This window comes from Halichoeres trimaculatus, unplaced genomic scaffold (genome assembly GCF_033239565.1).
Source record: "Halichoeres trimaculatus isolate MK-OKI-2021-1 unplaced genomic scaffold, fHalTri1.1 fHalTri1_scaffold_23, whole genome shotgun sequence".
NCBI lineage: Eukaryota > Metazoa > Chordata > Actinopteri > Labriformes > Labridae > Halichoeres > Halichoeres trimaculatus.
This window is the reverse complement of record NW_027437201.1, coordinates 1,770,184-1,912,710: the sequence shown is the minus strand read 5'-3', so window position 1 is coordinate 1,912,710 and position 142,527 is coordinate 1,770,184. Positions and strand designations below refer to the sequence as shown.

The 142,527-nt window shown below is 40.1% G+C and overlaps 8 protein-coding genes and 1 non-coding gene across 12 annotated transcripts; 3 read left to right on the top strand and 6 right to left on the bottom strand.

Moving 5' to 3' along the window:
* Window positions 1-14,815: 14,815 nt before the first annotated feature.
* atp2a1l (ATPase sarcoplasmic/endoplasmic reticulum Ca2+ transporting 1, like) lies at window positions 14,816-25,809 on the bottom strand. The gene is made up of 24 exons (XM_074663739.1): window positions 25,553-25,809; window positions 24,668-24,685; window positions 24,301-24,383; window positions 23,101-23,205; window positions 22,261-22,399; window positions 21,511-21,591; window positions 21,328-21,413; window positions 20,937-21,234; window positions 20,690-20,856; window positions 20,508-20,596; window positions 20,311-20,413; window positions 20,083-20,214; window positions 19,844-19,960; window positions 19,545-19,763; window positions 19,327-19,438; window positions 18,908-19,131; window positions 18,575-18,795; window positions 18,279-18,481; window positions 18,105-18,190; window positions 17,893-18,026; window positions 17,670-17,787; window positions 17,355-17,472; window positions 17,036-17,081; window positions 14,816-15,451 (listed from the first exon to the last, which is right to left on the bottom strand). The coding sequence occupies exons 1-23, from the start codon at window positions 25,668-25,670 to the stop codon at window positions 17,077-17,079; spliced, it is 2,976 nt and encodes a 991-aa protein (XP_074519840.1). The 5' UTR covers window positions 25,671-25,809; the 3' UTR covers window positions 14,816-15,451; window positions 17,036-17,076.
* A 17,228-nt stretch (window positions 25,810-43,037) lies between these two features.
* On the bottom strand, window positions 43,038-52,028 carry ppp1cab (protein phosphatase 1, catalytic subunit, alpha isozyme b). 2 transcript variants are annotated; one of them, XM_074663357.1, is made up of 8 exons: window positions 51,768-52,028; window positions 51,576-51,665; window positions 49,200-49,331; window positions 48,354-48,584; window positions 47,571-47,675; window positions 45,103-45,326; window positions 44,586-44,720; window positions 43,038-43,911 (listed from the first exon to the last, which is right to left on the bottom strand). In XM_074663357.1, the coding sequence occupies exons 2-8, from the start codon at window positions 51,628-51,630 to the stop codon at window positions 43,819-43,821; spliced, it is 975 nt and encodes a 324-aa protein (XP_074519458.1). In that variant the 5' UTR covers window positions 51,631-51,665; window positions 51,768-52,028; the 3' UTR covers window positions 43,038-43,818. The 2 variants fall into 2 exon arrangements, with proteins under 2 accessions (XP_074519458.1, XP_074519459.1); XM_074663358.1 differs by having other exon boundaries at window positions 51,576-52,028.
* Window positions 52,029-52,264: 236 nt separating this feature from the next.
* Window positions 52,265-60,652, top strand: pelo (pelota mRNA surveillance and ribosome rescue factor). The gene is made up of 13 exons (XM_074662491.1): window positions 52,265-52,542; window positions 52,972-53,064; window positions 53,726-53,876; window positions 54,860-54,950; window positions 56,113-56,276; window positions 56,461-56,521; window positions 56,764-56,925; window positions 57,019-57,065; window positions 57,149-57,222; window positions 57,333-57,404; window positions 57,620-57,694; window positions 57,779-57,810; window positions 60,134-60,652. The coding sequence occupies exons 1-13, from the start codon at window positions 52,502-52,504 to the stop codon at window positions 60,226-60,228; spliced, it is 1,158 nt and encodes a 385-aa protein (XP_074518592.1). The 5' UTR covers window positions 52,265-52,501; the 3' UTR covers window positions 60,229-60,652.
* Window positions 60,653-60,887: 235 nt separating this feature from the next.
* LOC141785520 (progestin and adipoQ receptor family member 4-like) lies at window positions 60,888-65,588 on the bottom strand. The gene is made up of 3 exons (XM_074663869.1): window positions 65,423-65,588; window positions 64,250-64,468; window positions 60,888-61,495 (listed from the first exon to the last, which is right to left on the bottom strand). The coding sequence occupies exons 1-3, from the start codon at window positions 65,586-65,588 to the stop codon at window positions 61,062-61,064; spliced, it is 819 nt and encodes a 272-aa protein (XP_074519970.1). The 3' UTR covers window positions 60,888-61,061.
* A 1,824-nt stretch (window positions 65,589-67,412) lies between these two features.
* On the bottom strand, window positions 67,413-101,339 carry cmn (calymmin). Its single transcript, XM_074663765.1, has 57 exons — window positions 101,138-101,339; window positions 96,098-96,157; window positions 95,949-95,993; window positions 95,815-95,874; window positions 95,642-95,686; window positions 95,273-95,311; window positions 95,114-95,163; window positions 93,604-93,655; window positions 93,372-93,416; window positions 93,250-93,291; window positions 92,615-92,665; window positions 92,335-92,385; window positions 92,149-92,193; window positions 90,268-90,318; window positions 89,035-89,085; window positions 88,854-88,913; window positions 88,714-88,767; window positions 87,671-87,718; window positions 87,501-87,581; window positions 87,365-87,415; window positions 87,094-87,138; window positions 86,914-86,949; window positions 86,748-86,789; window positions 85,146-85,193; window positions 85,002-85,064; window positions 84,807-84,860; window positions 84,638-84,730; window positions 84,453-84,505; window positions 83,911-84,376; window positions 81,738-82,034; window positions 80,935-80,985; window positions 79,034-79,087; window positions 77,675-77,719; window positions 77,524-77,574; window positions 77,348-77,407; window positions 76,973-77,026; window positions 76,845-76,883; window positions 76,687-76,743; window positions 75,030-75,080; window positions 74,874-74,912; window positions 74,741-74,791; window positions 74,321-74,383; window positions 74,020-74,088; window positions 73,252-73,317; window positions 73,034-73,090; window positions 72,849-72,896; window positions 72,635-72,706; window positions 72,487-72,558; window positions 70,517-70,588; window positions 70,358-70,429; window positions 70,194-70,250; window positions 70,025-70,084; window positions 69,138-69,203; window positions 69,025-69,063; window positions 68,650-68,928; window positions 67,508-67,564; window positions 67,413-67,417 (listed from the first exon to the last, which is right to left on the bottom strand). Exons 1-57 carry the CDS (start codon window positions 101,337-101,339, stop codon window positions 67,413-67,415), a joined length of 4,086 nt encoding a protein of 1,361 aa, XP_074519866.1.
* Window positions 101,340-106,603: 5,264 nt separating this feature from the next.
* On the top strand, window positions 106,604-116,993 carry pemt (phosphatidylethanolamine N-methyltransferase). 2 transcript variants are annotated; one of them, XM_074662577.1, is made up of 7 exons: window positions 106,604-106,716; window positions 108,106-108,213; window positions 108,903-109,018; window positions 111,874-112,019; window positions 113,833-113,944; window positions 115,096-115,170; window positions 116,394-116,993. In XM_074662577.1, the coding sequence occupies exons 2-7, from the start codon at window positions 108,106-108,108 to the stop codon at window positions 116,446-116,448; spliced, it is 612 nt and encodes a 203-aa protein (XP_074518678.1). In that variant the 5' UTR covers window positions 106,604-106,716; the 3' UTR covers window positions 116,449-116,993. The 2 variants fall into 2 exon arrangements, with proteins under 2 accessions (XP_074518678.1, XP_074518677.1); XM_074662576.1 differs by lacking the exon at window positions 106,604-106,716 and adding an exon at window positions 106,965-107,224.
* A 3,757-nt stretch (window positions 116,994-120,750) lies between these two features.
* trnar-ccu (transfer RNA arginine (anticodon CCU)) lies at window positions 120,751-120,823 on the bottom strand. Its single transcript has one exon. It is a non-coding gene; the product is annotated as a tRNA-Arg (tRNA).
* A 359-nt stretch (window positions 120,824-121,182) lies between these two features.
* On the top strand, window positions 121,183-129,263 carry wdr45b (WD repeat domain 45B). Its single transcript, XM_074662770.1, has 10 exons — window positions 121,183-121,391; window positions 122,723-122,797; window positions 124,217-124,318; window positions 124,538-124,625; window positions 124,914-125,008; window positions 125,226-125,416; window positions 125,494-125,579; window positions 125,683-125,784; window positions 125,894-126,015; window positions 126,779-129,263. The coding sequence occupies exons 1-10, from the start codon at window positions 121,325-121,327 to the stop codon at window positions 126,883-126,885; spliced, it is 1,035 nt and encodes a 344-aa protein (XP_074518871.1). The 5' UTR covers window positions 121,183-121,324; the 3' UTR covers window positions 126,886-129,263.
* Window positions 129,264-131,033: 1,770 nt separating this feature from the next.
* On the bottom strand, window positions 131,034-135,619 carry foxk2a (forkhead box K2a). Of its 2 annotated transcripts, none has more exons than XM_074662768.1 (9): window positions 135,133-135,619; window positions 133,706-133,900; window positions 133,459-133,600; window positions 132,998-133,144; window positions 132,700-132,893; window positions 132,346-132,548; window positions 132,004-132,261; window positions 131,725-131,922; window positions 131,034-131,641 (listed from the first exon to the last, which is right to left on the bottom strand). In XM_074662768.1, exons 1-9 carry the CDS (start codon window positions 135,426-135,428, stop codon window positions 131,427-131,429), a joined length of 1,848 nt encoding a protein of 615 aa, XP_074518869.1. In that variant the 5' UTR covers window positions 135,429-135,619; the 3' UTR covers window positions 131,034-131,426. The 2 variants fall into 2 exon arrangements, with proteins under 2 accessions (XP_074518869.1, XP_074518870.1); XM_074662769.1 differs by having other exon boundaries at window positions 131,034-131,638.
* Between the last annotated feature and the right edge of the window lie 6,908 nt (window positions 135,620-142,527).

Sequence of the window (142,527 nt, the reverse complement as noted above, 5' to 3'; positions counted from 1 at the left end):
AGGTCAGATTCAGCAGAGACAAGTATGATTTCAGTCCCTTTGTCTCTGCTTTGATGGATTTCTGGATGTATGTACACACACACACACACACACACACACACACACACACACACACACACACACACATATATATATATATATATATATATATATATATATATATATATATATATATATATATATATGTGTGTGTGTGTGTGTGTGTGTGTGTGTGTGTGTGTGTGTGTGTGTGTGTGAGTGTGTGTGTGTGTGTGTGTGTGTGTGTGAGTGTGTGTGTGTGTTTGTGTGTGTGTGTGTGTGTGTGTTTGTATGTGTGTGTGTGTGTGTGTGTGTGTGTGTTTGTGTGTGTGTGTCTGTCTGTCTGTGTGTCTGTGTGTCTGTGTGAATGAGTGTGTGTGTGTGTGTGTGTGTGTGTGTGTGTGTGTGTGTGTGTGTGTGTGTGTGTGTGTGTGTGTGTGTGTGTGTGTGTGTGTGTGTGTGTGTGTGTGTGTGTATTTATGTGTATGTACAAGGTGAAGAGTATGGCTTTGGCCTTCTCATGGTAAAGTGCATTGAGATAACACTTGATTGATTGACATCTTGATTTATTTCAATAGTACTGGCTGCACAAAGTACTGAACAATTATCAGGGAAGTTCATTTTACCCACACCTAACACAACTGACACATGTAGTCCTGAATGTTTCTTTGCAGTCCTTTTATGGTATGGACCTGCCACACCTCTCCCCCAAAGTTCAGTAACTTCAGATATGAAAATCAGACACACTGACCCAGAGATGGACACTCCCTGGGTCTCAGGCTTCATATATAAAGTGAGCTAACATCAGGGTGAGCACTTCTGTGTGACTCACCATCTCCCAGGATGAAAACCCTCCAGACTCTGCTTCTTGTGGCTTTAGCCATCTCTCTTGGTAATTTTACTCCATGTAAGTATGATGGATATATATATGTAATTTATATGAACAGTTACTTATAAAGTAAATACAAGTATGTATGTGTGTCCATATGTGTATATTTATTCATATTCAGATTGTTAATTTGGAATTTTATTCTTTTTTTTTAATGCTTTTCTTTTTATTGTCCTGTTTTAGGTTATTTTTAATATGCACCTGATTTTAGGCTTTATTAATTTAATTTTATATTATAATTGTATAATGTATTTATTCATGTATTTACTTATTGTACCTTATAGTATTTCTATCTAATGCCTTACCATGATATTTAACTAGCTTTCTTTTTTTTGTCTAAGCTCCTGTGTTTCCTCATCTATAATTTAAGATAGTGTTTCCCCAGTCCTCTAATTTTGTTTTCATCAGAATTTCTGTTTTATGTCTTTGGGCTCTAATTTCGTGGTGCAGCGCAGGGGGCGCAAGCCTGGCGCAGCCTGCGCAGTGCTAATTTCGTGCGGCGCACCTGTGTGCGCTGCCAATTTGATAATTTGGTAGACCGTCTGCGCAGAGATGGGTGTGACGGCGCGCCAGGGGGAGTTGATGGCGCACCAGGGGGAGGTGTCAGCAGATTCATGTTGGCGCAGTGACAATTTCTTGCCAGAAAACTGCGCTGAAAGCTCGCCAGCTCCAACCTGGTCTATCCTCGGCGCAAAGCGGAGCGCACCCCATGCAGCTGTAATTTGGTGACAGGCGCACATGTGCGCACATGTCAACAAAGCCTCAGAGGCAGGTTTCCAGAGTGTCAGGCACATTTTAATGCAATAAACAATCACAGCAATCACTATTTAATGTAACTGTCTGAACCAGCATATACATTTGTATCTATATTAACTGTCCCGTCACATCTGATGTCAGATTAAAGCCGTTTGTCATAATGGAAAGTTAACCTGACGGCAGCTGGAAGTTTGATGCACATCTTACAATTAAACAATAAACAGCCTTAACATCTGATACTGAGTATATATCTGGTTCTCTCATTTCATTTAATTCAAAGAAAAGAGGGAGAGAAAAGACCAAGAAAAAAGAGACAAAATAAATGTTTGTCACTCAGGATTTACCCGTGATTTCCCATAGTTCTCTGTTTTGGTCTTTATTTTTAACGTGATCTAAAAAGATGGAGTACATTATTGTGAGGAGGATGAGGTGGAGACACTGGGAGAGTATACAGTATATCACCAAAGGCTCTGCTTGGCGATGACAAACCAGGAGTGCAGGTGGATCAAAAGTATTCTGAATGGATAAGCCAGCTGTGTAACTGCCTCTTAATTTTTTACTCCGAATAAAGACAAAGGAACAGATTACATCTGTCCCGGGAGCTGGCCCACGGTGACGCGCGTCGTGTCCTCCGATGTGCCCCGCTGTCCATTGTCCTGCTACAGGGACCGTCTTCGCTACCAGCACTCTCTCCACGGTGCTGTAGATCACTCAGACCAATCAGACGCTGCGCCTCGGCCGCAGGGCATTTAAAGGCGAGGAGAGGCGCTCATTTGATTGGTGAAAACAGCGCTCGGCTGTGTTAAACCCACTCACAGCTTTTCTCCTCCCTCTCTGCCATTTGCGCGGAGGGAGGCGTGGACGCGCAGCTCTGCGCTCATCTGCGCTCATCTGCGCTCATCTGCGCTCATCTGCGCCTGGACTGTGCCTCTCTTGGAACTGCAGGAAACTTGCAAAGTGTGCCGGTCACGCCCTGTGCGCACGGCAAAGGCCGGCACAAGGCAGGTGCGCCTGGTCTACGAAATTAGAGCCCTTTGTGTGTTCAAGGGAGTGCGTGTATTGTGAGTATGTGAATTGGTGGGGGGAGGGTCTTATATTTTAAATTAATGCAATTATATAATTTTCTACTTTTTATTTTTTTCATAATTTATTCTTTATCCCATATAAAGCACTTTGTATTATGAAGTCCTGAATGTAAAGTGCTACACTAATACAGTTTGATTGTTAAACATATTTTTAAAGATTCTGTGTTTTGTAATGCACACGTGTGTAGTAAATTTGCACTGATAGCTGAATTTGTTTTTATAAGACCCATGAGGAAGAGTAATATGGAGTAATAACTCAAAAAGTATCTACCTCTTCCTACGCCTTTTTGAACATGTATAATTACTTCATTTCTTTTTTCCCTTTGTGTGAGAATGGCATTTCCCAATTTTCTATTTCATTGCATGCAGTAAACATATAAATAAAATACAATTTATTTCAATACAATTCTAACCAGTCATCTGTTCATGTGGTGTTTTATGACTGGGCTCTCTTTTTTTTCAGCCCAGCCTGTACTGGAAAAAAGGTCATTCATCCAGCTCAGAAACATGATCACATGTATGATGCCTGAAAGCTGGACTCTTCTCTACCTGGACTACGGCTGCTACTGTGGATTAGGAGGCTCTGGCACACCTTTGGATGATACAGACAGGTCATGATCCGGTCATTCTGCTTCTTTAAGATAACAGGGACTTTAAAACAGAGACATTTTCCTAAAACTGTCTTGCTTGATCTTGTAACTGGTAGGTGCTGTCAAGTCCATGACAAGTGTTACGGTGATGCCCAAGCCCACCCTAAGTGCAGGAATTCCCTCGTTCTACCCTACTTCAGGCACTACAGCTACAGCTGTGACCACTCCGGGAAGATCACTTGTAGCAGTAAGTACACAAACTCTCTTCTGCACACTAAAGACTCCTGGGTCAAAAATAACCCATAATGGGATATTTTTGACCCAACTGCTGGGTTAAAAGGGGACCAACTAATTTCTGGGTTATATCAACCCAGACATTTGGGCTGTTGTTTTTGACCCAACTTCTGGGTTAAAATAACCCAACATTGTAGTCAATTTAACCCAACTTCTGGGTCAAATTAATTTCAAAGTTTAATCAGTGTGTTCATTTGCTCGGACCACCTGACATTTTGGAGGGTTTGAGGTGCCCAAAGAAAAAAAAGTAGATTAAAAGAGTATTGTATGAGTGTGCTGGAGATATATTATTACATGAAATAGATTTTTCACTTTAAAGTAATACATGTGATTAATTGCTTAATTTGTTCTGTGAGGAAATGTGCTCTGACACAAAAATACGCATGTCATTGACCCATATATATATATATATATATATATATATATATATATATATATAAATTCTTCTTCTTCTTCTTCTTTTTATTATTATTATCATTATTATTATTATTATTATTATTATTATTATTATTATTATTATTATTATTATTATTACTATTATTGGCAGGTGGAAATCAAAACAATCCACTGCATTTCTGGTTCTGGTTCATGTTGAATATCTAAAAAACACAAAAAAAAAACTGAAACAGAGTCAATTTTTTTTTTTTTTCATTCAAGGTGTAGCTGTAATAATTTTTTGAACAAAGCTATTAACAAGCAATTCATACATAAATTTTTCATTTTATATTTTGAAGTCAGATGCTTACCCTGATCTCTCTGAATATGATGTGTGTTTTAAGTAAAATTAGGTATTTTAGGACCTCCTCATGTTCATATCAGAGCGCTGTGGAGCTCCAACACAATAAAACGGTCTTGTTTTGTTGTCTTTCTTTTTTACAAACTTAAACAGAAAAACAGAATGACACAAAAAAACACGTTTTTATGTTCCGGTTTTAAAAATGGAAAAATGACAAATGAAAAATGAGATTCAGTTAAAATAATTTGTGTGATATTTTTATAATATGGCAGCACATGAGTTCTACGTTGGCATTATGGCACAACTTTCTGGGATGAAATGTCTCCATCTCTCAGCAGTTTCCTTTTGAGGTTGTGTGCATGGCAAAACCTCCCAACAGTCATGATGGAGCACTGCGGAGCATCACTGCACCGCAAAGCAGTACTGATTTCTGCATGTGCCTTACCACTCTCAAAATTCTTCTTCTTCTTCTTCTTCTTCTTCTTCTTCTTCTTCTTCTTCTTATTATTATTATTATTATTATTATTATTATTATTATTATTATTATTATTATTGGCAGGTGGAAATCAAAACAATCCACTGCACTTCTGGTTCTGGTTCATGTTAAATATCGAAAAATCACAAAAAACAATTGAAACAGAATCAAAATTATTTTATTTTATTTTATTTTTTCATTTTTAAAACAACAAAAAAAAAACTTGATTTTTCTGTTATTCAGTTTTTCTGTTTGGGTTTCATAACAGAAAAACAACAATTCAAGACCACTTTTTTCTACTTCTTTATTTTTTTTTTGTCTTTTAATCAGAAAAACAAAGTTATCACACATTTTTTCTTTTTATTTTGGTTTTTGAAAGGACTAACCAAAGAAAGAACCAAAACTAGGATTCTGTTGTTATCAAATCGATTGCAGTTAGTTAGTATAGGATGTGTTTTAATTAATCTTTTTTATCTCTCCTCCAGAGGACAACGGGTGTGGGATGCTCCTCTGTGAGTGTGACAGGGTGGCCGTCGAATGTTTTACCAGATCTCTTTGGACCTTTAAGCACCGTAATGTGCCCAGTAATAAGTGTCAATAAAGAAATAAAACTGGTGATGCATTTGAAACTCAAACTTGGATGTGAATTACATTTGTTTTTGGTGATGATCCAGTATTTCAAGGTTTGTAATATCCATATAGTATCATAAACATTCTTATTCAATATATCATGATGTCTATTTGGTTGCAATGATTATCACGGCCCTTTTATTCTCAGTTATACACTCTGAATTAGAAAGTCTCTACAGTATGTCAGGTGCATCATCCTGAAGTTGTTTTCCAGAATTTTTTTTTGAATATGCTTCTGTCCTTTCAAAATACTCTGACTGACAGCATGTTCACACAAGTAACTAGAAAAGCACTCGGAGAGCGCAGACCAGTGCAGTCCTCAGCCATATTGTCATTTTAACCATAAATATTGCTCCTACCTTTATTTCATCTAAATATTCAGATTTCCTGAAAATTTCATCCAAATCCATCCATTAGTTTTTGAGTTATTTTGTTCACAGACAGACGGACAAACGGACCGACAGCCAAACTCTCCCAAAAACATAACCTCCTTGGTGGAGGTAACCAAAACGGAGATTCCACAGAGGGCACCATCATCTACATTTTCTTCTTTCTCAGTCTACAGAAGTGAAAAAGTGACTGCACTGTTTTCCCACACATTGTGCCAATCTGTGCTTCTACTCCAATAAAATTAATTCACTTTTCACAAGCAAGACTTGATGCATGTTTCATTTGGGTTTATACATGTATTTAACAGAACAGAAAAGAGAAAACTCTTGACATTATACATAAATACAACTAAAGTTTATGTATAGCATCCTAGAGAGCAAGCAACAATGTCAATACTAAACATTTAACTCACCAATAATCTTAGTTACTTTCAGATACCTACAGATTCACACAAGGACATGAATAGATAAATTATATAAATAGTATATATATATATATATATATATATATATATATATATATATATATATATATATATATATATATATATATATATATATATATGCACACACTATTTACTCACTTATATAATATATTTTCAAAAAAGTTACAACTTGTTTCTACCTCATTTTTACCTAATATCTGCAGAGTAGACCTGTAAACTAAAGCAAGTTGTTGTGCTTTAATTTCAAAATTGTTTATACCTAATATCTGCACAGTAGACCTGTAAAGTGAAGTGAGTTGTAGTATCTTAATTTCAAACTTGTTTCTAGCTCATTTCTGTAAGTCAATAAATTGAAGTAGTTTCAGTCTTTACATTGTTACAATTTCTGTACAGTTTCATTTAAACTTTGTATCAAATTGACAAAATGTCATGTTTTTATTTAAAGAATCAAAACACTCTAATCACCAATCCCACTCCATAACCAACAATCAAGTTAAAAATTCCTTAGTCTCATTCATTGCTTGTTGATCAAGGATGGATGTCTTTGCACCACTCAAGTTACACATTCCCTTATACTTTCAGACACTGCTTACAAATGCATTAGTTTGAAAACATGAAACAGTGAAAACTGCTTTCACAAAGTTTTAAAATGAAAAAGCATTAATGCCAATACTTACATACTTATTACAAACGCTGCAACGCCCACCAAATTGTCCAGCCACCATTTGCATGTTTTGGCCAACTGTGGTTCTGTTAAATAATCAATTGTCCCTCTGGTCTGTGTGGTGCTTTGCATAATGTAAAAGCTGCTGCATGTCTAAAAGCCTTCCAGCCTTCCAAAATAATCTCTGGGGTTCATTTGAGAATAGTAGAATTTTACAGCCCAGCTAAGCTTGTGGGGCTGTTTTAAGGAAATTGTTTTTTCCTTAAAACAAGACAGCAACTCAATCTGCAAAAGTTTCGGTAGCACTTTAGATTACAGCCCGCGTCTTACAGTGTAGTTTCCCGTCTCTTACAGTGTAGTTTCCTCAACTGTAGGGGTAACTCTCACACATGTACCTTGACATTTTGCGGTACCTATCGGGTAGTTACGCTCTCGTCTTACAGTGTAGTTTCCCGTCTCTTACAGTGTAGTTTCGTCAACTGTAGGGGTAACTCTCACACATGTACCATGACATTTTGCGGTACCTATCGGGTAGTTACGCTCTCGTCTTACAGTGTAAGTCCCGGAGTCTTACAGTGTAGTTTCCCGTGTCTTACCATGAACTTATCAAAACAGTGTAATTTTCCTGGACATATGCTCTAACTATGCAAACCTTGATGTATCACTTCCTCTTAAGAATCAGCATGGATAAAGATTATGTAGACCAATGATAAAGTTAAAAGCTGTAATGTATTGATGAGTATGGGTTTCACATAATAATGATATTCAGACGTATAAAATAGTTTTATTTTTTTATACACACAGAGACCCCACATTGTAATTCTCCTTTTAAGTTACTGATCCATTAAGATCACACTTGTCTTTGCTTACTGGCTAACTATCCAGTATTTTCTGTTATAAATTGCCTCTGTTCTTCGTTGATGTGTTGTAAGCATTTTGTATATAATTTTATTCAGGCAACTTGGAGGGCAGACCGGGGTCCTTAGGATTTTGCGTATTTGCGTTCATGCCTTTATGCGGGCAGCATGGGGTCCTAAAAGTTGTATATCCCGAACGGGGATTCCGCGATTGTTTAAAAGCATCTTCAAAACATCTTATAAGTTATCAGTGATGCATTCTTGAGGAAGTAAGTACTTCAATAGCTTACAAGTTATCTTTAAGGAGTGTTGAGAGGGGAATAAACATTTAGTTTGTTTGATTATGTGGCAGGAATTTTGACTCTTATTTCCCTTACGTTGCACTGCTAATGCTAAATAGCTAGTGGGCGCATCATTAACGTCTGGTAGACACTGTCTTTGATTCACCTTCTGTTATTTATTGTTTCAGATACCATACACTGCCAACCCTGTTGAGATGCACTACTGATAAGTGGCTGTTGGACGTTGATGTCACACACATTATTCATCCTCTTCGTTCATTCAATCTCCATGCATCCGGCCGCTGCTGTAATGCTGTTTCTTAAAGGATACATAAAAGACTGAACTGTGAACTGTGTATCTGCCTTTACTCTCTGACTGGAGTATCTGTGTGGATAAAGTGTCCAAGCATTATTCATCATAGAAACACAGATGTCAGTAGCTTCAACAGTTCCACTGCAACAACCCAGCACTTTACCTGTAACTACTGGTCAACACCTGGAACTGGACTAGATTATAAAATGCACACTAGTAGAGGGTAGTTGAACATTAAGTACAGCGAACAAGTGTGCACTTTATAATCCAGCCCGGTTCCAGTTGTTGACCAGTAGTAACAGGTAAAGTAGTGGGTAGTTACACAGTAAGTAAAGCCAACATGTGTGCACTTTATAATCCAGCCCGGTTCCAGTTGTTGACCAGTAGTTACAGTAAAGTAGTGGGTAGTTACACAGTAAGTGAAGCCAACAAGTGTGCACTTTATAATCCAGCCTGGTTCCAGTTGTTGACCAGTAGTTACAGTAAAGTAGTGGGTAGTTACACAGTAAGTAAAGCCAACAAGTGTGCACTTTATAATCCAGCCCGGTTCCAGTTGTTGACCAGTAGTTACAGGTAAAGTAGTGGGTAGTTACACAGTAAGTAAAGCCAACAAGTGTGCACTTTACAATCCAGCCCTGTTCCAGTTGTTGACCAGTAGTTACAGGTAAAGTGCTGGGTTGTCGCAGTGGAAGTACTGGACAGTTAGACAGTAAGCAGTGGCTAGTGTTAACTTAATGGCCGGGTTACTTAAAAGGTGAATTACTATGTGGGGTCTCTGTGTGTAAAAAAAAAAAATAAAGTTTTTTTTTACATCTGCAAGTCTTATCATTATTGTGTGAAACACATACTCATCAATACATTACAGTGTTTAGGTTCATCATTGGTCTACTTTATTCACAATACTGATTGTTAAGAGGAAGTGGCACATTAACAGCAAAAGCATGTGCCCAGGAAAATTACACTGTTTTGACAAGTTCATGGTAAGACACGGGAAACTGCAAGTTTCCTGCAGTGCCAAGAGAGGCGCAGTCAAGGCGCAGAGGAGCGCAGAAAGGTGCAGAAAGGCGCATCCACGCCTCCATCCCTGCCCCTCCGCGCAAGTGCCAGGGAAGAGGAGAAAAGGCGAGAGTGAGCTTAACACAGCCGAGCGCTGTCTTCACCAATCAAACGACCGCCTCTCCTCGCCTTTATGTGCTGCTGCTGAAGCACAACGTCTGATTGGTCTAAATAATTCCCGCCAGACCCGGTAGCGGAGACGGTCAGAGCTGCTGTCACTTCAGAAACCGGGAGAACGGACTGGCCATCAGAGCACACATCTAAGGCCATGAAGTGTGTCACCGTGTGGGCCAGCTCCCGGGACAGATGTAATCTGTTCCTTTGTCATTAATAGGAGTACAAAATGAAGAGACAGTTACACAGCTGGCTTATCCATTCAGAATACTTTTGATCCACCTGCACTCCTGGTTTGTCATCGCCAAATAGCAGAACCTTTGGTGATATACTGTATACTCTCCCAGTGTCTCCACCTCATCCTCCTTACAATAATGTACTCCATCTTTTTAGATCACGTTAAAAATAAAGACTAAAACAGAGAAATATGGGAAATCATGGGAAAAACCTGAGTATTTTCTCTCTTTTTTCTTCGTCTTTTCTCTCCCTCTTTTCTTTGAATTAAATAAAATGAGAGAACCAGATATATACTCAGTATCAGATGTTAAGGCTGTTTATTGTTTAATTGTAAGATGTGCATCAAACTTCCAGCTGCCGTCAGGTTAACTTTCCATTATGACAAACAGCTTTAATCTGACATCAGATGTGACGGGACAGTTAATATAGATATAAAAGTATATGCTGGTTCAGACAGTTACATTAAATAGTGATTGCTGAGATTGTTTATTGCATTAAAATGTGCCTGACACTCTGGAAACCTGCCTCTGAGGCTTTGTTGATGTGTGCGCGCGTGTGCGCTTGTCACAGCTGTGGAGGGTGCGCTTCAACATGTGCCGAGAATAGACCAGGTTGGAGACATTTATGCCCTCTCCCAAAGCTGCTATAAAAACATAACAGATTAATATTTTTTAAACTAATTTTTTGCTCCAATCATTCAGTCAACTTCAGTTCTGATAAAAAATACCAAATATTTAATTATTTATGTTATGTTAACCCTTTAAATTCCAATATAAATACATGATGTAAGAATGTTTATGAAAAATACACAAAAAATGAGGTATTATTAATTGAAGAAAAATAAAAAAGGACAAAAATATTATTCTGTTGCGTTTTGTAGTGTGGCTTCATAGTAAAAGAGTGCGGGTACTAGACTGGCCTGCCTGTGGTCCAGACCTGTCCCCCACTGAAAATGTGTGGTGCATTATAAAGCTTAAAATACAACAACGGAGAGCAACAGAGAACATTAAATATCTTGTTTTTGCAGGGTATTCAGTTGAAAACAATAAGTTGAAAAGGATTTGCAAATCATTGTATTCTGTTTTTTTATTATTTACAATTTACACAACTTGCCAACTTCACTGGTTTGGGGTGTTGTGTATGTGCATTTTACCAATGATGAATAGCTAACACATTGGAAACTTTTTGATGAAATTAGCCATTAGTAAGCTATATATATATATATATATATATATATATATATATATATATATATATATATATATATATATATATATATATATATATATTTATATGCTCACATAAGGATTTAATTTTGGTAGATACTGTTTATATATATTTTCTCAAACTTAATTCAAATGTATTTTCATGCTCTTTGTTTTTTAATGAGCTGTCTTTCTTAAACTGTGACCAGCCTTCGGCCCTGAAGCCCCCACAAACACAAGCAGATGCTCACTTGCAACACTCCTGTCTCCTGCTGAGTCCTCCTGCTTTCCTCTCTTCTATGCTATGTTATGTTACTTCTTCTAGATGGAGCAAAGAGGGGTTCCATCCAATCCCATTCGTCTCCATGATGTTCATAAAGGAGGGTAAAGGTCACAGAGTTGTAAATATTCTACTTTGAGACTACATGAGTTGAGCTAATGTCATCATTTAGCTTAAAGCAGTTTGGTTGTACTTATTCATAAATAGAGAGACAACTATATTAGGAAACATCAATTTAAAGGAGAGGAATATAACCATATTCACCATTAACTTAAGGACATTAATCTGCTAGGAGGACCAGAGGCTGGGTGTGCAAAACAACATTATTATTTTTGATGACAAATGTGGAAGTTGGCTTTCTGCTCGATTCCAGGGCTAAAAGCCTGTGGGATTAAATACTATGTTCTGGGATCTGATAATAAAGTTTGCAGTAAACAAAAATAATGAAATGTTCATGTACTGAATTTGAAAACCCAAAGGTTCTTCCTTTGGGTTTTAAAATTATTCTGCCTTCATATGACAATGCCTGGAGACGAGTCAGTACACTGTAAGTCCACTGTAGTGTGCATGCCAGTTCAGTAGATGGTGGTGTAGGTCTGGAGAGAGGCAGCGCTGCTACAACACACACAAAAGAAGAAGAAAAACTTTTCACAAACTACAATGGTGTGTGGACGCACAAAGATGCACAAGTTTCTTTTCTGGACAAAATATCTTTCCAAACATCAATTTAGACAGGATAGTTTTGTCTGGATAACAAACCGAGCACGGCAGGAGGCTCACACATTACTTGGCAGAAGGCTGAGGCTGCTGTTGTTCCTGGTATGCGCAGGCGTACTCAGCATACACACACACACACACACACACACACACACACACACACACACACACACACACACACACACACACACACACACACACACACTTATGTATGTATATGTGTATAAACGGACACATACATACACAAACTAATGGAAAACATAAATTAGTTTTTGCTTTTAAGTTTTGTTCAACTCTATACCTTTAACTAAATGCTTGCTTGTTTACTTGCATGGTAAGCATGTTGTGCCATATTTTATGTATGAAAAGTGCTTATAATAAAAGGTTGATTTATTAATTGATAAATACAGTACATCGTAATATTATCTCCTTATTAATAAAAATGTTTTTAAACATTTTATGTTTTTTTTTTTTTTTTTTTTTTTTTTTTTTTGCACCTCTGACGTTGGGCAATGAATTTCAGTCAGGAAAGACTAATAAGGAAGAGAAGACAGATAGTATGAGTGACCAAATTTAATGAAACAGATAAAGAATTGATGAGTGAAAAAGTCTTTGGCGCTTCGACCCCGCAGGAAGTGATCGTCTCAGGAGCAGGAGGAATGATTGATGCTCCCGTAAACTTCCCCCGGAGCCTAGACGCTGGTGGTGGTGAAGAAGTGTGATGCTGAGTTGAGACTTGAGGGATGACCGAGGCCTGATGGGGTGGTGAAGGGGTGGAGGTGGGTTTGAGGACCTTTCCGCTGAATGACAGCTGACCGGCTGCAGAGAGAGAGAGCATATTTAAATATGACAGCTACGACGGATTGGCTGAGAGAGAATAGGTGGCTGACTGTGATTGGGAGAAAAAGAGATGAGAGGTGGAGTTATGAGGAAGCGGTTAAAGACAGAGACAGAAAAGGGCATGCCAGGAAGATAGTCTTTCTGATTGAACTTCCGCTAAGCTTCATTTCAGCCAGGAAAATTTTTGTTGTGAAGCAGCAGCACTAACCACTGAACACGTGCAGACCTGGGTAGTGAACGCCCAATTAATAATCCTGTAATTTGCGTCTCAGTGCTGTCACTGAGAACATTTATGTGCATTATTAGGTCTAACACACTGTTGTTCGGGAGCTTATTCTAAACATGCTGCCAACCTAAAAACAACTACATGGTGTTGTATTGGAGTACAATCTACATGAACACTGATGAGAGATTTGTATTTTTTTTTTTTTTACCACTGTTGCTCATCTGATCTTAATTTGTCAATTTTTTTTGTCAGATGGATTATCTTTGAATCGGACCCCTTCGCAATACACAGGGTGTAACCATTTTCTTTGTTGTGGTTTGGTGTTGTGTTCAGGTGCTATGTTGAGCTTTTTTTTCATGGGCTTCTTCAGAGGGGCAGAACTGTAATACCCTGAAACCACCAAACACTGCTGGGTCTCAGGCTTCATGGATTAAAGGTGTGTACATCTGCACGTGCAGATCACTCACATGCTCTTCATCTTTCACTTTTTATTACCCATCAAGCCACAGTCCAAGTCACCCAGGAGACAGAGAGATGCAGTTGTTACTAAACGAGACTAAGGATGTATGGGAAACAAGAAGCTAACAGGAACTTTCTTTTTACTACTTTAGCTGCTACAGAATCTGATAATGACACCACCAGTGCCAGTTAGGGATGGGTACCTTTCACATTTAAAACGATACGGTACCGATGCCCGGTACCTGGAAATTGGTACCGGTACTTAACGGTACCAAGTTTTGGTACTTTTTTGTGTTCATGTGGTAAAAAATAACAATTTGTTTAATAATGAAATATAAAAAAATTTCAATTTAACATATTTATTCTTCAATATATAACCTTGCAATACTGTGTTCATGTCCAGCATGGAAAATCACCTACTCTTCCACTCCCTCACAGTCACAAGGATGCATTTAGGTACCTAAACATGGTACATTTTGGTTTTACATGAATCAATACCCGGTACTTTTGACAGAATTTGGTCGGTACCTATAAAAGTACCTAATTCAGTACCCATCCCTAGTGCCAGTAAACACATGCTTCTTGAGTCCTCAAAGTACATTCCAGCCTCGATGCAGCCTTGGTTACTCACTCTTTTGCCAACCTGACATGTTTAGAACAAAAGGCAACACCTTCAAGCATGTTGTTGCACTTATCACATCACGAAGGAGAGGGGGAGTTTTTGTCTCTTCCATGCAAATTCTGTGGCCGACCAGCCGAGATGTTTATTGATTCATCCTGTCTGGTGTTTCTAATGCTCTGAAGTAAACAGAGTTTCATGTGTACGCGTGTGTGTAACCTTTCTCTGTTGGTCTCTGTATTAAAGGTGAAGTTGGGGATTGGATGAATCATTTCACAGCCGACCAATCAAAGATGTTTGATGAAGACTACGAGAAGCAGATGAAAGGAGCCAACATACCGTTCAGGACCCAGCTCTAGAAGACTTTAGGGGTTTTTTGTGCTTGACACCGTCCTGCAAACTATACAGACTAAAGAACTGATGTTTAGCAGTGAAGAGAATATGTAACCGGCTCAGAGCCACCAAATAAAAAACAAATGAAATGTGATAATGATTAAAGATAGAGGATTTGTTGATGCAAAGACTGAAAATACTGCACTTTGATGTGATGCATTGGACCATCATCTACATGTTTGCTCAAAGTTTGATCAATTAAAGTGTGCTACAAAACACGAGTCCATTGGTTTGTAATCATCACTTTATTGCAGCTTATCACGTAAACAATATATAAGACCAAAAGTGTTGTGACTGAGACATGCCCATTTTACGTCATGAGACCTCCAACAGAGTCCACTGAGCGCATGAAGCCTGTAGAGCCCGCCAGCAGCTGGAGGCACGAAGAGTTTTTTTAAACTGCCCAAATGAAGTCATTCTGCAACCCTACACCACACTGTACAGAGCCCAGCTAAAGCAGGGAGGCTGCACGAGACACGAGCAACAAAGACTAGGAAGGAAAGAGCTGGAAAGTCAATCATATGAAAATGGACAGAGGACACAAAAACACAACAGCTGAGAGTATCCAAGTTTAACAAAAAATCACTTTTAATACATTCTTCCTTAGCATAAAATCTTAAATATTCTGATACTTTAATGGTAGGGATACTTCCCTTTGATTGAATTCATCCCCTTTCTTATATAGAGGCTATGTTTATGTTGGTTTTTCACAAGGTTTTTTAGTTTTTTTGTACATTTTCCTGTGTTTTCTCCTCTCTCTTCTATTGGTTGGTGCACTACGGCTCCCCTCTTTGGTTTTGATCATCTTCTTTCTCTTCTCCACCTCTTTCTCTTCCAACCCTTAAGATCCTTCTCCTCTACATCTCTATTTATGTTCTGTACCTGGGGGAGGGAAAGGAGTGAAATTAGACAAGGAAAAGATTCACAGCCACACAAGACAACAAATAATTAAACTTGATATCCAGACAAAATGTTTACTACAGAAAAACCTTTAACATGATTTAACAATAAAAATATCATTCAAGATTTGTTTCTAAAACTACAAAAGCAGCAGGAGTATTGCAGGATTTTGCTACTATCTAAAGGCCAAAGCCAGCTGGAGGTGGAAAGCAATGCTACTGATGTGCTTGCATGAGGAAAACATGTAACAGGGACAGACTTTTTCTGGAACATTCTACACGTTGGGATATGGGATGAGTCTCTAGGTGGGTGCACTTCTGATTGACAAGAGTGGCCGAGGGTGCTCCACTAAATATTAGAGGCTGGAAACATGTTTCTCTCCCCTGAAATGTTTTTTTTTTTTCCATATACAATTTTTAAGGTGCTGATCCAATTTAAATTGTGATTCTTTATTATTATTATTATTATTATTATTATTATTATTATTATTATTATTATTATTAAATTCAATAAATTTATTGATTGATTAAGTTTTTTTGTGGTTTTCAGTTCACTTCATTAACACTGGACCATATGAAAAAGTTAAATGTTAAAGATGTCTACAGACTATATCAGGAGCCATATTTTCCCCCAAAATGCACATCTTATAAGTCAGGGGAAAACATAAATTGGATTCAAATTTAATTCTAAAACAAAAATCAACAACAATCAAAAAAAAACTTTTTTTTTAACCAAAGAAACCAAATTTAAGTTTAAAACAAAAAATCATTGTACGAGGGTGAACCAATTTTTTCTTCCCTACTGAATATAATACTTAAGTCAAACTGAGACATCAGGCCATGACAGGTAAAGATAATTCTAAAAAGAATGCAAATGTCATATTATCAGCCCTGACTCATGATAAAAATGTCTGAAAATTGATAAATAAAATAATAAATACATTCAAAATAAATAAATACATAAATAAATAAATATGGACATAGACTAAAAAAACAAAATTAATGAAATAAATGAGCTGATGTTAACATGTTTTGCATTTATGAAGTTATGTTTTTAACTTTCATGAACTGTCAATCTGCAGCATACAGAAATACTTGGAATCACCTTCCATCTGCTTTAAACTACACTTCAGAGTTTTAAAACAGCCTGTTCAGTAGTTGCCTATGAATAACAAACAGAAACACAGACAACATGAAGATGTCCACAGAGGAAACTTCCCAACAAACAGTGACAGCAGCACCTCAGAGCTGACGCACCCATTTCCAGGGTTCCTCATCAGAAAGGACAATGAACAGTGAGCAGCACTCTGGGATCACCTTCAACTTCAACTAAACCACTTTAATATCTGGAATTTTGAGACACCTGCTCGATTTTTTTTAATGATTTGAAATGTGAAAGTTGGGAGAACCCAGAGTCTGGTTTCAACAAGACAGCGAATATATAAAAGAAAGACTTGACCAAAAACAAATTCCACAAGAGAAGAAAAAATACATAAAGGAGCACAACACAGACACAGCGTGCAGACCGACAGAGACAGAGATGATGGAGCGGTGAGCTGCGGAGTACCTTGTTTTAGTTACAGACTAACGGTGATGGAAGAACAGAGTTTATTCTGAAAATCAACAAAAAGGTTCAGAGAGTTAAAGATGAGTGGAGAGAAGGAGAAAGAGGTGAAAACATACAATAAACTTATGATGGAATTGTCAATAGATACGGTTATGATGTGTTACATTCATGTGACAGTACAGGATGAAGGAGACTTTGTTAAAATATAAATAATGATTAAGAGAGATGAGGGGATAGGTTGAAGGTTACTTTTGGATAAAGGGTAAATTTAAATATTTAATGATTTAGAGAAGAGTTGAAAAACATTCAGGATACTTACTCTCGACGTAGTTGCGAGCAACAAACTTCAGCACCTCATCAATGAGGATGACAGGGAAGGAAAGCTTCAAGACCATCATCCACTGCTCTGTGGACAGATGGGTCAACTTGAAGATCATCTGTTGGACAAAAGAGAAAGAGTCAGAGTCGCCATGGCAGAAAGAGAACTACCTCAACTTCATTTTAAAGAAGACTTTCCTCAGTTAGTTCTTTGGTTGATCTTCGAATACGTTGCTATATCTGGACTTGTCTGGTGGATATGGCTTATGTAAACTGCAAAGATACTCTGACTAAAAGATGTTTCTGGAGCACTTACGGGCAGAGGGTCAACATAGATGATCATGAAGTGCAGAGACATGGAGAGGGTCATGGCAGCAAGCAGCCAGAAGTTGCTCCATGGGGGCATACGCAGCAGAGACTGGTTCTCAGACAAGCTGGGAAAAATAAGTCATAGTCTTAGTGGTGGTGCTCCTTGTGGATATAAAACAGAATGAAGTAATCTGGAATATCCTCTTTTTAAGTTCACCACACATGCTCACCTGTTGAGAGCATTGCACATCTCAATGGTGACCAGCACGGACAGAGCCATGGTCATGGGAGGAGCAGCCTCAAAGATCTCGCAGTCGATGCCGTTGAAGTCCTCGTTCTCATCACAGCACTGCATGAAGTGGGACTGTACGGAGAGAAAGGAGTGTTACGCTTCATGAAGTGAGTGTTTCTAATGGACAGCATACAGAGGAAGGTAACACACCAGCTGGTAGTAGGTGACGCCGGGGCCGGTTGGGTCGTAGAGGAACCACCAGGCAGCACCACCGACGGTGGCGGCACCGACGTATCCTGTCAGATCAAACAGCCAATTAGTTTGGTCAAGTGTTTTTCTGCATTCAGTATAAATCAGAAGCGCAATATCCAACATTCTGCTTACCGCCAATAGCCATGTATCTGAAGAACAGCCAGCCAGAGATCAGGGGCTCCTTGGGGGAACGTGGGGGCTTGCCCATGATGTCCAAATCAGGGGGGTTGAAGCCCAGAGCGGTGGCGGGCAGACCGTCAGTCACCAGGTTGACCCACAACAGCTGGACGGGGATCAGAGCCTCAGGCAGACCCAGAGCAGCAGTCAGGAAGATACTGAAAGGGAGGAAAAGAATAGGAGGGGGCCGTGGTCAGATGGTGGAGGGAACAATGGCTGAAACTTGGCATTCAGGCAATGGGCCCACTCACCAGACGACCTCACCAACGTTGGAGGAGATGAGGTAGCGGATGAACTGCTTCATGTTGTTGTAGATAGCTCTGCCCTCCTCAACAGCAGCCACAATGGAAGAGAAGTTGTCGTCAGCCAGGACCATCTCAGAGGCAGACTTGGCAACGGCAGTGCCAGAGCCCATGGCGATGCCGATCTCGGCCTTCTTCAGGGCAGGGGCATCGTTCACACCATCACCAGTCTGGAGCAGGGGGACAGCAAGTGTGAGTTAAACTGGTCTGAAGCTACCCACACACACACACACACACACACACACACACACACATGAAGAAACAAAATAAACACGCTCTTACCATAGCAGTAATGTCATCGTAACCCTGCAGGTACTCCACAATCTTGGATTTGTGAGATGGCTCAACACGGGCGAAGCAGCAAGCCCTGCGCACAGCCTCAGACTGTTCGTGGAGGGGCAGATCGTCAAACTCACGTCCAGTGTAGGCCTTTCCGGAAACATCCTCCTCCTCAGAGAAGATGCCAATACGACGGCAGATAGCGATGGCAGTTCCCTTGTTGTCGCCTGAAACAAGGAGGAGAGGAGGTTCGGTTGGGGGTTGTTAGGTCCTGTCACTACTGGTCGATGCTTCTTTAGATATAAATGCGAAACAAAGAGGATCTAGAGCGTACACTGCAATTCTCTAAAATCTTCAAGTACAAGTAGTTTGAAGAACAGGACGGTAGTGTCATGAAAAAGGATCCTTTTGATCAAACTAACCAGTGATCATGATGACACGGATTCCAGCGGCTCTGCACAGTTCGATGGAGCCAGTGACCTCCTTGCGAGGGGGATCCAGCATACCAACGCAGCCAACAAAGGTCAGGTCCATCTGGAGAGGAAGGAGGAGTAAACCAAGTTCATTCAAGCTTTGCCCATGAAGTCACAACGCTAGCCAACATCTCAAGATCAAACCAGACACGGTCTTGGGTTCTCACCTCGTAGTCAGCGAACTTTGTGGAATCCTCAAGGTTCATCTCCTCAACCTTCAGTGGGGTGTCACGGGTGGCAAGAGCCAGGCAACGCAGGGTGTCACGGCCAGTACCCCATTCCTTGATGACGGTCATGATCTTCTCTTTGATGGCATTGGTCAGGGGCACGCGGGTGGTGCCAACACGCACGTATGCGCACCTGTCAATCACACCCTCAGGGGCACCCTACAGAGAAAAACTAGATGAACTATGGCGTGCACATTCAAATTTGGCCCATTTTACCCTCTGTCACTTGAAGAACGTACCTTCACAAACATCTTGGCACCACCATCACCCTTTCCAGGTGTGCAGTACACAGACATGGACTTCCTGTCACGGGAGAACTCCAGGGTGAAGTTCTTCTTCATGAGCTGTTTGACCACCTGTTAAACCAAAGAGGTTCCTTCATGACGTGATGTCTCACTCCAACATTTTCATCTGTATGAAAGAGCTAACACTAATCTGTTTCATCCTCATGTGGAGCAAACGGGAGAGGGACACTCACAGAGCAGCAGGCGTTGGCTCTCTCAATTCTGGACAGGTTCTTCACGTTGGTGTTGAACACGTTCATCTTCTCAACCAGGCAGGACAGAGCAGTCTCAGTGGCCTCACCGACCTTCTCATAGATCTTCTTGGACTGAAGAAACAGAGGGTGAAAGAGACAAATGTCTAATCTGTGCAAAGTAACAAGGTTTTCATAAAGGAAATAATGCGAGCAACTTTGTGACATTACCTCGTTGTAGTCGAGAGAGGAGTCGTTGCACAGGGCGCAGATGGTAGCCAGCTCAACAAGGCCATCGTATCCACTGCAGTTCACCTTGGCACCTCCCTGGGAACTGAAGGACAAAGAGAGGATTACATTTTTAAGGATTGTTCTTGAGCATTTTGTCAGGTCTGACATTGCACTGGAATAATGTTAGAGCAACTTACACCTCGCCCTCAGGGGTGTACTTGGAGCCAGAGATGTCAAAGGCATCAAGGTCAACGTGGTCGCCTTCAACACCCTTGACAATGAACATCTGTGGAAGAGGAATCAAAAGAGCTTGAACAAAGTTCAGTGAAGGCTAGATGTGTAGACAGACTCCTCTGAAGGTGAAGTGTTTGGTTCCCACCTTGGTCACACACATCTGGTTGGTGGTGAGGGTACCAGTCTTGTCAGAGCAGATGACAGAGGTGCAGCCCAGGGTCTCCACAGAGGGCAGGCTTCTGACAATGGCGTTCTTCTTGGCCATACGGCGGGTACCCAGAGCCAGGCAGGTGGTGATGACAGCGGGCAGACCTAAGACACGAAGGTGAGGACTGTGAGCATGACAAACAAGCAGTGCAGACACACACTCTGACTGCCTGGTCTTTCCTCACCTTCAGGGATGGCAGCAACAGCCAGAGCGACAGCGATCTTGAAGTAGTAGACGGCACCACGGATCCATGAGCCACCGTGGACGGGGTCGTTGAAGTGGCCAATGTTGATGGCCCAGACAGCGATACAGATCAGGGAGATAACCTTGGACAGCTGCTCACCAAACTCATCCAGCTTGGCCTGCAGAGGAGTCTTCTCCTGCTCGGTGGCGGCCATCTGATCACGGATCTTGCCAATCTCAGTGGAGACTCCAGTTGCAATGGCAACACCAATAGCCTTGCCAGCAGCGATGTTAGTGCCCTGCAGAGAAAAGAGGCAGGAGAGGTTCATATCACAGGTAACATGGGGCGGTGAAGAAAGGATGAAGAATAAAATCCACATTAAGGTGCTTACAGAGAAAAGCATGTTCTTCTTGTCCTGGTTGACGGCTCTGGGGTCGGGAACGGACTCAGTGTGCTTGATCACACTGACGGACTCACCTGAGAGAGGAAACAGAGAAAATGAAGAAAATTTTCACAACGACTTCGACTAAAACACAACAGGTTTCAGAAGAATGAAGGTTTTCTAAAATCCTACCAGTAAGGATGGACTGGTCAACACGCAGGGTGGTGGACTTGATGGAAACAATCCTGATGTCAGCGGGGACTTTGTCACCAACTGTGGAAACCAAATGTTATTGATAATTAGATCAAACCCTTCTTTGTCTAAATACTTGTATAATGCATAAACATGTAATAAAGCAGCTGTGGTGACTGTGAAATCATGGATCACTGAAACTTTAGGTGTTCAGTGAACTTCCACTTCCATAACACCAGGTGTAAGTTGTGGAAAAAGAAAAATGACTAAATTTTTTTTTTTTTTTAAATGTCCCAAAGCTCAGAACATGTAAAATTAATTGATCAGTAAAGTTCTGAAGTGACACATGCATGGTCCAATGAGACCACACTGCACATGGCTGGGGGAGGGGCAGGGGGTTTGTGTGACAACAGGTGTGCACTGACAAACCAACAGAAGCGGAGAATGGCAGGGAGGGAAGAAGAGGTGCAGCAGGTGCTGCTGAGGGTATTTATACTCCTGATTCTGCTTTCCTTCAGTCAGCATGTTTTCACAGCAGTGCTGCTCCATCCTGCCACACTCAAGTTGCCTTAAAAAGACACACGGCTCTGTCTATACCTCACATATGTACACACATGCTGGATTCACGTCTGTCTTTTTCTCTACAGAGCTCACAGTGGGTTGCTATAGTGATGAAGTGTTGTTTAAAGCTAAAGCTTGATGGCACAGTGGAGTATAGAGACATTCATCAACAGTCTTGACATTTCTTACCGGACACTTCAACAATGTCTCCTGGGACGATTTCTCTGGCCTTGATCCTCTGCACACTCTTTCTGTCAGAACGGTAAACCTTGCCCATCTCAGGCTCGTACTCCTTGAGAGCCTCGATGGCATCTTCAGCGTTACGCTCCTGTGGTACAAGTTCAGACAAAAACAGTCATCAGAACAAGGTTCAGGTTGGAAAAGTCAGGGCCAATGTTTCTAACTGGCTTCATCAAAAGTGAGAATTTAAAACTGCCTCAACTGGTGGTTATAGGCTTCCTGCTCTTTCTCAGGTCACCAAATGCTGTTTACTGTCTTTTTGTTTTTTAATCAATACAAATTATTCTGTGTGTTTATACCCAGTATCTAACTCAGGGAACAAACCACATGATCCGAGTTTCTGGTTCGAGTGAAAACATGTGACTCTGTAACAGCAGACGGCCAGAGTAACTTTTTTTTTAATGAGGAGACACAAACAAGCAGCTGATCTGGGCACTTGGTGGGTATGTGTTCCCCTGGTGACTGATGCTGACAGCAGCACTGCTTACTTCATGCCATGACTTGCATAATGTGAGTGATCAAAACAGATACTGCAGCCCAAACAGAAAACTGGGCACGCTCCATATAGTGTCTGAGAACCACGGCTAAAGCCGTCCAGAATTTGTTTATCTTGAAGAAAACAGTTAAACCAATATTGCAACAGAATCCCACCATGACATGCTCTGACTATTTTTATTCACAGGGATTATGTTACAATTAGGCAACTGTGTCTGTGAAGAAAACATGGCTGTAAGTGGATCCTGGGACTTTTCTGGCCTTATTGCTCAACAGGCTGAGTCTTTCACTGACCTGCCACACTCCAACAACGGCGTTAGCGATAAGGATAAGAAGAATGACGAAGGGCTCAACGAAGGCGGTGACGGTCTCCTCACCTTCCTCAAACCAGGCCAGCACCTTAGATCAGAGAGACACAAAAATCAGACTTTAAAACAGCATTCAGGTGTGTGTACAGGTGTATTTTATGGACTTTTAAGATCAAGCCAAGTGCTCACATTGGGTCTGAATCAGAAAGATGTCTCAGATTATGAACCTGTGTTTAATATGTAAGGTTGGACCCTGTGGTAGGGTTTGATTTCAGGTGTTTGTGGGGGGTTGAGGCCATGAATTTAGTCATTTTAACATATCAACATTGAACATATTATGAGCTAGCTTTAAAAGCTACTTCTAAAGCTTTATCTTCACTTTACTTTAGTCAGTCTTTTTTGTTTGCAGTGTTATTTTTAGAACATATGATTACATAATCGTCATTAATTTGATCTCGGTGTCCCATAACTCCTCGCTCCCTCTGACTTGAGCCTCTCTCTGAGGAGGATCTTCGTTCCTTCCTTCACGCCTGACCTTTCCCGAAGGATTCAGTTTCTCTCCTTAGCTTGGGTCTTTCTTAAAATAAACCCTTACCCCTCAGCCCCCCTATACTTCACTGACCCCCCGTCTCTCACTGGCTCCTCAATATTCGCCTTCTAAGGCCATCGTGACAGCTGCCCTGAAGGGGTGAAAGCTGGGCAAAGGAATTAATACACCTCCTACGAGCCCCTCGCAATCCGTCTCCCTCCTCTCAAGTTGTCATCCTCCAAAATACATGGAGGAGTGGAGGGGCTCCGACAGAGAGGGATGAGGGGTCATCTTGACAAAGTGACACAAATTATGTGAACTGCAGCTTGTTTACTGCAAGAGTTGGTGTGATTGAAAGTGAAGCACAGTTGGCAATAAAGACGGTAACAGAGGCCAGAGATTATGTTGCCAAGAATGCCAATGTGCGAAAACTAATTTGTGGTAGTTGCCAGAGTTTAATCTGATGAGTTTATTTCTGTTAAAGAGATTTGTTAGAGTATGTTCCCTCAGCTGTTTAAACCAACATCATGCTGGAGTCCCCACTATCAAAGTCTCCCACACTTTCAGCTGCTGTGGCCTGACTTTAAAACACAAGTGACCAAAAACAAGTTCACAACAACCTACAGGAGTTTTTTTAAAGCCGACACATATACTCACAAAAGAGATGCAGGCAGCCAGCAGCAGGATCCTGACAAGCAGGTCCTCAAACTGCTCAGCGATCAGCTCCCAGATGCTCTTACCTGAGTGAGACAAATGTTAAAACAGTATTAATTTAAGGGTCATCATCAAATGATCTTCAGTGCATGTGGACTTTGTGTGTCCTGTGGTGAAACAGCAGCAGTTGGTAGTTAAAGTATGAAACACCAGGCCTGAAGCTCTCATCATTAACAAGCAGCAGCTAAAACGCTGTATGGATCATCCAGCAATCGTCTGAATGAACAATGCTTCAGGCTGAATCAGGCTAAGGCTGTGATAACCTTATTGTTTGGAGTCTGAAGGGTTGTTTGAAGTGTTTTTGACTCACCTTCCTCAGCAGGCAGCTCTGGAGTTTGCGATCAAAGTAGAGGAGGATGTGAATATGGACAAAAAGAGAGAAACAGGGAAAGGTTGATTAGTTACTCTGAAAGTTTGGAACAGGAGGATGGAGTTCACTGAAAAAAACAATCTCATGAAAAAGTTGGACTTACTTATTTTCAAATAGATTATAAATGTGACCTGGTGGCCTGTCTGTGTTGTCTGATTCTACCTTTCTGTGCTCTAAAAACACCCACTGCATCGGTTTCCTCAGCTCCTAACCAAGGCCCTGGTAACCTGACGCAGTGATCTGCTGCAGCAGAAACATCACTGGGAAACAGTTTGATTAATGCCTTATGTTCAGTTACAAACAGCAGACATTTGTGATCTACCTGCTCATTCCACTGGTTATTGATTATCGATTATATTACAGGTTGTTTTTAGCCGTAAGCCATCTAAGGACCTCCCTTTTTTACCCAGCCTAAAATTATCTATCCCATTCTGTAGCGCCTGCCCCATATATCACCCAGGAAGCTTCTTGAGCCATCACCTGTCTCTCTCGCTCTCCAGCCATCTTCTTTGGCTGTCTTTAAATAGCTCTTCAAAGCCCTCAAAGTCTCTGCTTCTCAATGTCTCTCTGCATTTCTACCAGCTGTTGCAGCTCCTCTCAGAAAAAGCATCCGTCCACCCAGCCCGGCCCGGCCCAGCCCGGCACGGAGCGTGTCTCCACTCAGGAGAGTAATCTGAAAACTTCTGCTCTTCCTACTCGCTGGAACACATTCTCCTGAATCAGACATTTCACTGAGGCCTTGTTATCAAACAATTACGCTCTGCATCTTTCCTCTGACAGTATCCCCCACCTCCCCCACCCATCCCACCATACTTGCTTTCTCACCATTAAAGCCATACTTGTCCAGGTTCTTCTTGAACTGGTCTGGGGTGAGACCAGAGTTCTCGTTCACCCCGAAGTAAGCCAGGCATTCTGCCGGGGTCTTTGTGTGTGCGTTCTCCATCCTTTCTGGATAGACAAGGGATTTCCTGTCTAACCGTGCCTGTCCGCGCTCTTTGGACTTCTTGTTGTTCTCTGCAGTTTTTTACCCTTGGTCCACCACCCTCACCTATGAAGTGTGGCACCCTCCAATTCAGGAGTGCTGGACTGACAGAAAGAGCGAATAGGCGCTCACACTCTCAGGGTTTTATACCACCAAAAGGGTCAGGATTGGTGGGGACCCCACTGACACACGCCTACAAATTCCAGCATGGGAGGATATGGCGTTTATGGGGTGGAGGGGGGGCACTGGTGGGGTTCGAGGTGGAGCAATGGGGAGGTGAGATGGTGGACTTGGACAGGAACTGGGGACAAGGATTGGATTTGGAGAAGAGGTAATGCAGGAGAGTGGGGGTGCAGGGGAGGGTTGTACCGTGGATGAAAATGAGATCTGTTTTTGGAACATGCATGGTCAGTGGAATAAGACGAAGGGAGAAGGTGAGAGAGTGAGACAGGAGATCATCCAGAGGGGAGCAGGGAGGGGGCACATTGAGTGACGGCTCAGCTGGTTTCTGCTGAGGAAGGTGGCCAGGCCTGAGTGTGAGGATCAATGGACTGAAGAAGAGACGGTGGTGTTAGGACGTAGTGTCAGGATTACACATTTCGAGATGACACAGAAACTTCTCCCTGCAGAAACTAGAAAAATTAACAACACAAGTTCATCACTCGCTGTCATCATCTCATGCACGTCCACCACAAAGCCAATAACCCTGTGTATGAAGAAAATCACAGAGGGTGACACTAAAGCAAATCAAATCAGACCCTGGAATGATAAGAGAGTGGTGAAATAAATAGTCTAGAGGAGAAATAACCACTGTTGGACAGGAATGCCAAAGGGCCCAGCCAGAGCGTCACACTATCCCACAGCAGAGGAGAAGCCCGACAGCAGATAGACCAGGATCAAGTTTTATTCCTTCTTTTATTTATGAGGAAGGGAAAGCAGCAGGGAGATATGTCACAGCTTAAGTAGACGCACAAAAGATGATCCGGCTGCAGATTTCTCCTCAGTGAGGCAGAATGTCCTCTGAGAGTGAGCAGAAAACAGAGGATTTGGCTCCTGGTTCAGGAATGAATGAGAACAACCTTTGACGGCTTCAGCTTGTATCGACATCCTTCCTGTTATTATTAGTGAATTATAAAACATGCTACCACCTTAAAACCCCAGGTTTTCACCAGGCAAACGGCTGATTTATTGTTTGTTTGAACAGCAGTTAACAGGCAGCTGGGTGGAGCACGGTCCTCTTCAAACTGGAATTCAAGTTGCTGTTGCTAATCAATAAGTTGACAGGTGTCCCTGCAGGGGCAGCAGTGGTCACTGATCACTGTGTTTGACAGCTAAACAGCACTTTATGGCTGCAATTCATCTGTTGCTGTGGTGCAGGATCTCAGAGTGCTTTGTTTTTCAGAGTGAAGTCTGCTTTTCTTAGAGGTCAGGTAGTGCATTAGAAGTTCTAGAGTCAAAATTATATTTGGATCAAAACTTTTATTACCGGTCCACTGACTCATTAGGAGAGTCATACAGGTCTCTGGTTTCACTTGATTCTGTTTCATTTGAATGTCACTTTTACCTAAAGATCAAACTCATGAGGTGCATAAGTTAATGAAATAAATAAAAGAAAAGAATAAAAAATAAATTAGTAAAAGAGACAAAAGAGGCATCCAAAAAGGAAACACAGCTTTGAGTACACTAAATCATTGATCTCATGTATCAGTGGCTTTTAAATGGGGCTAAATACATGTAAGGGCACTCCAGGGGGTACGCAAGATTCAAAACTGTATATTCAAATATAAATGAATATGAATATATAATATAATATAATATAATATAATATAATATAATATAATATAATATAATATAATATAATATAATATAATATAATATAATATAATTAATAAATAAATAAATAAATAAATAAATAAATGAATAAATAAATAAATAAATAAATAGATAAGATCAGGATTACAGTGGCTGGTAGGTGTCAGATGATTTGAAAAAGCAACGGAACAGCATGAATGCAAAAGCCAATACACAACAGAAGGTACGCGGTCAGTTATCCCAACAGACACAGAAAAGTTGTGAAAGTTTGTAAATGATTTTTTTTTTTTAACTTGAGCTATAATAAATAAAACTTCAGAGTTTTATGAATCAGTCACGTCATCACGTTAGCATTATAGCTTGTTTATCGTAGCTGAAGTTAAAAAAGAAAATCATTAGCTTTCTTTCACGACTTCTATGTCTGTTGGGTTGACTGACCTTTTAACTTCCGTTGTGTTGTTCCATTTGACACCTCCCAGCCACCATACAGAATAGCAACACAAATTACATCATGATAGAAGCGTAGCAGCAATGTTGCTAAAAACACAGAGGAGCACGTGGTACTAGAACCAGCAAAATTTCGTCCAGTATTTGGAAAAATATGCTTTAATGAGATTTACAGGCTTTAACCCACTCAAGGTGGAGTCTGTGGTTCTTCTGTGGGGAGAAATTAGCCAACAGTAGCATGAATCCATGAAAGTGTCATGGCCGCTACCCAAATGTTTCTGATACTCATGTAATTATTCAAATCAAGTTACAGCTCAGAAAGGTGATGACTTTAACAGCTGACCACAATGACTCCCAGAGCCTCAGCCGCTCACATCATGGTGAGAACAACCATCATGTGACCTGTAGTACCCTGGACAAGAAAAAAAGTTGACTTGAGACTTGGGGCTCTTTACATTCACCCAAGAATGTTTTGTTAGTGCTTTAGTTTTGATAGCAATGAGCGAGTTCTGTACAGGTGTCAGGCCGATTAAGGCCTCAATTCAAGATACTGGTACTCCTGAAGGCTGCCCAGCAGCCGACACTCAAGGCAAATAAATCTTACATCAAGTTAGTCCTCTTTTCCAGTAGTTGGCACTGCATTGCTGAGGTTTGACACTATGGCAAATGTGTGTCAGGTCCATAGACTGTAGAAAAAAAAATATGGACATCATCTCGCTCAGCCCACAAAAACTGCTCCCCCTGGTGGCTGGCTGCAGTATAGGTCAAAAACTCTGTCACCCCAGTCATTCCAGATGAGCTGTGATAAACTTTAAAAACTAAATAAACCTCGTAGAAATGTTTCTCACATCAATATGCTGTGTGGGTATGAAGATATTACTGGGTTGTATTGTATTCAAGTCCTCTTTTCTGAAAAAAAAAAAAAAAACATTAGGTATCAGAGGTTAAAAATGGGGCTTATGTCACGTTTAACATTGATTGACAGCTGGCGTTCTTGTGCATTTTTTTTTTCAGGCATAGAAAATATGTTAGGAGAGCCAAGAAGAGATAATTTACATTTTTGTCACCCAGCTCTACTCATACTGTCTACTGCACAGACCCTGGCTGCACAATGGCGCAGCCTCAAAACCATAAAATTATAAATGGTGGAGCCACGCTGTCCACTCTAGATACAGTCTGTGGCCAGCTCCTGTTCAGAGAACATGAATGAATCAGGGAGAGTTAATAGCCAGACTGTTTTATTTTGCTCTTCTGTTTATTTTAAAAAAATTACTTAAACTCTGGCAATTTGATTTTTTTTCCACTTTTTGATTTATTAAATATGTATATAAACTCAAAAAGAGTTATTTGTGTTTGATTTAATGGCTGAGTGACTGGGCTGTCTGTTCAAAATGATCAGAGTGGTATCAGTGAGTACTCAAGAGCGAGTACTTGTACTGTTATCAGTCTGATAAAAGTGGTATCACAACATCAAGTTTTTGATTTTCAGTTGCAAAAAAATGTTGCTTTTGCTTTAGCATGTGATAATAATGTGGAAAATGTTAAGTGTTCATCAAACAGATATACTCCGTGCTAACGGGCACTCCTGCAGGCTCTATGCTTGCGGGAACTGACAAAAAAAACGAACCCTGGACCCTTCCTCTATATGACCTACCTCCTACCTGTCTTGTACTATTGATAAGTGAAACATTTGCGGATGTTTTATTGAGAAATGTTTATTGGCACACACACACACACACACACACACACACACACACACACACACACACACACACACACACACACACACACACACACACACATTAGACAATTGAACAGTCTCTTAAAACTTAGAGTATATTTTCATATTTAGATTATCTGATTCACATTCCATGACTCCTAAGCTAAGCTAAGCTAAGCTAATGGTGTGGTAACTTCCAACAGCTATTTGAATATACATTACATGCTGGCTGTGTGCCCCTCCTTCGCTGAGAATTTCTAAAATAGGAAGTTGTTTTTTTGTGGCAGCTTTCATGTTTCCAATCAGCTGCTGGTGGCTAACTGACCTGGCCCTGTGGCCTGCTGCTGAGGGGCACATTCTTTCCCAAAAGGTACAGTGCATTCCCCTCAGTGAAAAAGAGGGGCTTTGTGTGACACATATAAACTAAAGAATCCATTTTTCAAGAGCTTAAAATTCTCAGTTTGTAAAATGACCATGGGTTTGTGACACAGCTGTAAAGCAGTTTCATTGGTAAGATTGAGTTTTTTTGACATTAAACCTTTTTAACATCTTTATATTAAATGATACCAAAAGTAGCTAATTCTCAAGCTTACATGTGGAATCAAATAAGTATTTTGTGATTTTAAATTGTACTTCCAGACATTTTGCTGAAACATTTATACTTTTTCTGTTCTGCCGAAGCCCCCGTCTCTGTTTCACCCCTCCGTTCTCAGACCTCAGCTGTTGTACAGCCGCTCTGACCTATGAGATTTGGGGGCTGTGATAGGGGTCAGCCTGTCAGTGTCTCCCTCAGGGCAGAGCTGTGACATTTAACTCAATATCCCAGAAGGATAAGGTTTCTCCCTCCCCTCCATCTTCCGCTTCAGTCTATCACTTAAGTGTCAGTAGCCTGTGGGTGCAGGGGACTTACTACAGCGTAAACCCCTGAGAGCTGGGACACCCATCATCTCTAGCTCCCTCCACGGCGCTAACATGCCACACCTTCATGCCAAGCTGAGGGATCACCATGTGCCGCTGCGACCCAGTGAGCCCTCCCTTCTCTTTTGGTGAATTCTATCCGTGTTCCCTGTTCTGTACAAGTGTTAAGTACTGCAGGGGTGCAGCTGTACACACGGCTATCTTATGCAACTAAGTCTGTCCCTGCTGACTTGCACGGCACAAGCAAAGTGAGAGGGACAAGGCCACATTTGTCACTTCAAGACATGGAGCCAGGATCAACTGCAACATTTCCTGAGGAGGGTTATTGTCATAAACAGACTATTCTGCACATTTCATGCAGAGTCAGTTAACTGTGGAGGAAGTCTTCCACACAGACGACTGTTGTCCCACACGCTCTTATATTAATCTGGTCTCATGAGGAACAGTTTGACCTATTTTTTATTTCAGCCGCGTAATGTAATACTTGTTCTGAAGTATGAAACAAAAAGGCTATGAAACCATCCTCTTCAGGGATCAAGTTGCGTCTCATGGGTGATGAGACTGATGAGAAGTTCATCTAAGTATTGGTAAATATGTTTTACACTTCTTGTCATGGTGAACATGGACAGATAACATAGACAGACAATCTGTGGCCGCGCTCAAATTGTTCAAATCAAAACTCTCAGCTCATGACTCACCCCACTCACCATTGGCGTTCCCCAGGGCTCTGTCCCAGGTCCCTTCCTCTATATTATCTACCTCCTACCACTTGGTCACATCTTTGGGACATTTGGAATTCAATTTTATTGCTACGCTGATGACACCCAGCTCTACCTCTCCTCCAAGCCTAACTCCATCCTGACACCCTTATTCCTCTCTGACTAAAGTTAAATCCTGGTTCACACACAACTTTCTTGAACTCAACAGTAACAAAACTGAAGTACTCCTTCTTGGCTCCAAACAAACTTTGGCAAATTCTTAAAAACTACTGATAACTCTATAGTCCCTCCCTCCCCCACAGCAAAGAGCCTGGCTGTCATCTTTGACAGGACCCTGTCCTTCATCACTAGAACCCCTCTGCATATCACATCACTCCTATTCTTTTCCCACTGTACTGGCCACCAGTCAGAGATTCTCCTTCTCATCTTCAAGGCTCTTAGTAACCTTGTACATCCATACCTCTCTGCTTCCAGAGTGGGGGCATGTTTCTGAATCCACCAATATGCCACATAACTACTTCAACTCTGCTTTGTTTGAAATCTACTAAAAGCTGCTTCTGGGTATGGCAGTTATAGCGCCAGCTACAGGCCTGGCATGTTTAATGCAGCATTTTCAGTCCCTCAGTGTTTCAGTGTAAGCCCAGATTTTTTCCACTGCGTTTTTTTTATTTTATTTTGTTCATGTATGTATTTATTTATTTTTGTGTTTTTTTGGGGTGATACTTTGTTGTATAAATCGGGCCTTGGCCTTGCATGAGTCCAGAGTGGCCTGTGGGGTTAAAACTGGCATTTTCAGGATGGAAATCTATGGACACTACTTTGACGTCATTGATGGAAAACACAAGAACAGACGTGATCATTACATCCCAGAGCAACACCTGCTCAAAAACTGAATTCTTTTGCAAAATTAAAGGCTTTTCTAAAAATTAACGCAAAGAATCTCTTTCTCTGGCAACTAATTACTTTTAGAAAGGAGTCTTTTACTTCTTTTACTGATTCAGTTCCTTTTTTGGTAAAGTAATGCACAGCAACAACTCATTTCTTTTTTAAAGCAATTTGCCCAACACTAATTGTGAGGTAATGCATTGTGACTCAATGCATCAAAACAAATTGTATTGCAAAGTGAAGTGACACACTGTTATGGTTTCTATTAGTAAACTGAACATTGCATTGATTAGATGAATCAGCAACTGTATCCTACCAAGAATATTCATCAGATACCAAGTCACTCCAAAATACCCGACCCTAACAGTCGTTTGCTTTCAGATAATGTTTAAATGTATCCTCCTGAAAATACTAGAAAATGACTAGATAAAACAAATTCACTGTCAGTGTTGTGCATTTCATGATGCTACGTCTTACAGATACATATAAAGTTTAAGATCATTCTGTTGAAAACAAGAGTGCAGTGTCTTCTCTGTAAACGGATAAGAGCTCCAAGGCAACATTAAATAAAACATCTCAGGACATGTGTTGTATTGACAGTGAGGACATAATTAGTCCCAGGCAATAAGAAACTGGATTAAGGAGCTACACAGCATCTGAGTTAGCGGGGTACTTGTTACAGCATTAGCTAATAGTAATAATAGAAGCGGCAGCTGGGTCTCTGAATCCAGAATTCCTCACCAGATATAAATAGAGCAGGTGACACTACGCTGCTTGGCATGGCACCACCACAGCTTTGCAGCTTTTTATTTCAGAATGCTGGTCCTTTCAGTATAGACTCGTGAGTCTACCTTTGGAGAAAAACAGAGACAGGATGCTAAAGGGCACACAGGACAGCACGGTGTCATTAGTATCCATGAGGCACACTGGAACCAAGAGTTCCCTGTTGTTCACACCATTCCTTACACTTAAGGCTGTACTATATAAGCCTCAGGGGGGCTGTCAGGAAAGTGAGCCTGTTGATCAAAAGTGGCTTTCATTTTACAGACTGGGTGTCATTTGCATGTTCAAGTCTGCATCTTTTTAGAGGAAGGTGTTAGCCAAGATGTTTTATTGAGAAACTTAAGGTCTAAAGTAACAGTTTGAGCCTACACCCACATCTGCTTGATTCATTTAGTATACTCTGAATTAAGATAACAAATAAAGTTTGATGAAATCATTTTTTAAAAATTATGAAAAATCACAATAAAACATTACAGACAGTTCCATGTGGCAGTATACTGTTTTTGTGCTTTTTATTTACTCTGTTTAAGAAGAAAAAGGCAGTTTGTTGGTAAAAAGGTACCATTGTATACTACTGGCACAGTAGGGCGGCTGAAGGAGGGCATTCAGGAACTTATACAAGGGTGCACTCCTGGGACCCTGTACCTTTTTGCAGAGATTACTCAGCAGGATGTTCCACCCCGTTTCCACCAAGCAGCATTTGGATCAGTACAGTTGGTATGGGTTGAATCAGAAACTATGGATCCTGTTTGCATTTCCACAGCCAACTGTGCTCTTCTTGGTAGTTGGCCTGTGAGCTTGATGATAGCCACATCAGTTGCGTAATGGCATGATACCATAGCAGCATGACATAGTGTACCCCGCTAATAAATCCAACAAAGAAGAAAAATGTGACACAGTGAACAAAGAGTACCAATGGAAGACATCCAGCAATTCCTCTTCTCTGTGATTGGCATGTGGATCTTTGGCTGTATTCAGACCAGAAAAGTCCTTTGGTCCACTTGTTTGGTCCGGACCAAAAGCAGACTTTATTTTTTCGTTTGGTGCAGTTCGTATTCAGATTGTACTTTTTGTAGGTGGACTATATTCTGTAAACACATCCACGTGTGTGACGATCAGTGCTCTCATTGGACAGCACTGACAAAGGGCGGCACACAGAATACAGACCTGGAAATGGAGGTAAACGTGTGTTTGTGCTCTTATTAGAGCTGCTAAATCATTTTCAGTTTCAAGAGCAGCTCCTTCAAAGCAGGCTTAACAACACCGTTTACAATTTAGGAACAGCGAAGACGAATGAGCGCAGCAAGGAGACGCTATGCTCTGCGTGTCCTGACCCACAACATGCTAGCAACAGCGTGGCTAAACAGAAGACAGAGGATCAGGTATGAACCAAAGACGGTTAGGTTACGGTGGCTTTATAGGCCCAAAAGGCCCATGTTTCCTGTAGTTAGTTCGGATAGACCTTGGTTTGTATTCAGACCTGCACCGGAGAATCACAAACCGCACCAGAGTTTGTTTGGAAGCGGACAGAGACCACCTCAAAAAGTGGGTCTCGGTCCGGTTATTTGGTCCGCACCAGGGTTCGTTTGTGTCTGTTCACACCTGCATGAAAAGTCCGCACCAGCATGGAAAACGAACCCTGGTCCGTTTAAAGTGGACCAAACAGTCCAGGTCTGAATACGCCCTTTGTTACAAAGAACAATCAAGCTTTGTTTCAGAGAAGACTGTGAGCCACCAGGAGAAATACAGCTGCCACTGTCGCACAGAAAGTGACCATTCTTCAGTGTTTCTAGCTCCACCTGCTGGGATCAGATCAGTTTAGTCCTAAAAAGTGGGACGGTACGGATTGGTAATTTGGGGATCAGTCCCAGTTTTAGTCAAAGGAAACGTCATAAAATGTGTGCACCAAACTGAACTGCTTGGTGGAAACAGGGCTTAAGAGCAGGGACACACTTTCAGTATGTTTTTGTCATCTATCACTCACATGAATGGTTTGTCCACTGACCCACTACCACTCAGTAAATCTTTCCCCTGACTGATTGTACTTTGACTTGAGTGCTTTCTTTAAGGAAGCAGAACCATTCTATTTGAGTGCACTTCTCTTTTACCTCTGATGAACTCATCAAATCTCAAGGCGCCATAGATCACACTGTCATCCCCATAGTACACCCACTGGCACAGTGTCATCCATTAATTAGATTGAATTTCAGACGTGACATCACAAACACACTATGATGTTACACTGTTAAAGATCAAACAGCAGACAGGACACATTTCATGGTTTCTTTAATGTCTGCTCTTAAACAAAATCCTCCTGAAGTTTCATAATAGAGGTCATAAAATGAGCAGCTTGGGATTTCAGCACAGCATAGCAGCATGAAGCAGTATGTACAGTATTTAGTATCATCTGAAAGATGAACTTCTACTACATCTTCAGTGACTCAGCTATTTTGAGTGCAGTTATCTAACCAAGACACTATTCTTAGGATGATTTCTATAACTGAAGGCTATGTCAAAGTGGACTGGACGCCAAAATCTGTGAATGAAAGTTTGATTTTATCCCCCATCTTCACCTACGGAGCACAAATTCTAGACCTCACCACACCTGAATCTCCAGGACTCCCATACATACAATTTTTAGACTCAATACTGTTACATTAGGAGGCTGTGGCTCAGCAGTAGAGATATCTCTCAATTTAGACTTTGGGGGTTTGATTCCAGTTCCTGCTCTCACATGCCGAAGCGTCCTTGAGCAAGACACTGAACCTGACCTGAATTGCTCACAGTGTTTTTTTTTTTTTTTTTTTTTTTGGGGGGGGGGGGGGGGGGGGGGGTTTACAAATGTGGCAGCTAAAACTGATGGTCCCCGTCTTTAGCAGCCTCTGCCATCAGAGTGTGTGTGTGTGTGTGTGTGTGTGTGTGTGTGTGTGTGTGTGTGGACAGGGACAGACTTGGACTTAAAAAAAGGCCCTGGACTTTGACTGGCTCTCCCCCCACAATAACCATTCATGGAAACTCAACAACAATCATCATTACCCATCCATCATATTAATCATCATTTCAGTTTTTGCATTTCACTGAGCAACACAATCTGAGTACAGATAATGTAGTGACCTGAGTAACACTTCCTAATGTCATCTCCTAAGCTGTGTAAGTCATTTGCATGTAACTGTCACAGGCGCTGTAGGAGAGAGGAATGACTTAATGGGAGAGACAAAAGTGTGTGAATATAACTGCTAATGTGTTCATAACTTGAAATGACCTTTCTCGTGTTGATACCTGTTTATATTTTTTCATGTCGAAGTACCAACCCTCCTTCCTTATTGGCCTGGTGGGACTGCTGTGTGAGTGAGGAGCACTTGTCTGCTTGTGAGTGTTTTGGATAGGAAGGAGCCCATGGCACCCGCTGCTTGTTGGGGAGTAGCGGGTGCTCAAGATCAATGCATGCTTTTACATCAGAGTCTCCAGATACCAGGACAGTCATTAGATCTGTCACTAGTCTCTTAAAAAAGAAAAAAAGGGGTCTGGTTGCAAAATATAGCCACAAAGTTGCTAAGTTGGCAACATTGCTACTACCACAGTCTTTAGTGCTACTTCTTCTTCTGCTCCTGGGCACACAGGCAACTGGCAACCAACTTAAAGGCTCACTGCTGCCACCTATAGGACTGAAGTGTGGATTAGCAAGGGGAAAAACAGGTGATGACTGCATGGCAGGTAGCCCTCGGCCTCTGGCCATCATGAAGTACAGTTCTGATTCTTCAGATCACACAGATATAATAGAATTTATTAATCCTCAAAGGGAAATTCAGGAAGTCTGGCAGATGAAATTATATATAAAAGAGGGACTTGAGGATGAAGGGTTATGGAATTAACATACATGTCTAATGAACAACTTTGAGCCTCAGAAACCAGATTTAATGGCAGCAGGTTCCAAAAAATCAAACAAATGTTTGTGTGTCGTTTCATTTTGCATCATTTTTCTCTTTCAGAATCCATTCATCAGAATACAGCTCATCTCATTTGATTTTAAAAACTGTCTCTTTCCAAAACATAAACCTCCTTCCTTCGTCTTAACTTTGCACTCATTATCTGAGCAAACTCAGCGAGGACGGAGGCCCATTGATGGGCAGAGTGTCTTGTAGACGGGTGTTGATGACATGAAGATGAATGAATGCAAAGGAGCCGGAGAAATGCCAAAGAAAGAAACGCTATCCGTGTCCATGTTTATATATAGATAAAGGAATGTAAAAGAGAGGTCTGAAAGTTTAACACAGCATTGTAACAACCCCGGATGACTGCTTCTCTTCTCTGGATTAAAAAAGTATTGAATAAACAACAAACCAATCACTATTAAATATTCCAAAATAAACACACAGTGTTGAACTGCAAACAACAAGAGTTAGTTTCAGAAATACTTTGGAGAACAATTAACTTTCTGTAATACTACAGCAAGTTTCATTTTGTTGGCGTTAAGCTGCACCACATTTTTTCTTTTTTAAGCTCATTCTTACTTAATGTGGCCTCTCTGAAACTGGAGGGGTCAAAAACAGCCCAACAGCACCACCTTGTGAACATATACGTGAAAAGAAAGTACATTGTAGGACTAAACAGCAGGGACTGTTCAGTTTGTGTGGTTTCAGGGGGAGTTCATCGCTGGTTAACGTGATGTAGACATTGGGGCAAAGACACCAAAACAACATCTTAAAACTAGATGAAAAATTGCACAAAATTAACATTTTGCACTTTGGATCTCAAGAAGGTTCAAGGTAGAGTTTCAAATTGCAAAAAAAAAGAAATAGGAGTGAGACAAAAAACTTGAGCAAGCAATTTAAAACGAAAAAAAACTGAAAGAAACTGAAATAATTTGTTCATCAGCTGATCAAAAGTTTAAGAGTTCAGTCTGCAAAAGATAAAATCTGCTCCAAAATGTGGATCAGTGTGATTTCCTCTCAGGTCTTCTCTCTGTTATGACCTCCTGATGACAAAGACTAAAAAGCTTTCTCTCTCTGAACGTGGTCGGATTGTTGAGCTGCATCAGCAAGACCTCTCATACCACACCATCACTGCTGAGGTTGGACGAAGTAAGACAGACATTTTGGATTTCTTCAAAGATCCTAAGGCTTATGGAACATAAAAGTCCAGAGGTAGACCCAAAACCATTTCACAGGATGATCCTGGACCTACAGTTGTGTTCAAAATAATAGCAGTCCCACATCAATAGCAAGATAAATCTCTGTTTTTGTTAGATTTTCAACTTCTACACTGCAAGTAAGTTTCTAGAAGGTTTAAGAAATGTATAGAGAACCAACAGACCCAACAGGCATGACGTGCATGCTGCCGATTCTGTGAAACTGAATCATTAACTGAAAGGGGTGTGTTCAAAAAAATAGCAGTGCTGAGTTCAATTAGTGAGGTAATTGATTTTGCGACAAAAACAGGTGTTAAACAGGTGGCCCTTATATAAAGATCAAGACAACTGACGCTGCTCATGCTGGCTGTGCATTTGTCCTTGAAAAACAGAGTGAAATTGGTCGTTCAAGACACCGTTCAGAGGAAGAGCGTTCTTTGATAAAGGAGTTAATAAAAGAGGGAAAAACCTACAAAGAGGTTCAGAAAATGATAGGCTGTTCAGCTAAAATGATTTCAAATGCTTTAAAGTGGCAGCCAAAACCAGAACGGCAAGGACGGAAAAGAAAAACAACTATTCGAATGGATCGGAGAATAACCAAAAAGGCAAAGGCTCAGCCGATGATCAGCTCCAGGAGGATCAAAAAAGATCTGAGGTTGCCTGTGAGTACTGTAACAGTCAGACAACGCCTGTGTGAAGCCAAGCTTCCAGCAAGAAGCCCACACAAAGTCCCATTGTTAAAAAAAAGACATGTCCTGAAGCGGTTACAATTTGCCAAAGGACACATTGACTGGCCTACCAAGAAATGGCGCAATATTTTGTGGACTGATGAGAGTAAGATTGTTCTTTTTGGGTAGAAATGTCACAGACAGTTTGTCAGACGACCTGAAAACACTGAATTCAAACCACAGTACACAGTGAGGACAGTGAAGCATGGTGGTGCAAGCATCATGGTATGGGGATGTTTCTCGTACTATGGTGTTGGTCCTATTTATCGCATACCAGGGATCATGGATCAGTTTGAGTACATCAGAATACTGGAAGAAGTCATGCTGTCGTATGCTGAAGAGGAAATGCCCTTGAAATGGGTATTTCAACAAGACAATGACCCCAAACACACCAGCAAGCGAGCAAAATCATGGTTCCAGACAAACAAAATTCAAGTAATGGAGTGGCCAGCACAATCCCCGGACCTCAATTCCATAGAAAACTTGTGGGCTGATATAAAAAATGCTGTTCATGAGGCAAAACCAAGAAATGCAGAGCACTTGTGGAACGCAGTACAATTGTCCTGGGCTTCAATACCCGTTGACCGGTGCCAGAAGTTGGTAGACTCCATGCGCCACAGATGTGAAGCTGTTATCAGAAACCGAGGTTATGCAACTAAATATTAGTTTGTGATTCTCAGGAAAGTTGAATCATCAAGAATTTCTTTATTTATACATAACGTTTTTGAGTTTGTAAATAAAGATGTCAACACTGCTATTTTTTTGAACATTGTATTTCTTGACTTTCTGTAAAATATTATCAAATTAAATCACTTTTTCAATTGTTTTTGCTTTAAAAAAGAATGTGCAGTGTCCCCAATGCATTTGTTTGCATTGAAATAAAATTTATTTGAAGAATTTTGAGGTTTACTCACCTTTTTCACCACACTGCTATTATTATGAACATAACTGTAGATGAAGGCAGCTACTGGAGCCCACTGCAGCCCAATAACCATCAGACGCCATCTGAGAGAGAAGAGCTTTAAGAAGAAAACACTTCGAAGGCCTCGTCTCCTTCAACACCACAAACTCACCGTTTGGACTTTTTCAGAGAGCAGCAAACATGGGACACTGAAAGGTGAAGAAAGTTTGATTCTCTGAGGAGAAAAACCTGAACCTTGACGTCCTGATGGCTTCAACGTTACTGACATGACCAGGAGATCCCACTGGAGATGTTTTCACGGCGGCACAGTGGAGGGGGCGCCATCATGATCTGGGGCTTTTTCCTTCAATGGACCAATGGAGCTTCAGGTTGGTCAGGGGCGTCAAACGGCGGCTGGCTCTGTGGAGATGTTGCAGGGGGCCTCCTTCATGACTGAGGGCCCTGGTCTGTGTGGGAATGACTGGGTTTTTCAACAGGACAACGCTGCAGGTCACAATGGGCGCCTGACAAAGGACTTCTTCAGAGGAATCAGCTCACTCTTTGGACCATCCTGATGTTCCCCTGATCTAAATCACTCTGACAACATTTGGGGATGGATGGAGAGGGACGTTTACAGAAATGGACATCAGGTCCAGACAGTGGATGATCCTCCATGAAGACATCTTCACCACTTGGAGCAACGTTCACACAGCCTCCTGGAAACACTCAAGAACAGTGGAGCTCCTCATCACTGAGTGATTGTTTCAAAATTCAATTTATATTTTAGGGCTTAAAAAAAAGAAGAAAAAAAGAAAAAATTCTTTTTTTCTTCTTTTTTTTTTAGCTGTGATCTTAAACTTTTTGATCAGCTGGTGAACAAAATATTGCAGTTTAATTGTTGTTCCCAAAAAATTGTTGACTCAGATTGTTTTTTTTTTCCCTGACTCCCATTTCTTCTTTTTGCTTTTTGAAACTTAGAAACTTTTTAAGATCCAACACTGCAAAAAAAAAAAAAAAGAATTCTTGCATTTTTTTTCTGTATCATGGTTTACAGTTCATTAGAACCTGAAATTCAATATCCCATAAAATTATTAATAAGACTAAAAGAAGGATTTTCAATACATGGCCTCTGTAAACATTTCGTCATTTACAAGAACTCGATACTTGGTTAGGTCTCCTTTGGACTGAATCAGTGCATCAGTGTGGTGTGACAGTGCTGAGGCTCTGTGGAGGCCCTGGTGTCTCCGACAGCAGGCGTCAGCTCATTTGTGTTACTGTGTCTCTCATGTTACAATTAATAATACCACATAGACGCTCTTTGAGGTCCAGGCCCAGATTTTAGTACTTTTGGCTTTGTAGGCCAAGTCCTGGAAAATGTAATCAGCGTCTGCATCAAGCTTGTCAGCAGAAGGAAGCATCAGACGGTCATTCGACCAAATCAGTGCATCAATTGATTGATCTTGATGTTTTATCTCATGGAGGTTTGGTTCAGTTTGACCTAAAAACTCAGTGTGCCCGTAATCAGCCCTCAGTTAATTTCTCTGCCAGGTCAGGTTTTTAATAAACAGAGGTTTAACTTTGTGAACAGTTAACCTGTGCTTTAAAATAACATTTGACCACTGTGGGAAATAATCACTGACCGGCAACATGGCCATTCAATTGTGAAATAAGGCAATATTATTATGAAATTTGTTTTATTGTTCTTTAATATCAAATTATTATAATTAAATAATTCCCGATGATAATTTTAACAATTTTATACTTTTCAGAGTAATAACTTTTCATTCATTTTCCAGGATTTCATTAAAAAAAAAAAAAAGTTTTTTACAAAGTCCATTTTTATTTAAGAATGTTCTTTTCCACAATGACTTTTTATTTTGTAACGTCGTTCTTCAGCATAATGACTCGGTGTGTCAATCAAAGCACATAAGACGAAGCCAGTTAAGTGATTGGCTGATCCATTACACAGACATTGCAGCGGCACTTGCAGTATTGATTCAAACACAGAGACTTACTATTACTGAGGAGACTAAAAAGCTGGAAACAGGAGTGCATGGTACGTTTGAGACAAAATGGCTGCAGGGGAGAAGTCAGTTTCAGAGTTGCTCCTCAAGCAGCTGAGAGCGGAGGTCTGCAGCTAGACCTCTCTCAAACCATCTATCTGAAAGGATCAAGCAGAGGTCCCACCCTAGCTTTGATTGGCAGACCAAGTCATTCTGATGAAAAATGACATTATGAAATAAAAAGACCATTGTTGAAAAGAACATTATGAAATAAAAATGGACTTCATAAAAAATGTTTTTAATTTTATAAAAGCTTGGAAAATGAACAAAAAGCCATTATTTTAAAAAGTATGACACTGTTAAAATAATCATGTAATATTTAATTATAATAATTTGAGATTAAAGAATAATAAAACAGATTTCATAACAACATTGCCTTATTTCACAATTTAATGACCATATTACATATTTGTTAGTTATTTATCAAAATGGTATTCATTTCAAAATGTTGTTTTTATTGATTAAATTATTTATCTTTTTGGGTTCCATAAAAGATAAGGTACTGTAACATTTCTTACACCCAAAGCTTCGAGTTAAAGTCAAGGCCTTTGTTTACATTCAGTATGGAGAGCTGAGATGGTGTTACAGTTTTTTAAATACAAGAATTAACTTTTCTTTACGTGAAAATACTTGGGATTTATCATAATACTGTTTTCCTATTTCAGCTGGACTTAGTGAAGGAGGATTTGTTTGAGGTGGACTGCAGTGACACCTTTTGGCAGGAGTCTCACGCACTCTGTGGTGAAGATGTGACTCCTACCAAGGCATGTGCTTGTTCTGGAAATGATCACCGTGCTGGATCAGCCAGCCATCTCCCCAGACCTATATCCCCTACAGCAGGGATCTCAAACTCGTGCCATGGAGGACAAAGAGGCTGTAGGTTTTATTTCCAACCAAAAACTCCACCCGCTGATTTCACTGATTTGTCTCTGCTCTCTGCTTGAAGGTGAGGTAATCAGTGATATCAGCTGGTGGAGTTTTTGGTTGAAATCAAAACCTGCAGCCTCTTGGCCCTCCATGGCATGAGTTTAAGACCCCTGCCTTACAGACTCTATGACTGCTTTTCAAGGAAGATTGTCACGAAAACAGCTTCAGCCAAAGTACTAAAAATAAACTTCTAGCTTACCTTTAAAAATAAAAAAAAATCAAAGTCTTTTACATTATTTCAAATTTGTGAGATTCACTATATCAGAAAAAAATGACCAAGAGACATCAGAGCTCAGATTCTCGCTTTATTGGTCAACTTGATGAAAGACTACAAAACGAATTCACAAAAAATCTCTTTCAAGTAATCAAATCTGTACAAACCTAAACTGCGTGGGGTTTTTACAGCTCTGGCTCATATGAATCTGAAGAGTCATATGGGTGTGAGCGTGTGTGTGTGTGTTTGATAGGCCAGTGCTTGCTCATGTGAGACAGGACATACTCTTTCATGTTCATGGAGATGCCATGTCTCAGACTAAACACTGCAAGCACATCAACACGCAAACAAACAAACACACACACACATACACACACCTGTGTTTGAGATTTTACAGTACAGAGGACAGGGAAAACAAAATACTTCCCTCCTCCACAAGTACACACATCACCTGCTGGCAGGGCTTAGCTGCTAAATCTGACAGTACAGCTTCTCCTCCAGTCTCCCAGCCCCTGCTTTTCAGTCAAAATTACTGTACAGACAGACACTGTGGTTTCAACCTTTCCACGGGTAGAGTGGTAAGAGAGAGGGGAAAGTATAAATCTCTAATACTCTCACACAAAATGTACTCGTGCACACATGATCTTAATGCTCACCTGCAGATGAGACGTGTTTGACATCTGTGCACACACATCCACGCACGCACTCAGACAGTTCATAACATTAAATGTTTAAGAAGTACAGATAAAAAAGGAAAAAAGCCCTGGGTATAGGTTTGATTTCTGGCTGTTTGGTGAAAGAAAGGAGAAGAGAGGTAGAGAGGGCAGGAGGGATGGGTCGGAGGTCGAGGGTACTCTACGGTTGTCATTTCTTAGCTTTCCTTGGGGGAGTGACTGGACGGCCTGAGCCCATGCCCCCACCGCCATAGAACAGCTTCTTGTCTGCAGGTTTGAGAATCTGGGAAACAAAAACGTAAACATAAACACATTTTTAAGTAGCCAATAAACGACTTGTCACCATCACACATTAGCACTGCACTGTGATCAAAAAGTCTGACAGTGTTTTACAGAGCAACAATATACACTGTGGCAGTTATGAGGCAGAGAGGATAACTTTACTGTGGAATCAAAAACTTAATTGTAGAGCCTTCCTCTCAAAAAAACAAAACAAAACAAAACAAAACAAAAAAACAGCACAGTGATGAGATTTCACACCATGTTTGGGATCAGGGAGACATTGTGAGACCTACTGTGGCTCTTGGCTGTAAACAATGTGTAGCTCTTAGTATGAATAAAAGAAAGACTCCATTCAAATTTTTGATTGTGTCCCGTTGGTTTAACGAGAATCTGGATTTTCAGAGTCTTGTTGATGGACTTTTTTAATAAATGCTTCCTTTAGTTCTCAAACCACTCAAAGAGCTTTTCCGTCATTAGTCCCAACATCTTTAACCTGATGACAGAGTCTTCTATGCAAAGAGCCCATCAATAATTTCTAACCCCATCCACACACTGATGCAGTTAAGGGTTAAGTGTTTTTCCCACTTTGGTGTGTAGATAGCAGAACCTTAGACTGAACCCTTAACCTCACAGCTGAGAGATGACGGATTCTTCCAGAAGTCTCTTTGGTCTTACCTGGAATGAGCACATGAGGGTCTCATCTACGCTCATCATGGCTCCGGCATTATCGAACTCGCCGCAGTAGTTAGGGGCAGAGAACAGCGTCACCAGCTGCCTCTTTGCAAAGAACTCGTATCCATCCTCCACCACCTGAAAACCAAAATGAACAAGACAAACTGTTGGAAGTGCAGCCAGATCAAATATTGCATCCTCAATCGTTAACAATGAATCTATCACAAAAAAACAAGATTATAATCAACTCATAGCATCTAACTAAACTCTTTTACAGCTATCACTTGATCTGCCTACATGGTCATCTATGTCCCTGAGCCAAAATCAAAGGGTTCCCTAGGGGTTGGATGTTCCACATGACTTTTATTTAGCTGTTCCCTAAAAGCTGGACAGGCTTAGTGGGCAAAAATGCTTATGTTCAGTTCATGTAAAGATACCCAAACTAAAAAAGCAAAAGGAATGGCTCTGTAAATGCACTTCTAAATGAGCCCTAATCTGTTGACCCAGGTTGTCCACTGACCTGATGGGCCCGACAAATGAGGTCCATGTCGTGTTTGTGCAGGAACTTTGTGACCACGTCAGCACCAAAAGTGAAGGAGACACCACGGTCATTCTCGCCCCAGCCCAGCACATCTTTGTCTGGGTCAGCCCACAGCAGGTCACAGAGGAGGCCCTGGTCAGGCACATCAGTGGGGCGCATGACCCTTCGCACCTGCTCCATTGACTGGAGGTCTGGGGATAGGCCTGCAAAGTCATCCACAGTTAAGTGTTAGCTTTTTTTTTTAATTTGAACAATGTTACCACTGAGGTTTGATTCAACTGGCACCAAAACAATGGCTTGTTTTAACGACTGATTTCTTAGAAGTGGTGCAAAAATGGTCAATGCCAACCTGCTGTTGTAAAAGGAAGAGTGTGAGGGAAAGACATGCTTATTATATAAATACACCAGTTGTCAGAGATAGAAACAGTTTTATCCATTAGTAGGTTTTATTCTTTGTTAAAGCTTATACCTCATTTTGTTTAATGTCTCTAGAGTGAAAGTTAAAATGCAGAGTTACCCCTGTCAATCCTGTCGTCCAGGGTGATGTACATTTTTCCAGACTTAATCTTGAGGAGTGAATTTATCACCATTGTATCTCTCTTGTGCTGTGAACTAGCAGTGCATATTAAACTCAAGTTAATTGTTGATCTTCGTCCTCCTACCAGTACGAAACAGTGTCTGTGTTTACATGCAGTCATTAACCCTTTCATATTTAGAATATTTACAATCATCCCGGTTGGGCATGGTCACGAAAACACCAACAACCCTTTTAAAAATCAGAATTTGCTCATATTCTGATTCGTGCACGTGTTCTGTTTGCAAGAATCTTGGTCTTTTGAGTACAGGAAGTCCTAGCTGTAAAATGGCAAAATGGAAGACAACAGTGGCTACGATTATCTGTAATCAATATTCAGGTTAAGGTCAATATTTCTGGTTTCTGAAACATTCTGAATAACATGTTTACATGATATCCAGATCAGAACAGCGACGCACTGAGAACATCATGACGCAATGCGTGTCAGTACCGCTTCTTTTTTTCTGTGTCCATAGTAACAGCAGCAGCAACAGTAACAGCAGCAGCAGCACGGCAGACTTCCTGTACTGAAAAGACCAAGATTTCTCGTGAACAGAACACGGCCGAAACACAGATTAGTGTTCCTTTGGATAAAGATATCCAGATAGGCGAAAACATGACCAAATGTTCAGGTTAGAAAAGGAGGAACTCAGGGGAGATTTTCGGTTTTTGAAGAGTCATTGGTGTTAACATGGTTATGTACAACCACGTTATTGTAAGTATTTCCATCATGAAAGAGTAAATGACTGCATGTAAACGTAGCCAGCGTCGCTGTTTTGATCAGGATATCGTGTAATCAGGAATAACCTTGTTTTCCCAGGCATGTTAACGGGTTATTCCGAATGTTTCAGAAACTGGAATATTAACTTTAACTCGAATACTGGCTGCAACTAAAGGAAGCCACTGAAGTACAACAATGTTTCTGTTTCAAAATCAACAGAAGTGATTTCCTGCTGCTTTTGCTGGGAAAACTTCACCACCTGAAGCATTCAGATTCCACTGTTTTCTTTTTACAGTTATTTGAATTAGTAAAGATGAGATTAACAAAATAATAAAAGTTAAAGGGTTTTTCTAAAATCTTAAGGGTCTTGACTAATGATCAGATATAGAAAGAGAAATAAAGGAAGATAACCCCTTGCTTCCGGATAATTGATGTTTCTAAATACTTGGAAGTGTCTATTTGCGCCACGCTATCCACTGATTGAGAATAAACCTAACTTAGCATTTTACATCAAATTCTGTAGATGTACTCGTACAAAATATATGACACTGCAAATTGAAGAGTTACAGATGAAAAACTCCAGGAGATACAATGTCCTCTAGTGTTTTCTGTCTTATATAACTTCATGCTAAGAACAGTGAGTCTGTGTTTGCCCTCAGTTATCTGTGCCTGTTTACATATTTGGTGTAGTGGGTTTTTTACAGACATAAGATAACTGTGACTGTCTGTTTGGTGTCACGCAGTCTAGGCCCTTGAGCCCTTTCTATTTTCCCCTTTTTTGCCACGTGTATAAGAAAACTGATTTAAAAGAGCTTGAAAAGTGTTACCCCTTACATTTTCTGTTTGTGTCAATTCTTTTCAATCAAAGTTGCAGCTTTTTTATGAAGGTTTTTTGCACAACGAGATATGCCACTGTTTGTGTGACATTATATTACTTGTTAGCAGCAGAGTGTTTTGGAAATAAGTCATAAAAGTCAGCCATGATTTCTGACCAGGCAAAGACCGTTCTAATGTAGCCCGACAACAAATACCAGGCTCACACAGTCCTGCAGGTCTTTGACCATAATGTTGACAGTACCAACACTGCAGAGATAAGTTTGTGAGTTTGTGTGTGTCCACACAGGAGCTAGATGAACTGTCTAATGGGGATACCTCCATGGCAACAGAAGATCTTCTCATCAACAATGGCAGCAACAGGCAAACAGTTGAAACAGTCTGTGAAGGTCTTCCACAGCTTGATGTTGTACCGCCTCTTACCTGTTGGAACAAACAGCAGATACTTGATCACAATCTCACCTCGGCATCAATGAGCATCTGCCCAGCTGCACTCATTGCATCACATTAGAAATACGTTTTACATAATTCCTTCTCTGTGAACAGCAGAGAACAGCATGTGATTAATCACTGCTGCCTGATCACGCTTCTTCGCTTCGAGCTCACCATGAGTGGTTATCTGTGCTGTTTGTTGTGACTTGTTAAATTTCCCTGCCAGGTTTATAGACGTGTTCCTGCTCTGTGCTGACACAGATGGGTTTGTTGACTCATTTTAAAGTTAAGATTATGGTCTTTCTAACCTGACGACAACCTCAACAAACTGAGGTCATAAAGGGCTGACACTGTAAAGTGAGAGGATCTCTCAGGGGTACAGGTTAATGTTCAATCGATATCTGTCCGTAGATGATAAAACTTTAAACAATTCAGTGAAAACTGAAGACCATGCTAAACATTTTGTATCAAATTTAGTTTACTTTGATATTAAGCAACAATTTGTTAGTTCTAATCAACTTTTCACATTTCATTGTATTTTTTCTGGTATAAAATTTGAAACATGTTGATGAACAAATAACTTTCACGTAGACAGCATTTGCCTAAGTATACATCTCTAACAGGCTGGGATCTGTGGACAGCAGGAGTTATGTTTATTATGCGACTTACACTCATCGTAGAAGCCATATATTCTGTTAATGGAGGCACACTCATGGTTTCCTCTCAGCAGAAAGAAGTTTTCGGGGTATTTGATCTTGTAAGCCAGCAGCAGGCAGATGGTCTCCAGGGACTGCTTGCCCCTGTCTACATAGTCCCCCAGGAACAGGTAGTTGCTCTCTGGCGGGAAGCCCCCATACTCAAACAGCCTCAGCAGGTCATAGTATTGCCCATGAACATCACCTGGTAAAATGAGCAGAGTGACGGTTAGAGATGTCATTACCTTGCAGTGTGTATGTGCACAATGGAAGGAAAGAGAGACAAGGTACAACAACAGTTGACGCCTTGCAATTTAACAACACTGTCAGCCATGTCTACGAATAAACACTATCATTTCTGTGTTGACTTGTTTTGTGACTTGGACTAATAGGTAAATGAGAAAGCCTGAGCTGCAATGTAGATATACTAGTGGTTTCACTACTGGGCAAACATGGCTGGTTCCTAAAGAACGCAGGATGCATCTTGAAAGAAGGGGTCTTCATTAAGTGGCATCAGCAGACTGACAACCCCAACAGAACTGGAGTGCAAAACAGCACTGCTGTGAAGAGCCACTCTTATCTATCACAGGTTTATTATGTATCAAGGTCACAGCTATGAACTGTGCACTATCCTCAAAGTTTTCACAATGTTTCCTTTGAATAAGCCCGACTCCAACAAAAGAAGACCCAAAATCATTTTAGCAAAAAGGTAAAAAGTGTGTAAGAATGGGGTAAAACAGCTCCGCAGCTAATGTTTGCAAATGCTATGTGACCTCACGTGCAAAATCCCTCGACGCCAAAGAACACAACTAAGCCATACCACAAATCTTGAGGGGTGCTTCAAGTTCGAGCAGGATTGGCTGGCTGAGGAAGATCTCTCGGGATTTGAGGCAGAGGCCGCGGATTTCGTTCTCTGTCAGCTGAACATTTTTGCCCGGTCTGGAGCCTTTCACTGTGAGGGGAAAGTAGAGCAAGGGTGAAAAATAGCACAGCTAACGCTGAGGATAAAAATCACAACACCATTTATTCCACATGCTCATTTGTTATGGAGCTGAGATTAAAAAACACTGGATGCAAAAACACTGAACTGAAGACAACGCGGTAAAGGAAGATGTGTATATTGTTTATACTGTATCTGTTATTATTAACAGGGAAAATAAACCTTTCAGGCAGATTCCCATTCCCTGAACAAACAAATCAAGATTTTTTTTTTTTGCACTTTCTATACACTTTCTTACTTTTGTTTTCTTAAATGCTGCTGTGACACCCGAATTTCCCCTTGGGAATAAATAAAGTATTTTCTATTCTATTCTATTTGTGTGTAATATATTTAAGAATAAATGCAATAATAATGGATGATACATTTTAAGATTACCCATCTAAAATTATGCTTTAAATTCATCTGCCAATTAAAGTTTGTCCAAAGTGCACAGGTGTTTCCAAATAGGGATGTCCGGATACAGATTTTTTGACTTGCAATTAGATTTTTTCATGGTATGTTTTGCTGATACCAATCCAATCCCTTTCTCTGATAAGTCCTGTACTCTGTTGGGTGATTCCGTTGTAAATGTGGAATCATATTTGATGTATTAAAGTGAGCCAGGTTGGCACCTCGTTAAGAAACACTCACTTTACAAATGTTGTAAGATACTGTTTTACTATCATTGCTTTCCAAAGTGAAGTACTCTCACACAGCAGACGTGTTTGCAACGTGGTTTGATTTACAGTGGCCGTAAAGCGTAGCAGTGCTGAAAACATGTGAGAACTGGATCGGTCCCGATCACCTAACAAAATCCAACACCACTCAATCCTCCAAAAATTTCCATATCGGGCCCTGATCCTTATCAGTGTATCTGATCGAGACATCCCTATTTCCAAATGAAGAAGTATTCTTCTTCTGCAGCTTTGAATGTGTCTAGCCGCAAACAAAACAGTAGGCATGAGTAATTTTGGGATAATCCTGGGGCTGCCTCATAAGTAGTCAATATTGGAACAATTTTGTTTGTGTCTGGGGGCCTTGATAAAAAAAAAAATTAAGAATTTTGCATGTAAATACTATACATTAATGTTGTGTTTGGTGGCAAAGCTGGGACTGATCGCAGATCCAACATAGTACTGATAGTTCTCCAATACATCAATTGCAAATTCAATGTCTGTGATTTTAAGATAATTCAAATAAATTGGAAAATATTGGTTTAATCTGAGTTTACACCTTTGCTCTTTTAACTTAGTATTTCAAACTGACACATATTTTTTCATCCAGTTGGTCCCAGGAAAATGCCAGACAAAACTTGAATTTACGTCTGATATTTGTTTTACACTTTATGCTGCTCTCTTGATCAGTACTGCCCTGTTAGAGAGAATTTGCATCTCTATGGAAAATTTAAAAAATAAATAAATAACTATAAATTTTCTTCTTTTTTGATTTCTGAACCCCCTCAACAAGTAATTAGGGATTCTGTGTTGTTTTTCACCAGCCTGTGACCCACTTATAGGATATATTTTAAAATAAGTCCACCCCCTTTACTTCGTTTGTGAATAACTATAAATGATATTACTAACCCTTTTTGGAGTTTTCTTCGTCAAACAATAGCTCAATCAGATTTTGGTGTTGAGTATCTATGTATGTTAAATTTTTCCCTGTGAATCATTTTCTTTTATGTTGCTGAGACGCTGCATAGAATCAAAGTTGATCATAGTTGTTTTAACTCACAGAGACATTTATGGTTTGATACCATGTCCTGGCTACCGCAGGGCGTTCCAGTCGAGTAAAACTCATTATTTCAAACTACCAATCACAAAGGAGACGTTTGTGTAAGTCGTTGATGTATGATTATATACAATAAGTCGTTCATACCCGGTCCTCGAATGATAATACGAGGGAAACGACGTAATTTCTCCCAACGCGTTTTTTATGCGGGTGTTTCTCCTTGTTGAGAAAACCCGGGTAAATAAAAAGGTTGAGTTGGTACTTGTTAAAGATATGCGAATGAATAAGATGTAAAATGGATGCTATCCTTCAACGAACGGTACTACTTTCAAGCATTTCAGTTTCAAATCTGATGCTTTACTGTCTATAAAACGCGCAAGAGATGAACTTAACTGCCTACCATAGCACAGGTAGCTATCGTTGTCCAGCGTCTGTGGGCTAAAATGGCTACCCGGTGAATAAATATCGAGCGAAATACTGCCTTACCTTCCAGCAGACGTTGTATAATGGAGTCGATGTTCAACTTATCGGCTTCTGCCATGCTAGTCCTCTATCAAGTTCGGTTCCTCGTAATCACTATGAATAAAAAAATGTAGATATTGTTTACTGGAGCCAAGTTACCGTTAGCTTAACTAGTTTAGCGTTAATCGGCTATCGTTAGCCAGCTAGCTAGCTAACCTTGGGGCAGAAATGGCAACCTCAAAAAAAAGGAGGCTGGGTGCTGACTTTTAAGATGTGATGGCTTTCATGTACCTGAAAATTATCTCACTCAACAATTTCAAATTAAATATCTTAGTTAGGTACAAGTAGTCGTTATTTCTCGTGACAACGGTATTTCTGCCGTAGCAAGTAGCACCATGCCATCGACAAAAAAAGGCTAGATGAGCGTAAGCTCAAAGCGAGGTTGAACGGAAGAGGTCGTCCATTTTCTGCACCCCTATTGGCCTGTTGTTTTATGGGCGGGGTCCAGTGAAGCCAGTGCCCTCCCCCATAGGCACTCTTTGCTGTCCATCAGTATTTACGCATCTCAAACAACTGTGCAAAACGAACCCATTGCTTCTTATATAATGTCGTGGTTGTCTTAAGTGGGATATTTCATCAAAAACCACAGCCTGACCAAACAACCGTCTCTACACGTTTTTTCCTTTTCATTTATATTGTCCTGAATTTGTTGCGCAGCTCAGCGACACCCACGGAAGTGACCGAGATGGGAAGAGTTGACGACGTATTTTGGCATGACGCAATGTCCCAGCGCCTGGCAACCCGCACCGAGTGATTCATTCTGAAGTTTGAGAGATGGCTTAGCTGGTTTGCTAATTCCAAAAGTTAAACATGAATGTGACGTGGATGAACTTGCAACAATCATATGTAGGCTAGTAATTACTCCTTTTGTATTTTACAACGATTCCAGCATGAAGCTGCTCCACAAAGACATTGAAAAAGATAATGCCGGGTGAGTGACTGTTAGCATGTTAGCAAGCTACTCAGCACGCTATTTAGCAGCTGACTCTACTTATGCCAACTATCGTGTTAAACGTCCATCTGAGATTTAATTCTCCCATTTCATAAGAGACACAGCGAGTTTTGGACCATTAATAATCCCCGTCGATTTGTTTTGGGTGGACAGCATACAGTCCATGGAGTACAGCTGTAGGAACATGTTTCTCTCAATATAGATCCTTCACGTACGAGAAACTCAAACCCAGTCGCTCTAATGACTGATTTTCCAGGCGCCCCATTGTGTAAATGATGTTAATTATGTTGATTACGGTGATTTGTTTAGCTGATCTACATATATCCCCTTTACACAACACATGATTTTTCACCAATACCATTGGTAAAGACCCAGATGCTGGCTTGTTTATGTCATGCTCCTCTTCAGTCAGGTGACTCTGATGCCAGAGGAGGCCGAGGATATGTGGCACACCTACAACCTGCTGCAAGTGGGGGACAGCCTTAGAGCCTCCACTATCAGGTAATCACTAACTTGTATCACAAACAGCTGTGGTGCACACATAACTGTCACAAAGTTTTCCAGCACCACAGTGAGAGATTTAAAAACTTTGGTACTCCAAGGATAGGCTGGCTGAAGAAGATCTCTGTATGAGTGCAGACTTTTTCCATTAGCTGAAGGGGCTGTAATCTATTACACTGTTACTTAGTGTACCAACGTGGTGTTAAGTTTCCATCCATCTAAGTTAAAACCCCTTGGTTAGTTTAAATACCAATGCAGAACAATACTTATGGGTAGCAGTTACACAAGTTGAATTTCTTAAAACTTAAAGCTGAAATGAGAAGTTCCAGCACAGAAAGCCTTGTATACACAGTACTCTGCTCCTGCAGGAGTACAAATTCTGTGCTCTGCTTTTGATAAAGAATATTATGGCTACCACCAGATCTTGATCTGACATATTTATGAGATCACTTGCATTTAAGTGATTTACTAATTATCAATAAAAACCACATTCCCCAATGCATGTTAAGTAAAGGTCTGTTCAATGAAAGTAATATGTGATGATTAATGAATATGTGGTGGCTTTTCTTTCTCACTCCTTCTGTTTTTGTATTGGTCTAAAATTCCACAGGGAACTTGAAAAATAAGTCAAAACTTAAGGCTGTGTCTCATGTTTCCTCAGGAAGGTGCAGACCGAGTCCCAGACTGGGAGTGTTGGCAGCTCCCGGGTACGGACAACCCTGACCTTATGTGTGGAGTCGATTGATTTTGACTCACAGGCCTGCCAGCTGAGAGTAAAGGGCACAAACTTAGAGGAGAACCAGTATGTGAAGGTCTGAAATTTAAATACATTTTATTAATGTTATTAAAAAGTATTTTCTTTATATTGACAGAAAAAAATTATAATGTAAGTTTGGGTTTGTTTAACGATCCGTAGGCATGCACACTCCTTTTTTTTCAGTCGATGTTCCTCCTACCATTTACTACCCCCTCCTCCCTTGGAAGTCAAATTTTTAATTTTATTTTCTACACAGCGCCAGAAGCAGAAGTGATTTAAGGTTCCCCTCTCACAGATCAGGTCTATACCTTGTCCATTTATTTACCAGACCAAACAGCCTTATGTTATCCATCTTATTTACAAGTTAGGATTAGGGATGGGTACCTTTCACATTTGAAACAATACGGTACCAATGTCCGGTACCTGGCAATCAGTACCGGTACTCATTGGTACCAATTTTTGGTACTTTTTTGTGTTAATGTAAAAAATATCAATTTGTTTAACAATAAAATGTAAAAAAAAAAAAAAAAAAACAATTTTACAGATTTATTCTTCAATATATAAACTTGCAATGCTGTGTTTATGTTCAGCATGGAAAATCACCTAGTCTTCCACTCCCTCACAGTCATAACGATGCATTTAGGTACCTAAACATGGTACCTTTTGATTTTACGGGAATCGGTACCCGGTACTTTTGACAGAATTCGGTCGGTACCTAAAAAAGTACCTAATTCGGTACCCATCCCTAGTTAGGATGTCATTACTGTCTCTGCATGCTCCGGCTTTCACAGCTCTCCTCTGCGCTCTGTATCACACATGACTAAGTTCTGCCTTAATGCATACACAGATGAGTGCACTCTGCATAGTGGACAGAGTCAGAAACAGTGTCACAACCATCATAAGAAATGCAGATACAAATCTCTGTCTTTCTATAAGCCCCCAAATAGAGAAACCTAGAGGAAACAGTGAATAAGGAACTGGTTATCAGTTTAAACTTCTGTGTGATGGACAAAGTTGTTGTGATGATGTTCTCTACAGATGGGGGCTTACCACACCATTGAGCTGGAGCTCAACAGAAAGTTCACTCTGGCTAAAAAGAACTGGGACAGTGTCGTGCTGGACAGGATTGGTAAACTATTTAATTTTTCAAATTATTATTATTATATTTACACGGGATTTGTGTTTTTGAAAACCACTCCGGGTTGCTTTCAACATGCAGCTTGGTTTTAACAATGTCTTAACCACTGTGATCTCAGGAAATAAAAGCACTCTGCTGAAAAGACAAAACAAAGATATATGACTTGAGGTCTTGTGAAGGGAGTCAAATCTCTCAGAACCACTCTTAGTGAATGAAGATCCAGGAATCTGTTCGAAGCTATTCCTTTGTTTTAGTTTTGATATCACTTTTCAGTGTCTTTCTTCTATAACCAGAGCTGAGATGTTGGTCTGTTATTTCTCTAGTTGAAATTGAATTTACTGCCTGAAAGGTGTTGCTTTACCTGCTGCTCAGTACGACTTGGTCCAAACACCAACAATCATGAGTCAGACGTATTATTTTAAGAGCTTATTAGCACCATGTTGCCTGTCTGTCTGTCAGGATGACATTTCAGTTGGCTGTCTTGTACATAGACAAGCACATCTCTTTGATGTTCATTTATCATCAGTGCCAGCAAAGAGAAAGAGTTGTCATGGGAACAGAATAGGGAGAATGACTGACAGATGGGTTCATATTTTCAAGGAGTGGAGGTCTGTTGAGTCATTGCTGCCTCCGTATGAAGTGGTTTTGTAAATCTGCAACAAAAAACAGCCACAGGCCCTGAATACTGATGTCTTTACAATGAAAATATAGATATCAATGAGTGAGGTTGATAAAACTTACTTTGATGCTTTGATATAATACAAGCCTTTAAATAAATGTTTAATTTATATGTTAGTTAGTATTTCAAAAGTACCCAAGCTTATGAAACAAACGGAAATATTTTTTGAAAGACACTTTTACTGGCCTTTTTTTGAGAAGAAAAGACAGTGGATACAGCAGGAACCAGGGTGAGAGGCCCTAACTTGGATTTTAGCTTGAAGACTAGCCTCACAGGTCATATCAGCCTCTAAAGGGCTGTGTCAATAATTAAACAAAACTATTATACCCATGAGTTTAATTTTGTCTTGGTATAAAGAGAAGCATACATTTGAATTTTAGGAATATCATCTGAAGTTTAGGATGCAGATATGAAAACACCAGAAAACTGTACAAAGAAAGCATGTGATTACTCTGATTCATTGTTGCCTTTCAGAGCAGGCGTGTGATGCGACCCAGAAGGCAGACGTAGCAGCCGTAGTGATGCAGGAAGGTCTTGCCAATGTGGTGCTGGTGACCCCCGCCATGACTCTGCTCCGTGCAAAAGTGGAGTTGACCATTCCCCGCAAGAGGCGGGGAAGCTGCACTCAGCACGACAAGGTAAAAAAATCCTTGTCTTCCTAAGTCAGAGTCGTAAACTTGGAGGGTGGATTCATTGAATTAAGAATTACATGAGAGGAAAAAGAACTCTTCTTTCTCGTTTCATGAGGCAATAACTTGAAGGCAGAGTCCCTCAGTGTCAGTGTTTTAGTGACAAAGTCTCACCTCTTTCCTCCCTTCGAAGGCGCTGGAGCGGTTCTATGAGGCGGTCATGCAGGCTATTCTTCGCCACGTCAATTTTGACGGTAGTGCAGCTGTTTAAACATGGCCACACTCACACTAACACCTGCATTCACATTCTGTTTGTTCCTGTATTCTGTCTGATGCTTCTCCATGTTATAGTTTGGTTCCATTATTGTAGGTTGCATTATATGGACATGCTACTAGCTCTTCCCCTTTTTTGAGGTGCTTCAACAGATTTCTGTGACATAAAATTTCATTTACTTGAGGAATTATATTTTAAGACAGTCTTTTCTCTCTTGTCCAGTGGTAAAATGCATCCTGGTAGCCAGTCCAGGGTTTGTGCGAGACCAGTTTATGACGTACCTCTTCAAAGAGGCTGTGCGGCAGGATAACAAGGTCCTGCTGGAGAATCGTCCTAAATTCATGCTGGTCCACTCCTCATCAGGTCATAAGTACTCTCTCAAAGGTAAAAGCTGGAGCAGATTGTCAGGATAAACTCATGTTTCTATTTAAAATTAAACAACAAACAGAGAATTTATTGAAACATTTTCTCTAACAGAAATCCTCTCGGACCCCACTGTGACGAGCAGGCTTTCTGATACCAAGGTGACGATGCGTCCTGTGGAGTGCGAGCTGATCACCCTGTAAATAAAAGCTGAAAACAGGAACTAACTCTTGTCTCTGTTCAGGCAGCAGGAGAGGTGAAAGCCTTAGAAGATTTCTATAAGATGCTGCAGCATGAGCCTGACAGAGCCTTCTATGGGTAAGTGGAGGACACAGGGACACATCAAACACATCATAACATAGTCTGACTGCACTGATAATGCTAACCATGCTAACCAATGCAACCTTTACATCCTGATATCCTTACAGATTGGCGCATGTGGAGAAAGCCGCTGACGCCCTCGCCATTGACACCTTGTTGATAAGTGATAATCTCTTCAGGTACAAGCGGTTTTCTCCTTTTCTGTTTTCATTATTGATTTCCACTGCACACTGTTGTTTTACTGCTAGGATTGTAGCTTAACGCTGAAATTCACATTTGGAGAATCGTATTAAAAACAGACATTTGGCTTTTGATTAGACCTCTGAATCATTTCCTGCAACTCACATAGGAACTGTGCATGTGTGTATTTATGCTATCTGTGTTTTTTTTTCAGACATCAGGATGTTCCCACGAGGAGCCGCTACGTCCGGCTGGTAGACAGTGTGAGAGACAACGGTGGCAACGTCAGGTATTCAGTGTTTGATGATCTTTTCATTGCAGGAATAACCAACATATTAAGCAAACAGCTGACAGGTTTTCTCCTTTTTTGCAGAATATTCTCAAGCCTTCATGTCTCTGGTGAACGTAAGTTATGGCAAATCCTTCAAGTCTATTTTCACAGATACTTCTTCCCTAACGGTTCATTCTTACGCCAAATAGCGACAATGAATATGTTGACAACTGTACACTCACTTCTCCACCAGACTATTTATTTTCACTCTCAGGAGCGTGTCGTTTTCTTCTATGGTTATTTTGTTTGTTTATTTCTTCCAATAGAAGTTCTTCAGTGGAGAAATAAGCACTGCTTGGCATGTGCAGTATCCTAACTAGGAATTAGGGATGGGCAATGATTTTGGAATACTCAAATAGTCATTAACAATAAAATGTGAATAGTTCATATTTCAATAGCTTTGATCAGCAGGTTACAGTTTTATGCTGGAAGCTGACGCTGTTATGTGTCGATTTCACATAAAAGCAGCTGGAGCTGGACTGGGAGTTGTGCATGGAAACTGCCCAAAACACCCAGTGACTTTTAATATTAAACAAACCATATCCAATCAAGATAGTATTTTACCTGACCACGGCGACAAACTGTCATAATAAACAGAGCCAGACCAGGAGTGAACAGGCTGGAGGATTTACAGCCAAAACAAGAACGGATTGGGAAGTGTGTGAAATCCTTCGAAAAAATAAACGAAAATGAGGTGCAGTGAAAACCCCCTAGCATATCACAAGTCGTCAACAACTATGCACAACCATGTGACAGCGAGGCATGCAGCAGAAAGTGCGGCACTGTCACAGATGAACTGCCAATGAAAAGCTTTGTCACCCAAAAGCTAATGTATAACTTTCGTAGGTCTTGGATGTTCATTCAGCTAACAGTCATTGATCACATGCTGCATGCATGTGATCAATGAATGTTAGCTAGTTAGGTGGGGTTTCGCCCTCCCTTATTAATCAATAAGTTTCATTTTTATCAGAGGTGTCCCAGTCTGATATTGATATCAGACATTGGTCCGATATCAGCAAAAAAACAAGTATCAGTATCGTATCGGAATGCATCTAAAATCTCAGATATAAGCAGTTTCTGTTACCCATTGGTTAATAATAAATGGGTCAGTTTTTCCTCATACCTACTGTTGCTGACTACTGTTCTTTGTTTGAATAATATCACTTTATCAAGCCTTTTCTAACATGACAGACTTACTACAAAATAAGTAATAAAAGTATGCAGGTTCAATGCTGATATCGTATCGGATTAATATCGGTATCGGCCAATACTCAATGCTGCAGTATCGGTATCTATCGGAAGTGAAAATGTAATATGGGGACATCCCTAATTTTTATTACATTGACCTTCATAACAGGGATGATGTGTCGGGGAGTGTGTTTTATAAGTGTTTAGGGAGAAATGTGAATTTATTTAAGTTAACTTTGAGTTTAATGTGTTTTTATCTTCCAGGGTTACAACCTAGTTGTCTTTTACCAGCCTGCGTTTATGGGCATATGAGATAAATAAACGTAGAAAAGAAAAGAGTTGTCCTCCGCCATTCCTGTTTTGAGCCCCTCCCAGAGGGAGTTTGTTGAATTATACAACGTATTGTTCAAAAATCTGGATAACTAAACTTGTTTCTTTGGGTGACAAACCTTTCCCTTCTTTACTCTGTGGACGGCGCCTCACTTTCTGCTGCGTGCCTCGCTGTCACATGTCTGTGCATGGCTGTTGACGTCTTGTGATATGCTACACTGACCCTGCAGAGTTTGGACTGTACCTCATTTGCATTCATTTTCTTGAAGGTGCTCCCGCAGTTCCCAATCCATTATTGAGCTTCTCCTTGTTCTTGTTTTGGCTGTAAAACCTCAAACCTGTTGACTCCTGCTCTGGCTCCGCTCATTGTGTCGGTTTGTTTGGACACTGTTTTATTTTGAAAGTCACTGGCTGTTTTTCAGTAGTTTCCATGCCACTCAATCTGCTTTTTGTGAATTTGACATGTAACAGCTCCGGCTTCCAGCAAAAACTACGACCTGCCACAGACAGGACAAAGTCATTGTCATATAAACTATTTTTTTTTTTTGTTAAAAACTTTTTGCGTATTTGAAGATCATTACTGTCTTTAACCCAGCTCATGAAACTGACCCTGGTTAAAACTTTAGTGAGCTATGTTTCAGCAGTGTTTAATCAGGTCAAAGCTGTAAATGTCTGATGTTTGTTGCTGCAGAGAGAGTTTATTGGTGTCACTAACCTGTAAATCTGTTGAATTGACACCAATTAAGTGTGAACTCTTGCTGAACATTGACTCTGACCCTGAGCGTCTCTTTCAGATATCATAAAACAGTCAGAAACAGCTGTTTGACCATGTTTGTTGCTGTCTTCCCTCCTCCTCCTCCTCCTCCTCTTCCTCCTCAGAACTGACTCAGCTGAGTGGAGTGGCTGCCATCTTGCGCTTTCCGATCGCCAGCCTCTCAGAGCCGGAGGATGGCAGCAGCTCAGACGAAGACTAATCCATGGTGTCCAAATGTAGCAGCGGGAGCTCGTGTTGGGAGAAAGTTAAAGGGAGGTCGTCGAGTGATAACACAGGAATGCATGGACTCAGCGTGTTGTAAAACAATAAAGCTGCTGCTGTTATGGTTTACATTTTCCATCTCTGCAGAAACACACTCACCTAATGTATGTCCGCTCTACACTTTGACTTCCCTGAAGTGACCATGGTTTGAAAGAGTGTAAAGCACTTCTCAGAGCTTTGATGCTTTTCATGTGTGGGGAGGTTCATCAGAATACACAGTAACAGGAATGTAACATTTGTTGCCAAATCCAAATAAAAACAGTTCAAGTTTGAGTCTTATGAAGCAATAAAATGAAAAAAAAAAAAAGTTTTTTTTTTCTCATATGTATTATATTTCTCTTTCAATTAAACTGTAGCATTTACCCACTCTGATAGCTCCTTTTTTCATGCATCAGGCATCAACAAAGACATTTCACACGGCTTTAAAAATATATATTTTATTAGTTATTTGTACATTTTAAAAAGCTATTTTCGTAATGAGTATTATAACCCAATACTACTGCATTTCAACAAACTGGAAATCAAGTATGCTCAGGACTTTTCATTTGAAATGCTGACACTGATTAACCACAACTGCAGAGCTGTAAGTTCCTCCTGTTCTGCTCTGGACAAATGTCAAATTGCAAACTTCCCTTTTCAGCAGCTTTTCTAAAGTGCATTTTGAAGTCACCTAACCTTTAACACCAGGCTCCCCCTGCCGTACTGAAACCTAGATCCTTTATCTATCCATGACCTGGGTGCATCAGGTGTGTATGCTTGATGCACTTGGCCTCACTCAGCTGGACACTGGTAGGTCTTAATCCAGGCTAAATCCTCCAGTGTGCCCCAGTGCAGGTAGATGATGGAGCAAATGACCATGATGTGCATGATCTGGTGGCTGTTCCCCCAGTTGTCAAAGAAGCCAGGCACGAAGCGCTCTGGGATCTGGATGATGTTAACCAATCCACCCACTACAGCTAGGGTGTCCATGATGACGAAGAGTCGCAGGGAGTTGGGGCTGCCCACCCCGCTGCCAAAAACCCGGAACAGGAAGAGGCTGAAGCGGAACAGGGCCTGCCAGACGAACGCTCTTAGGCGCAGAACGTTGGTGCGGGCTGTGGTGGCACAGTAGATACCGTATGAAGACAGGAGGATGTAGGCCAGCAGGGCAGCCTGTCTCAGGGTCTGGTAGCAGAGGAGGGTGATGTAGATGATGGGAAGAGCTCCTGGTGACAAGAGGGGATTCATATCACTGAAAATGACTGCATCAATTAAAAACAAGTCCAGGGAAATTGACCTGGTTGTTGCCTTAGTTTGCTTCAGATAAGGTTTAAAACTGTTTAAATAAAGACCTGAGGCTTCACTTGGTGTGGGGCTCTCCCAGAATGGGACTCCCTCTTCATGCTCAGACACAGATACTGCCTGCCCCATGGGGACCAGACTTTATCTGGGTGAGTTACATATGTGAACAGAAACTCCTAGCATCTGTGTTTTCATCTCTAGATATTTAAAGCAGTATGGGATTTAACTTGGGGGACATTTAGGGAGGCTCAGCATGGAATAACAAGGGGCACTGTTGAAAGTTTCCATCAGTAAAAAAAGAAAAATGTTTCTTTTCTTCACTTGAACAACACTATTGTGTTGTCATGCTAGTAGCTGAACGTTATTGGTATCGAAACTTAAAAAAAAAAAAAAAATCACTGCTTCCAAAAAATAAGAAGAAAAAAGAAAGAAAGAAAAAAAAACATTGTGTATAATCTCTATATTACGTTTGTTGGGTTGTGCTACAGGCTTATCCACCAACCTGCTGTATGCACACTCAAAAGAAATAAACCAATGAATAAATCCAAGGAAACAGATAAAGGTGGTGTGAACCAGCTGTTGTTGTCAGGGTCTGCATCTTGCGGGCTTATCCTTCAGTTACTTTGACAGTCTTCTGAGTGGAAACCACAAAATTCTTGCGCTTTGAATCATTTTTCTCTGTTTTGAAATCAATATCCAAGTCATCTTTTTCTTCATCGTTGTAGGTGCAGGTGTGTAGAGCAAAAGGCTACAGGCTCAGCAACAAAAACAAGGCCAAGAGGGACTTTTCACACAACTGTTTTAATACAAAAACTAACCTTAGACCAGAGAGGTACTGTACTCACTCTTCATACATGAGGAGGAAAACATAGAAGTAATGTGAGCTAGCTGCCCACGGGCTAAAGAAATCGAGTTAGCTAGCAAAAAATGGCTGAAAGCCTACAGTTGGCTTTGACAACCCTGACCTGCACAAAATACAGTGTGTTTAGTGGCCGTTTACATGACGACGTTCATGGTCGAAACACAAAAGTATTGTTGTGTTTCAGCCTCTGGTTTACACAGAAACATTGTTTTAGCCGACCTAATACAGAAACCTTTGGGGCCAATCCACTGATAAGTGCAGCTTGAGGCATGCCAAACCCATGTTTTTTAGCGTTTTTCTGACGTAAAACCTGTCAGCCTGTCAGAATGACCCCCTGTCATTCAGCTGTGACATTTGAGAACTGAAAACTCTGTTAATCAGTGTCTACGCAAAATCATGAAACCAGAGTTTTCCAAAATCTTCATTTTTGCCAGAGTTTTCAGAAAACATCATTTTTAGTGACGTAGAGCTGCAGTTTCATGTGAACGACAGGACTAAATGTGTATAGATATATGCGGATTCCCAAACACCCAGCTATGTGTGGACATGGCCTTGAAAACGGTCTCCATTGTGTATACCACAATGTATACGGATCATTAACTCACCCACAGTATGACTCAAAGCACATACGAGTCACTCGCCAGCTCAAACGTACGTAGCATGGCTCGACTCTTAGCACATACGGGTCGCACTTACTCACTTTATTCGAACATTGGAGAGTATTAATTGTCCTTTTCAGTCATTTTGCTGGTATGAATCTCTCTGAAATATAGATTTCTATACACTTTCTGGGTAACTGACTCGAGTGACTCAAATGACTCAAAAACCCGATTCACTTTGGTGAGTGACTCATTTAAACTCGATTCAGTAAAAAGAATCGAGTTTGCCATCACTACTGTCTTTCAACAAAATAAGCATCTGTTGCTCCACTTCTGCTCTTAGCATTCACTACTCCCTACTTCAGAGGAGATGTACCAAAAACTGCTTCTGAACAAGACAGTTAAAGTGCCACCTACAGGTCCGGCATGCTTACTACAACGTTTTCAGTTCCTCAGTGTTTCTGTGTGAACACAGCTTTTTTTTACAGCTTTTTTTTTGCATTTTGGGCTGAAACATTATCATGCAAACGGCCGCCTTACTGTAAATGATTTTTTTCCTGACACTTCTAGTTTTTTATATTTATATATTTTTTTAAATAAAGCAACAACCAGTTAATTAGTAGCTTACAAAGCTTCACTACCCCAGAACAGAGCTAGGTTAAGCCAGGCTAGCTATTTCTTGTCTTTATGCTGAGCTGTGTCCTCTTGCTCAGTTCATATTAAAGGGACAGTCGTCTTTTTTTTTTTTTTTTTAACTCTTTCCTCTACCCCAGGCCAAGACAGATCATTACACTAAATCCACAAAATACTTAACATTCAATGAAGACATCTAAGAAGCAGCAAAGTCTTTGTTGTTATGATCAAAAACATTCTTAGGAAAGTTTTTGATATGCATCAATTCTTGGTTCCAACAGTTTTAATGTAAATGAGAGGTGAGAAAAGTGCTGGGATATAATCTTCACTAAAGGATAGATCATTAGCCTTTTATTCCTGTGCAAGTGAGAGTTAGCTCAGTTAGCCCTGTCCTCAAATAGCCACTGAGACTTCTCCAGCCCTGATCAAGACTTCAAGCCTGCCTCAAAGACCCTGTCCAATAAACTGAGTCCATAAACTCAAAGCCAAGATATTTGCTTACTTTGAAAACACTTGCGTTGAAAATGAAGGGAGTTATTCAGCATTAGAGACAGAACACAGAAAAGCTAGCATCACCAACCTACCAAGTGTGTTCACCAAGCAGACCCCGAACATGTCCAACGAGAGCAGAGTGTCATACACATGCTCTCCTCCCACATGGTTCATGAACACATGGTAGACCACGGAGCCTATGGTGGGGGACAGGCAGGCCAGGTAGTGGACTACACAGATCCAGGTGCTGTCCACCTCCTCCCAGGGGATACTGAAAGGCAGCAGCACCAAGAAAAGGAAAAAGGGGATGCCTGGGGCGACCAGGGAGAAAGAAATGTGTAATCAGGAGAGGAAGGGGTGGAAAGACAGAAGAGAAATGAGGCATGGAGGAAAATCATTTTCACAGGGGCTGAATGAAGTAACGTTTGTAGGCCTTATTCTTCTGTAGCAGCTGTGACTTCTTATTTATCATAAAAAGAGCCTTAAACTGAGCAGAATATACTGAGGAATGAAGTGATATGACAGTGATTCTTCACTTTCTTTGTCAGGAAGCATAAGAAATTTAAAGCAGTTGGCTCCAACTTCCTTGCCAGCGATCTGCAGATAATACTCTCCACTTCCTCTTAGGAAGTGTTAGTCTTAATGAACTTAAGGGATATCCAAGGAGAAAACAGAGTGAGGAGGATAGCTTTGAAAGTTAAGGCTGTGCAGCTTTGAGCTTCTCATGCACCGGCTAAAACTCCATCTTTGCATGAACTTCAAACTTAAACTAAGTCTTTACCTCTTCATCCAGGTCATATGAACAAAATACATTTGTTCTTTGGTTTATTGTTTGCAATGTGTGCACTCAGGTATCTCAAGGAAGCTTTTTCTGTTATGATCTGTTGAGGCACTTAGAGCTGGAAAGGGTCACACACCCTTCAAAGACCTAATTACCTGAAGGTTATTTCCAGGACAGGGATTCCCAGGGCAGATTACTGCTAATACCCCATATCCTCATTACACACTCCTGTCAAGTATGCTTGTTACGGGCCGTAAGTGAGAGTAGCTGATGTGTGTTTTGACCTATTTTGTTTGTTCTTCCCCTGAATGGCTGAATAGATACAGAGAGGAAAATGCATCCTTTGCACCATGAATCAAACTGATTTAACAGGATAATTTAGATGTATTGAGGAATTTTTACATTACACAGTCCTCAACTTAAACCAATATGCTCTAAACTTACTTATAAAGAATGAAAATAAAGAGCCAATGTGAAGACTTACCGTGTGTGTAGATGTTCCCCAGCTCATTGTGCATGTAGAAGAGGCTCCTGATGCACTCATGAGCCGTGGAGACAGGCCGGTAACCTGTCAGGACGTATTTGTTGAACTGAAGATGCGTTGGGGTCTTTGCAAACTCCAGCAGCCGCGGCCCTTTGTAAAGCCCCATCACTTCCACCTGACGAACGCCCTCACATTTAGTTCAAGTTCCTCAAGACTCACATCCTAAACAAGGCCACGCTCAGGGGACACCTGGGCACGGCTGTGACGACCAAGAGCTGGAAGTTCTGCTACCTGAAATCCATCACTGGACAGGTGTTATTCCAAGCAGGCAACCTGTTGAGCTGGCAAAGTGGTATGCTTTCTGTGGGACCAATCAGTAAAGGGTTCTTATCCTTAAGCCGGGGTTAATCCCTACAAAAAGGCATGTGCTCTGGGACAACTGCTCCTTGTGGTGGCTTGTAACTGATGCACACTTTCAGCTTATTGTCATTTATTTGTTTTGCAGACTGATAATACGTTTCTGTCTCCTGATGGATAAACTTTGAGCAGGGGCGTATTTAGTGGTTTGGGGGCCCAAGGCAAACCCAGTCAATGGGGCCCTCTATGTCCTTGTAACTCATCTTCCTCAGAGCTAGACTGGCCTTCCCTGGGTCCACTGTCTCTTTCCCAGAATCAAGGCATGAGACAGTGCTAATCTTGTACATGGTAACTTAACGCAACTAAATGCATTTCCTCAAGTTCTGTACTTTAGTTTGACTTTGGAAAAAGTGAATCCATAATTTAGTCCACTTTGTCCTGGATTTGAAATCTTTTATGGTCAATTGACAGCTTATTTGTCCCACAGTGGGGAATTTACAGAGTAACAGTAACAGACAAGAAAGTATGAAGTGAAAAACATTACAACAGGTAAATATTGAAAAAAAAAATTCAGTAAAGAAAAAATATGTAAATATCAAGCACAACATAAAACTGGAAAAAAAATCTACTGAAAGAGGTGATATTTACAGTTACCATACTTTCTGGTACTATTATTTTAAAGTTAATGTATTTTTATTTGACCCCCTGTCCAGTGAGTTATGTATCCAAAAAAGAGATTTTGTACCATTATGTTTATCACCAACTCAAAAAGTTTGATTCTGAGAAAATGATCCTGTTTCCTGGGCTAGATAAAGTCCTTAAAATCCTAAAAGTCTTATATGTTTATCTCAGATCTCAGAGCAACATTGTTTTTATTTCCCACTTGGTTGAAAATAAGAAAAAAAAATGGGAAAAAGTGTTTTTTACCACTTTCTTCCTGTATCAAATTTTCAGATGTGTTGTAACATGGAATAGCCCATTGAATAAGAGGGGAGGGGGAGGACCCAAAACCATCATTAAAGATTAAGCCTTTTGATGTGTTTTGAAGCATGTGAAGTAAGATTTAGAAAAAAAGAAATGCTTTCAGTTGAAGAGAACTTCATAAATCAGATTTTAAGAGATGTTTTGGGGGCCCCTGGCAACTGCCTGTGTTCGCCTAATTGTAGCTACGCCCCTGATTTTGAGTCATTTTAACCTGGAGATTATAACACTTCAGGACAGCTGTATACAAAAACACACCACTACAAATCCATTCCCATCTCTGTATTCATGATGATTTTATTAAATCAACTTCTGTACAACAAACCCATGCTTGCAACAATTAGTAAAAAAAAAAAATCCATGCACAATAAATTAGACTTTGAAATTAGATGATGAGGTGATAAAATGAGGCAAAGCTTGATCAGAAGCACTGACTCTGTTTCCATCTCATCAGTGATTGAATTTACAGTAAACAGTAAGTGCAGGATGCATAAAACACACATCATAGAGAGCCTTACAATTCAGAAGGCTTCAATTTCCTTCACAAACAAAAATACAAGGACTAGTTCTCAGACAAAAGGGAAAAAATAATATACAAACAGAGTCAAAATTAATAAACAATTGCAGGTAATTCTTGTGGTTGTCAGTGAGCTTAACCTGTGTGGGAAAAAGAAGACAGTGAAGCATTGAGTGGGATGATTGAGAGAAACACAGATAACTGCAAAGAAGTTCCTCTAAGAGTCTTACCTTGATAGCCACTGTTATCAACGAAGCCGTTCATGTCAAATTTCCCATTCTTTGCTCCTGGAGACAGAAAAAGAACGTTTTAAAAAACTGGCTTTCCTCAGGGTTTTAGTGTAGATGGCTGCCAAAAAACAAGCAATCAGGTTTTCATTAATGAAAACTTTTGTTCTACAGTTTAGTGAGTTCTGTGCTTCAACATTCAAGAGTCATAAACTCTTTTTGTCTCTTTGTTACTGCAAATTGGGTTAAAGCCTGTCACTTCTCAGCTTGGACTGAGGTTTAGACTTTAACACAACTTTTCTAACCTCTTCATACATTTCTTGTGATCACTGGTGGAGCATCAAGTTGGAGCATGTTGATAGATTAGCTTAAAGTTGCTAAAGATACAAATTTACCACCTAGATAGACCAAGTGTTCCTCTTTCTCCACTCATAATTCTAACAGCTTCATGCTCCAGGGCCACAAATGTCTTTCTGAAGCTGTAAAAAATGTTGAAAAAAACAACAACTTTTCTTACAGAGGGTATTTATGATGGACAACAATAATGCTACATGAAATCATGTGTTAAGGCTAACCTCAAGTTTTACAGCCCTGGTAGGAAAACTAAATCTACAAAAAGACAAGTCTGGAAGAAAATACAGATTTTAATTCTGCATTTATTTAACTGACAACTAGCCGGCTCAACCTAAATGATTGATATGTTGCCAGAAATGAGCAAACAACAAAAAATAACGAGGGATTGTGAAGCTAAAGTAGATTTTGTGACTTTATTCCAGGTGAGATGAGGCAAAGTGGCTCCTTTGATAGAAAAGGTCGCAGACCCCCGTGCTAAGCTAATCTTGGCTGAGTCTTTACTGTAACTGTGACTGTGAGGCAGGCACGGTTCTGATCTTCTCATCCAACTGTCAGAAAAAGAGTTTGAAAAAAAAGACAAACTCTTTAAGACCTGAAAGAAGAAAGCTAAGCTAACTTTAAATGCTTCTGATGTACTTGGAGGCAACATGAATGCTATAACATGCAGTTCATACACTCATGGTGAACAGTGTTTATTTCCCCTTCCTGTTATCAGTGATCTAACATGGAGGTTCATACTGAATATGGCTGTAACATTTTCAGCTTAGGCGCCTGCACTCTCCCAGACTTGCCTTGTTGGTGAAAATGCAGTTTCAGATGCTGCTGGATGTGTATCTGACGAGGCAGCTGCTGATCCTCAGGTTGTTTGGATGCCTGAGCCTCGCCATGCGCTTCTCTAGAGGGTGCAGAGTCAAAGGACAGGCCTGTTGTTCCTGCAGGGTCAGGTAAGTCCTCAACATCCAGTCCAGGTGAAACATCAGGTGTGAGGGAAGACTCCATGGGCAGATTGGACGGGGGGAGAGGGTAAGCCAGGGTGGGGCTGGGAGTGGGGGCTGCTGGGAAATTAACAACTGGAGGAACAACAAGAAATAGAGTTGTTTGTGAACTGTTAATGTCATTGATGAACCACAACCAGTCTTTTTGAATTAGTCTCTTTTTATCTGTACCTTCTGGCTGCACTTGACCGTTGATATAACCAACATCTTCTGAAAGACACAAACAAACGTGATGTCAGGGAAGTGAAGCCAAAAGAGAAACAGACCTGAAGAAACATACTGACCGTATCTGTCAATGGGCATTCCCTCGCCTTCAACAGCTATTCCTGGAGTAGGGACAGCTCCCTTCCCTGAGAGATCAGGAGGAAAGGTAAGTCCTCAACAAATGACTTTGGCACTCTTCAATGGAAGCCCTTAGTGGACATAAATCCACACATTGGACTTCACTCTGTTTTCTCATTTTAAGTTCGTTTCACCTGTTTCCTGGAGAACTCCACTTAACATTAGATGATAATTACTCATAAAGCTGCAACAGCACAGAACAACAGAGAGCTGGGGTTAACTAATGTTGAAAGTGTAAAAGATGGTGGCATGACTTGATATGGCCTGGCTTTTTCCATTTATCACAAAAAAAAAAAAAAAAAAAAAAAAAAAAACCTCTTAAAGTTAGCCAAATCAGATACTTTAACCTATGACAATTCAGCTTTGAAATAAAACAAGGCCCTAAAAAAAAAAAATAAAAAAAAAAAAAATTGAAAAAACCCTGAGAGACAGAGAAATACAGAGGACTAAAAGTGTCATTAATTCAATAAAAAAAAAAGTTAATAGGTAAATTTGGTTTTACATTAGACAAATTAACACTTCAAATATTTTTTTAACAATTATTTAACCAATGTTGTATTTAATAAACAATTTGATAATTAAATAACAATTATTCCATTAATCAATATTATTTTTATATTTATTGATTTTATTTTAAATATTAGGAAGTTATTGACACATTTAATTATTTAATTAATTATTTGATTTTTTAAAATAATTCACTTGATTATTTATTTATATATTTTGTTTTGGCACATTTAGCCCTCCATAGATAAAACTGGGTCAGTGAAGCACCTGAATGGACCGATTTGGGCCTCCATACCATATCTGTGCTGATTCTCACACTTACTGTATGATTTCCCATCTGAATCTGGCTCCTGAGGCTGGGGCTCATACAAACCAGCTGTGTCTGTTCAAGACAAGATAAGTGTCATGTATGATTACTTTAGTTTTAACCATATATATTTACTTATCCAGTAATATGCAACGGTAAATGTCATGAATGCCATGTTCTCTACCAGGTCTGACTTCAGGTGCTGCTTCAAGGGGCTGAGACTGGTATGGTTGCTGGTTGCCTGCTGAGAGAGGACAAGACGGTTTTTAGCCAAGTAAGTTTAAGAACACAGGAAGAATTGTTAGAATTTAAAAATCATGAATCACTGGGAAATTCAAACCGCTGCACCATATTTCGATGAAGACTTGGCCTGACTATGAAAACCAAGGGCTTCAGGCGTGTTTGGAACTTCCCCACCACCTTAGCAACCACAAAGAGATGATATCATGATTATAATGAATAAACAAATGACAATAAAAGGAACATACAGTGTTTGCTGAATCTTACCATAGTTACCACTTAATTTTCCATTCTGTCCAAATCCTAGAGGTGTAGGCTGATACTGTGCTGCAGCTGGTCCTGAGAGAAAACAGTGACAGAAATTTAATAAAAGAGTAAAAATACACACAAGTCAGAGCATGTGTGTTTTATAGGAACTCTAATGAAAAGCTTCTCTATATCTTGGACTTTGATCTAAATGCAGCAAAGTTTAGCTTGTTTAACCGAGTGGTTGACTTGTTTTTAGGCACCATGTTGCACCATTAAAAGCTCAGAAAACTTATATATCTGCATCCACCTCACTGAAAGGTGTTTAAATCTCAAGTTATTTCCTATGGGTGGCGCTGCTGTAAAAACATACCATGGTCTAAAATCTAATGAAAAAAACAGAAGTGACTGCTTCTTGAACACTGCATGGAGGGCATGTGAAAGTTGAGAAAACACAACCAAACGATAATTGTCAAGTTGAAAGGTTTTAGTTTGACAATGAGAAGTTCATTTAAGAATCCTCAGAAAACATGGTCAGTCTCTTGGTTGAGATACCAGTTTAAGCACTTAGTGTGTTACTGAGCTCAAATTACTGATTTCTCATTATGTCGATGATCTTCTCTGTTTTCATTTCCTCAAATGTTTCAATATTAGATTCATGACATATAGCAGGACCAAAAACTATGGAGAAAAAAATAGGGCTAGCTTGTTGCTAACTTATAAGGGAAACTGCATTTAAATGCAAATGGTTAGCATGCATTGATAAAGCTTCGATTTTAAACCAGAATTTCAACTTTCAACACAAAAACACATCTCAGTTACCCTCAGTAAATAATACTGAAAACTCCAAAAGTCAAAACACTAACAGGCAAATGTTTTCCAACAGGAAGAGAAAAGAAAAGTTACTGCAGGCTGATGGTTATGGCTCAAACCATTGCTATAACTAGTTTGAGACACTAGATGGCCTATATAAGTCAATAACCTACAAAAACACTACAAACAATACATTTACGTCAGTCATTTTCTATTAAATAATGTTCAAAGATATCCAGATCGATTGACTAATTTCATATTCACTTAATTGTAAACTCATTGTCAACTCAATGAAATGTCCTTTTTTTTTTTTTTTTTTTTTTACTTTACACCCTAACGTCACTTCCCTGAATCAGTGGAGGAGTGGAGCCTCTAAGAGTGAGCTGAGAGTGGAGGTCTGCAGCTGGACCTATTTACAAACGATTGCTAGTCATTGAAATTGTAAAGCTACACAGACATAATTCTACCAAAATGTTTGCCTGCTTGTGAGCACATCACACATATAAACCTGATTTATCTAAGGTTTGGCTCTTATGCTATTTGAGATAAAACTGACGGGAGCCATCAATGTAGCAAATTAGCACCATTAATCTCACAGATGAGCACAGTTGATGGATAAATGGTCATGGCTAAAAAAAATGACATCAAACAGCTCCAATATTCATACTCTCAGAATCTGTGCACATTGACTTGCAGATAAAGTTAAAAGTTATCCTAAACTGGCGGCTCAACTAGCTGGTTGACTTGCACATCTGCTTCCTGATTGGGTAATCTGACAAATAAAAGCCGAATGTGCATGTAATAGGGTTCAAATCTATATTTCCATGGTCGTAATGGCAGCATAAGACATTTGAGAAGTTTGTTACATTTCTCCAAGAGTCGTATCACTCTTGATCTTCACAGTTAACATCAAGTCACTGCAGGCAGGTGGCTAACTTAGCTTAGCATAGAAGAACAATACATCTTGTGTGGTACATGTGTTTGTTCCTTACTTATTACTGTGTTCAGAGCTGTTACAAAGAAGACATGGTATGTTAATCAGCCAGGCTTGCTGGTTCTCCTTGTTCTCACTTTATGCTAAGCTGAGTTTATAATCTGCTCCCTGTGGCTTAATAGTAAACATTCAGAAACACTGAGGAGACTTCTCTGCGCATGTTTATTTTTTATATGTCATTTACCATATTTACCACTTGACTTTGTACCAGGGCTCAGTCTTGCTAGTTGAGCTTCATAAGGCATTCTCCCGTAACCTGGAAGAGAAGTGGAAACGTTATATGGTTTTGTGACTGGGGAACAAATCCCAGTGAGAAACTGGAGGTTGTTTACCATATTTGCCGGCTGTATGTCCATTACTCCCATGACTGAAAACCTGCCCACCGTTTGGAAGTCCACCATATCCTGAGCAGGAAAAGAGGGGAAGCAACATCAAGTGTTAATGCAGTCACCACAGATTCAAGTTAGAATACAGTGAATTAATATTCAGTTCTATTTAATATCAGTTATTAAATGCCCAATATGCTTCATGTCCCATCACACAGACCATATTTCCCAGGTGCAGGATTCCCTCCCATTCTGGCGCCCTGGCCACCTGAAAAAATGATGAAAGGAAAATCATCTTTTTTTGTTTACACAGATAAAACTCCTTTCTCTGTGTCTTGTTTCTATAAATATCCTTTCATGTCTCTGAGCTTCTTTACAAAACACAGTGTTGTCTTTGAGACTGACCATACTGTCCGTTTGATTTCCCGTTGCCAGCAGGTTTATAGGGACTTCCTCCATATCCTGAAATAAACAAGTTTTTCTTTAGTGACAGCGATGAGGAGACAAAGTGAATCAGTCAGCAGGGCACAATGAATACATGAGCATTCACTTTGAAACTAGTCCTACATGCATGATCGAAATAAGGTGACTGAAAAGGAATGATGAAATATTGTAAGACACACCAAAACTTCCAGCACCATCTGTTCCTTGGCTGAGTGGCTGCCCACCAAACTGCAGCCCACCAATACCTGAATGAAAGCGAGCACCAGAGACAGAGATCAAAGTTTGTTTCCAAATCAGCATCAATACAGTTACGTAGCGCTGTTGTTTGAAACGGGATAACAAGCAAACGTTATAATTTTGTAGCATATGTCAGTTGCTGGCTAAATGTAGCGCTACTAGCAGCCCAGTGCTACAATGTATCTGTAAGCTGACGTGTCAACAAGCTAACTGTCAGTTCCTTTAGTAGCTTTTCATATGTAGCACACCTGGCAGCCCGGTGCTCTGAGACATGTCAGTAATGTGTAATGCTAGTGAATCCTGGTTATGTCCTGCCAGTCATCTACCAAGCAGCCAATTTAGCCTTTAGCTTGTGTGTTAGCCTTTAGTTCATGCTCTATCTCTCTCCTGTTTATCTTTCTTCTGCTCTTCTGTCCTTTTTCTGTCTGACAGTTAGGCTCCAGTGTCCACCATCATTACAAAATTAATCACAGAAATCATTTTCTACTGAACTTTTTCAGCTGGCATGGTGTTGTCATAGAGATTAAGACGTGCTGTAAATCAATCTGGTCCTGCTCGACCCAATCAGGAAGCTAAGAAGTAGCATTCAAGAATAACTTATACTGATGCTTTAAATGAGAGTTGGGTTTAAATTGCAAAGCCTTGACACTTTTTAAAGTTTTCCTTTACATGCTACATTATAATATGATTAAACACAATCAACCACTCACCGTACTTGGCATTAGATTTCTTTGCACCCATTCCCAGGGGTTGACCTCCATTAGGCAAACCACCCATCCCTTAAACAAAAGAGATAGTTTGGTTTGCATTAAAAAAAATCTGAGTTCACAGGTTTCATGTGAAAAACAGAGTTTGATCCAAACAGGCATCTGCAGGGCAATAAATCAAGATACTGTTTTGGTTAAAGCTCAGATTTTTCATGAAGTGATTTACTGAAGAGAGCTCTCCTACTTTTTTTTTTTTTAGAGTAAAGAGAGTAAAGAAAGTTTTAAGAGGATTTCTTCCACATACCACCGTACATGCCGTTGTTCTTTGGACCGTGGCCAGCTGACTGAGGCTGGGCTTTGCTCAGTCCTGCATGAGCACACAAGAGATGATAATGCATCACAGTAATGCTGACACATTGATAGACCTGCAATCTGGACCATAGATATTTTCTGACAGCATCAAACTGTGCTGAAGGTCAGGGCTATAGATGCCTCCTCCTGGTGTCTGTGTGTGTCTGATTAAAACACTCTGTATGCTAAATACATTACTGTCAGGAAGAGTTAGAGACTGTCTCACAAAGAGTAAAACTATTACTCATGTTTGGTTACTATAACTGTTGAGCGCCCTTAACCCCACCCCTGTAGATTATACTCTGGATTATCCGTCTTACTGGATAATCTCACTTTTCACTAGCGCTTCAGTCATATTTTTACATCCTCTTACCATCTAGTCCAGAAGGAACCACTGCTCCACTGTATGGACTCTGTTTGGCTCCTGAAGAATCAGCAGATGGTCAGACAATGGGTCACTGTTATTATTATTATTTTTCTTAACTGTAATCTCAGACATAACTCACCTGATTTTCCATAAGCAGTGGATGCACCTTGTCCAAGACCTGAATTTAAAAAAGAAAATAACAAGTGAACACATGTTGATTCCCATCATTACCAAACTTTTTCCTCAAACTGCAGGAAAAAAAAACTTAAAATAAAAAATGATCAAAAGAACCTACTGGCAAAATCCGGCTGCACACCAGCATTAAAGCCATTCCCCTTCCTATTCCCTATGAAACAAGAGATGAAACATTTCTTTAGGTCCCTGAATTTGACCTAATAGGCTGAGGAAACAGACCCCACTTACTCTTAATGTCATATCCCACTGCTAATTGGCTTTTCTGGATTCCTATGTGTAACATCTCATACATGTTTGTCTGTCCTGCTAGATAAATCCTTCTCTGCTTCTCTTTCTGATGTTTCTTTTATTTCTCTTGACACTTATTGTGCATTCCATTTGCCCCGAGGTTGGAAATTCCCACAGGGAAGTTGGTGGATCTACACCAAGTTTACAATCAAAGATGGCTGCCCAGGGTGTAAACCAGGCATGGGCAAACTACGGCCACATGCGGCCCGTTAAACGTTTTAATCCGGCCTGCTGAACTAAAAAAAATTAAATGAATAAACCTTGTTAATGTTTTATGTTCCCTGCAATTCTGATGTTTTCCCACTAAATGGCGCACTGTAGATACATTGGCTTTGTTGAGGTGAAGCGTAGGCCTATTACTCCACGTTTGCACTTTACCCTCTGACCCATCAGCCCTTCTGTAAAGATGAACGGACCCAAGAAATTGACTCATTGAAACTCATTGCGCGCGGATAAGATGGAGTGGATTGCCAGCAATCTGTTACTTATATTAAAAAAAAAAGCTCAGGAACATGTCGGTAGCTATAAACCTTCAATGTGAGTTATTTGTCTAATTTTTATATAGAGGCGTTCACATTTAATATCAAAATATTACACAAACAATTTTGACACAATCTTTTATTAGTTTTTGTTTTCTTTTTTTTAAAACCAGGACAGAAAAAACGCGTTTTTCTGTTTTTCTGTTTTTCTGTAATTCCGTTTTTCCGTTTTGGTTTTAAAACAGAAAAACAAAAAAACAAGTCAATTTTTTCATTTTTTTTAAAAATTTTGTTTTGAAACAGAATAACAAAAGAATGAACCATACACGGATTAAAAATCCCATTATAATTCCATTCTCTCATATTCTAATTTTAATTACAAAACAAAATCAAAACAGCGAAAAATAGACCGTTATTTGTTTTCTGATTTTTGATTTGAAAACGAAAAATTGAATAACAAGTCGTTATCCGTTTTCCGTTTTTGGATTCTAAAACGGATATGGAATGAACGAATGATACCCTGATAGTTACCAAAGCACTCCATCCATCTGCTCCTGGTCTGGCCCCTTTGTCAAATGTTACAACCCATTGTGGCCCACGAATCAAAAAGTTTGCCCACCCCTGGTGTAAACGGTAATTAAGCTCCTATTATGCTCTGTTTATCATAGCATTTCTGATTTCTGTCTGCCGCACTAAATCAGCCGTATACATAGTATTGTTTGATGTTTACAAAGAGAAATATTGCTGATATTGCTCTCTACTTCACAGTTCTGATGTAAATGGAACGCACCATTAGGCCCAGAATTGGTCAAAGGACAGAGTGTGTTCAATGATTTTGAGAATCTGCTTCCGTAGATTGTGCTCTGTGATTTCAGACTTTGGGATAACATTTGGTGGAATGTATAAAACAAAGTTTGAAGGTGGTTCAATGTGCTTTGAAAGAGTTTTTATGAGTGAGTTTATAAGAAAATACTTCAGTGCTGAACTCACCTCCATGAGGGTTTTCATTTCCATATCCGGCTCCAAGATATGCTCTTTGTCCATAACCTGAGAGTTTATGTAACAGGAGTTAAAGAAACACCTCACAAATCATGTTTGTCATTTTTATGACACACAGGTCTGAGTTATTTCCGATAAGGAGCACTCACTGGGCTGCTGAGGTTTCCCTGTGTAAGGATATCTCGGTCCTAGGACAGAGAGAATACTACCATAAATCAGCAGAACCATAAATGAAGCATGTTTTACTCTACTATAGTGCTTCGATAGGAAACATTACCAGCCCCATATCCATTGTTCAGTCCAGGGACAGCATAGCCTCTAGCTCCATAACCTTTAGATAGACAAAGCTTGATTGAGATGTTTAAGGTCTTTACTTTAATCATTAAATCACAGAGAAGCAGAGTATGAGCCTAAAACCTTCCTGCGTAGTTATATATGAAGGAACAATCACAACATGTCAGTGTTAATCAGAACAGAAGTGAGATAAAGGGAAGACTTAAGGAGTCATAGTTTCCTCTAATATAGTGATCTCAGTGCCCACGGGCAAAGGTTACTCTGTGAGCACACGTTCATGAAAGGAAACACTTGTGTAGTAATGTTCATGCATTTTACAAAAAAAAAGTGACCAATCATGCTTCATGATGCTCCTTACTTGGTTTGTTTGCTTTGGCTCCTCCTCCATTTGAATACCCCCCTGCACTCACACCATTCCCTGAATAATGAAAACATCAACAGCCATGGAAAACAAATCATCATTGATCAAAAATACTTATGAACTGCACAATACCAAAATTCAATACAAGTATCAACAGAATGAAAATGATGTACCATTGACTTTGGATCCATATCCATTGGGAACACCAGCCCCTGCTCCAAAACCTGAAACATATTCAATGATAAGTCAATGGTAATGAAAAAGTAAACAGGTAAATGTGATTTCTTTAGAAAGGTGTTGTGATGTGTCATCTATGGTTTGTACCTTTTGTGTTTGTGCCAGCAGAAGCTCCAACACCTCCGTTATAACCTAATATAACATATATAACAAAACAAGCTGATGAGGTTTCTTCATCAGCTTTGTGACACTTCAGCAGTAAATATGGAGCTTCACATTTTGAACGATTTACCACACAGCTTAAGATCAATCCATCTTTAAAGCTTCATCTAAATTCCAATCCACAACAAATAATATCCAACCCCGCTCTGGTTTCTTTGCTTTGTAAAACTATCTGAGTTATTGTCACTGCTTCATACATGCAGCAAATGTGTGACTGAATATGTTTATGAGATGAAGAGGTAACACTTTACAGGTCCACAAATTTCCTCACAATTAGGTCATAATTAGACTACCTTTTTTAATGTCTTAGAATTAATGACAAATTCCATAACAGTTGGAGGAAAATAGCTCATAACTTCCATGATTTGGATTTTGGATTCTGGATTTTATTAAAAGCAAGCCGCAATGAGTAAGTAATTCCTTTGTTCAATTTCTTCTAAATTTCAAAGTAATTAAGTGACAATTAAAGAATTAATCATTTTAAAATAAATCACGTTTCACTACAAAATGTATGGAGCATTATCCCATCATCACAGTGTAATTATATTCTGTATATTTTACGCTTCAACAGCGGGTCTGCAGTCCCTAGGGGGTCCTTGGTCAACTTTTACTCCTGTTATTGTCTTTGAATACACATCACTGAATAAACTAAGGCCAAAGATGTTATCTTTCAGTTAGAAATGAACACGTTCATCAACACAGCAGCTCTCTCAAACTGCACACAGGCTCACTCAGTATTCACTGCTACCTCCTAAAGACAGAGGAAGACCCGCCTCCATCACTGCTCTGCCAATCACACTGCAGCATGTTTCATACTGGCTCCATCAGGTCCTCCCTAATAGCTTAATACTGAAGTAACAAGGTATGTTTTTACATGGTACTGGGCCCGGCTTAAATAACACACAGTTTGATTTATAGGGGTCTCTGCTCCATCTCTCCATCAGTAAGAGGGTCCTTGGTCTGAAAGCGCTGAAGACCCCTGGTAAAGATGAATAATGTACCTTCTTGATTAGGCCTATAATGTTTCACATGGACATGTTAGCATTGGACTTCAGCTGAAGTATTCTGATATTATTTTAATGGGGTTTCATGCTAATTTTCACCCATTGAATTCAGGGTTGATTTCAAAGAATTAAAAAAAACAAAAAAAAACAAAACAGCCTTATTAGTACCAAATAATAATGAAACTTGCGGACTTGTAAAGTGTTACCCATGAAGCTTTTGCACATGGTGGTTTAAATCCAGGCTCACTGCTAGTGTGAAGATAAAGTGGTCTCAGTTTACCAGGTCGAGGGATCTTCATCCATTGTCCGTTTGGTACTCCTGATGGGCCACAATCTAGGACAACAGAGGAAACAGTTCTGACCAGCACAAATTAAGATTTTAATCTGAAGCACACTCCACTTTGTACTACCTAAAACTGTTTGGCTTTACAATGTGAGACCACTAAGAAAACGCTTCACTGACATGAAATCTCAATACTTTTTTTTATTTCTGAAAGCAAGTGTGCTCAGTTTATCATTGTTGGTTGCTAAATTCAAGATAACATTACTTTAAAGTAGATTGAAGCTTTGCAGTGTTAAACTCTTATTGATAACTCTAGCCAGCTACCATGCTCACAGATGGTTTTAAATGACTCAGGCTCTATCAAACAACACCAAAATAACAAACACGAACTGCTATAGGTTAACTGGTATAACCCCTATGTCTACTAGTTTACTATGTTTGTTTCTTTTCACGCTATCATCTTTTATGCGCACTAAAAACGGAGAAGAGTCGAAAATTGTGCAAACATTTTTAGTTTTGCTGGTTCAAGAGTTCAACCTTGGTGGGACATAAGTATCTATCAAATGAACACTAAATTCAAACTGGTTGTTCTGTGGTCAGTTGTCAGAAATAATACTTCACCATGGAGTCATCTTCTATCCAGCTCTGACCGTTACAGAGCCACAGGTGTTTTGGAGGAAAGAGTGACTGTGCTAAATGGTGACTCTCAGCCAAGCATCAACCTCGTCTCCTGTCTGGATCACTAATTTCTCTATTAGCACTCACTGTACGGGGGGGTGAATTTTTTTCTAACACAGCAATTCAGAGGATATTAAGATCCCAAGCTTGCCCATCAAAGGCACAGCTCAGCTCATGTGACCAAAAATTGGTACTCAATGGTACCAATTTTTGGTACTTTTTTGTGTTTATGTGGTAAAAAAACACCAATTTGTTTACTAATAAAGTATAAAGTTTTCAATTTAACATATTTATTCTTCATTATATAACTATGCAATGTTGTGTTCATGTCCAGCATGGAAAATTGCCTACTTTGCCTACTCTTCCACTCCCTTATAGTCACAAGGATGCATTTAGGTACCTAAACATGGTACCTTTTGATTTTGCATGACTTGGTCAGTACCTACAAGTACCTAACTCGGTACCCATCCCCACTGACGGGCGCCCTATAGCTGTACCCGCGGCCTCCGCCATGTCCAATATGGCTGCTATAGCTGATTTGCTTCAAAAATCTGTTTCAGAAACAGACAGGTGATGTCTGTTATGTCATTAATTATACAGTCTATGCTCTCAGCAGAATATGACAGTGAATGTCAGCTGACAGTGACCAGGTAACAGGGTCACGATTTACACTGAAACACCAGCGAAAAATGTCTTCTTTATCCAAGCTCATGTTCAGGTGTGACCGGGAATACATAATACAATATTATCATCAATAATGATAACAATAATATTACCTGACAGATTTTATGCTCAACATGAAACTACTGTACAAATATCAAACTATTAACAAGAGGTTTTCAGGTTTATTGACACCCGTTCATGTCTGTATAGTGCAGAGTAAGTTTTCAAATGTAATGCAATCACAAGCATTGAGTCCTCTCTGGGGTACATGCTGGATTTCTCCACCAGAAACTTCTGTCCACTAGAAAAGTCTGTCCAATTGTTGATGCTTTCCATCCACTCACTTATTTCTGAAGTACCAGGAGTCATTTACCATCGATAAAATATTGTGCTTTTGGGCTAGAAAAAAAAAGATGCATTTATTTGGTAGTTAACACCCTCATGTCACTTGACCATCCATCTTTTCTTCAGCTCTTCTGTTGCCAAACTTCACACACAGCCACAACTGTTTACAAACAGTAAAATTGTCTATTGGTCAAAGGGAGAACAATGTTTACCTGCACTAGCTGGTTTCGATCCCTGTGCTTTGGTCGGTACTCCTCCATTATCTGAAAATCAAACCATGGATCAGTCATTGAATCCTAAATGAAGCAGTTCAGACTTTGTGTCTCATGCACTGAATGTAGAAATATTGGAAAAGAATTGCAGTCCTGTAAACACACAGAGAAGACTTGAAATAAAAACATTCAGTTTGTTAATCCTCAACATGTTACAAGTGTAAAAAGAATAGTACAACATTTTGGGAAAATGGTGCATCACAAACATAAACTTGGCTTGACAGAAAGACTGATAACCAGCGGAAAAGCTACCTCAGCCAAAATAACTACTGTCCAGCTTCATTTTTACAGACAGATTTCAGAGTAGCACACTCAGGCAGAGAACAGCCTCATTTCCCAAAATGTTGCTTTGAAAGTGAAAAACACAATTCCCTTAACATGAAATGTTTGATCAGGGTTTAAACAAACAACAAAGTTAAATCCAGTCTGAAAACAAGATATCTGAAATATGAATTTGAGACATGAACATGCAGCACAGACACATATTGGACGTAGTCACACTGTGAAACTCTTATAAACATGAACACAAGCTAGGCTTCACTCTCATGGAAATACGTATAATGCATTTGGAGTGACCAAAGTATTTCAAAGAATGAATCCTAGCTTTTCAACATTAAAACTTCCTGAGGCCTGAGACCCTCAGGCTGGACGGGTTTGGAGTTAGCACAAGCACCAGGTTCAGTCAACATTACCCCCATGCAAAAAAGCCCTGTTAAAATCAGCCAAATTCCAGTTTGGGTTACCCGTGGCCCCTGTTTCTCCTGCCACTTGACCTTTGACCCCTGGCCTCTCAGGTCCTGCCTGAGGCTGACTCTTGATGTTTGTTTCCTCTGTAGTAACCACAGGTACAGCAACAGCCAGAGCTTCTTCAGGAGCGATGGTATCTTTACTTGTAGCTGACACTGTTTCTGGGACGGCTTTGGTTTTTACAGATTTGGTGCTTTCAGGAGCAGCCTCCCCTTCATTGTTGCTGTCCCCCCCAAAAAGAGCATCTGTCACTGCACCTTTTTGCTCAGGCACAGCATCCCCAGTCACATAACCTGGAGGTCATACAATCCGTCAGCATCATTAGTGCATGTTATTTAACAAAATGCATACAAACGAATCCAGCTGTTGCTGCTTCGTCCAAAACAGAAAACAGAACAGAATCATAGAATCACTGCATCTATCAATGTCAACATGAAATCTGTAAAAAAAACTAATACAACAGCAACATCATATACAATAAAACATAATTAACTAATGCATTAGCATTTTAGTTCAATGCAGTTTTAAACCATTCTAACAAAATGTAAAATATAACAAAAAATCGCAACAAATGGAGTATTCAGATACTCAGACGTGTCCAGACTCTGGCAACACTTCCTGCCAATGTTTGGTAAATGGAGCAGTGCTTACAGAGCACTTTTCTAGCCTGCTCAAAGTGCTTTACACCTGTGGTCTCTTCCACCCACCCACACCACATTCATACACTGATGGTTAGAGACTATCATAGGGAACCATCAGTTTTAGATAACTCATTCACCCACAAACCACTGACCAACAGTGGGAGCAGTTTGGGTTCAATGTCTTGCTTAAAGTGATACTCCGGAATGGAACAAGTTGGGTCCTATCACAAGGTTTAGGGCAGAAATGACCCCTACAGCAGTGATTTTGTGCAGCAGAAGCCCAGGGCACACACACCAAACACCCCCTCCCTGCTCCTCTGCCGGTTTCCTCTGCACTCAGACGGGGCCATATTTTATTTGACCAAAAACACAAATAAACGGACTCCCACCGAAAAATCTGATATTGGTCTGCATTCACGCTTTATTCAGAGAATTTTCAGCATGTTACTTTCACACAAAAACACCGCTAAATAAGGCTCTAGTTCTCATCGTGTCTCTTCGCCCTGGCAGACTGCCTGCGTTTGTTTATATCTGGCACGCCGCGCGCGTGGACTGATACACTAAGCGGCGAGTGCCTCGTAGCCAGCTGTGGCTCTGCAGCAGAGATAGCGCCGTTTTACGCCACGATGAGAACTAGAGCCATATTTAGCGGTGTTTTGTTTGTGTGAAAGTAACGAGCAGAAATTTCTCTAAATAAAGCCTGAATGCAGACCGATATCAGATTTTTTCGGTGGGAGTCCGTTTATTTGTGTTTTTGGTCAAGTAAAATATGGCCCCGTCTGAGTGCAGAGGAAACCGGCTTAGGAGCAGGGAGGGGGTGTTTGGTGCGTGCGCCCTGGGCTTCTGATGCACAAAAGCACTGCTGTAGGGGTAATTTCTGCCCTAAACCTTGTGATAGGACCCAACTTGTTCCATCCCGGAGTATACTTAAAGGACACCTTGTCAACAGCAACTCTGAGCCACAGCCGCTGTTTTGGTGTTGTAACACTGTTCAAACATAACCTTATAACAGAAAAAAAAGACAACTCACATTTTACAGTTTAAAGCACTATACACAGGTCATGTTCTTCATTGAAATTACATTGTCTTTTGTTTTTGTTTCATTAATATTTGGTTTGTTTTTGACTGATGTTATTACTCTATTTGCTCTTAATGTGTGTTTAATTGTTGGTATGCTTTTCAATCCTTACATTTGAACACTGGTTTTGACAGTGTAATTTAAAAACTTTATGCTAATAAAACTTATTTTGAATTTGAATTTGAATTTGAAATGCAAAACAAAGCTACTATAAAGCTGTTTAAAAACAGCACAAACGTGGGTTTTTAAAAAGTCCAGCCTAGAGAGTACACTCTCCTCATTAAAGAGCTTTGGAAAAGTCTTTATCTAAAAGCCCGTAGATTCTTTTTCAACCCCCCCTTTTAATAAAAGAAAAACACAAAATAGATTCAAGTTAAGAGAAAACTTTATCTAAAAGTGATTTTCATGAATTGTGAGGACATAGGTATCTCTAACTCCTAACACACTCACAAAGCACTGATTTGTGTTTTTGGTACTTGCCTTCAGGGAGGACTGCCTCTGGCTCTGGTGCTGCTGGGACAGTCTGAAGGTCCACTGACACAGGTCCAGATATTACCGTCTTAGAACCTTTGGGTGCTGGTTCCAGCGTGGCTTCAGGCTCAGGGTGTAGAGGAATCACTAATGCTGGCTCTTGAGTAGCAAGAGGGATCAGCGGTCCGTGTTTGTAGCTCTTTCCCTGAGGCACAGGTGAGGGCAGCATCTGATGTTGCTCTTGCGTCACCATCACGATGATCCCGCTGGTGGGCTCAGGAGGCACAGGTGCTGCACCTTGAGTCACTCCTTGGTAAGGAGGCACTTCCTCCTCTGGTGCAACACTCGGCTGCTCAGGAGAGAGAACTTGGCCTTTCAGGCCCTTTCCATTGGTTGCGCCTGCATTCTTTAAACTTTTCCCATAAGGCATTGTGCCATAACCTGATGATCATAACAAATGTGAGACAAAATAAAACTTAATGACGTGATAAAGATTAGTGTGTCACAAAATAAATGGTAAAATTACCAGTTTTGGCCAGCTGTCCATTGGGTGTCACAGCAGGACCACCATAGCCTGTAAACACAATATTCGATGCAAATGATGCTACTACTTTTTTTTTCTTCCACTACTCATTTATCAATTACATTTTTCCCTATTAGCACAAAGAACTTTGCATTTATTGTATATCAACAGCAAAATTCTCACCATTTCCAAGTGATTTGGCTCCCTCAGTTGGCGACACTGCTCCAACTCCTTTGTTATTTTGAGGTGTTGAGGCCCCACTGGGAACACCGAATCCTACAGACCAAGGTTTCAGGATGTTACCATCTATGAGTGTGTGACCTTGGACTGAAAGGTGAAAAACTGAACAAACCATTGAGTGTTGCTCCATATGCACCGAGTGCAGCACCATTTCCAGTTCCATGACCTTAGAGATTCAAAGCGAGAAATAATGATAAGATTGCATAGGATTAAGTTTAAATTTTGTATTTGCAGTACACTTGTTTAGTGGGAACTACAGAAACCATCATGAACAAGGACAGTTCTGTGGTCTGTCTTTCCTTTTTACCGTTAGATTTGGCCCCATTTCCTTTGTAAGCTCCAGCTCCAGCTCCAGCTCCAGGTCCATATCCTTTGGTCAGCATAACACATGAGTATCAATGTTCTCTTATAGAATGGCAAAAATTTATTCACTTAAACATGAAACAGTTACCATTGGGTTTAGCTCCATATCCATTAGAGAGTGCTCCATTTCCAAAACCTTGAGATTAAACAAATTAATTTAAAAAAGAAACGTCAGTTTCATGTGTGTATCAAACAGCATTCATTTAGTCACCGACATATGTATTTCTCAAAGTTTGGACCCTCAAAATGTATTAAATTAATGACTTTCAAAATTGGAAAGTATAAATGTAGCCTAATTCTATTGTTGCAAAATCCTACTTAGTACATTATTACAAAGTACATGTATTGAGCTAATCATTGCAAGGATAATGAGGGAGTCCTTTAAAAAATATCTAACCTGAGAGGGGTCCATGCTCTACATAAGTTTGAGAACCCCTGATCTACATTATGGTCTCTGACACACTGTAAGCAGGGGTGGATCTAAACTTTTTGGAACAGGTAAAAGGTAATACTTGAACAAAATGTACTCAGAAATGAATAAGGTTTCCTTAGTTTCTTTACTAGTTATCTCTTATTTAAAATGTTGACATCTGTGTATTATTTTATCTTATGTCAATAAACAGGCACAAAAAAATAAACTGAAGTAAGTGGTAAAAAAAATATATATATATATATATATAAAAAAAAACCTTCATCTTAAAATCTGTTTAATTCAAAAAAGATTCAGAAAGAAAGTATTATGTCCATGGTTGCAATTTTAAGTACTAAAAAAGTAGTCTCTCCACTGTTTGAGAGTTAAAGATTCATTCACTGGCATTACTAATGTACCAAGTAAGGCAAATAAATCTATAACGTCTAATTATATGGTATGAATAGGCCTGCAATTTTTGATTGTCTGGTTTTCTTCTATGAAACCATCTTTTTTTTTTTTTAACAGGCATTTATTTATTTGTTTATTTACTTTTTATTCTTTTTATTTCTTTATTTTTATTTTTGTGTGAAATGACTAAAATAGTAGATTTTATGTATGTATGGTTTTTTTTCAAGATTTACCCTCATGGTAGTTGTACATGATTTATAGCTTTTAAAACATCCCTTTTTGTTCTGACACGGTTGTGTGAGAAAACCCTTCTTTAACATCCGTCTAAAATGCTAAGTTTTAGCTGCTGTCTCTTTAAACTCCCTCTCACCAAACCCTCTTCCCTCTGATTGGCCAGCCCTCTGGAGGCCTGTTAGGCAAAGTTATAGAGCAGCGTAGGTATTTGAGGCTCTTTCTTCATTTAGGTCATCCCTGTATGACGACTCATCATTTCAGCAAGATTCGAGAAGATCTCATAAAGAGCTAGAGCTGTTTTTGAACTCGGTCAGACAGATTCAGGGATTTCATCAACTTATGGGTGTGTAGTTGTTTGAATATTTGCACATTTTTAGTATGGATACCCAACATTGTTACTTTATGTCTGTGTTTAAAATATAAGGAAACACCTCTGAGGAAACAACTTAAGATGAGTCACAGTTAAGTGCAAAAAAACAAAAAACAACAGCTGTTCTGTAGCCTGCTGCACTGTAGTCCAATAAGTTGATTTCAGCTCAGTCCTGTCTCTGACCAGGCAAAAGGTCAACCACAGAAAGTTTCTGGGATGACGCCCCTGACCACACCTCTTCATCCACTTCTGACTGTTAGTAATACCTGGTGAGGGCCTCATTGCACTTCCTCTGCTGCTTCCATATCCTAAAACACATTCACCAGCAGAAAAAGTTCACATTATTCTGGGATTTTTTTCTTTCTTTTTATTTTTAAGAAAACAGCATTTGAAATTACAACTAAATTTTTTATGACAATGTGAAAATCTTACCGTTGGCGCCATAACTACCAGGAAAATGGCCATATCCTAAAAAAAAAAAAAAAAGGAAAATATTTATTTTTGATTTTTCCACTCCAACAGGAGCTGGTTGTTTGGCCTTTGGCTCCATATGTATCTAATGCCAAACAGCTCACAGAGTCTTTGTGTAATGTCCTTTTACTACTTTTGTACCTGGTTTTGCTGGTTTGGTAGCTCCACCACTGGGCTGTGCATAACCTGAATAAATTGACAAACAACATTAATGACATCCTCAAACAGGAAACATGTCACATTTTCATTTCAGGTTTACCCACCATTTGTTGAGGGTCCGTTCCCATTATGGGCTCTGGCTCCAGCATAACCTTTAAAATTGACAATAAAGTGATTTTATATGATCAGAAAAGGAACCTGTCATGTTTAAAGCTTGTTTGATAAATCCCGATTCAAATATTTAAAGCTTTACCATTGTTTTTTACACCTTGTCCATTGGAGTTCCCTGCTGCGCCACCATAGCCTGAAATGTTTTAAACCATTAAGAGTTTGTGAGAATAATATTGACATAATAGTTAGACTATAACCAGATTTAGAGTGATAAACACCTTGGTTTGGTCCTTTAATTCCTCCATTCCCAAACCGAGGTCCCAGACCCAAACCAGCACGCCCAAAACCACCATTGCTTCCTGGAAACACAATGTATAAGCACAGTGTATGTAATATGCATTCACACTCCCGTCAGTTCCTATCCTGGACTGACTTGAACTTCACTCACCTCCCATTGGCTTGGCTCCATGACCATTATAGCCATTACTTCCATATCCTGGAGGAACAGACACAATATTGTTGGTGGTGTGTTAATTGGCTGAACTAGGGTCATCACTGGCTACGTTTACATGCACACCATATTCCTAGCACGCCTCAAATTTACCAGATATGTCTACAGTCTAGCTCCGCTTCGTCGTGCATTGACTGCATTTGTCAGCTCACACCAGCTGTGTGTTCAGTCCATCAGGCCTCATGACTGACAGACAGCTGGAGTCACAGACCCAGGAGTTCCTGCTCTTTCTACTCCATTGATAAGTCAAAATTCCCCGTCACAGGCGCAGCCATTGTAGCAGTTTGCAGCTGGATTCTGCGCAGTAGAGGTGATGAGGGATTCTGAGAGAATCTGAGTGGAGCCAGGTGACTAAAATAATATATTTATTTTTTCTTTTGAGAGTCTTACCACTTCTTGACTCCACCTCCCGACATCAAATCACCACAACAATCGGACATGAGAAACATTTCTACGAGATGTATTAATTTTTTAAAGTTTGACCACAGCCCATCTGGAATGGCTGGAAAGCTGGATTTTTTAACCTATACTGCAGCCAGACACCAGGGAGAGCAGTTTTTGTGGATACCTCAGACGTCCATTTTTTTTTTACAGTCTATGGCATGAACCCAGTGGAGGCGTCAAGCATAAATCAGCTTTAAGCTCCATATTCTGGTTAAGTCCGTTTTCCTCCTTGACGAAAAATTTTACGGTCTTTTGCTTTCTCACCATGTTAAACATGCACAGAAGTAAAAAAAATAATCCCATAAGTAGCTCGCTCATGAGCATATTCCAACCAACACTCCATGACCCAGTATTCAGGTTGATTCAGGCATATGCCAGGGGCGTTTTTCAGGTTTTAATAATCTGAAAATGAGATTAATCAGGTTACGACAATTGGAATTAAGTGTGTACATGCCTCCTACGCAATCAGACTATTGTTATTATTTCGATTAATACAGGAATATAGTGCACATGCAAACGCAGTCATTGTTGCCCACCTTGGTTTGCTGCAAGATGTGGAACTCCCAGACCTCCCATCCCCACACCTGGGCCTAAAATCACAACAACAGGTTTATATCATTATCAAAGTTCCATTTCTATGGTTTCCTTGACAGCGAGGTGGCTGACAATGAGTCACCTGTCCCATAACGTGGTCTTCCAAAGCCTTTCATTGGTTTGTTTCCTGCTGCCCCCTGCCCTGTTAAAAACAAAGGGATGATCAGGTCACATTAAAAGACATATGGAAACACTTCTGATATGAACTCACTGCTCATATCATTATTATGAACATGTTGTGCATATTAATTTTAATTTGTTACCATTTGATCCTGCTCCATTGGTGATGGTTGGTCCAGCCACAGCTCCTTGACCTATCCAAAGGTCATCATTTTAAAAAGGTGTCACAGCACTTGTGTTTACATTTTTTAAACCAGTGTTTAAGAGATCTGGGCCCGTATGCATGTCTGGCCATTAAACAAATGGGACCATTAGTCCCAACATTCTGTTATGGAACAGCCCATTTGGCTGCAGCGTTAGCCGCATTCACAACTGCAAATAATCAGCCAGTCAACTAACTACACCATGAAAGGGACACAAGTGCAAATTGCACTGTAATTCAAAGGAACCTCCTGGAAAACCCCAAATCAACAAATTCATAGGGCTCTAATTTCGTGGCGCAGCTCAGGGGGCGCAAGCTTGGTGCAACCTGTGCAGTGTTATTTTCATGCTGTGCACCGCTGTGCGCTGCCAGTTTGACAATTTGGTAAACCGTCTGCACAGAGATGGGTGTGACTGCGTGCCGGGGGAGTTGACGGCGCACCTGGGGGAGGTGTCAGCAGATTCATGTTTGCACAGTGACAATTTTGTGCCAAAAAAGTGCGCTGAAAGCTCACCAGCTCCAACCTGGTCTATCCCCGGCGCAAAGTGGAGCGCACCCCACACAACTGTAATTTGGTGATAGGTGCACATGCGTGCACACGTCAACAAAGCCTCAGAGGCGGGTTTCCAGAGTGTCAGGCACATTTTAATGCAATAAACAATCACAGCAATCACTATTTAATGTAACCGTCTGAACCAGCATATACATTTATATCTATATTAACTGTCCCGTCACATCTGATGTCAGATTAAAGCCGTTTGTCATAATGGAAAGTTAACCTGACGGCAGCTGGAAGTTTGATGCACATCTTACAATTAAACAATAAACAGCTGCATGGACAGCGGCTCTGACCGTCTCCGCTCTCGGGTCTTTCCAGCACACTCTCCGTGGTGCTGGGGATCACTCAGACCAATCAGACGCTGCGCCTCGGCCGCAGGGCATTTAAAGGCGAGGAGAGGCGCTCATTTGATTGGTGAAAACAGCGCTCGGCGCCTAGTTATCCTACCATTAGTACCTATAGTGGAGGGGTATACCTCCATTAAATCTAACACTCCTTTGGCCGTTAACCTGGCTTATGCATTCTGTCATAGTTGTTTTTCACCGTAAATACAAACAGTCTGTTTCCCGTGCTAACGGTCAGACATACATATGGACCCAGGTGTTGCAGATTTACCATTAGTTTGAACTCCATTTCCATTTAGTAGACCAGGTCCAGTACCATAGCCTGCAGGTAAAAAAAGGTGATGGTACTTGAGAGTAGGAAAACACAGCAACAAAAACTGTGACTTAGTCTATAGGGTATAAAATGTTATCATCAAAGAGTAATTTCTCTAAGTTCTGAAGCCAACCAACCAAATCACTGTTAAACATTTTAACACTCTTAGTTTAAATAGCAACTTCAGTCATTCCATATGTACTCATTTTTTATCTTTTACTCAAAACATTACCCGTCTGATCCCACAGTATAGCATGCAGGCTATTATTTAACACCAGTAACCAATAAGTATCGGTATCGACCGATACCCAAATCCCACAAATCAGTACTAGTATCAGTATCCAGACATTAAAAGTTGGATGGATGCATCCCTACTTCAGAGTAACATGTAGCTGTCTACAATATAAGACTCTGGTTCTGGTGTTTTTGTGTCGTTTTTACAAACATTTTAGTCTGGTTACAAAAAGAAGAATGATCCAATGGGTATATGTATGTATATGTATATGTTTTTTTAAACAACGCCCAAAGTAACATACCATTGCCTTTTAGTTGTTGTCCATTGACCGGGCCAGCTTGAGCTCCATACCCTGTAACAGAGGAAACAGAGCTTTCTTCTTTACATGGCCTCACTTCATGAATGCAACTCCACCCTTTGTTTTAATCATGACAAAGCCATAGGAACTACTGTACCATTGCCTTTAGTTCCAAATCCATTTTGTGAACCTGCTGCTGCACTGTTACCTGTAAATACAGGTAGAAGAAAAAGTTTCACAGCTCTGCCTTGACTGATGATTCATGAAACAACTAAAACAAACAAACAAAAAAACTACAAGTCTGTTAGTAAACTTGATCTCATGCACATCATACTCGACCTCTGTTGTTTGACTGCAGAATGGATTTTTCTCTCATATGATAAGTAAAAACTTACAAAATGTGCCATTACTGCAGGGGTACTTTTAAAACGAAGGACAAAGATGTAGTGTGTTTTCACAGATAAGTGCACACATTGTTAATGATATGGACAGATAACATGATTTGAAGTAAAGCTGTTACTTTATGTTTCATGAGAATGATTTAGATGTGTTTAGTGGTGGAAGATGTGAAAAAAAGACATTTATGTGGAAACAGACATTAAATGTTATCCAGATGTGAAAAAACTGATGCTTCATTATAAAGAAGAGGAGATACAGAGAATAATTCAAGTCTGCACTTAAATGTTGAAATGAATATGTGACTAAATATAATCCGCTTGAATGGTGATGGATTAACAGTTGTCCTGTTTCTCTGATTCCTGTTCGATTTTTCTACTATTTACAGGGCACTCCTGCCAGCCGATATCTGTTTAGCTGAGACCTAGCTGGGACCTGCTACAAAAATATTAGCAGTCTTATCCCACAGTATAGCATGCAGGCTATTATTTAACACCAGTAACCAATCATTATCAGTATCGATTGATACCCCAATCCCACATTTCGGTACCAGTATCCAACAAAGTTGGATGGGTGCATCCCTACTTCAGTGTAACATGTAGCTGTCTATAAGATAAGACTCTAGTCCTGGTGTTTTTGTGACATTTTAACAAAAAATTTAGTCAGGTTAAAAAATTGAAGAATGATCCAATGGATATATGTATGTATATGTATATATTTTTTAAACAATGCCCAAAGTGACAAACATACCATTGCCTTTCAGTTGTTGTCCATTGACTGGGCCAGCTTGAGCTCCATACCCTGCAACAGAGGAAACAGAGCTCACTTCTTTACATGTCCTCACTTCATGAATGCATTTCTACCCTTTGTTTTAACCATGACAAAGCCATAGGGACTACTGTACCATTGCCTTTAGTTCCAAATCCATTTTGTGAACCTGCTGCAGCACTGTTACCTGTAAATACAGGTAGAAGAAAAAGTTTCACAACTCTTGACAAATGATTCATGAAACAACAAAAACAAACAAAAAAAACCCCTCAAAGGTTTTGTTTGTTTGTCAACTTGATCTCATGCATGATCTATCACATTTAAATACCGTTGCCTTTAGTTGCTTGTCCAACATATCCACCAGCCTGTGCACCGTAACCTGTGAGGGGAAGAGAACTGAAACTGAACTGTGTTGTCCCTCGGTGTACGACTGTGTAGGTGCCTGTGTTTGTTAACCATCATACCGTTGCCCTTCATTTGTTGTCCATTGATGGGACCAGCGTGGACACCATAACCTTTAAAACAGACAACATTAAACAGGAAGTTGTTTTGTGCGTGTATTCTTGTGAATATACAGAAGTTAATGAAACAAGTCGTGTGTGTCATACCATTTCCTTTCATTTGTTGTCCATTGACTGGGCCAGCTTTAGCTCCATATCCTGAAACAGAGAAACCAGTGCATTTTATCCACTGCAAGTAATTGTCAAGAAGAATAATTAGTGCATACACTAACAACACATGCCTAAAACAACAACACCAACAAAAGGCTTTAAATTATTTAGAGGCCTGTTCGATCAGACTAAGGCCATGTCCACACATAGCTGGGTATCTGACCTGTATATATTTTTGTACATTTAGTCCTGTCATCCACACAAAACCACAGCTTTACATCACTAAAAACTATGTTTTCTGAAAACTCTGGCCAAAGTGAAGATTTTGGAAAACTCTGATTCATGGTTTCATGTAGACGCTGGTGAGCTGAGGTTTTGCTTCTTAAAGTCACAGGGGTTGACAGGGGCTCATTCTGATTGGCTGGCACAGGTTTCATGTCTGAAAAACACTGACAAATATGGATTTGGCGTGCGTCATGGAGTACTTGTGGATGAAAGTATTATTAAAAAAAATCAGGGGGGATATTTGTTGTTGAAAATGCCCGGCAACATGTGAACAAGGTCTTAGTCAAACTGTCCCATCCCAACCCTGTGGCTTCAGACACTGCTAAATGTTACAAAGACTACACTACCATTGCTGCTCATCCCAAGTCCCCCTGCTGCAGCACCATGACCTGAAAGATATCACACATCTTCATCATTTACTGAAGGGAAACCATTACAAGAATTTCTTTTTAATCACAGGGTTTCTCACCGTTGGGTTTTGCTCCACCCCCCACACCAGCTGAGGCACCGTTACCTAGGAGACAACAAAGGACGCAAGCACAGAAAGACCTGTGGTACCTGTGGTGGGCTTCTGATAGCTCACTGAAATATGTCAGTAATGTTTAAAATCCCTCAGATGACTGCTCTACTTCAGAGCACCCATGTTATTTTAAGAATGCAGACTCAGACTCTTTGTTAAGTTCACAGTCAGATCATTTTACCATTGCCTTTGACCTTCTGTCCATTGTATCCACCAGCTTGTGCACCATAACCTATAAAATAAATAAATGAAAATAAACATTTAAGTCTTTTTTTTTTTTTTTACACAGATCTAATTAAAATTTCCAGACCAGTTGAAAAATTGCAAAAAAAAATAAAAAATTGCAAAAAAAAAAAACAAGTGTTTTTCTGCTGGATTTTAAAAAAAGTTCTAGGTAGGGTTTGCAACAAGAAGAAATGGAAGTGAGAAAAAAAAAACTGTAAGCAATTTATCAAACAATTGAAGTGAAGTAGGCTGTTCATCAGCTGATCAAAAGTTTAACACCACAGCTAAAAAGGAAAGCCCCCCAAACCCCATAAAACCAAAGGACTCAGTGATGAGGAGCTCCACTGTTCTTGATGTGTTTCCTTGAGGCTGTGTGAACATTGCTCCAACTGGTGAAGATGTCTTCATGGAGGATCATCCACTGTCTGGACCTGATGTCCATTTCTGTAAATGTCCCTCTCCATCCATCCCCAAATGTTGTCAGAGTGATTTAGATCAGGGGAACATCAGGATGGTCCAAAGAGTGAGCGGATTCCTCTGAAGAAGTCCTTTGTCAGGCGCCCATTGTGACCTGCAGCGTTGTCCTGTTGAAAAACCCAGTCATTCCCACACAGACCAGGGCCCTCAGTCATGAAGGAGGCCCCCTGCAACATCTCCACAGAGCCAGCCGCCGTTTGACGCCCCTGACCAACCTGAAGCTCCATTGGTCCATTGAAGGAAAAAGCCCAGATCATGATGGCGCCCCCTCCACTGTGCCGCCGTGAAAACATCTCCAGTGGGATCTCCTGGTCATGTCAGTAATGTTGAAGCCATCAGAACGTCAAGGTTCAGGTTTTTCTCCTCAGAGAATCATACTTTCTTCACCTTTCAGTGTCCCATGTTTGCTGCTCTCTGAAAAAGTCCAAACGGAGAGTTTGTGGTGTTGAGGGAGACGAGGCCTTTGAAGACGTTTTTTGTTCTTACATCTCTTCTCTCTCAGATGGCGTCTGATGGTTGTTGGGCTTTAGTCGGCTCCAGTAACTGCCTTCATTTGGATCTCATCTCAGCTCTGGTGAAATGGTTTTGGGTCTACCTCTGGACTCATTTGTTCCCTAACCCTCAGGATCTTTGAAGAAATCCAAAATGTCTGTATTACTGCATCCAACCTCAGCAGTGATGGCGTGTTGTGAGAGGTCTTGCGGATGCAGCTCAACAATCCGACCACATTCAGAGAGAAAAAGCTTTTTATCCTTTGTCATCAGGAGGTAACATGACAGAGAGAAGACCTGACAGGAAATCACACTGATCCACGTATCAGCTGATGAGCAGATTATTTCACTCTAAACGTTATTTGCTATAAATTGCTTACCTCATTTGTTTTCCTTAAATTCTTAGATTTACATTTACTGGTCTTAAAGTTTAGATCTGGTGTGTTTCTGTTTGTGTGAACACAAAGATGCTTCATGTTGTTACATGTGTGTCATATCATTGCCTTTCACTTGTTGTCCATTGACTGGGCCGGCTTGAGCTCCATGTCCTGAAACAGAGATAACAGTGCCTCTTTCTATATTATGGAGTCAGAATAAACAGATTATTTTTTACAATGTTTGTTTTTCACTGGGTAAAACTGGTGTAAAAGTTATTACCATTAGAGTTAGCTCCATTTCCATGTGGTGAATGCCTGCCTGGATTACAAACAATATGTGGAGAGGAACATGTAAGGTTAAAGATGTTCTAGTTAAGAGCCAAAAAAATGAGATTTATGAAGATTCACTTCAGAATGGGAAAAGAGGAGCATCGTTTGATTTTCCTGGAGTTAAAGGCATCAAATTTGAGCTTTTGCTGCCACCTGCTGGTTTCATTTTGTGTTGAACCTAAAATCGACCCACACTGAGAAACGTTCCCTGTGGTTTGCCAAGCTGTCTGCTGCTTTGACCAGCTGTTACTCCAAAGCCTTATGAACAACTCCCAGCATGCTCTTCTTTCCTCATCAACACTTTGGAGGATTAACCTACCTTTCAGCCCTCCTCCATTGGTGACACCAGCTGCAGCACCATAGCCTGAAGACAGACCAACAAGGTATTCACATTACATTTCCTCAGTGTAAGTCCTGACACAGATTATGTGCTGCCTTTTTCTTCTTCTTCTTCTTTTTTTAATAGATCTGTGTGATGCCATCTTCACTCACCCATGCCCTTTGTTGGGTACCCTCCATATCCGTTCCCTGCACCCATGGCCTGACCCACACCTGAGAAAGAAGTCTTCAGTTTAAAAATGTTGGAAATGAATGGCTAAGTAAATCTGCTGTGATGGTAACTTCACCTTTAGACGGCATCAGCATTCGTCCAATGCCCCCACCGTTCCTGCCTAAAAACAATCATCGTTACAGAAATCTATAAATCTATAACAAACATGATACCTTCATTTTTCTGACGGGGCAGGAAAAAAACCACATGATATGATCAGTGTACCATTAAGTTGTGGTCCTTGTCCATTGGCAACTCCAGATGTAGCCCCATATCCCCCATATCCTGAAACAACACACACATGTCAAAAAATATGTTGACATATTTCAATGGCTCAGCCATTGAAATATGTCAACATATGTGGATGCAGTGGCGAACCATGGCCCCAGCCACTGGGCCTTCAGTAGGACCATGGGACCACACGTGGCAATAAACAATCAAAAAAATAAAAACAATAGCCAGAATCATGTGACATGGAAGTTCAATATATTGATAGTTTTGCAGGATTACAAATTTATCATGTGCCTGAACACTGCAACACCTAACACAACTTCAAACAATTAAAAAATTAAGATATAAAATTGAAAAAAAAATCAACTTAAAATCAATCACTATGCTCACAATGGGCCTCATTCACGAACAGTGCATAAGCACAAATTTGTGCTTAATTGTGCGTACCTTTAGTGATATACTGTATACTCTCCTGGTGTCTCCACCTCATCCTCCTTACAATAATGTACTCCATCTTTTTAGATCAGGTTAAAAATAAAGACTAAAATAGAGGAATATGGGAAATAACAGGTACATCCAGAGTAACATACATTTATTTTGTCTCTTTTTTTCTCGTCATTTTTCTCCTTTTTTTCTTTGAATTAAATGAAATGAGAGAAGCCAGATATGTATTCAGTACCAGATGTAAAGGGTGTTTATTGTTAAATTGTAAGATGTGCATCAAACTTCCAGCTGCCGTCAGGTTAACTTTCCATTATGACAAACGGCTTTAATCTGACATCAGATGTGACGGACAGTTAATATAGATATAAATGTATATGCTGGTTCAGACGGTTACATTAAATAGTGATTGCTGTGATTGTTTATTGCATTAAAATGTGCCTGACACTTTGGAAACCTGCCTCTGTGCGCTTGTCACCAAATTACAGCTGCGGAGGGTGCGCTCCGCCCTGCACCAAGGTTAGACCAGGTTGGAGCTGGCATGCGCAGCGCAATTTCAAGCTTTTCTTCAAAAGACAGCCTTGAAAACAGAGTTTCAAGTAATCCAGCAACCACACAGTCTTATCTGTTGCTTTCCGCCATTTCTCTTCACGTTCTGCTAACTAGATCTTCTCTTTTCTCCTCACTCACTCACAGCTACAGTTCGGCGCTTAACCATTAAGTATTCGAGAATCCCCGGAACATGACAGGCAATGATCCCGCCCACAACTTAACAAAATATGATTGGCTAAGACAGCTGTCACTGTCAAATTGTGTCCACATTCGCTTGAGTTACACAGGCATTCGTTGCAGTTACTGAAGGCCCTGCCTGCCAGAACGTGTCACTGATTTACCCAGATACCATCAAAAGAAAAATTGTGATTGGTCCATTTTCCATTTAGTTATATTAACCCACTGTTTGCCAGGACAAGCTTATAAAAAATAATACAACTCATTGCTATGATTTCATTGAGTAAAATAAATAAATAAAAACAAAATAAGACAAAATGAAATAATTATTTAGGATTACAAAAATTCTTTCTATATTTTTTATTAGGCCTTCACTGAATACCTTGAAGGTCCAGAGGGTTCCCCTCTGTGTGGATGTCACTTTTTAACTGAAGAAGAAAAAGGAACACTATGAATTTTTTTTTTACCTCCAGTTGTCAGTCAGAGTAGCAAAACATACAGAATAAAGTGAAGATTGTTGGTTTCAGTTTATTGTATTGTAATTTAGTTAATTGTTCAGCCCTAAGTTGTAGTGCCTGTTTGCAGTGTTGAAGCTCATGGGGTGATATCTACGAGGGTTGGTGATAGAATCTCTGCGCAGTAGGTTCCCTGTCTTGGTACTTTTATGAGATAAATATAAAACCTGTGGAAATGAAGGATTGTTATAACTGACTTTGTTTCTGCTTTCCTGTAATTTAAATTGAGAATCTTAGCAGCACTGAATTAAAAGATACACATCTCCTGCCTCTCCTTGAACCTGTGAATTTGTTTTTGTCAGCACCTTGGAAGAAGAGTCCTCTCCCTGACCAAAGGGTTTCCTGACTTCTTCTGTCTTTAATCGTGTGCCTGGTCACATACAGTAACTGATACAACTTCTAAACAGGATAACGTTACCAACATTATAATTTAATCCTTGCAAAAGATTCTTAAATGTGCTTTATTCTTCATGTGATTATTTTTTTACATAGTCTAACAACAAAGGCTGCACTGCTAAAGATGATCACAATAACCAAGACACTGAATGGCCCCATGATGTTTTTCTAAATTTAAAATTCATTTTAAAGTGTAAAGTATATGTTTCCCTAATCTACACTAAAGACTATATTAAAAATAATTTTGCAAATATAAGTTGAATTTCAAATTTCAGGGATGTTTATTTTCATTATCTCAGCCAAGGGGCTGTTAAAGATCACTGTACCTCCTTTTTAAAAAAAAACTGATTTACCCCGTTCCTCACCTTCATCATTTCCTACCTCACCAGAGTTGTAGTATCACTCTCTGTTTACTGAATTTTCAGCTAAGTCACAGAGTGAGTCAAATATTCTGCTGATCATTTCTGGAAAACAGCTGGTGTAACCTGTGTAGTCATGGAGGAGTGAGTGTGTACATGCAGTGGAACTATTCTCTTCTCCTCTCACAGAGGGATGTTAAATTTAGATGCACACTGCCACTAAAGCTGAGTCGCCTTTGATTTCTCAAACTGAGACCGCCTGTTAAGAGGAAAGAATATATATTGCCATTTCACATCATCACAAGAAAAGTTTGGGGACGGCTGAGCACAGAGTCCAGCTGTGTGGGGAGTGTTTCAGAGATTTCACTTTAACAGGATCCTTTGAAATTTGACAGGCAAACCTGAGGATGTGAAAGACATCCAGCTTCTCTTTTTTTCTCTTTTCAGCTCTTCAGGATTTCAGCAGGTTCTCTGCACTTCATGTTAATTCCCATAAACATGGTCTGACAATAGACTCCACATTTTTTTCTTTCAAATCTACAGACTGAACCAAACAGCATCCCTGTGAAAATCTGAGGGATAACATTTATATTTTCTAACCTTCAGGGGTAGCCAGAGACATTTTTGTCCTTTCAGGTGATTTTTAGCTGTAACTTTGTTTTTGTTTCTCCATATGCAATGATATTCAGTATTTTTTTTTCTTCATGAAAAATCTTGAAATTCTAAAAGAGTCTAAGGTCCATGATACACTGGGAGCAAATTTATGACCTTTAGAGGTAAACAGAGGACAAAAATGTCCTCTAAAACTTCTCTAAATAATAACAGATTAATATTTAATTGATTTTTTTTCTACTTTTTTCTCAAGTCATCTTCAGTATATTATAGTATTATCTATGAAAACAACCTAAAACAAGTTATTTTTCATACAATTGATGTTGGAGAACTTTTTTCTTTACATCAGGCTAAAACAGAAAAATTAGAAATAAGAATTGATTTTGATGCTTTTTTTGTCTGTGTCTAATTATCAGTTGGCTGCCTGAAATTCTCCCAGAAAAATTGCTATAAAAACAGAGCAGTTCAATATTTTTACTTGTTTGTTTTCCTCAGCTCTTTTGACCCACTTCAGTTTTTTTTTCTTTTAAACACCAAATGTTCACTTATTTTTATCATTTAGATGCCCATTGAAGTGAGTACTTATTTTTACATCAAAAATGTTGTAGGGCTGAGGATATTTTTTAAATATCAAGCTTTAACAAACAAAGGATTAGCACTAAAAAGTTTTTTGATGCAATTTTAATAATTTATTTATTAATAAATTTGTTTATTTATCTGTTTATTTTGAAGTGTCTGATTCTAAATGTCCTACCCTTTAAAAACATAGGAAGATGAAAATATCCCATTTAGTCACACAATAATTGCTGTTTTTAAAAGCACAGTAATCATACTGTATAATCTTGTATTCCCTAATTTAAAGATGTCATTTTGGAGAAAATTAGAACAGTTTTTTTTTGTGAACTGTTTACTATTAGATGAGACAATTTTTCCATTTTACCCGTTTTTTAATTAAATGTTTTGTGTTTTTAATTAGGACTGAAGTTAATGAAAAGATTTGAAAAAAAAAAAAGGTGGGAAAAAATGTAGAAAATTTGACACTAAAATTAAAACAAAACAAAAAACAACTGCATCAAATTATTTATTTTTTTTACTAATAGTATGTATGTTTTAGCCTGATCCCAAAGAAAATTCTCTAGCCCCTTAGCATTTATTGTATGAAAAATAACTCTTTTAGTGTTTGTTCTAAACCTTTTATTTTTCAGAATGAAAATGGTGACATCCTGTCATCAAATGGGCAGTTCAAGGGTTAAAATAATAAATATTTAGTGAATATTTGTTATTTTCTTATTGGGACTAAAGTTAATTGAACATTTTAGCAAAATAAGGAGAAAAAAAACGTGTTTAGTTATTACTGAAGTTTTTGGTCGAGGACACTTTTATCCTCTATTTACCTCAAAAAGTAGTTGATTAAAGTGACCCATGAGGATTAAATTACACAGTGGATTAGTGTAATCAGCAGGGGAAAATTACAACCTAGACTAGTAAAGGTATTTTTGTATAGAGGGGTCCACTGTCAAGCAGAAATGATGATCAGAAGACAAATCAGTATTTTTCAGAGAGCAACATCAAATCAGCTCTACTGACTTGGTGCCAGTCTACCAGACATAATCCAGTTTTTTTAAAGACACTGTATCACACACAGCATCTGTTTTCCTAAGGAGGCCCTGTAAGACCTGTCTTGGTGTGTCTCAGGCAAAATGTCATCTCACAAAGTGATTGTTTCAGTATTTAATGGCTCACATTAACTTTGATGCTATATTACTTTAGTAAACGTGTGTCATGCACTTTCCTGCTCTCTTGGACGCCTCAATCCTCCTAACACCCCATGTCCCCATCTTTATCCATCAGTTTCCTCCTCCTCACCTCATTATTCTGACAAATCACTAACCATAAAAAGTGAAGAAGGGGATCACAGTCAGAGCATGGCTTCAGTTAGTAACAGGCTCCTGGCTGAGGCCATCACCTCTGCATCCACTTACCCCCGGTGTGAGCTGCCTGCACCAGCCATAGGACCACCGTGCCCTGAAGAAGTATCTGTCCCCACATGGTGGATCCAAAAGAAAAAAGGTTGGGACCCAGCAGGAGAGTGAGGATGAGGAGGGTGAAGCTGGTGTGGATTACACGGCCTAATAGTGAGGGTCTAATATACACTCTGGTCTGGGGGCGTCCCCCAGTCTGCATATGTTTGCCCCTGTTTGACAGACCCTCCCCCTCAACACTAACTAACCAAATAATTAGAGCACATTTACACTTCAGAGGGACAGAGGAGCAAAGAGAGGGAGAGCTCCTCATTGGACACTGACTGATGAACTCTGGTTGTTTGTACGACTCCAGCTCTTCTTCCTCATCATTTCCTCACAGCATCTATCCTCACAGGAGCCAGGGTTTGCAGCAATTGTGAGCAAAGTGCTCTCTGCACTGAACAATTTTTTATATTCTAAAGCAACACTAAAAGAGTGAAGTACACAAGACGCTAACACACACAATTGGAACTGTGACTGAAGTTTACAAAACAACCTCAGAACTGGAACATTGATCAAATGTTGATTAAAAACAGTTAACAATGGTTTTCACTGATTTGGCGTGAAATGAAAATAAAGCAGAGAGAAGAAAACATGTTGAGATGGAACATTACAGATAAGAATAGGTTGGAATAAAATGTACTTTATAAATCCCCAAAGGGAAATTCAGAGTCACGTCGACAATCCAAGTATAAAGTTTATGGTGCAAAATATTCAAGAGTATATAAATAGAATAATATAGTAAGGGCCAATCTCATTTCTACCCCGTAGCCCTTGTTTTTGCTTGTACACATCTAGTGAAGTGGTGTCCCAGTTCACTGTAAGGTGAAGGTGAAGAGCTACACAGTCCTTGAAACTGAGACAAACCAAGGGGAATGACAGAGTTCCCATGATATGGATATTTTTTTTAATCAGATATCCAGTCCTTTGCTCATCCACGTTATTATAAGCCATGTTTTGAATTTTTGGTTGTATTTTGAAATCACTCATTATAATGATCTAGTTAACGCTGCGACAGCTACAGCTAATAATAGCTACACTGATGTCAGAACAGGGTGACAAATTCACAGCAAACAGCTTTCACTACAATAAACTGTATTTCATGAATGATGACAGATAAGCTGCATTCAGGACCTGCATCAGCTCCATAAGCTAACTTTAAGCTAATGTTACAGTGTTCTGAAGCTGCATTATATAGCTACTCAATACTGTAACGTTAGCTTAACGTTAGCTTTTCATAGCTTAGCTGTCTCATCACTCATGTAATGCAGTACATGGTAGTGATGTCTGTTTGCTGTGAATGTGTTGCCCTAACCTGACATCAGTTTATCATCACTTTGTAAACGTGTTCACTTTGGAAGAGAAGAAACAGTCGCTCTGCCTAAGACAGCCAGAGAGAGACTAGAGGTGATGATGTGACAGGGATTGTTTCTAAGGCCCTGTTTACATGACGCCGAAAACGGTCAATTCCGCAAACATTTTGTTGCGTTTTGGCCTTCCATTTAGATGAGACCATGTTGCGTTTTCAGTGAAAATAAGAGAAAAGAGACAGAGCTACTACAACAGGCAGGACCTAACAACAGCTTCCTTCACAAAAAAAACAAAAACAAAAAACAACAACAACATGAAAATGATCCCCCAACTGCAACTGGTTGAACAAATGAATTGAAAATACCAGGGGCTAGGGTCTTCATATTTTTGGATGCACATATCTGAAAATTTACTTAAATTCTGTTTTATGCTTTACTCTCATTTTGTACTTAATGCTGTCTTAGTATTTATTTTACAAAGTGTAAGGGTGTTGTAGTTTGGTGCTATGTAAATAAAAACGGGTTCATTGATTTTGCCACAGGGGCAGAACTGAACAAATGATGCATAGGGTATTGAGCTGTTTTCATTTTGCTGTGTGAGCCCTTAAGGTAAACACTGAAACTCTGAGGAAGCTCAAAGTGAATTTGTATGACCTGTCCATAACTATATCTGTGAAAGGACTGAACCATAGGAATGACTTCACCTTCAGACACAGGGACCCAGTTAAACTCATACTTCTGTGTGTCCGTCATGTTTCCATGGTTCCAGCCTATACACACACACACACATGCACACGACAAGCGGTACTTCTAAAGGCTGGTCGGTGAGTGAGAGAGGCCTCTTGTATATTTAAAAGGGAAAAAGTGAGTAAAAAGAGAAATATATCTCACCTTTCACATAGATTCCTCACTTTAAGTCCAAATCCTCTTCTTATGGGGTCAAGGAGGGGTTAATGTCTCACCATGCAGTCCACCCAGACCTCTCACATACTTGGCTTCTCAACAAACACTCTGCACCTCCACCGACAAACCATCAGTCAGGGTCTTCCCCACCTGCTGAAATGGGTCTTTTGATTTCCTATTTGAGCTGTCAGAGTCTAAAGCTGACCTGTACACCATATGTTTGATACTGATGGTCACTTCAAATCAGATCACGTGGAGCCAAAGGAACTACAAAGTCCAAGATTATCTTTGTTTTTATTATTCTAAGTGCAAATTAAAGAAAAGAGACAAAAGTGCTCGTGTCATGTGATCCATTTTAAATCACAAACCCAACCCTTTCAGTCCAAACCACAGAGAACAGAGGGTATACATAAATTCTATACATAGATTAAAGTTCCCCAGGGGCTGAATCCTATTTCATGTGGTTATTATATTCTGACAGAGGTATTTATGATGTCAAATCTCAAAGGAATCAATTAGCATCTGACACCATTTTCTGTGTAGAACATTAATCAAATCACATCTTCCACTTGTTCAAAGCTTTCTCCAACTTTATTTCTAACTACTGTTTGTCAGACTAATAATGGTTCCTCAGCTCCAGCTGTTCTTAGTTAGTGCTAACGAGCAACCGTTTGTGTGCAAATACACAAAGAGTAAAATGGCTATTTGTAGCTGCTTGACGCACAAGCTCCAGGGACAAAATCAATATTAAGTCTCACAGAGCTGCTGTCGAGGCTGTGAACCGTTAGCTTAGTTTGTTAGCCTTGTTGACCTCTAAGAAGCCCCTGCTGTGGATTTAAAATACAAAGATGAAAAAACAGACAGACACAAACGGATGTGCTAATGATGGTTCTGCCTCCACACAGTTGAGTCTGCCATGTGTATTCCTGCCCAGATGTGTCAGAGGCTCAGCAGCCGGAGGCTGGGACTGTTGGCTGACAGCCAGATGACTCTGCCAGCTCAGGGATTACACTTTCACTTGGGGATGTTACTTTAACCCTTGAATTATGTTGAAAAAAAAATTACGTTGATAATGTAGTGGGTCATTTTGACCCACACTTTGAATTCACCCAAAACAGTAAATAAACAGGTGAAACCAAAGACAGTTTTTTTTTTGATTATATAGATATTCAGAAAAGAGATATACAGTACATTTTAAACCCCACAATAAGTTGAATAACTATTGAGTAAAAGTTTTCCCCTCTTCAAAAACAAACTATTTTTCATTTCACTTGCCCCATTTCATCAGATTTTCAACATTTTCAGTGTTCTCCACATGATGAGTAGAGTATAACTATGTGCTTTCTGCAGGTTTAGGGCCAACACAACTGTCACTCTTTCCTCCTCCCCTTCATCTTACCCCTCAGTCTACCCCTTCCCCTTGGCCATCTGTTTTAAGGGTCAAGGGAAAAGGCTGAAAAAATATCTCTTAAAAACGAGACGCTACTCGATTTCCACTACGTCATCACCTAGACCAGGGGTCAACAACCTTTTTGAGACTAAAGGCTATCTCACTGGAAATGCGTGGCATGGAGGGCTACTTGTCAGATAAAAACTTTCTGTACATTAATCATAGTGAAGAATCATGAACAGACTGCTCACATGTCAATATCACTCATTTCACAATTATTATTGATGATTCACAGAACAATGGTGGTAGTAAGGAGCTCCATTGTGACTAGTGCTGTTTTTTGGAACATGCCTCGCGGGCACCCTAAGTGGTTCTTGCAGGCACCCAGGGCCCCACATGCACCACGTTGGTGACCCTTGATCTAGACGCTCACTGGCTGTTGTAGGCAGTGTGACTGTTTCTTCTCTTCCAAAGAGAACACATTTTTACAAAGTGATGATAAACTGATTCGAGCGACACATTCACAGCAAACAAACTTCACTACCATGTACTGCATTACAGGAGTGATGAGACAGCTAAGCTATGAAAAGCTAACGTTACAGTGTTCAGAAGCTATATTATGTAACTTCTGAACAGGCCCACTGTAACATGAAATTTGTCATACCCTTTGATTTCAAGTGAAGTCCTGGTTTGTCTCTGTTTTAAAGGCTGTGTAGCTCTTCCCCTTGATCTTATGGAGAATTGGGACACCTAGATGCGAATTAATGCAAAGGCTCACCTAAGGGCCCCATGTGTGAAGGGTCCCCTCTGATTGATCAGACTATTATAGTCTGATGGCATACTGTTTTGTTAACAAGAGCGGTATCAGCTGATCACCTCTGGATCATCTGTCAGTCAGCTCTAACAGCTGTTTGTGTGTCTGCACGTTTGCTGTAATAACTCCAGTAAAACAGTGTCCTCTGCCTTTGGCCGAGGACCCTAAATATATGGTAACAGAGCTCTGTCTGCTCCTTTAACTTGTTTAAGAAACACGTTTACATAAAGACAACCTACTCTCTGTTAATTCTGTGTGCAGTGTGAAAGCACACAGATCACTTTACCGGTAAAATGCGTCATAATAAGATTATTTATTAAATATTTAACCTTTATCTAGTGTTTTACTTGATACATCAGATGGATCCTACTACTGCTGTAAGTGTTTACGCTTATTAACCTAGTTAATGTTTTCTCAGGAACACTGGATACTAGATATTCATTAGATCTCTAGGAAAATTGAAATTGTTTTACTCTTTACAAAGCCCATGAAACTTTATGAGCTCTAAAAGAATTCTGAAATAGTTTTTTTTTGACAGACTCTTTTCTTAGGCTTAAAATAAAAGAAGAAAAAGAAATCCTCAAGAAAATGAATGAGAGAAATAACTGATCACAAATGATCTGTTTATGTTTATTGTGTAGGCCTATGTATCATTTAAACAGGCCTAGATGATTTTTTCATTGGATGATGAATATAACCTAAACATATATAGTCTCTTTACACACACACACACACACACACACACACACACACACACACACACACACACATATATATATATATATATATATATATATATATATATATATATATAGCAGTCGCGACCAGTATTTTGTGCTTCAACCTCACATGAAACACCTTTTAGGACCTAAACCATCCTTACTGACTGTTCCTAGCTCTGACGTTTCGCTCACAATAAATAAACCTCCGGGATATGACGTTTCAGTCCGAGCCGCTGCAGCGTCCAATCAGTGATTGATATCCTATATGGGGGCGTGTCTGTCAGTGAAAAGACTTCCGCAAAGCCTGTTCTGCAGCATCTCCTCTCCCATCACTTCCCCGATGAGTCTCCTCTCTTTTCCCAGCGCAATTTTGGAGCACCGCTCAGTATGTCTGCTCAGTAAGTATTTGCAGTCAGGCGGAGAGAGGAGACTGCAGTTTGGGATTTAGCTCTAGAATTATGTTATACTAGAATTAATTTTAATCTCACACCAAAAGTGAAATCGTTTGTTGAAAAATAAATCTGGAACAGATTGGCTTTTTTTTTGAAACATCTAATGGACAAACCGCTCCACGCATACTTTAAAAAAGTTAATAAGTCATCACCAAACACGTGAACTGCATATCCCAGAGTGCACTGCGCAAGGTTGAGTCGGGGTCATGTAGCTACCTCATGAGTGGTTGTAGTGGGAGATATTTACGCTCCTTTTATTTTATTTTATTATTTGTTGTTGACATAAATCAGAACAGTGTATTGTTCGTCGTCCATCAGTCATAGGAGTAGGCAGGCTCTCTGTTTGCCAGTGTCCACTTAGCGTGTTAAACACCGCTAAGAGAAAAAGTCATTTAGATAAGGAATGCACACTCTGGACTGCTGTGGAGGGTTAAACAACGTGGACTTCTCAGAGGTACAGTACCAGGTATAGAACTCTGGAATAGGGTTGTCCAGTCCGCTTTTAAGTGTGGACTATCTCCTAGCTAAAATGTAGCTGGAAGCTCTTTAAAGGACTATTAGCTTATGAAATGCTTGGGTAAATACAATTATGTTCTAGGTAAGTTAGAAATCCTTTAAGTCCATGCCGGGGTTATCGCCCCCCTGGTTCCAGGATTGGGGTTTCTGTGAAACAGCTGTTGTTTTTATTAACAGCAGGACTGTCCTCTGCTTCAGTTTTTACAGAACGTTAATTAAACGAGGGGGAGTGCTGATAGCACAACAGCACCACCCCGAGTGTGGTGTATTGCTTCAATACAACAGTTCAACATGCAGTTCTGCTTTTTATTTGTTAACAGTAGCAAGCAATTTTTTATTTAATCATTTATTTTGTTTTGCCAACACAAATAGATCCACAGCTTGAAGGGAAACAAGGCTAAACAACAAACACAACAAAATCAAACATTTTCTATGTATATAAGAACAAAAGGAACGCTGAAAATGGTGGACTGTCAAGTTTGGAGACAACCAGCAAATTTGAACGAGCCTGAAAATAAACTGGACAGATCTACCAGAGGTGGTCTTGGCTAGTTTTGCGCCTGGGGTGATAAGCAGTAATTATACACTGATCATATTATGGAGACCATATAAAATCCTCACTTGTAGGATTCCTTGATGAAACCTGAGCTACACTGTTAGCATTAGCAGCCAGCCCCTATGTAGTGGAATTTATGGCTATTGAGAAAAAGCATGGTAGAACTTCTAACCATGGATACATTTTAGACATGTGTTATATCTTACTTTTCAAAGTTACATTGTGGCTTCTCAGCATCTCTTTCTTGTGTTTTTCTCTTTCAGATGGATGTGACATTCATGAAAGATGTACTTAACCACATCAACCTTCACGACTCCAGTTTTTTTGTAGCGGTGATTGCCATAATTTTTAACCCTTTCTTCTGGAATGTGGTAAGAAACGCTGTCAAAGATAGACATAATTGTACCAACAACCAAAATACTGTTTTTTACACTCTGGAGAGGGTTTTTAGTGAACCTAAGTGGAAAGCTGTAAGTCTGAGTGTTCTGCATCAACCATGGGTTACTAGAGATCATTTGTATTCAGGTCTTATGGAGTCAAAGAGACATGTTAGACTTCAAGACACAAAGGTTTTATATCACTTTACAACTTCACTCCAGGTCCACCGTCCCTCCCAGTGAACGTATAAGTACAGATGTGTCCCTCCCTGCACTGTGTTTCTTTAGGTGGATGAATGGTAGACTGTAAATGGACCACCTTCTCTACTTTTGCGTTTATCTGCCATACCCACCCATTCACACCCAGGCCCATCAGTGTTCGTGCACCATTCACACACAAGAACAGCTTGCTGGGGTTCAGGGTTCAGTGTCTTGCCAAAAATAATAATAATAACAGTTTTGCACCAAGTAAAACTATCTAGTTGTAAACGTATAAGCTGTTAGGCTGCTCTTATGTAGACTGTACAACTCTGGAAATCATGGAGTGCTGTTAATTTCTGCAACAGGATTGCATATTTGCAACAGATATTTATTAATGCAGGGGAGGGGGACCTGTGTTTGTTTTCCAATGTAAATTCCATGCCCGTCATGACTGACGTCCGTCTGTTCTTATCACTTATCAGGTGGCAAGATGGGAACATCGCACACGTGGACTCACCAGGCTCTTTGGGAGCCCCTACGTGGCTTGTTACTGTCTCGGTTTTGTCATCATTCTCCTTAACGTGTATCGCAGCCACAGGTAAACCTCATACGTACACTGGTTAGCTTAATCAAAGCAGTTGTGATTCCACTGTTGATCTCTGAATCAGCTCAGTTTTGATGAATGAATGAATGAAAGAATTTTTAAACGGTGAAAAAATACTAAGAAGTCATAATCAGAAAAAAATGAAAACAGAACAAGATAATCACTTTTAAAGGTTCTCGGTTTACATGGAGTAGGAAGTAGTATTAACTTTTTGAACAGACTTATGCTTGAAACTTGTTTTAGTTCTGTACTCTGTCTGCTCCACAGTTTAACTCCATGAACAGTGACACAGAGATGTTTTAATATCAAATGCACATTTCTAACCTTCAGGCTTGTTTTTTCCTTAAATTATACCCACCCTCTCTGTCAGAACCATTTTCTGAATGGTTTTTAGCAGCAGATTATTCCTCACGATGTGTAGAAGCTGAGCTGTTTTGTGCAGAAAATTTGAGAGCTTCGTATTTAAAAAAGAAGTCAGTATGTGCCTGAAAATCAGCATTATGAAAGAATCGGATATCTCTTTTTTACAGAATGAAGAGTGATTAAAGAGAAGTTATACAAGTGTTACCCCATGCCTCCGTACAGTAATCTAAATAAGGAGAGATCAGTAAATTATACTTAATGTAGAGTGATTTCTGGTCTAGAATAGGGATGCACAATATTGGATTTTTGCCGATATCCGATACGCCGATATATTGAAACCCCTTTTGGCTGATACCGATACCGATAATCACAGGTTTGTTTGTTTTTTTCACTGTAAAGAAAGCTCAGTCTATCCTGTACTGGAATTTATATGTTACTCTTATTATGACGGTCTTATTTGTTTAAGAATCACACATAAAACAAGACAAAAACATTTGATTTTATCACAAATAAGAAATTTATTATTTTTTCAAACTAAAGACATTCAGTATTGAAATACAGAAAAATAATTTCTTTAGATCCCATGAACTTTAAATGTACAATGCATTTTTAAACATAACCAAGTTGCATTTGATTATTTTAGAGCTACTGTAACAACCTGGTGACAGACACAGAGCTCTGCAGTGCAAATAAATGAAGTGCTACATTTTATTTAAGGAGCTTCTTTTTCAGATGGAAAATAATAATAATCCTAACTGAATAGCACATTATCGGCTGTGCATATCGGCAGAAATTTTCATATCTGCAGATACCGATAAACGTGTTTTCAAGCTTTTATCAGCCGATACCGATATTGTGCCGATAATATTGTGCATCCCTAGTCTAGAACATGCTTTGCTTTAGCTAGGTCTGAAATGCTACGAGACAATTTGAATTTGATATGTTGAAAGTCAGGTTTCCAGCTATTATCACTCCCAGAAATTTATCTTACTCTTTCAGTGTTTACACCCTCCATATTAACCTGTACTTGATTGTTTTTTTTTATCTTTTCCAAACATCATAATTTTTGTTTTGATCAGATTTAGTGATGATATGTTTTGGTCGAACCATAGTTGTGTTTTATTTCATTCTGAAGTGATGACATCCACAAGTTGCAGCACAGCAGAGTCTCACCAGATCAGAAAATGCTTGTGTCATCAGCAAATAACATGTATTCAACTGAATTAGACACTTGACAAATGTCATTAATATACAAGATGAATAACTGAGGTCCCAGTATTGACCCTTGTGGGACACCACATACAACATTCAGACTTTCTAATGAACAGTCTCCTATCTTTACAAATTGTTGTCTGCTTCCTAATTAACTTTTTATCCAGGTCAAAACCCAATGTGTTGCATGGCAACTTTTTTTTCAATGTAACAAGTTTGAGTTAGTGCTTATACAAACTTTCTTATGGTCTTGAAAAAACACCTTAGAATGAAAATCATTGTATGAAATCCTTAAATCTTTAAGGTTATCTCATAGGGGTGTAACAAAATTTGAAAAAAAAAACAAAAACAAAACTGTCAGTCATCATCTCCATCAGCTGACACTCACATGAGTTAGAGCTAATGTACATGCGTTAAACTATGAGCTCCATCATGTTAAGTGTTGGTGTTTTTCAATTGGTGATTGTTTGTTGTTCAGTTTAATTCTGAGGGTCTGAACAGGAGATGTGACTTCACAGTTTGTCTTTAGTCTTGTACAACACGAGCAAGACTTAAGCCTGGAGGGGAAAACCTTAATAAATGTGACGACAGTCTGATAGTAGTATTTAAGTCTAAACAAGTCATTCTGTTTGTTCTCCTGATCATGAAGAGAAGTAAACAGAAGTGGACATCAGTTTCAGACAGTGGAAGCCATCTTTACCACTCAGAGCACTGTTCCCACTAACCTCTTGGATACACTTGACATTTGACACATACTAACTTGTGCCACTCTTTGTCCTGTGCTGCTCTCCAAGTGCGAGTGAAAGTCGAGCCAAGCTTCAGCCTTGCTTCATCTATTTGGAATTTTGTTTCACTTTAGTTGTGTCTGATGTGACCACATTTACTCTTCACCCAGAAACTTCCTGATACAACCTAAACACTTACATCCAGGCCGAGGAGGGGGTTGAGGCAGACATAGACACTGACACACATGTATAGAGACCCAGATGAATTGACTGAGCAGGATAATTCCTGTAAAGGTTGATGTTTTGATTTTTAGGAAAACCCCGCAGACTGTACCTTTAAACATTTGATCAGCTGATGAACAGCCTATTTCAGTTAAATTGTTGTTTTCAATAGATTGCACACTCATGTTTTTTGTCTCATTCTTATTACTTTTACATTTTAAAACTCTACTCAGATTTTTTTAAGATCCAACAGTGCAAAATGTAAACTCTTGCCATTTTTAAACCTGTCTTAAAGTTTTGATCAGGTTTGTATCTTTGTTTTTGCAGCATGACAGTAGCGATGAAGGCCCAGGCCAGGTGGGACATGTTAGAAAGAACTGATGTCTTCTGTGCTGGTGTAGCTCTCATGGTCTTTGGCACTGTGCTGGTAGTCAGCAGCTTCTTGGCTCTGGGCTTCATTGGGACTTTCCTTGGTAAGTATCAAACACAGTGTATGATTAAAATGATAATGGCACATGTCAGGCCTTTGAATGGTCATGGCCTATAAAAAAAATCTCTCTTTCTATGCCAGTGTTGTTTGGCGTTATAACCTCCTGTCTTTAAACAGCGGCTTCAGACTGTAATGTCCTATAGCAGCAGTAAAGATTGCTCCAATAATGAACCTAATTGTCCTCATCCAAATTCACTCTGAATCAATATAATACTGCATTTTTAATTTGCACAGATATTCAATTGATATTAGTAAACCAGCAGCCATTGCCATCACCCTTTGCCTGCACCCGATGTGATTTGGGGAGATTTTAACCACTGTACTTTGAAGAAGGGTTTGAATTATTTCTTCCACGTTACCTGCTGGATCAGGCAGAATAATTACTGGATCATTGCTATCAGAGGACCTGTGTGATGGCTCCTCTGGAGATGTCAGATCATAGTATTGTTCATTTGACCCCTGTGTGCTAATCTGCTCTGAAGAGGAGAAACACTGAGTACGCCAGGTTCCAGCCTGGATCAACAAATCTACACTGGAACAAAAAGACTGTTTCAAATGTAGGGACTAGGATTTAGGCCTATTCAAGCCTTTGTTTGCTATTCAGTATGTAAAGTGTATCTTCTTCTGGAGACATTATTGAACGCCCTTGTTATGTTCCCTGGCCATGACTGAGTGAGTTTTATGAAGGAAAGCTTTTATGAAACAGCAGGTAACGGATTAAAACTAATACAAAAACAAGCCTATTACTTTAATTTCTTAAAAAAGTGTATTTCAATACAAAGTTTTAGTGACAGTAAGTGCACCAGAAATTAAAGGATCTTGGCAATATCAGATAAGTCTTTCCCTACAAAATGCGGCACAGATTATTATTGCTCCTGAATCGTCGAGGTCTCTCAGGAAGGTGAGATCTGGCTTCCTGAAATAAATCTGCAATGGGGCAAATGAGTTCTTCCATGATAGAAAGTAATTAATTCAGGCCATAAGGCTACGAGTTCATGGCAAATACTCACATTCATATTAAAAGCCTAGAGGCTATATACTTGTACAGCAATGCACAACTGGATATCTTATTTATGTATTTAACTTGTCATCAATCCCTCGGCAAGCTGCTTGTCACAGTTATAATGTTTTTGTATCCTTCAAACTCCTCCAGAATTGTTTGCTGCTCTGTTTGTGTGAAAAACATCGCTCTTTCCCTATTATTCATCACAAGTTATGACCATAAATTATGACTGGGGATAGGTACCGAATTAGGTACTTTTACTATTACCGACCGAATTCCATGGATAGTACTGAGTACTGATTCATGTAAAATCAAAATGTACCATGTTTAGGTACCTAAAAGCATCCTTGTGACTGTAAGGGAGTGGAAGAGAAGGAGATTTTCCATACTGGAAATGAACACAGAATTGCAAGTTTATTCATTGAAGAATAAATATGTTAAAATGAAAAAGTTTAGGATTTTATTATTAAATACATTTATATTATCACCACAATAACACACACAAAAGTACAGAAATAGAAATAGAAACAGAAAAAGTACACAAATTTATACTACATTATATATCATTTATCATATATATTATATGAGTACCGATACTGATTGCCAGGTACTGAGCATCGGTTCCGAATCATTTTAAATGTGAAAGGTACCCATCCCTAATAATGCTCCCTTTTCAGGTAGAACAGACACGCCCATTACTCGTGTCCAAATCTAATTGATGAGACGGATTCATCAAAATGCTTTTTTTTTAATACAAAAAGGCCAACTGTGTTTGTTTTGTTTATTTTTGCAGGTGATTACTTTGGTATCCTAATGGATGAAAGAGTGACTGGTTTTCCCTTCAACATAACAGAGAATCCCATGTACTGGGGAAGCACTGCAAACTACCTTGGCCTGGCACTTATGTAAGTGTGTGTGTGTGTGTGTGTGTGTGTGTGTGTGTGTGTGTGTGTGTGTGTGTGTGTGTGTGTGTGGGGTCTGATGACAGAAAACACTCAGGGTAAATTTACCTTTGTTTTTTGGGGGATTTTGTTGGTTGTTTGGGAACACTGATCCCAAGGTCCCCGACACTTTGATGATTTAATCCTTGGGGATGCGCTTTATAACTCCTACTGTTTTAAGGTTTAAATGTGGTGAAAAATCAAACAGACCTGATGTTTTGTTTGTTTTCTCTTTTAATGCTTCAACATATGACAAAATTCTAGCATGAGATGTGTTTTTAATGAGCACATGGTCTATTTATATGTGATGCTAACATGCCAGGAATCTTGTCAAAAAGAAAACTTGCCCTTTTCCGTTCAAGCTGCTACAGTTAACTTGAAAAGATGAATCAAAGTAGATTTTAAATTTTACCACAAATTTCTATCGATGAAATTAAGTAACTTGTTGAACTGCATAATTTTTTGTTGAGGTGATGTAGAATATCCTATTGATTCACTCATTCTTTTATGTTGTCAGTAAGGTGATAAGTTAAAAACATCATATCACTGTGAAGAATTTAATTTATCTTGTGCAGTTTAAGTTGCACAAACATTGTACAATGTATTCTTTATGGGGGAAAGACAGCGGGAGTTGGTGTAACAGTAAAAGGCCAGTTGGTGTAACCAATGTATCTCACAACACCAAAACAGTTACTATAAATATGTCAGTCTACTACACTGTAAAAATAATATTTAAAGTGATTTTAAACCAACTGACCCAAAAAAAGAGAGAATATGTTGCTGTCTTTGGCTTTCTGACTTGCTCTGTACAAGAAAAAGGGAATTTTCTAGTTTAGAAATGAAACATTTTTAGTGTACTTTAAGATGATGTATTATCACAAACAACTTGTATAACTTCAAGGAGGATGAATAATTCAATACTTGTCATGTTTATGTGGTTACACCATTTGGCAGTTAAATGGGACTGACTCTTTAATTGGTTTAAAATGGTAGAAATGTCATATAGAATACTATGATACCAACAGAAATGTAAACCACGGTTTGGACGTCATACCAACCCCTACTGCTCACCATCCCTTGTGTTATTTCTTTTTCTTTGCCTCTCTGTTTTGCAGTGGTGCCAGTCCCATTGGTCTCGTCCTGACTGGCTTGGTAGCCGTGGTCTACAGTGTTGCGATAAGATTTGAGGGGTGAGTTTTTCTTTCTACACTCTCTGTTTGCACGCCAACAAAATGATGTGCCTGAAAAAACTCTGTTTCAGTACAGCCCAAAACTTCTAACTGAGCTGTGTTAATATCATAGACTGTATAAATGTAGGATGTAGTCTCTGTGACATCACCAACCAGAGTAATGAAGACTTTTGTTGGTGGGAGCCATATCACTATTTCTGACTTGGGGGCACCTCACTACCACTACTATCTTAAGGTACAGCGTTTGCTGATTGATACAGACTTATTGATTGTTTTTTAGCATAATGATTAGGCAGGGGTTATGTTAAGATTTTATTGATATCGGTGCCTTTATTGATTCTGCTCATCGACCTGGTTCTTTATTGATTCCCTTGTCAATTCCTCCTATGAATTTTCTTTGTTCAAAAAGTAGCTGTAATTGTATATATTTTTACCCTCCACCTTGATGAAGGGGACTGTATTGTCTGCATCAAAGTATGTGTCAAAGCATCATCTCATTGTCATCACTGTGATATGACCTAAAAATATTAAGATTACAGTAAAATGCCATACTGCTTAGCCCTAATCTGTGTATCTAAATTATTATTATTTGTACAATGTGCAGTGCCAAGCAAGAAGTCGACAAGGTTTGAGGTGTTAGAGCCCAAAAAGACAACACAAACCTGGAGAAGCTTATGATTGGGGTGGGAAACACCTAGGCTTACAACTCCGGCAGTCCAGTTGTTCTTTTACGTGTTGGACTGAATGTGCTCTGACATCCGCTGAGATGGAAGAGAGGGCGCATAGTCTAAGAGACAGAACTGACATCAATGCTACGAGTTGAGCATAATCTCTTAATACACTGCCTTTGAAAATTTGAGCTGTAAAACAAGCTCAATTTTCTGTTTTCAGCAACAGTTAATTTCTTTCTGAATAAGTAAAAAGACGTGAATTAATCAAAACCAACTTCAAACTCTGAATATAACCTTTAAAGGCAAAAAGATTACGCTTTAAAACAAAAAAAAACTTGGGTGTTAACTTTGGTAAATTGTATATTACTGCAGGTGGAATGCCACTTATATTAGGTTTACAGAACTAGCATTGATAAGGGGTGTCAGTATAAAATAGACTTGTGTGGAGTGGCTCATGCAGCATTAGCACGCTGTAGTTGTTGAAGTGTTTAGACATATATCTCTGATATACTGATGTATTGTCCTAATGCATGTGTCTTACAATATTTACAGACCATTCACTGAACAGATTTATGAAGAGAGGAGTCATCGATCCAAGCGAGAATAAAATCCTTCCTAGCTCTTACACTGTGTCAAGAGAAGCTCAGACTGGACCACCCACAGGCTAGTCTTCCCTATCCTGGTCATTACACAACCTCAAGTCTGGTTTCAAGTAACAATTACTCCTTTGGGATGTTGTTCAACTGGTTGTGGATTCTAGTGGAGTAGTTTACTAAACATTATAACAGTTTGTCGTATTGAAATGTTTTTTAAAGCATTACAGCAGTTTTTTAAAACCAAACATCACCAGAAGTCCATGAACCTAGCTAGATGATGTATGGTGAAATATGCCTCTCCAGAGACCTCTGGAAACGTTTCCGTGGGACCTTTCAGACCACCTGTATTTTGCACAGTGAAATGACGGATATTTAAAGTTTGTCGTTTTCTTGGACTGGATTCTTCAATGCCACAATGTGTGCTGTGTTGACTGTGAATTTGTCATCTATTATTTCTGTTTGATAATCTTTTCTCAATGGTCACTTTAACAAGAATTTTGTAGATGCTTACAGCAGCTCTGTATATAATTTATCTGTCATTAAATTATGTTTTAATTACTGCATTTTGATTGAACTGGTATTCTTTGGTGGCCATGCTTTCTTTCCTGTCTCGAGCTGTCATCTCGTTTTATTTTTATGTTATGTTTAAAGTTAATCTAATCATTATAACAAATGCACAAATGGGCACTGACCTCAGTTAATCTTATTCTCACCCATTTTCACTCAAATCTGGGAGACTGTACTGCCTGTTTAGTGGTTGAAATCCAGAGGCTATTAGAATAGGGAAGGCCCTGGTGACTTCATGTTCTCTGAAAAGAGGCTTTGAAAACCCCTGCACCAAACCATAAACTCACCATGGCGTGTAAGTTACAGCGTTGCATGTCTTTCCATGAGCCGTGAGCATGGTCAATGAGACAGGTGCTTTGGATGCCACGGGGAGGATGAGCTCAGTGAACTGGATGGTTTGTACGAAAGCAACTTTCAAGGCCCATTGGAGTCAGTGTAGCTGTAATGGTGCTTTATTCCCAGATTGCTTAATGTCTTTACTAGGCTACATGAAAGTATCAACTGAAATATATAGAACTATGCACAAAGTGCATGTTGTTAAAAAAACACAGCGGCAGCATGACAGAATGTAGTGGACAGGAAAAGAACAGATGTATTGTCCATGTTGCATGTATTACAGTAAACTTTGCTTGTGCCAACCTTTGAATGTGCTTTCATCTGATGTGGGGTAAGATTTTACTCTGGCCTCTTCCTGATGAGGTCTCACTCAGGTTCACTCCACCCTGTCCTCCCTCTACGTCTCTCCCCAGGGGGCTCTGTTTGTCGGGGGCTCATGTTGCACTCCCATTCATTGTGTCAGAAGCTGGAAAAATCGCGCTAAGCCAACCTGTCTGGACAGTAACACAATGAGCCAGAGGTGGGAGAAAGTCTAAAGTAAGTCTCAAGTCCTTAAACCCAAGTCTCGAGTCAAGTCTCAAGTAAAGACGTGCAAGTCCAAGTCAAGTCTCAAGTAAAGAGAAGACAAGTCAAGTCAAGTCTGAAGTCATAGGCTTAAAATTTTCGAGTCCTTTCAAGTCATAAGCACTTTTTTTAACCAAATAATAAGTAATTTTAACAAATAATCTATCAAATTTGACCAGTACGATTTATGTATTTTGAGGTGCTTTATTTTTCAGATAAAAGGTGACCAGTGTTACAGAACTTGATGACAAAAGAGAGTGCTGACATAGCATTCAGAAAACAATGAGTGCTGAGCGCTGCTACAACAAATTCACTTTTGAAAAATGTGGTCATTTTGTGATGTGATAATTCATTTTAACTCATCTAATGTGTGTGTGCTGAGTGTGTGTATACATGCAGGGTGTGTAAGTGGATATATAGGGTTGGTGTGTGTAAGTGAAGATGTTAGACTGGTTAACATTAGGTTTAAGGTGTTATTACCAGTCCTTAACCTCAAGTTATGTGTTAAAGTTTCAGTCTTACTGAAAATTTCAAGTATTTCAAGTCATCACGCAGAGTCACTGATGTTGAAGTCCAAGTCGAGTTACAAGTCTTTGATGATATTGTCAAGTCCAAGAACCATCCAAAGTCCAAAGTCATCAAAATTGTGACTTCAGTCTGACTCGAGTCTAAGTCACATGACTCGAGTCCACACCTCTGCAATGAGCTAACGTTAATGTTGACAGACAAGTGTCAAGAGAGTGTTCACGTATTCCGAGTCAGAGGCATTTTGGCAAATCTCTAAAATGTGTGTAGGTGAGTCATTAATAATAATAATAATGATAATGATAATAATGATTATAATAATAATGTTAATAACAATAATAATAATAATAATATTACATTTGTGATTGATAAATTAATGTACTCATTTTGGATATGTAGGCGAGAAATGGACTTCATTTCACATGTCGCCTTATTACCATATTTATTCTGGATATATGCATAATTATAGATAGGCCTATCTACAGTGACATTTTTACATGTGGAAATACCATTTTGATATAAACAATTCAATTTCGACCAGTCAAAATGAATGTTGTAGATATCTCTTATATAATTGTTACCCGTAAGATTCATTTACAGATATCCAAGAAGCAATTCCAGGTATCTGTAATTACAATCTTACATGTTGCATTCCAGGTCATTATATTGTAATAAATAAAGGGGTTTAAAATCTGTGGCAGAAGTTTACTGCTACCAAGAGCTGTCAAATAAGCACAGGATGAAGTTTACAAAAAAAAAAAGCAATCTTTATTGAAGATGACAAATGAATGAAATAAAATGGAAAAAATGACAAAATTAATTAAAAAATAGAGTAGAAACTGCTACAGGGTACCTCCACTATCTGCCTGGGTGCCCACTAAGGCTTTCACTGAAACCATTTGCAAACAGCTTGACAGGGCCTGGCTTTTGCTTTAGGGCACACCAATGAACACAGTAAACTGTCACCCTCTACTGGAGGTATTGCAATTTACACACATACTTCGGAAACCACAGCAAACTCACGTGATGTCACTCCTCAAGGTAAAACCCTTTGGCTGCCCCGCACAAGTTGTAGCCTAACCTCCCACTGCGCTTTCCACCCACCTGTCAATAACATTTAAAAAAACAAACTGCCTGGGTACACTGTCCTCTTCTCTGCAACCCACAGTCTTCCTCCTTGCTGCAGTCAGGCACACCTGTTGCCAGCTCAATCAATTGGCCCCAGTGTTCATTCACATCATCATTTCTATAATGTAATTTTGACTTGTAAGAATTTAATTTTAGATATCTAGAATTTATTTATAATATTTGCAATGCTAGAACAATTGCAGATATCATCAATGAGCTTTTTCACTTATAAGATAAAATATATATCAAGAATTAACATTTTTACTTGTGCAAATCGAGTTGTAGTTATCTCTTATCTCTTGCAACATGTCTATGTCTATCGCAACATGTCAAAACGTCATTATGGATATGTTAACTTTATGTATTTATTTCTTTTTTGATATCAAAATAGTTGTTTTTTTGATTCATGCATCCACTTTTTCACTTCTTTTTTTTTTGTTTATTAATTTTTTCTTATTGTGTCATTTATAGTACCTCACACTGGAGTAACTTGACTGATCTGAGTCCTGGTTTGGGGCATTTGAGTTTGTTCATGTCTCATTTATGCTAGTTTCAGTTCAAAAGTTGTTCTCTCTCAATGTTTTCAAGAAGTGAGACATTTTGGCATTTAGCATCAGGTAAATACCCTAACTTGTGTAAAGGATAAAATAAACTTCAGCACCAACAGCGTGTCAGGACTGGACATGTTGAGCACAGCGGTTGAAACTATTATCACTAAACCTGTTAGTCATAGGTCTAATCAAGTGAACACTGCAGACATTGTTAAAACTGTTTGCTTTGTTGTCTTAAAACACAATCATTCAATGACAGCACACTGTGACCATGTTAAGTTACCTGCAGAGTCACCTGGAAGTCTATAATACCAGGTTGCAATAAAGGCTGACCATGTGTGCAAAGGCTAGGGAAGAAAGACACATGTTCACTTTTATTTCAGCCAAACATTTTTCAAGATACATTGTTGACACTCATAATATGTTTTGATTGTCACACATGGGGCAGAGTCTTAACCACCTGCTAACACAAACATGAAATCATAAAGCTTCAAATAAGTAGTACTGCCTCTACGACGTTTGACAAATTATTCTTATTATCCTCTCGAGATCTGTGCATGAACGAAATAGTGTCAATGACCATTGCATTTATCTTTGACTTTATTTAATCTTCATATGTGAAACATACCACAAAAAACATTTCACCCCAGATGGGACTCGAACCCACAATCCCTGGCTTAGGAGGCCAGTGCCTTATCCATTAGGCCACTGGGGCTAACTTGTTATCTTCCCGACGTCAATTCTACATAAAACGGCATTTTTATTTTTACATTTTCATCTCTCTTTTTATATAAAATTTGCTTTTCGACAGTGAACAGACGACATCCATGCATCATGGAAGTAACCGTTATTGATGCGTCGCTACTGACCCCTCTGGTTCAGATCGGTCACTATCTCCACTCGTGTCCGGCTCGATGAAAAAAAAGTCATTTTTTGATCAATTCTTCCCTCTGCAGCATTAAAAATTGAATTTAATTCAAACAAACAATCACTCGCAATGTTCACAGTATTTTGTCGCTAAATCTGCTTTCAAACAGGTTAAAGAAGTTAAGAGAAACTCCCTTTGATCCTCACTGCTGACAACTCTCCAAACAGGAACCAGCCTCCGTTGTTTTCCAGCAGACTCCGGAGGAATGATAGTGGGTTAGCTCCTCGGGCAGTAGCTTCTGGGATATCAATTGAACGTTATTTGGATAACAGATTTGTTTGCTGAATTATGAATTTACTACCGTCTAATCCTCACGGAAATGGGCTCCTTTATGCTGGATTTAACCAGGATCATGGTAAGGAGCGTCGCTGTCATGTGTGTTTTTTTTTTTTTACCAAATCCAAAATTATCGCCTTGGTTGCTAAGCTAATATTTGTAAATCGTCACATTTCACATTGAACTAAAACTTACAAAACCATCAGCTTCTCATCACTTAGAATAATTTCGATGTAATGTCACAAAAGAAATGTTAATGTGAGCAGCAAATGTTAAGTCGATGTTCAGCGTTAGCTAGCTGTGGTTAACATTAGCTGACGTAGCTTAGCAGCCTTGACTGAAACTTATTGACGTTATCCAATAAACTGTTATAAGTGAATGATAGAATTGAAATACTGAAAGTTGTTCAAAATAATCTGATTTTACTATCCAAATAAAATAAGGTTCATAGCTGTTAATCAGGTGAACTTAACTTAAAGGTAATGCTAAAGCTAATGGGAATGTCAGCTGCATTCCCCTCTTATCTTGGTTAGCTTAAGGGCTAACGCGCTAGCATAAGCTAATTTGACAGTTAATATCAGGTTGTTAGATAGAGAATGTAAACCATATTAAAGGAGTGAAAACTTACATTTTAATAAAGCAAATATGGGGTTGTAAATGCCCATGTGCGCATTAACTATTGCACTTACTGTTAAAACGTAGCTACAGTTATTGGCTAATGTTAGCTGAACGTTAGCTGCACCTCCCTTTTACTAATAAGCCCCAGTTAGCTTCTATGCCAAACAGCCATCGGTTGCTAGTTTGAGAGTGTTTTTTCTCCTTTAACTGTCTGTTCTAGTTAACTTAGGCACGGATTTATTTTAGCTTTGTCTAAAACATTTTTTTGATCAAAAATTGTTGTATCTATAGGTTCCCACCCACTCACTTAAACAGGCCCCAAAGTTTATGTCTTACTTCTCTTGGTCTGACTTTGCAATAAAGCAATGAAATATCCGGTGCCAGCGATGTTAAGGAGAAGAAAGGATTATGAAGCAGACCTTTTTAATATGATTTAACTTCTTGGACAGTCAGTGTTGTAATGAAATGAAGCTACACAGACGGAAGACCTCATGTGACCCCATAAAGAAGGAGCTAGTTGTGGAGCCCAAACATCACAGTCATCATATGTCAACATACAGAGGGCCAGTTTTATACGGTTAATAATTTGCTCTATGCTCAGTGTCAGCTCTTTTTATCACTTTTCTAGGTCAGTTAGTCCAAATAAAACAAGCGCCTGTTCATGTTTTGTGCTGTGTGAATGTTCACAGTCAGTACATTTGAATAACTGCTGAGAGCCCCTGTTATTAACCATAGCTGAATGACGCTAGCTGTGATGAATTGTGATCATTCCCTGTTCTTGTATTTCTGAAGGATGCTTTGCCTGTGGGATGGAGAATGGATTCCGTGTGTACAACACAGATCCTCTTAAGGAGAAGGAGAAGCAAGGTAACAAGCATAACATGCATTAATTATTGATATGAAATGTTTTCCACATCAGCAGGTAACATTGGTGATGTTCACTGTATATTTATTTAGGAGTCATGCACACAGTGTGCCCAAATGCACTTGCAGTTGACCCATTCTTGCACACTGTTTTCTCTCTTTTCCCCCAAACCTTCATCTACTTAAAATGTTACTCTCCTAAAGAATAACTCAAATTAATCATAACCACAAAAAAGAAGTGAACAATATGATGGAGAGCATCTTATATAGTATATGAGTGGATTTGGCAGTCTTCTGAGTTTCGACAAACTGGCTTGTGCAGTTTTTGAATGAGTTGCTGATTAACTCGTGGACTAACCCCATAAAGGACATTCATCAACAGAGTTAAAAGATGCAAAAGCTAAATCTTAATTCTTAGAATAATTTTTCTGCGACTATTCAGCTATATTTCAAGATGCAAAATTCAACCTCTCAACTCTAATCTCATTTTAAATCACTTTCAAGTACATAAAATTTGACATTGCTCTCAAAAGTTTTGAGATTATATTGTGCCTCATCCTGTGTTTTGGATCAAAGAATGGCTCAGGGTGCCTTTTTCCACTGGCTTGGATGTTTAATTTCATCTTATCTATCTTACCTATGAGCAGTGCTTTAATTTCACTGAATGTTTCCCCTCAGAGATAGTTTTTCATCTCAGTGCTGACAAATGACACGGAAAAGCCACTTTTAGTAACTGTACAGTTAGGTTTTTTAATGTTTGATGGAACAATCACATTTCAAGATTTTTCAAATTTCCACAACAGAACAGTACAGTCATGGAAGATGCATAATCGAAAAAACGAAACAAACAGATTATAAATAGACAAATGATTAGGGAAATATTTCTTGCATAACTTTGAGGAAAGAGAAGTCTTACTCAAAGTTGGTCGGCTTGTTTTTACAATCTCTTTGGCTGAAAAGGGAAAAAAGCAGTTTTGTAACCCACAGGAACAGATTGTATTGACAGAGTTGCTGCTCCTTAAAGAAGGGGGATATAAGAGGAAGTCTCCCCCAAACAGAGCTGAAAATGTGACTCAGCACATGACCTGCTCCAGAGTTTCTTCCTGGAACTGACCAATACAACACTCGTTCACCGGACCCAGCGTGGTCTTTCATCTTTTCTTTCTGTGTTAATCCGTGTGCAGCACTTTGATGAAAGTCTTTACAGCACATTGCAGCTCTGCACAGTGTGGGGGCTGGAGTTTCATTGTGAGTAATGCAGAGGATTGCTTGTCATTGTGGTTCACTGTCTGAGGTGCAGAGATGAGCTGTTAGAGATGAGTCAGCAGCAGAGTGCAAATGTTACATTCAGCTGTGATGATAAGAGCTCTGTTCTCACTCAGCATCACAAACATGAATACACATTTCCCTGTTTACTTTCAGAGTTCTTGGAGGGCGGGGTCGGCCACGTGGAGATGCTGTTCAGGTGTAACTATTTAGCGCTGGTGGGTGGAGGAAAGAAACCCAAGTATCCAACCAACAAAGGTTTGTTCAGTCCACTGTAGTTAAAGTTGATTCACCACAGTTTTCAGCATCAGCATAGTTTACACAGGATTTACAGCAGGGAGTGAGCTCTGTCAGGTGATAGGTTCCTATCCTGGTCTCATTATGTTGACTGAATTATGTCATATACTATTCCTTTGCCTACTCATGGCGTGTTTATTCACATGACTTTGTGGAATCTGTGTTTCTTTTGTGCTGCAGTAATGATCTGGGACGACCTGAAGAAGAAAACAGTCATTGAGATTGAGTTCTCAACAGAAGTCAAAGCTGTAAAGCTCCGACGTGACAGGTGAGAGAAAGATCCCCACAGAGCAGACATGGGCATGAGAAATGGGTCAGCCTTTCGGGAGTTTGTTTGTGGTTCCTTTGGTGATGAAATGCAAACACACAGGACTGGTTGGGATTGCATGCTCCATTCTGAAGCAAGGACACTTGATGATTCAGCCACACGACCTGCAACCTTCTTACACTGACTCCATCTTCTTCCTCAGCTTTTATCTCAGCGTAGTTGTGTTATTCAGCTCAAATTTCTGACATGTAGTTCAAATGTTTGTCATGTTGCTTTGTGTGTTGTCAGGATTGTGGTGGTCCTGGACTCGATGATCAAAGTCTTCACTTTTACCCACAATCCCCATCAGTTGCACGTGTTTGAGACCTGCTACAACCCCAAAGGTTGGTCCACTTTATGGAAGCTGACAACTCTTATTGGAAATCTCAGGGTTTTAATGCTTTTATTGGACACCAAAAGTTTAGGGAATGCTCCTTTAATTTGCTTCTGCAGAACATGCATGTGGAGCCCAACTATATCTGAATGTTTGGTAGTGGTTGTTAAAAGCTGTAACATTGATTGAAACGTGTAAAACAATCTTCCTCCTCTCTCTGTCCTCAGGTCTGTGTGTGCTGTGTCCTAACAGCAACAACTCCCTGCTGGCGTTCCCCGGGACTCACTCAGGCCACGTGCAGATAGTCGACTTAGCCAACACGGAGAAGCCTCCCGTGGATATCCCCGCCCACGAGGGGGCGCTGTGCTGCATCGCTTTAAACCTGCAGGGCACAAGAATAGCTACTGCGTCAGAGAAAGTGAGCTATGATCCTACCTGAGTAAAGAGACAGAAATATGCTACATGTCTGAAAGCGTCTGTTTTTCCTTTCTTCAGGGGACTCTTATCAGAATTTTCGACACATCAGCCGGTCAGCTCATTCAGGAGCTGAGACGAGGCTCTCAGACAGCAAACATCTACTGGTGAGAACCAAACTGTTCAAGTCCGTACTCCAAAACATCAGGACAGATGAAACATTTAGTTTAATATGCTGTTTTTATTTCTTCCACCTGCTTCTCCCCTCAGCATTAATTTCAACCAGGATGCGTCCCTCATCTGCGTGTCCAGTGACCACGGCACGGTGCACATCTTCGCCGCTGAGGACCCGAAAAGAAACAAACAGTCGAGGTCAGTAACTGCTGGAGTTTATCCAAACCAGAGATGTCAAAGTTTTCTGCTTTATAAAGATAAATCTGACCAGAAAACAAGTCCTGACTGTTTGTCTCCCATCTTCTAGTCTGGCATCAGCCAGCTTTCTTCCCAAGTACTTCAGCTCCAAGTGGAGCTTCTCCAAGTTCCAAGTCCCCTCGGGGTCTCCCTGCGTGTGTGCCTTTGGGACAGAGCCCAACGCAGTCATAGGTGAGTTTATCCGTATGAGGTCAGACAGGGTTCAGCACACATCATCAAAACTAAGACACAGATCCTCCATTTTTCATGTTTGTGAAGACACTGGTGAATCCTCTCCTCCATCTTTATTTCATCAAACTCAAACTTTGTTCTTTATCTTCTGAATGTCAGCCAGCGACCAAATCACATCAGACCAGTGTTTGGTCCGTCTCTGCTCCGTCACGGTACGGGAGCTGATAAGTTTCAGTCAGATTGCTGCCGAAACATTTATCTTTCCTGGTGTCTAAACTGCCTCAAACACATCACCTGATGTAAAACCATCAGCATAAGCAAATATATGAAGAATAACAGAAACGCACCAAATTTAATCCAGAATATACCTTGACCAGATGATAAATAAGGGACTCAAGGTGAAAACATCAGATATATCAAACAACAGAAACAGCCAGCACACTGACAGTATGAGAAAGCATGTGAAGAATAGTAACTGGGTGAAAATGATTTAAATCAGGTGAAATCTAAATTGAGATTCACTCAAAGGCTCTGAAAAGTGAGGATTAAAAGCTATTTTAACTTTTATGTTCACCCTATCTCTGGTTTTGGTCCACACAAGCTTCAGAGATGGAGCAGATTTAATGTCCGTTTACAAAGAGCAGGGATGTCAGATAGGACAGCTTCCTCATGCACGCAGCACGCTTCACCTCCTCACAGTGAAACCACAGAGCAGGAGGTCTCTGAGTTTGCTGACTGACTGTCTCGCTTCTCCATCCTGCAGCCATTTGTGCTGACGGCAGCTACTACAAGTTCCTCTTCAACCAGAAGGGGGAGTGTTCCAGAGACGTGTACGCCCAGTTCCTGGAGATGACCGATGAGAAAATATGACCCTTGACCCCTCTGCAGACTCACTATCACACAGCCTGTTTTTTTTTTTTTTTATTCTTTGGGAGGAGAGATCCCACCCTGCACTTCTCCTGGTCACCCTGACAGACTGTGACGGAGCTGCAGATGATGGGAGGACACAGAGAGAGAAGCACAGACTCTTTAGCTCCTCACAGTGAAGACGAACAAACAGGGTGCAGACTTTTGTCTCTCAGACTCTTTGGAGTTTGTCTCTGAACTGGGACACGTGGACGCCACTGACTTTAAACCAAACCGAAAGAAGAGGGAACGTTATTTTTGTGAACGGACACGCCGCTTTTTAAGACGTCTTCCGAGGACTTTACAGAGGATGGATATTTTTAATCACATAGATGATTCTGCTAGTTAGACGGATTGAAATATGGAGATTTTTGTCAACTAACACCACCTAACCTAACGATAGGGAGTGCCTCGAGACTGAACAGAATCTGTATGTGTGCACACATTACTGTCATATAAACGTGAGTGTGTGTGTGTTTGTGTAAATAGCATCGTACCACAGCAGGTGTTTGCAGAGCAGGATCAGGATGAGGTGAGTGTTTTTTAAGGATTGAAGTCCCAGCTGATCCTGCGCCATGAAGCATCACCTGTAGTATTACTAGATTTTCTTATATTTGCTGTAAAAACACGACACGCAGACTGAACTTTGAGCTCTAAAGTGTACAGAATGGTAGCAGAAAACAAATGTAAACTGTTTTTGTTTCACACGTCCTTTTTTTTTCTCTTATGTGCAATATGTTTCCCCATGTCGAGCATTATTTTTGTTATGGTTGTGAAAGTTGATTTCACAAAGTGAGCCCCAAACTGTTGATCACTGATCACAGAGGTGATCAAATCTCATTTAACTGAACAAGAAAAGAAAATGAACTCTTAACGCTTTATGATGAATATGAAGATACAACCTGAGCAGCTTAGCACAGCACAAAAATGGTTATTGTAGGGCACTTTTGACTTCCTAAAGCTTTGTAAGATCCTCTTTCATCTAACAGAACAAGCTTCTGTTTCTAGTATTACTGTTAGAGTAAGCTAAGCTAACGAGCTTTAGCCTCCTTTTCTCCAATCTGGTGTCTTTGGTTTATTATGAGAAAATGTAAAAGTTTACATCAGTATTGATCTACCACAGAGAAGACGGATGCTAAATTTGAAGCTGTAACCAGATGTGTAAAGACTGGAAACCAGGTGGGAGGATTAGGGCCAAAAACAACCATAGAGGAGAGAAATTTCGAGCAGAAAAGTGAGCTCTCTCAGAGATTTATTCTTGTAAAATCAAGACTGAAGTCAGAATGTTGTGAGATTAAATTGAAGTCATCCAAACAGGATGACTTCAATTTTTCAACACTCCGACTTTGGTCTTCTAATATCACTCTGTTATCACAAAGTCAAGAGCAAAATCCTAATAATATGATATTAAAGCCAAAAAACATGTGCTAACTTTTGTTAAATGACAGTTAACCTTGTGTTATGTTGTGAAAAATTCAACTTTATTTTCTAAATCTTGATTTAAAAAAAAATAATAATAATGTGGCCCTATCCCCCTCTGTAGGAATCAGTTTGTCCAGCGTTTTAAAACCTGGATTCTGTGTAAAAAATGCAAAAATACAGTTGTTCAGGGCAATAAGCTGGATTTGAGAGTGTTTATTGTTCTATACTAAACTGAAAGTTTAAGAATGTTTTTGTTCAGATTAATCAAAAAAGAAAAAACATATTACATGCTGACATGCTAACCCCTCCCCTTTGTTTCCAGTCTGTATGTGAGGTCACTTTTACCTCTTTGACATCGAATCAGCTTCAGTCTTCTCACGTTTCTAACTGCTAGAGAAATAACAATTGATTTCTTTAAACTCTTTCAGAGAGTTTGTCAGAGCTGAGGCTCTACCTGCCAAATTCACCCACATGCTTTCCATCTTTACTCACCAAAAAACTAAACAGAAAGTTCAGTGATTCCTTTTTTATTTCCTTATCTGCAGCAGAGATCAACTATAAAGATATCAGACACGTTTTGCACTTCAATCTTTGCTTTCTGTTAAATGTCGAGACACGATGAGCTGAAACGCCCTGGACCGCATTGATCAGTTCAGTTAACGCTCTCTGAGGTTCTGCTCCATGTCGATGCCCCACAGGGGGCGTTAGCGTAGAAGCTAACGGTGTCATCAAGCTTTCTCTATGTATTTGTTTCTTTGCTGCGTTTCATTGGTGTTTCTTTCTGCATCAGATTGTCCAGCTGCAGGCTGCAATTGGTGCTCACTGCACAAATTGAACAGCTAACCTGTTTCTGACACACTAAGAATGATTGTAAAACCTTCATTTTAAGTTGTGAATAAAATTTAACATCTGCTTTTACAGCTACAGAGTACGGGCTGGTTTGTTTCAGCTGTTAATCTGTGGAGATTAACCTCTCTGTGTCTCGACTGTGGGAGTTTGAGATTGTTTTTCCTAGAGCTGAAAATGAAAATGTGAAACTTTCTTTGAATGGTTTGAGAAGTGAGAGTTACTGAGTTTGAATATCTCAGGATGTGGCTCAGTGAGTTTACTTTCTGATTTCATGTTAACACATGGGCCACCTAGCTACAGCGAAAAAGTCCACTTCCTGTTCAGACATGGATCCAGTTTCCAGTTGTTTTGTGAGAATTGTTACAGTAACCTGGATGATCCTGTTTCTACCTGGTTTTTACCTTTGTGTGGTACGGATCGAACTGGCATTCCTAGATTCAGGGATGATCTGTGTTCACAGAAAAATGCAGTGATCACGACTACAGAGTCATGCATGTTTTGAGACCAGCTGGGTATCTGGGAAACTGCATATCGTCCACAAAACTGCAGTTCTACGTCACTGAAAACTTCAGCCAAAGTTAAGACTTTGGAAAACTCTGGTTTCATTGTTTTGTGTAGAAGCTGGGAATCAGTTTTGGTTCTCAAACGTCACTGCTTAATAACGGATTCATCCTGATTGGATGACATGAGTTTTACATCTGAAAAAAACACTGACAAACATGGGTTTGGCATTCTTCAAGCAGCACTCACCAGCTGATTTGTCGGGTTGTGACTAAAGCACATCATCAGCTACGTGTGTACATGGCCTAATGCAGCGCTGCCTGAGGGTCTGAAGCTCACACTAATTGTTTTAGCACTGGTTTCATTTACACAGAACTTTTAATGGTTTACAAACCACCTTTAGTAGACTGCTTTCATCAAACTTTTGGGATTGGATGAGTAAAATCAGAGCCAGATTATTCTTCTTTGTCCCATCAAAAAGAAAAAACTCTTCACACGTGTGGTTTGAGTTAGCGTTGGCCCAGCAGAAAGGCTTTTACTCAAAGAAATACAAACTAAGAGGTTATGTGTTTTAAATAAATTTATAAAAAAAAAGCATTTACCCACTGAAGCAGAACAAACACCTATCACTTGTTTTTCCTGGTGTAACATAGAATACAATCTGATTCAGCCTGAACAGAATATTTAAAAGACTTCTGCCAACACAAAGGTAACAAACACGGCCATGATGGAAATCAAATACAAAAAGGAGAACAGAAGAACAACTAAGAGGGTTAAGTGCAGCACTGGTCAGAATCATAAAGCGTAGATTCAGTCTAAAGTTTCTTCAGTTCCATATTCAGATAATCTGCTCAAGTACATTGTCTCTATTTCCGTAACATGCAAGCTGGATGAAGCATATGGTCAAATACGCATGGGAATATACTTTATCTCATAGGATATCTGTAAAATATGAAAAATCTGTCCATGTACAGTGATAAAGAAATTTCATTTTGCATGACTGAGCAGAAAACAGACGTCCACTCCATAGATAGTGTTTTCTTCCAAAGGAACAGAAAGGAGACTACATTCATTTCACTTTAGTCCACATACAAAAACAAAGAAGGATTCCCAAAATCTCGTGTTGTGTTGTTTAAATGTTCTCAAAGACCCCACGTATAGCTTTTTAATTATTACTAGATAGTTTCTGTGCCCCGGGGAACACGGAAAAAGATCACTTGTACGACGGAATACTGCATTTCTACTCACGACGGGTTAGGTAGGTCGACACGGAGGCTAGCTGCCGAAGATGGGAATGTCCACAGACACACGCTTCCCTTTGCAGAACACACTACTGCTGATTTATTCTTCTACCCGACACAGTTTAAGCGCTTTAATGCTACCAGGATGAGGCTCCTTCTCGTCTTTGGGGAGTTTAGGACTTGTCCGTTACGTTTCTCTCTTTTTTTTCGTTTTTTTTTTTCTTCCTGTGCTTCTTCATGCCTTCTGGGTCTCAAACGTCACAGTCTTCTTTTATCGCCTCCTTCAGTTTGGTCTCTAGTTTTTGCATCGAGTTTCGTGGTCTTAAATAAATGGAAGAGGAACATTCTGGAGTCCTGCGGGTGTTTCTGTGTCTCTTCTCTGTTTGGCACCTTGGAGTCGATGATGACGAGGTGAGGTGATGAAGGAGGAGGAGGAGGAGACAGAGTGAAGAAGGGGGAGGCTCATAGAGTACAGGAGAGCAGGGGTCAGGCTCAGTCTTCCAGGTGTTCACTGACCCCTCCCTCTCCGGCTGTGTCCGTGGTGCCGTTCTTCTTCTTGTTGTTGGCAGCCTCACCCTCCTCTTCCCCATCGGTCTTCATCCTCTTGGACTCGGGCTGCTCCTGCAGTTCCCCGTTCTGCCTCTTAGTGGGGAGGGATGCTGAGGCCGAGGCGTGGGCTGCCAGGAGGTGAAGAGGGTTTGCGACTGCTGGAGGAGAAAAGAGGGGCGGGGTTTAGCTCTGCTGTGTGTGGGATGAGGTGTGTCACGGTCAGGGTCGGTCTGAGTCTCACCTGTGCCGGCGGCGGTGCTGATGGGGACCAGGTGAGTCCCGTTCTGTGTGATGGCCTTGATGGGGAGCTGGTGCTGTCCGAGGGGGGCTTGTTGCACGATGGTCACCGTGGTCAGAGGAGCGGCCTGAGAGCTCTGAATGATCCGACTGACTCCTCCTAAAGACGAGGCGGCGATGGAGGGGACCGGCTCCACTTTGACTGCAAACAAAGAAAGCTGAGGTCAAACCAAACTGACAGGAAACAGACGTTCTGCTGATGACGGCGAGCTTCAGCTCTCACCTTTGACCTCTTGGTGATCTCCTCCTCCGTTCTCCTGAGGTTCAGGGCTCACTGTAGCAGCAGGCTGTCCAGTGACGTTTGCCACGGTGACAGCCGGGATCTGGTGGACAACATGCACAGTCTGCATGACGGGGGCGGAGCTAACAGATGTGGTAACAATGGCCGGAGTGGCCATGGCGTAGGTCACAGGCTTCATGGTCGTTTGAGGCACCTGGCGCTGCACGGCGATCAAGACCGGCTGGTTGTTGAGAGGAGAGCCTGTAAGAGGGGGCGGGGCTTCAGGTTACATTGCTTTAACGTGCATAAAACAGGAAGCAGACTGTGACAGGAAGTTCTTTTTACCGGGGGAGTTCTGAGCGAGGCGGGCCTCCTGGATGACGGCGAGTTTGGGCTGGACTGAGGGGGTCTGGGTCGGAGCAGGGGGTGGGTTTGGTTCTGGCTCCATGGGGACTGGAGAGCCCTCCCTGGACAGGCTGTCTGGGGTCTGAACTCCACTGGAGTGGGCAGACAGCGCCCCCGTGTGGTTAGGAGAGGCTGGAGCACTCCTAAAGAAGAAATGATCATCGGTCAGTTCTGATCAAAGACTCTGTGATGGATTAATCAGCCTTATCTACCAGTTTCTACCAGCTTGATGATCTGCAGTGTTCAGGTAAAGTCACACTCAGGTGTGTGTGTGTGGGTGTGGGGGGGTTATACCTGGAGGAGAGCGGTCCCATTGGAGTCCTGAAGCAGGGCACCCCTCGGGGCCGGCGCTTCCTGAAAGCCTGTTCGATCAGTTTGCCCTCAGACGCCGGGTCGATCCTCCAGAACGATCCTTTCCCCGGCTCCTCCTGAGAGCGCGCCACTTTGATGAAGTACCGGTTCAAGGAGAGGTTGTGACGGATCGAGTTCTGAAACAGAAACACAACAGGACGTCTGTTAGGAGTACTATTCTTTAAATAAGCTCCTGTGCATCATGTTTCCTTAGTGATGAAACAATGGTGAGTGCTCTGACCTGCCAGCCTTTATCAGCCGTTCTGTAGTAAGGGTAGTTCTTGGTGATGTGTGTGTATATTCCATTCAGAGTCAGCTGTTTGTCCGGGGCCATGGTGATTGCTTGGACTATTAGTTGTGCGTACGAATACGGAGGTTTGGAGTCGTCCTGCAGGAGGGAGAGAAAGATTAGTTCATGAGCAGCTGCAGGGAGGGAATCTGTTTGAATGAAATACAGAGAGAGATGAAGCCATGTTTCTACTCTTTGGTTTGGTTAAACACACACACACACACACACACACACACACACACACACACACACACAGCATTCAGGCAGGCTCTGTGCTCCAAAGTCTATGCTCTTTTGAGTGTTGGGTAATTTTTAGACTTCAATGAGTAACCAGGAGCGTCCACAGAGCTCAGACGACGATGACGAGCATCATCTTTAATGGCAAACTGATTTCAGCACTTGCTCTTACTCACCTTTGGGCTGTCTTCACCTGAGGCGTCTTTGTCGTTTTCTGATTGGGAGTTGTCTCCAATCAGGTCAGAGGCGAGAACGCGGCCTGTTCGGTAGCTGGAAAGCCCCGCCCCCCTGGGACTTGATGGACAGGAGTTTGCAGCACTGTAAGATTTCAAAAACATAAGAATGCACGCACAGAAACCAGTCGAATGCTAAGCATCCAAATGAAACATAAACTGTGCGCACAAACCTCAGCTCTCCTCTTACCTGATGGTGCCAGTGGGTGAAGGCAGCGGGCTCATGAGGTGAGCGATGTTGTCAGGAATGTTGATGGTCAGGGGAGAAATTTGGGGCTGGACGGGCTTGACCGGTGATTCCGGCACGTTCCTTGGCTCCTTCTTGTCGCTGGACAGGGCTGTGAACGTGATCTTTATACTTGTGCTGGGGAAGCGAAAACAACACCTGTGTGCAAAAGAAACAGCACATGTTTAAATTTTCTAAATTAACTTTGGGTTGAAGTACAAAGCTCATTATCGGAGGGACGGGAGAGCCTCCTGCCCAGCAACAGCCAGCCACAGGAGATCTAACTGAAGCCAGGAGCACTGAGACTCAAACTAACACAGTTTAAATATGGAAGTCCTCCATGACCATTATGTAACACTTCATGTCTAACATGTCTACTTTAGTATTAATGGGGTATATTTGGACCAGTTGCTGACAGTTTTAAATTAATTATGTCTCTGGCTCTGTGACAATATTGACACATTCCTTCCAATGAAGACTGAAGCTGCAAAGTGAGCTTTGGATGCAAAACAACAATCAGATGTGAGATTTAGGCATTTGAGCGAAGGAGGAAAAGAGTGGCAAATAAGCTGAGCAGTGTAAACATTCCTACAGGTAACATGAGGCCAAGCTGGCACTGAGCCACATTGAATTAGCCCCAACCTAAGCTTCATAGTAGCAGCTGAAGCACGACACAACACAAGAAATGTATTGTACATAATAATTCATCTCACTTTTTTATAAAACATGCAGTGCAAACATCATCTTTGCAAGTTTATTTCTGAGTCTGTACAACTTGCACCGAGCAGCATGTGTGTGTGCAAAATGAAAAGTGGTATTTGGTTCTTAGAAAAGTAGCACCAAACTCTTTTTCACTTTTAGTCAATTCACTGTCTCTTACCCTGCTTCCTTTAAAACTAACACTGCAAACGCTTATTGCAGCTGCAGTGTATTGTTGTGGGTCCCTCTACTATTCGGCATTTAGAAAGATAAGAATAATCCAAACATACTCCTGAATGTTACCCATAAGGTCAGCTCACACATGATGCACACATAGGTGTGTAATAGAGAATAGTGCACTACATCTCAGCTGAAAATGTGTGCCTGAGGTCTCTGAGGTTTATCGGTGGACCGTTTGTACGCCGAACAGATCAGGGGCCTGTACTGATGAACAGTGAATGATGTTTTAATCGTGGAGTCTTTATGTTTTGGCGGTGAGTATCGTTTTAGGTAAACTCGCATTTTTGCATATAAAGGTTTCGTATGACGTTATCGCCATAGAACTGAGCAGCATGTATCAGACCTGCTGCTGCTTGACACAACACGTGCTCCACCGCTGCGGGACAACAAAACAATAACAACACATGAACACATAAATCATGTCGGTTTGCTAACAGGGGAATAAAACTTACATTCGTGGAAGCTGGAGAGGTGGAGCCCCTCTTCTTTGGAACACCCCATCAACAAACACCCCGTTTTTTCCCAGGCAGCGGAGATAGAAGTCCCCCGTGCCGGTGCCATCCTCTCCCGCCGTGAATATCTCGAGGTGCCGCCGGGAGATGAAGCTGGAGTGTCCCATGCTCACGTCCACAGACCCCTGCGAGGAGTTACGACCGATGGTCACCGACCTTTTCTTCATTAGGTACTCGAATTCTCGGCCCTCCAGCCGGGCTACAGCCGACCCCGACATCCCGCTAACCACCGCCATCTTCAGATTTAGTGGAGATTCAGAGATGAGAGTGAAGCGGAAAGAAATGTCGGTTTGGGGAACAGAAGAGGGGAATTTTTTATATTTTGAAAAAAAGGGGGAGATCCAATTTTACACCGTGGAGAATTCGGCTAGGAACGTGCCAGACCGGGACACAGCGGCTCCGACCCACCGCCGCGAAGAAGAGGAAAAAAGAGGCGCCGCGACCAATCAAAAGCAGCCAAACGGGCGGAAGTTTCAAGACGAGCAGACCTTTAAACCAATAGGCAGCCAGCCTGAGTAGGCAGATGTTTCGTGTTTACCAATGACAACAATAATAAAAATAGCCGTAGAAAATTAAGCTTGGTTGCGCCGCAGGCTGACACGCAGATGGAGGGCAAGACTGAAAGCCTGGAGCTGGATTTCACACAAAGAGAGGCTCACTTTAACTCCTTCACTCTCTCTCTCTCTCTCTCTCTCTCTCTCTCTCTCTCTCTCTCTCTCTCTCTCTCTCTCTCTCTCTCTCTCTATATCTATATCTATATATATATACACAGACGAATAGATAGATAGATAGATAGATAGATAGATAGATAGATAGATAGATAGATAGATAGATAGATAGATAGATAGATAGATAGATAGATAGATAGATAGATAGATATAAATACAGATATATCACAGCTATATATCATGTATATACTTTTGTTTTAGAGCGCTAATTTATTTTTCATGTTTTTTTCATCCCTCTGGTAACATAATCGGCAATTTTACATACACTTCATCCTTTTCATATTTTTTGCTTGTCCTTTCAAAGACAAAAAGTTATTTAATGAATGTGTGAACTGTACCTACAGATAGGGGCAATTAGAATTTTAAAAATAAAGTAAAAAAATAATTAAGAATAACTTTATTAGTCCTGTCTTATACAAATTATAACAAACTGATGTAGCTGTAACATAATCACATAGCGTGTGACGATCCCTCTGCTGCCTGAATCCGGCTCCGTATTTTCCGTCCAGCTGCTCAGTTTACTTTCTGTAGTACAGCAGCCTCCACGCTGTGAGCGCAGTGTGTGTTTGTGTGTTTGAAAGGAGGTCGTGTTAGTCGATGGAAATGAAAACGCTCACAGAGACCGACAAAAATTTCCTGAGTCCACGATCCACCGGGCTGCTGCTGCTCAGCAGTCAGAGCATGCGCAGTCATTAACACTGCATCAATATTCAAGAAACGTGCTGCGCTCAGGAAACCCACGCGCCATGTCCCACGTGTTCCCACACTATGACGTAATCATATCTGACCTGAGTTACATTCAAAACAAACAGAGCTCACAGGATTATGATCCAAGTTAGGATTTATTGTCTGTTAAATAAAGATATGACATGTTTATACCTCACAGATTCCTTGGTTTTGAGCTTTTCTGATACGGTAGACACTCATCGTGATTTAACTTTTGGGAATTTAATGTAAACTATCCAAAATTACACGTATCCTCGGTGATATCAGGACGACTTGTACTTACCAGAAGAAATAGTATTAATGTTTTACCTGCTCATACGAAAGGAATTTAAGTTTCAGGTCATAAAATGATATTTAGAGTCATAATAGAATAGAACTTTATTTGTCTTTAGAACAAGTACAATGAAATAGCAAATCCTTAAAAACTCTCTCAAAAAAAATAAAAATCCCGTACTTGCAATTTTTATACCTCATTTTAGGCCCTCAGTAGGTAGTCAGCAACATAAGTTTGTTCTCATTTTTGTGTTATCTTAAAATGATTTTAATCTATTTATATAAACGTTTTTTAATTCGAAATATGTCCTCGAACTCTGCTGCCCTCATTTATCACTTTGAAAATTGCACTATAAATAACGTTTCTTGTCAAGTTTATCATTATTGGTCGTAGAAATTAATAGTATGGATGCTGTGTTAGTGCTGGTCTGGACCTCAGCTGCCCTGGTACATTTGTGAAATTTCGCTCCCTCCTGGTGTAAAGTTGTAACTGCAGGGATTCGTGGAGCTGTCACTTGTCTGCAATCACTGTGAAGTATTACTTGCACAGCCTTCCTGTTTTTGGATTTCCACTTTGACCCAAAAATTAAAATAACATTTCAGTATTTAAATAATGTTCATCATGTGTTCATCATCCTGCAGCATGCGGAGTATATACTCTGTTAGGTTTATTTGATTCCCATGTGTGGGTTGAAATTTAAAACCAGGAAGATAAAGAGTTATGAGCTGACTGAGGAACTTATTATTCAGACCTCAGTGGCAGAAGGAAACATAGTGAGCATTCCCATGCACAGAAACCAGACCAGCCAAATACTTTTAATGTCTCACTAAAGAAACACCTGTCTGTGACAGAGAAACTGGAATAACTCTGAGGTCCTTGAACTAAAAAAAAAAAAAGCAAGAAAAAGAAAACAGGTCTGTGATGATTTGAGATGTGGGGAGAAATACCTTTCATATCCAGTTTTACAGGCCTGAGGATGTAGTTTTGGCTACCTCATGTTACCTGATTTTTCATAAACATGAAAACAATCAGACAGATGGGTACAGAAACGTCTGTCAGGAGCAATGCTAGCTGCTGCTCCATGCTACAGGAAGTTCTATGTTACTTAAAACCTGTTCTCCTTTTCTTACGTGTCACTGTGTCTTGCAGTTTCATTGTACTTGTTGCAATGACAAACAAAGTTCTATTCTATTCTAACAGCACGTGTTTAACCTCATCACCAGGTCTGTTTTATCTGTGAATGACACCACATACATGTTGATCCTCAAACATCTTTGAAACTATCCTTATTTATCTGGGTTTTTTTCTACAGTTATTTGACCTCATAGCTCTACACGAGACAAGTGTTTTCTTACTGCAGCTGTACAAATGTAATCTACATGAAAATATTGAATCTTTGTTCTACCATGAGCCTCTGAAGCTTCCCCACGTCAGATGCCAGCACTCTGCTGCTGCTGGCAGGAGACACCACATCTTAACACACCCTGACGGTGCTGCAGAACTAAACTCCTGTCCCCTTTGTCATCACCACAGTGTCAAGTTCAGGTGACCCAGGCCAGGTGTGTGTGTGTCTGTGTGTTTCTGTGCATGCACACTGCTCATGCACACTCCGCAGGCTGGCAACAGCTAACGGAAAGACGCGTTAGGTGTGAGGTGGAACCTGAAGCCGTGGAGACGGAGGGATGGTGACACCTTAAACTCAGCAACTCGCAGTAATTCTCCTGCAGGTGTTTGAGTGGCGAGGCCACAGTTATGAATTAGTAATGCGCGGCTGACACATTTCCAAACACTGCTTTTGTGTGAGGTTAATGTGTGTGTGGGCTCCCTCCTTGAAAACACTGCAGAGCAAACAGAGGTAGTGCAAAGACATTTTAAATACTCTGTATAAATCATCAGCATACACATCTGAGCGTTATTCAGGTGTTTTCTTCAGTATGAGCCTCACTGTAACCAGGGTGTGTCCACTTTTCTCACTGAGAAACTAGTTTTTCTGCATACTTGATGTAAAGATTGTACAAAAGCAAACAGTTTGACTAAATCTACAGAAAAACAGCTGAAGGAAGTTATGTTTTAATGTAGTGTTTCAAAGAAAAGCGCCCCCCCTCCTCCTCCTCTTCCTCCTCACACAAACCCTTTCTTGTAAAATGAGAGCACTCCCTGCCCCAGTAGCTAATGGACCCAGTTTGACTGGTTTCTGTTGAATGGGTTGAACAACCAATTCTCGAATTTCACAACAGTAAAAATCTCCACAGAGAGTGATCGGGAACAACAGGCTCAGAGGGAAATCAATAACAAAGACGGGGAGGGAACACACGAGGAAGAGAGTCGTTAGGGTGGGAGAGGAGAGCAGAGAGGAGAGGAGCAGGAGTGTTCAAAAAAGGGGGCACAGATTTCTGACAGAGTGAGACATCAGTCAAAGATGCTCTGATGAAACTAAAAAATTGTGATTAAAGATTTCTGTGACTTAAACTCACTGAACTTTGACTGTGACTTCTCATTTTCAGAGATAGACCTTTGTTCTGCTGCTTTTACATGTCACATTTTAACTTTAATATGTTTAAAACAAAAAGTCACTGCAAGTAAAATAAATATCAAACTTCTGATGACTATTGTCAACACCACTGAGATGTTATGTCTGACTTCAAACTAACAAAGAGAACAAAAAAATAAAGATTTATCAAAGTTTAACTAACTGTTCAACACATCAAAAACACTTTTAACTTAAATTAAATGTTCTAAATTTGTATTTAAGTGTTCAGCAACCTTTGATAAAGCATACAAAACAGTGCAAAAACAAGTTGTTGTCTCTTCATGTTACACAAGAGAAGACATAGGGCGTCGAACAGGAAACGACTCAATGTTCAGACGATGTCCTGAGCGCTGCACAGACAAAAAGCCCATGATTATGAGTCTGTGTGGAGGAGCAGGGGTTTGAAAGTCAGTCAGAGATCATCAAACTCAGCAACATGTCCGATACTTTGGATGTAAAGATCTGCACCTGAGGCTGCAGCTTCAGCTTCACTTCCAGAAACATTCGTCATGCCACAAATCAAGAATCCCAGCTGTGATGGAAGTTCTCCTGCAGCTCCAGGTTTCCCAGGTACCAGAAGATCCACAACGCCAGGCTGAGGAAGATGAGGAGGGGTCCTGTGAAGACCAGGAAGTCCCAGAAACTGAGGGGAGCAAAGATCCCGACAAGGAAGAGGATGAGGCCTACAACATCCATGATGAGTGCGATGAAGAAAATGGCCTGGCAGCGGCCCACGTAGGTGTTGTAATCCATGACAGGTGGAGTGGGTGCAGCGTCAGGTTCTCACAGCTCCAGCAGTTTGTTTGAGCGCTCTGTGGGAGAGGTGTAGCGTGTGGTAAAAGAAACGCTCTGCACAGTGCTGCCTGGAAGTCTGAGCCAAGTCTGAGGAGAAGGAAGACTTTAAAACATCCTGGTCACATTCCTCTCAGTATCTACATCTCACATTTTTCATGTGACACATTGTCAGCAGGAGGAACATGTTCTCTAACTATGACGGTTTCTCACTCTGGTCTAACATGTTCGGGTGGATTTTAAGAAAGCAAATTTTTTTGACTTTGAGTCTTGATGATTTAATTGTGGCTTTTTACAACCACAGAAATGTCCCTGCAGGCTTTTCCTTCAGGTTCAGCCCTGATTTTGACAACGGCTGGCACACTCCATGGACAAACCTGTGAACTGCAGCTCAGAGGCTCAGAGCTGCTTGTCTTTCTAAATCCCAGAACCCACTATTTATCACCTGTTGGCACTGTGTGCCTCTAGGGATGATGGGTAACAGTTTACACATTAGAGAATTGAATGAATGTATTAAAGGGGTAAAGAGCTGAGCAGATCCTTCAGCTGGTGTCTTGGTAATAAGAGGGGTAATAAAAAAATAAAAAGTTATCTTTGACCTGGAGAGGGAAGAAGAGGTAAAGCTGAAAGCTCCATGTGAAACTCCTTCCTGTCGTCAAAGTTCCTGTTCACAGACACACCCTCAGACACCTCCATCCAGTTCTTGATATAAACTTTATTCCCTAATAAAATAATTTACATCATCAGTCACAAAAAGCAGCACATAAAAATAGAGCTTTGCTATGTACACATTAAAGACTTTTCTTGGTCTGTGCGCAGCTCCTCCGTCTGATGAAGGGCTTTTCCCTGATTAAGAAACGTCGTCTTCATTTAAAAATGTAAAAGTGACTTCAGTCCATGAGCTCAGTGTTTTTCAGTCTGTGGAGGGAAACAGCAAAGGAGGGAGTCCATCCTTCAGAAGCTCCTCAGTCACCTTAAGAAAGAGGAAGAGGAGAGATAAGGCTTTAGATTTAACATCCTGCTACAAAGGGGGAAACATTTGCAAAAACCCTGTGTTTTCAGATGATATAATCTCTTATTTTTACTTTAGATGGGATTGAGAAGTACTAAAACTCATGAGCAAAAACAAGAATCATCATATTTTCAACCCTAACCCTTTTAAATGGCCCCATACTCTCCATTAGACTACCATTCACTTCAGACTGTGAGCGATCTCGCAGTCGAAAGTCATCGCCATGTGTGAAACGCCTCCTTAGTCTCCAGGGACATAAAAATACACTGCAAAACTGAAATCTTATCAAGTGTTTTTGTCTTATTTTCAGCAGAAAATGTCTTTTTAGAGTCAACGTGAGCCACATGTACCTGACCAGTCCAGAAAAATATCTAATTTTAAGTTATTTAAAGATAAAATCTGCCAATGAAATAAGAAAATTTACTTGTATATAGACATCTTTCTAGATTCAAGCAAATTTTTGAGCAAATTTATCTTGTTCCGTTGGGCTGTTTTTTTGACTTGTTACATCCAATTCAGATCTCATTTGTCTTTAAATAACTTGAAATAAGACATTTTCTAGACCGACCAGTTGAATGTGGCTCATATTGAGTTTAACAAAACAATTTTAACTTAAAACAAGATAAAAACTCTTGATAAGATTTCATTTTTTTGCAGTAAAATTTTTCAACAATTAGATGAAGAAACTTGTGTCTTCAAAACATCCTAACAGAGGCAAAGGCTGAAGCTCATAAAACCTTTTTCACAGCCATAACAATATAAAAACACCACGGTTCATGTAGTACACTTGAACCTTGAACCCTAATCTCACTGTGTGTGGCTCGACTGTAAACGGCGTCTCTTGGTCCAGGTTGAGAAATGTTTGTTTGCTGAAGACGGGAAGAGCACCAAGCCCAACACTCCTCCCCTCAGACCAGTGTCAGGTCTGATAAATCCAGGTTATAACCCATGACGCAGAGTCTGGAGCTGGAAGGATGGTCATGTTGTCTTTAGGAGGAGGCCTGAGGTCGTTAAAGGAGGACCACTGATAAAAACTGATGTGACAGAGACCTAGTCAGATCAAAGACAAATCAAACCTCTCCTTCCTTCATTTGATTTTAGTATTTTAAGAATCTACCCAGGCCAGCCAACGTTTGTGGAGTCCTGATGTAAGCAGGTTTGAGTGGAGGCTCGCTGAAAAAGACATGGAGCAAAAGAACAGAAATCTTCCTTTGGCTGAGGGTTTTATGTGGGATTAACCAACATTTTAACAACCGTACTATAAACACAACAA

Bases quoted from the DNA above. Each gene is read 5' to 3' on its own strand.
- atp2a1l (XM_074663739.1), bottom strand. From the start codon at position 25,670: ATGGAGAACGCACACACAAAGACCCCGGCAGAATGCCTGGCTTACTTC. The intron at 20,597-20,689 runs GTGGGAACCAAA...CCTCTTCCACAG, and splicing joins ACCAGATGTGTGTGACCAAG to ATGTTCATTGTCAAGGGTGT. The intron at 19,132-19,326 runs GTTAGTTTGATC...TCCTTGTTTCAG, and splicing joins CCGTGTCATCATGATCACTG to GCGACAACAAGGGAACTGCC.
- ppp1cab (XM_074663358.1), bottom strand. From the start codon at position 51,630: ATGGCAGAAGCCGATAAGTTGAACATCGACTCCATTATACAACGTCTG. The intron at 47,676-48,353 runs GTAAGTCGCATA...TTGTTCCAACAG, and splicing joins ATATGGCTTCTACGATGAGT to GTAAGAGGCGGTACAACATC. The intron at 44,721-45,102 runs GTCAGTGGACAA...TTTGGTTTTCAG, and splicing joins TCATTTGTCGGGCCCATCAG to GTGGTGGAGGATGGATACGA.
- pelo (XM_074662491.1), top strand. From the start codon at position 52,502: ATGAAGCTGCTCCACAAAGACATTGAAAAAGATAATGCCGG. The intron at 56,926-57,018 runs GTAAAAGCTGGA...TTTCTCTAACAG, and splicing joins TCATAAGTACTCTCTCAAAG to AAATCCTCTCGGACCCCACT. The intron at 57,695-57,778 runs GTATTCAGTGTT...CCTTTTTTGCAG, and splicing joins GACAACGGTGGCAACGTCAG to AATATTCTCAAGCCTTCATG.
- LOC141785520 (XM_074663869.1), bottom strand. From the start codon at position 65,588: ATGGGGCTTTACAAAGGGCCGCGGCTGCTGGAGTTTGCAAAGACCCCA. The intron at 64,469-65,422 runs GTAAGTCTTCAC...TGGTCGCCCCAG, and splicing joins GGGGAACATCTACACACACG to GCATCCCCTTTTTCCTTTTC. The intron at 61,496-64,249 runs GTAGGTTGGTGA...TCTTGTCACCAG, and splicing joins CTGCTTGGTGAACACACTTG to GAGCTCTTCCCATCATCTAC.
- cmn (XM_074663765.1), bottom strand. From the start codon at position 101,339: ATGCAGACTGGGGGACGCCCCCAGACCAGAGTGTATATTAGACCCTCA. The intron at 93,656-95,113 runs GATATGACACAC...ATTTATTTTATA, and splicing joins GACAACAAGTGAAAGGCAAT to GGTTATGGTGCACAAGCTGG. The intron at 87,582-87,670 runs GTGAGTGAAGTT...TTGTGTTTCCAG, and splicing joins TGGAGCCAAGCCAATGGGAG to GAAGCAATGGTGGTTTTGGG.
- pemt (XM_074662576.1), top strand. From the start codon at position 107,174: ATGCACACTCTGGACTGCTGTGGAGGGTTAAACAACGTGGACTTCTCA. The intron at 113,945-115,095 runs GTAAGTGTGTGT...TCTGTTTTGCAG, and splicing joins TACCTTGGCCTGGCACTTAT to TGGTGCCAGTCCCATTGGTC. The intron at 115,171-116,393 runs GTGAGTTTTTCT...CAATATTTACAG, and splicing joins GTTGCGATAAGATTTGAGGG to ACCATTCACTGAACAGATTT.
- wdr45b (XM_074662770.1), top strand. From the start codon at position 121,325: ATGAATTTACTACCGTCTAATCCTCACGGAAATGGGCTCCTTTATGCT. The intron at 124,319-124,537 runs GTTTGTTCAGTC...TTTGTGCTGCAG, and splicing joins CAAGTATCCAACCAACAAAG to TAATGATCTGGGACGACCTG. The intron at 125,009-125,225 runs GTTGGTCCACTT...CTCTGTCCTCAG, and splicing joins GACCTGCTACAACCCCAAAG to GTCTGTGTGTGCTGTGTCCT.
- foxk2a (XM_074662768.1), bottom strand. From the start codon at position 135,428: ATGGCGGTGGTTAGCGGGATGTCGGGGTCGGCTGTAGCCCGGCTGGAG. The intron at 132,894-132,997 runs GTCAGAGCACTC...TTTCTGTTTCAG, and splicing joins CGGCTGATAAAGGCTGGCAG to AACTCGATCCGTCACAACCT. The intron at 131,642-131,724 runs GTGAGACTCAGA...TTTCTCCTCCAG, and splicing joins CAGCACCGCCGCCGGCACAG to CAGTCGCAAACCCTCTTCAC.